Source organism: Parasteatoda tepidariorum, chromosome 7 (assembly GCF_982258835.1).
Source record: "Parasteatoda tepidariorum strain Cologne lab strain chromosome 7, Ptep-v5.0, whole genome shotgun sequence".
Classification (NCBI taxonomy): domain Eukaryota; kingdom Metazoa; phylum Arthropoda; class Arachnida; order Araneae; family Theridiidae; genus Parasteatoda; species Parasteatoda tepidariorum.
The window spans coordinates 54740877-54885055 of record NC_141761.1 but is presented as its reverse complement, the minus strand read 5'-3'; the positions used below and the strand labels follow the sequence as shown (position 1 = coordinate 54885055).

Below are 144179 nucleotides of genomic sequence, written 5' to 3'. Positions count from 1 at the left end.
TGAAGTCTCCAACGAAAGATCGAATTATCTATATCTGTCCACAAATAAAGGAAAGAAAGAAAAAAAAATGCAGCGTAAAAAGATATATAAATGGAGGTTGAACCAGCGGAAAAAAAATGGATGCTTTTGAAAGTATACTAACTCGAACAATCGTCAAATCAACGGAGCTGAAATTTTTTTTTCTTTTTTTTTAATAGGGGTGTTCAAATAGTGAGGAAGTTCTTATTGTAGTATTGAAGAACTGAAGACACCAATGAATAAAAAGAATTTTCAACCGAATAGACTCTAAAAAGGAAAAACCGGTTTTTTTATAGTCGTTTTTTTAAATGTTTTTTAATTGGGAAGTTTTAAAACGAATTCTTCAATACATGATAACATCGGCTTTTTCATTATTTATAAATAACAAGGGATTGCAAAGCAGCAAGGTTCACTTAATATATATGAAGTTTTATGTATGTGTTCGGAAAGGTAATTGATTGTTAGTTGGTTTATGATTTCGTAATTTTTTTTAATTCTAAATGAGACTTTTTTGTTTGAACCTTTTTTAGTTTGAGAAAGTCAAACTTCCGCGTTTATTTTTTTTTATTGAAAAATGTACAGTAGAACAAATGTAGATGAAAAAATTAAGTTTTGTTTAGTCGTAAAACAGTCATTGAACACATTTTTTTAAAGAATCTTCATTTCACGCTAATGGTATTTCCTTATTATTCTCAGTAATAGCTAGAACTAGGCATCATATCTATATATCTTAAAGTAATAAAAACATTTATACATCACCTTTTGAAAAAAAATATTTTCTCCCAATATATCCTGAAATTACGGTAATACATAAACAACTCAACAACGATGTTTTATATACTTTTCTCGAGATATGTTGCGAAATTACGATAATATTTCAATATTACATACATTTTTCAAAAAATCTGTGGAATTTCATTTCACACTAATGGTATTTCTTTATTATTTTTAGTAATAGCTAGAACTAGAAATTATATCGTGAAATAATTAAAAATTATTATTATTAAACTTATTATTAAAACTTATTAAGTAATTAAAACTTAGAATTATTATTATCGTGAAGTAATTAAAACACTTATACATCACCTTTTCAAAAAAGAAAAAAAAATACTCCTAATATATCCTGAAATTACGGTAATATTTAAACATCTCAGCAACGATGTTATAGATTTTTCTCGAGATATGTTGCAAAATTACGATAATATTTCAATATTGCATACATTTTTCAAGAAATCTGTGGAATTTCATTTCACACTAATGGTATTTCTTTATTATTCTTAGTAATAGCTAGAACTGGAAATTATATCTATATATCGTGAAGTAATAAAAGCATTTATACATCGACTTTTTTAAAAAAAAAATATTCTTCTAATATATCCTGAAATTTTGGTATTATTTAAACATCGCAACAACGATGTTTTATATATTTTTCTCGAGACATGTTGAGAAATTACAATAATATTTTAATATTGCGATAAAGATGTTTTAGGTAATTATTCTCAAGATATATTGCGATTTAATGATAGAATTTAAATATTTTAATAACGATGTTTTGAAAAAATCATTTCCAAAATGCAACATAAATTTGTGGCAATATTTGAAAATAACGCTAATAATGTTTTAAAAAATTATTATTACGATAAATTTTGAAGTAATAATAATCTTTAAACACCACAATAATGATGTTTTTAAATATTATTATGATGTATCGCGAAATTACGGTAATATTTAAACATTCTTAAAATTATGTTTTAAAAATTATTTTCACCATAAATTTTAAAACCAAGTCTCAGCGTTTATCTTAGCGATTGCAATAACGATCTTAGCGATTATCAAGTCTTATTATATGTACGATAACTACTGCAACCATGAATAGCGGAAACGATTATGTCATGAGTTTTATAAATAACATTTATTATCAAATATGATAAATTTGTGAGTATTCATACTTTGTTGTACCAAATTTGCTTACTTTGTACCAAGGCTCTACCATCCTTTGATATAAAGCTCTTTAGCTAATATTAATAGACCATTTTTATTATTGTTGTTAATTCATAAAAGTTATTAAGATATTTAGGACTATTAGTTTAAGTTTTGTCCCTCATTGTAGTGATGTATGTTAAATATGAAAGTGGCGCGAACTGTCTCGAAGTCTCGCCAAATGTTTTTAAATGCCTCAAATATCTCGCCTATCTTCATTAAAATAGTTTAGTACCGTTTTAATATTTAAATTTTTTGTCCGTTATAAGTCCATATAATTCTTGACGAAAAAATAGTGTGTTTAGTTTAAATAACAGCTTTGTTTGGCTATTTATACGTCAAATTTAAAAAAAAATAGAATTTAAAGTGATTATGCATCCAGAAGAGGGAAATTAAGTACTTTATTTAAAAGTAAAAATGCTGGAATCGGTTTTGCTGCTTGTGTTTTCAAATGAACTATTTTTTTATTCTTGACCATTATTAACGAGATACAGATGACCCTTGCTGTTTTTGTTAGAATTATTCTTTTTATTATGGAGAAGAGATAAAGATACGGTATTAGTATTCGAAATTTTAATTTAATTAATGCGATGTCCATTAGCGTGTATTAGCAAGATATAGCACCTCCAGAAAAAAAGCCCCCCAAAAGGAAAATTAAACGACGTATAAAAAAGGGTGATATTCCATAAATATGTTTTATTCCATTTACGAAACAAAAGATATATGTTCTCAATTTATGAAATCTCAAATCCGATGTATCTGTCATTACGTGTAATAACGTGACGCATGCGAAGAACAAAATGTCGCACTACCGACTCCAGTGTTAGCACATCAGTGGCCTCGATTTTTCTTAAAATCGCACACTCAAGCTCTGAAACCGTTTTGTCTTTGTCTTTAAGACTTCCCAAAGGATGCAGACGGATTAAAGTCAGGAGAATAAGGCTGCCAGTTAATGCTCATTTCTGTGTGATCCGACAGTCCAGAACAATCACAAGATTCCGAAAGTGCTTTTCCCGCTAACTAAACTCGTTGGAATTACGATATGGAGTAGTGCCAACATTCAAAAAAGCATTTCAAACACTGAGGTAAAAAGTTTAGTCACAGCTACAAGAATGTGGTAAAATTTACCGTATTTTTAACTCATAGGATTTACAAAGAGCCCGGTAATTTTTAAACGAAACGCTATGGTGCAGATTTTGGTAAAATATGGTTTTATAATGTTTGAAAACATTTGGTAATTGTGGTAAGATATAGTAATTTTTTCCTCTAGTCGGGCAAGGTTGACTCAGCCTTTCATCCCTTCAGTGGGTCGATAAATGAGTACCAAGCATGCTTGGGAACTAAACACTGGGGGTTCCGCGTTTGGCTGACCACCTGACCGGAACATCTGCTCCTGCACCCCAGAGCCCAAGGTCAAGAAAACTGAGATGGGCGCAGTAGGCCTTGGCCCTCTATGGGCTGTCGCGCCGCTGAGTTTAGTTTAGTTACAGTTATTTTATCCTGATAACTAAGAGCAAGGCATAAAAACCATTTCTTCGGTTAAATTTGCTTTCCATTATTGTATTTTTTACTAAATGTGTGGTAATAAAAACTATAATTCTGAAAACCAGAATTTCCGGTTAACCGTTACCATGTGAATAAAAATATTACAGAATAAATTCCTTGCAAAAACATTTCGTTTAAAAATAAGTATATTTTTAGTAATATTCGCATTATTTCTTTCAAACAATTATCAATTTTTTATAAATTTACTGCGCGATAACTACAGTTTTACACTTAAATATGCATAGTTTACTCTTAATATATATATATATATATATATATATATATATATATATATATATATATATATATATATATATATATATATATATATATATATATATATATATATATATATATATATATATATACTAGGAGGCTCCGCCCCCTGCTCGCTAACGCTCGCCAACCCCCGAGAATTGCTACGCAATCCTATGTGGTTCACGCCGTGAACCATGACTCGCTGCGCTCGCTCGCCAATGAACACAATGTTCTAGCACAAAGACATAGTATATTGGGAAAAATATACTTGAGGGTGCCCCTTGGCGAAATTGGCGACTTATGTTTGGAACCATACTTGTTTGCCCGAAACGCCGTTGTAACTCACAAACAGGACATTTATATCTATTACTAACTAAACCTTCATTCATACACCATTCAATCACTGTTTTTTTTTCATTGTTATTAAAATCGTACAGAAACTTAAGATTTATCTTATTGACAGTATTCATTTTTAGTACCAGAAGCAAAATTAACCTTACCAGTCGGTATCCAAAGTAGAAGTAACGGATCTCTGAAATTACATTTAAAAATTCATTTAAAAACAACGCTAAATTCTAAATTAATCAGAATCACGATTAAAACCTAAACCAATCAGAATCACGATTGATTTTCAGCATCGCCCAGCTTGGCGATCAATCGCGATCACAACTTGGCGGGGGCACCCTCAAGTATAGTCTACCCAAAGTATATTAGCTATTTAAATTGTACATGGTGAAAAAATCAAAACATCAGCTAAATGAGAAACATATTAGCAAAATAAATTATCAAATATTGCAGTTACTCACCTAAATTCAACTAAATGTGTATAATAAATTAGTTAATGCTATAAATTCTGAAAGTTTTAGAAAAAAAATTTATTATTTAAAAATATAAACTTTAAACCCTAACTTTTCCTTGTGAGATAATAACCCTCAAAAAGTCTTTCATTTTCAAGAACACAAAAATTTGTTTTATCGCCAAATGAATTATTTCTTGGTGATCAGCATTATTGAAGCATTATCTATATTAATTAACTTTTGTGATAAAGTACATAACATTTTATAACAAAATAAGGAAGTTTTACATACAATAAATTAAAATGCATGGCTGTTAGCATTACCCGAGAAATATCACGTGGTGGTCGACATGCTGCATTTCTAATCGAGGAGTTTTGATTTTGGCAGTTCCCCTTGCCTACTGCCAATAGAAGTTTCAATTAAATTTTTTCCAAAAAACATTTTCTTCTGCAAAGCTCTAAGAAATTAACACTAAGCATTTAGAATTTCTTTGAAAACACAATTATAAATTTGGCATCTTGGAGCAATTACTGAAAGACTTGACAGGCTAACTCTTGACAGGCTAACATAAAGTTGTCCATGACTAAAAACTTGTTTAGTCAATACTAAACTGATTTTCTCAAAAGTCTGACCTTGTGACTTATTTATAGTCATAGAGAAGGCCAGCCTAACTAATTCCTAATTGAGTTTAAATTAAATATTATCATGTTTTTAGGGCATGAATCTGAATTGAACAACCTGATAATGCTCACTTTGGTTATTGTTTCCGTTTTTAAAAGTGCTATATGTTGAGCCACCTCATGTGACATTTGCCATGTGACATTTTTAGGAGCAATCATTGGTCGATTTTCTAACGTTGCCATTCGGGAAGTTGTAATGAGGCTTTTTTTTTGGTGCCGTGTAAGAGAAATATATATATAGATCTATATATATATATATATATATATATTACTAGAGGGTTCCGCCTCCTGCTCGCTGCCGCTCGCCAACCCCCCGTAATTGCTACGCAATTACTTTTTTGTCTGCTTCGCGAACAAAATTAAAGTTGTTTTCCTGGAGATTAGTTGGTAATTTTTCTGCACCAACATCACATAGAGAGAATATGATAGGATTGTAAAATGTCAGAGGTGCTTATTATCAGCATTATATACTTATATAAAGCAATTTTAATACAAACAATATTATGAACTTATATAAAGTTGAACAAATTTGTGATTTTGATTATTAGGAGGGGTCAAGCTTGTTGTCGCGGTAACATTGACATCGCCTTTAAAAGCAAGACAACTGATCCCTTTAAAAGAAATTTCATGAGATGGGCAAAAAGCTGCCATCGCAAATGCAGAGTTGTACGATCGAACATTCTATTTAAAGTTAATTGCATCAGAATTGCTGCCAAGTAAAAGATCTTTTAATAGTTCTGGATATTCCAGATTGGCGAGCTCAACTTTGCCATGATGGTAGCAATTAAATTTCGTTCTGCCATGCTCTGCTGATAACGAAAGAGCACCACAGTTTATACATTCATCATTAAATGTTCCAACGAAAAAAGGGGGTATAATGTCTGATAAAGACTTACCAAGGTATTCATTTTCATTTAAACGTCTTGATTCTTCAACGTTTCTTTGCCGCGCATTCCGCCGTTGCATATTGATGGCACTACTATTATTTTCCTGGTAATTTTGTGCTGCTAAATTATGTTCAGCTGTATGTCGCTGTTGATATCGCCTAAGATATTCACAGCGATCCATTTTTTATAAAAAAATCCAAAATCCAGCGATCCAAATTTTAAAGTAAACTCTGTTCAATATATTTTGATAATTTAGAATGTAAATAGTTTTTTGAGAGAGTGTTGATTCGTGCTTCCAATGACTCAATCCGATTTATCAGCGCTATTAAAATATATTGGAATTCTAAAATAAATAACTAAGTTCTATCAAAACAAACATTTTATTATTAAACTTTAGAACAACTATGTTTTTGCATTGCCACTAAAAATTATTAATAAGCACTGGATAATATTGCGTTAATGACACTTTTGTCTAATGACGTCATAAACAATCGTTTGCATAAAGTTTAGTTCATAATAATCATACATAATCGTTTGCATAAATAATCGTTCAGTCTTTTTATAGCTTTAGGTAACAAGTGTGAGATTTTTTTTTTTTTTTTTGGAATGGCGATGTTATAATTTTGTTATTGAGTTAATAAATCTTCCTTTTTATAAACGTAATAGTAGAGTTTTCTTAATTATTTGATTCGAAGTCCTCTGAGTTTTATTTGAGGTCAGTTTGTATTTTGTATTTTTTGACAGCATTATTAAAAATTATTACCTTTTCACACACATGCGTTCTCAATTTTAATTGGCTGTTTTGTGCGTTGCTAACCAGAAGTCTTCTGTGATTGGCTATGTGTTATCATTCCATTCTCTTATATATAAAGATATATATGCATATATCTTATACTATAATACGAGGAATGGTTGCCAAGTCGAAAATCGCCCCAGAATTAATAAACTCCGGTAAACTTGGGGGTCTGGGGTTTTTGGCCACGAGGAATCGATTGGCACCGGTTTTGAAGCGCTACGGTCGAGCAGTTCGGAGTTACAGATAGGATATTTTCAAACTTTATTAGTTCGCCATAATGGCTATAGATACTTTTCTCCACTCTTATAAATGTATGCTAATGCGAACCTTACAATTGAAATATTAATTTTCGACAACTTAAACCAATAATATACGAAGGAATTAATAATTTAATTGTAAGGTTCGCATTAGTTTACATTTATCAAAGTGGAGAAAAGTTTAACTTTTGTGTTAAAATCACCGTCAACAAAGTCCGACATTTCAACATTCATCAGATTTCAAGCTACATTTTCAACATGCAGAACGCACCTCTACATGAAATTCTTGAAGGAGCCGGAATTTTGGAACGACAAGCGATCAACTCAATTTTACCCGCAAATGGACAACTAGAAGATACCGTCATTGTCAGAATGCTTCTCCATTACGCCGAACAAGCTTACCCGACCGTCAAAGTTGCCGTACTTCACCCTGAATTTGTCGCACGCTTCTACGTTACAACAGCGGATGGCGCTTATGAAGGAATGGCTCTTCTCAACGATATCAGCGACCAGAACAAGGCTTCCAACTATCTATACGGCGTTCAACAAGGATTCGATGTGCTACTCATTCCCATTCACAAGAGAGCTCAAATGGATAGAGGCGAGCACTGGATGCTAGGAATTTACGAAGCAAGCTATGGAGAACGTCAACTATTAGTCTGCGATCCAGTCGACAACCGCTGCCCATCGATGCTGTTTTGAGAAAAATACTGCGACACGTTTTGAATACCGTTGTTACGAATGAAAAGCTGAAAGGATGCATCGTGAAACCTCGCAACGCTTTCAACCACCAAGATGACGCGTCTTCCTGCGGAGTTTACATCGTCTTTTATGCTCGACAATACCTCTCTCATCGACGCCTTTTCCTGGACAAGAATTTTCAAGAAGCGGATGAACGGAAGCAAATTTACGAATTCGTTGTGAACAGTGTCTTTAATTGTATAATTTTTTGTTATCAATTACATTTTATTTCCTATGACTTTTCAAACTTTATATTTGTATAGAATAGTCCCCTTTCCAAACTTTGTTTAGATAGTTTACAATGGTGCACTTTAACCGGTTATCTTTTCACCAATGGTTTCACAAATTTTCTTATGGCATGTATTGTTTTGATAAATCGCAATTGAAAATTTAAATCTTCGAGTTAGCTTCGATACCTGTTTTCTCCGAGCGGAGCTCGGTCACCCGCTGGTATATTATAATACGAAGATAAGAAAAAAATTATGAAAAATAATAATAAGTTTTATTCACTGCGCATAAGCTGCAAGTACATAGAACTCATGAAATAAATATAAAAAACGAGGAAGGCATGGTTAAAAAATACATAAATTTTTTCAAGAGAGGAAGAAAAACTAATTATAAATAAAATATTTTTAGAAAATACTCAAAAATTTAAAAAAAAACTAAAAAAATTAACTAAATATTAATTAGAGCAGGAAAACAAAATAAGGAAAAGACATAATCTCGCCATCAGCTCACACGATTATATTCGCAAAAAAGAGTGCTTTCTAATATTGTATTAATATAGCCAAAGCAAAATATATTAATACAATGGTGTGAAGTGCATAAAAAAATGAAATGAAAATAGAACATGTTAAACAAAAACAAAAAAATGCACGCGCAAAAAACATAGCAAGCAATAAAATAGAAAATAAAAATTCAAGAAAATACAGAATAAATCACAAAATGTAATATAGAAAGCGAGTAGCGAATTTAAATGTACACTCACTTACCGCCATCTTTCAAAAATTATTTAAAATATTTCGTAACAACTTTTATAAATTATAAGATATGAAAACAGAAGCGTAAATAGAGGATAGTGGATCCTTTTATGGCATTTGATTTGTTAGTTACCTTAGATTGGCCCGAAATTGGATGTGCGCTAGGTAATAATATTATACTGGATAAAATAGAATGATTTAAGATGGAATTAAATAATATTAGTTGGATACCCATTTTTTGTATCAAATTTTGTGAGAGATCGTCCATTTGTTTTCTGAATAAATAAAGATTACTGCAAACTCTTTTAATTTTATTCATTTGATTAAAAACGGTTTTTAAATAAATGATTTTCGTAACATTAGAAATTCATAACATCAAATCTACGAACTCTTCCAAAATTTGATTTAAAAAAATTAAAAGAATGGATATTCAAATAATGTGATTAATTTCTACATAAAATCATTGAGTTAATTGTATTTATGATATAGTTATTAATATGTTTCTGAGTTAACTAAATTTATTTTCGATTTGCAACTACCAATGTTAAACTTTGCAGACTTGTAAACTTTGTAACCCCATCCAGAAGGCATGGGAACACCTGGATCAAGTACTGGGAGTAGTATGCCTTTGCGGAGGACTTTCTTTTGGAACTACCCCGTATTTGCGTTACATGGAGAGAAAAACCACGAAAACCCCTCACGGTTAGTCTGAAGGCAAAGGGATTCTAACCCATGATCCGTTTACTATTGAGGATATTTTACGTCAGCACTGCTCAAAGATATGTGGTGTTGTTAAATTGCTGATGAGTTACAGCACTTTTATTATTTATGCCTCTTTATATTATTTATATCTTGCATAATTATTAATCAAATATTTAAATAGCCTATTTAATCTTAATGATATGAAAGGAAAATATATTAATGATTGATAAAGCTAGAAATTTCTCAGATTCAAATTAACCTAAATGCTATCTGTATGAGCAATAATTTTAGTATAAATGGTTCTCAATATTGTTCCTTTTCTCTAAGAATATAGATTCTTTGACTCATTTGATAATATTAATCTTTCTACAATTTTTCTGCTTTATCAGATGTATTAATGATCTTTTTATAATTAATTTTAGCTAAGCAAATTCATCCAAGCAAATTAATTATTAAAAAACCAATTGTTTAAATTTTTCATCCAATTTTCGCGAGTTAACTCTTAAAATTAATGAAGGTAGACAATTTTCCTTTAAAATTTATGGCAAAAGAAATGATTTTAACTTTTTACTTAGAAAGAGTATCGGTTTAACTCATACTTAGCCAATAATGTTTTTTCCAATATATTTTCTAATCAGATTATTAGCTTTCACAGAAATAATTATTTAACATAATCCAATAAATCTTAATAATCCAATTATAATCTTTTTTTCTTGTTAATTTTAAAATTGATCTAATTAGCAACAATTTTCCTTTTTCATTCTTTCAATTTCATTTTAATGAAATTATTAACAATTTAAGACAACCAAATCTTTATTTTTATTTCTGATTTTAATATTAGCTCTGATTTTTTAAGGGGAAAAGTAATTACTATAAGCTATTCGTAAAGCCCCTAGACGGAATAGTTTTGATGTACGACCTTTTATATTGGATGAATTAATTAATTTATTATTTAAACTATTAATTTTATACTCTTTATTAAATAATTTTTTAATTATAATTTTTTAGAGCAGCTTTTTCTTCTTTCCTTTTTTTGTTAGTAAGTATAGATATGGACTCTGGTCTACTAACGGACACCTTTGATGAATGCAAGTAATGCGTGTAAACTTTATTGTTATGAAAGTATGTATGAATGAAGGGCTAAATCTATAAACGGTTTTTTATCCGTATATGTAGGCTATGACTTATAAACAGTCACCCTATAAATGCTGGAAAGTCAGTAAAAAGGTTTATTTCTAGTTTTCGTTTGTATGTAAAATCCTACGAATATTACTAATATGAATGGTTTATTACTCATTGGCAAAATGGGTGCTGTTTTGGGATTTGATGGCGTGCGCACCTTATTTGAACGTCATCACACTTTTCAACTGTGTTCAAGAGTAATAGTAAACAGTGCGCATGCGTTGCTATGGCGACTGCTGCTGTTTGATAATTTTTTTAGAATTCTTTTCTTTTCACTTTTAATTTTGTTACGCATTAGGTTAGTGAGTATATTTTTGAGACGTGGGACCACAGAGATCCCATAAATACATATTTCTTAAGCTGTGAATAAAAGAAAATTTCATCATTTGAACGAAATTTTTGTTTTGATTAAGAGTCAGAAATTCCAACCTACAGTTCAAACTAGATTGTTTTCAATACTAATTCAGGTGAATCACAAATAAAGAGGGTCCCAGAGTATTTAACTGTTTGACACGGTCCCAAAGGTTAGAATTGAAGCAAAAAAAAAAAAAAAAAAAAAAAAAACGATGCCAAGGCCTAAACTTACCGAGGCTGAACAAAAAATTAGGCGACAACTATTTTGCCAATGTTTAACCTGAGATTACCTTTCGGCAATCTTAAATACGAAGGTTTAAATAATCAAAGGCTTAAATACGAATTAATGCTCATGAATAGTTAATTTTTGTTGATTTTAAGTTAAGTTAATTTTTATGAGAATGGTTTAAACAAGTTAAAATTCTAAATTACTTTGATTTTTATTAACCAAATTTTTTCTTAATCTGAGTCTTGTTTCTAACGCCTTTCCAAATATTATCATTCTTAAAGTGTTTTACTTTTCATAGATGGCAGCACTGAAGTTTAAATTATTATATTTTTACCAATTATATTATACGATGACAGCTAAAAGCTCATTATATTTTTTTTCTTAGCATATTTGTCAGCAGTTCTATTAGTCTGTCTGCTCATTGAGCATTTTTTTATTTTACTTTATATCGGTAAGTTTGCTTTCCTTTATTTTTAATTTCTTTTTAAAATTTGCATTCACTTTCCGTTTGCTTGTTTTTATAAATATTTTTATATTTTTTATTTGCATATTTAGGCATAGGTGCATTATGAAGAGTAATCTTTATTTAGGACATACATATATATACATATATATATATATATATATATATATATATATATATATATATATATATATATATATATATATATATATATATATATATATATATATATATATATATATATATATATATATATATATATATATATATATATATATATATATATATACAAGGGTCTGTTTAGAAGAAATTTGGGTCCGTTACGTTAACGGACCCTTCACAAAATATCTTTTCATATAAACGGACCCTTCACAAAATATCTTTTCATTAAAACGGACCCTTCACAAAATATTTTAACTTAAAAACGGACCCTTCACAAAATGATTTTTCTTTTAATCGGACCCTTCACAAATTTGTTTATCTTCATTATTTAATCGTCTTCATTATTATCTTCATTAATTATAATTTTGTTAATCGAATAAACCCTTTCCAGGGCAGAAAACAAGAAAGATGGACGTAAACGAATTAAGTTTTGTCTTCGGCAGACGATTCTTAAATTATTCGTCTGAAATTAATATTCTGCGTTCAGCAGTATAGGCTAAATACCAAATATTTGTCTGTTGCATCTCTAATTTAGAAGCAGTAATTGTTGTTTATTTTTTAAAATTTAATTTTTTTAATTATAATTTTACAGTGTTGAGCATAATCTTGTATGTCTTTACAATTTAAACACTCATTGAAAAAGTTTTTTTTTTTGCAATAACGGACCCTATTTGCACAAATTCATAAAAGCGGACCCTGGTTGAAAGAATGTGAGTAATTTTTTCACAATTTCACGAAAAACGGACCTTTCACAAAATGTCTGGACAGACCCCTGATATCTATATCTATATATGTGTATATAATGTAAACAATGTGATGTTACATAACCAATATACTTAATTATCTATTATTTCCCTTTAAGAATTACTGCCATTTGGTTTAAATCTTGTTTTGTGCCTCTCCTATTCACAATACTGATATAAAAGTGAAAAAATGTTCTATTTTGGGAGATAAAATGGTTGCTATTGTTATTTTAACAACCTAATCTTTTCCTCCCCAAAAAAGCTTTCTCTAGATACTAGAAAACTAGAAATGAGTATAGTTCCCATAATTAAGTGTCATTACAGATAATATTAAGATTCATTGATCACGTGACTGGATGCTTCCTTCATATTTTTCGAACCAATGCCTCCAAAAGATGAGGGAAGCGCAAGAGCACATTCCTTTTTCCAGACGGTCATCCTTCAAGCTTACGGTGATCCGGTTGATGGACAATGAAAAAGACTACTCGACCGGACACCTCCTTCCCAAGAAGTTTCTTTCTCCTTTAAGCAGTCTCTTCACGGATGCTGATCGTTCTTTATGCGATTTCTTCAGATGTATTATTAGATGCAATGTGAGAAATGAGGAAACTTATGTTGAGAACTCTGATTGAGATTAATTATTGGATACTAAGTGTCCAAATAAAATGATATCGTGACACTGGGCTTGGAGAGAAGACGTTGAGGAAATGTAGAATGCTGAATTTAAACAAATTGTGCTTCGATATCTTAAATTAAGGTTTTTCAAGACTTGTGTCTAAAATTTTTCTTGTTTTCCATTAAATATTTTTTTCTTCCTAAATTCAAAGCAATTTTTTGAATAGAAAGAAATTTTCAAGCAGTATGCTGTAATTTTTCAAAATTCACTAAGAAATGTAATGGAAAAAATAATGAAACCTATGTTAAGAACGCTGATTGCTGAACCCTTAGCCTATTAATTATTGTATACCAAGTGCCCTAATAAAATGACATCATAACACCGAGTTTGTCCCTTGAAGTTGAATTTAAATATCACTTTTATTTATTCCCTTCCAGTTAAATTCTCTAAAAAATTATTATTATTATTTCTTTTTTAAATATCGATATTTTTCACAGAAATTTAATAAATTTTTGTCAACTAAATATGATTCAGCAAAGAACATTTTGTTAATAAAATATATTTAAGACGAAAAGTATTAAGACGATATATTAATACGACAATATAATATATATAACATAATATATATAACATAAGTCGTCTTAATATATTATATATATAACTATATAATATAATATATTAAGACGACTTATTTACATAAATTTTATATTGTACTTCTAACTCCAACTAATTTCAATGTAGCTCATATTTCATGTATCTCATTTTCTATGTAATTCTGAATAATAAAAACAAGCATTAGGACAAATTTATCTTCTAAAACTTGTCGTTAACAACATTTGAGAAATACAGTTTCTCCCCGTTAAACCGTTACAAGGAACAACAGCCAATAAAAATTTAACATCTTTTTCAATAGCAATAGGTTCCTAACCTTCGATTTAACTACCACTTTCATTTATGGTAGTATAAATTCTTTGCTATATTTTTTTTTAATCAAATATTTTCATAATGTCATAATATTTTCACAAATAAAGTATTAAAACCTTTACTTTACTTTTACTATTTACTTACTTTATTTTTACTATTTACTTACTTTACTTTTACTATTTACTTACTTTACTTTTTACGAGCATAATTTTTTCATTTCACCAAAACCCTTAGCCTATTTTTGTAACAGTCTTAACACATTTGAGCTACTTGAATTACTATCCTAACTACGACTATCTCATCTTTATTTTTTTAGTGGGAGGGAATTAGAGATTTGAAAAGTAGTGGTGAACATTGGCGATTTTTTGATAACCTACGACTTTAGACCATTATCTTTTTATGTAATATCGAGATACTAAATCTAATTATTATCAGTCATTTTCCCTGGTTATCATTTATGGTACATCAGTTTAAGCTACTGTGATGCCCCTTTAAACACAAATCATTTTAAATTAAGGGATGAATGGTTAAATCGATTGTTCACAAAACCGCGAAGATGAATTCTAAATATTATCAACAAACGCATGTTTGCATAAAAACTTGTTATTATTTTGATTGTGGAGTAAGAACTTGTTAATATTTTTTTAGTTTCAAAATGTAATGTTTTCATCGGAATCCGAATACTTTTTTTTTGTTTAAAACGTGTAAACTTTACTTAAAGGTTTTATTTTTATTTTCTTCATGAAAACTAAGGGATCTATCTCAAAATGGAAATGCTGAAACATTTTTGAAAATCTTTGTTTTTAGTTTTTTTTGAAAATAAAGGATTCTATCTCAAGATGTAAAACACGAAACGTTTAAAAAAAATTATTTCAGAATTTTTAATGAAAATTGACGGTTTTATCTCTAAATATGCAACAAAGAAATTTTTTTGAAAAACTTTGTTTTTAAAATTTCAATGAAAATTAATGACTATGTATATTTTTCTCATCAACTAGGCTTTTGGAGAGAATTTGTTCAGATGAGATTATTGCGCAAATTTTAGCTGAAAATTTTAAGATTCTCAAAAATGCAATGATGATTATATTATAATATAAATTATACATCTTAATCTTAAAATTCATAGGTTTTTTAGCCCGTTGCGCACACTTTTCCTTCAATCACCTTCATTGCGTGTGCGATCTGTAGATTGAATGCAATTTTCGGTTTCATGCAATGAATGCAATTTTCATTTGAATGCAAAAGTCGGTTTTCTTGGCGATTCAAATTGAGTAAAATCAAATTTTGAAAACAAAGAAACATGCATTAATTATTTTTTAAATTTCAAGATAGAAAAATCTCAGTATAGTAATTAAATCTTCAAAAATGAATTTTCAATACATTTAGGGTATTAAGTTATAAATTAATGTTTTACCATAACAAATTAAAATTTAGCAACTCTTTTGCAAAATTTTGTTATCGACATAATTATAGAAAAAGTTTAAAGTATTCACACATACGCTTCAAATATTACTTTATTAATGATGTTTACGAAGTATTCGTGCAAAATAATGCATTATTTATTTTAAAAGTAATATCATATCTTCGATGCGATGCCTCAATCTATTTTACATTATTATTTAATAACGGTAATATGTATAATTGAATGGCAATATTATCCGTTCTAATAAGAAAATAAAAATATAAGCACGATCCAAAAGCTGGTATTTGTTCCAAATTGCCTCTCGCAAAGAATTTGGTGAGAACCATTTAGTAATTAGGAGCACTGAGTATTTTTTTAAATGTAAATGAAAAATTCTGTTTTGAAATATTACCTGGCCCTCAAACAAAATTGTAATCAAATTATAAATGTTTTTTATCATATTTGTCTGAAAATTTTAAAAGATATCTTAAAAATAAAATATCGTGACGTTGAAAATATATTCCCTGTCCTATTATGCGTAAAAGTTTGTTTTACCTTCACTAAATTTCAAAGTATTAAAATTGCATTCTAGCGCCATCTATTGATGAATCATCACACTTTTTACTCTTGGCATCGAAAACCAAATATAGCTAAATAATTCAAAAACCGATAGATAAATAATTAAAGAGCATTGAATATAATTATGAATTTAGTGCTCTTGATTTATTTTATTAGAATCCATTTGAAATATTCGTAATCAAATGAAAACTTAGTCCAACGTTAGTTAAAATGTCTTAGAAATACAATTGTACATTTTTTTTCGCATTCATGTAAGTCAGCATTTAAATATTAGTCATTCAAGGAATCAAACAAATAACAATATTTTACCAATATATCTTTCATGGTTTATAAAATAATTAAATTATTATTATTTAATAATTTAATTATCACCATGAAAATTGATTTCAATTAAATATAATAACTGAACATTCTTTTAAATAAATGTCTATTCTAAAATTGGTTTAATAAGTAAAGAAGAGAAAACTAATTACTACAAACCAAAATATAAGTACTATTTCATTTTAACTCTTTTTAAAAGCAATAAAATTTAATTGTAATTTTCTTTTTGTGAATAGCATATATTATTCTTTAAATTCTTATGCATTCCTGTAGAATTTAAACATATTTTTAATAAAGAAATAGAAATAAAAATAATTTTTTCGTATTTTTAATGGCCGTTTTTAAATCTTTCATAATTTTAACTTAATTTTCTAAAAAATGGTGACGTATTAGTAATGTTTAAGTTCCGAAATATTTAAATATAATTACTACAACTTTAATAATGTCGTGAATTAAACCAAATTTCCATTCAAAGTGAACCATAATATCGTGTATTTCAAGTTTTCGAAGAACGATAAAATGGTTCAATTTAGCACCATATTAAGGCTGTTAAAAAATTTTATTGGATATTATTACACAATACACTCCGAAGTTTGAAGGCTACTTAAAATATCTCAAAAGCAACATTATGTAATTTGCCTTAACCTAAATTATTCTCTCTGATTGAACTGATACTAAAATAAAAATTTATAAACTAAGATGGACACTGAAATAAAAATCGTAATTACTTTTAATCGAATTTAAAAGTTCATGAACAAATGCGATGACTTAAATCAGATTTTCTGAGCCTATTGATAAGCTATTTCAAAAATAAATAATAATTCTTTTAAAAATTTTATGGGGAACTTTTTTTATTTGTAAAATGCGAATAGATTCAAATAAAAATGGGACATAACATAAGAATATAAAGTTTTCGATAACAACCTTCTTGTGAAATAATTTTTTAATTAATTAATTTATTTACTTTTAAATTTGAATTCTAAATTACGCAGATAAAAACTAATTTTCTATATGAACCAAAATTTAAATATCTTTCTTTGCTTTTTATTAAACAAAAGAGTGCCATAATTGTCCTTTAGTGAACGCCATGATTTTTCATGTATATTAATTGGTTCCATTCCCTAACTCACGTGATTGTTTTTCACTTATCATTGTTTTCATCTTAAAAGTCGATATTTTATACAAAAACAAGGAACAATGTTGTTACCATTGATCTATAGCCATTTTAATTTGTGGAAAAACGTTTCCTAACTTCGTGAATTAATTGTAACAAAATAAATAAATACCAAGCTTTGAAAATAATCAAATATATTTGAAAAATAAAGTAAACTTAGAGATACAGATTGTGGGACTCAATAAGTATAAAGTAATCAGGACTTTTTTTTATCATTAAAACAGTTCCAATAGAAAACGGGTTTTATCTCTTTTGAATTACGAATTTTAAATTTTTAAAAAACTAAATATAAATGTTAAGATTTAGATATAGCAACATATATTTTTTTGTTACTATCAACACTAAGCTAATAAAATAAAGATTTCGAGAGAGAAAAATACATTTTTCTTTCATTAATGTGTAAGTTGTCATTATTTAAAGCAAAATGACAGAGAAGATTCCCGAAAATAGCAGTAATATTCAAACAATTCGGAATTTTGGAAAAAAACTCGCCTTATGTTCACAAATAAAAAATAGCCCTTTTGGCAAATCAAACTTCTAAGTTGGAGTGGCATCTATGCAACTTTCAAAAAGGAGCATATGCTATTTTTTTTTACTTCAAGTTTAGTAGTTTTCGAACTAATTATCGAATGCAATTTTTTTTTTACTCCTTCTTACTCAATATACATCTTTCTACACACCTCTTTCGCAATTTTAAATTTCTAAATCTTATAGACTTTGCGCACAAAATAATAATAATAGTAACGTGTAATCAGATTTAGTATGAGTATGTTTTATCTTGTTTAAAAGTTTGTATGTTTTAAAGTAACCTCCACCTGCCATACTTCAATGGAAAGTTTCCGAGCCAAATTTTTCTCTAAAATTTAGGGTTTTTGCAATGATTTTGACATTCTCAAATAAGTTTTTTTTGGTTTCAGACATTGTGGTTGTGGAGATGAATCATTTACCCTACTCTTCATTCAAATCCTTCGCAGACTTTTTGTTACCAAAAATTTTAAATTTGCAAAAGGAGCAAATTGAAAGAAAACTTAAAAATGTCTTTCTGAAAAATTAACATCCCAATACAGAATCACATTATGGTAGGTACATATAACATTATGGCACATATGTATTTCAGATAGGAATTTTAACACAGTTACTAGATCAGTCCTGGAAATGAATGGCCGTAGCTTGTGTATTTCTTGACTTTCGAGATACATCTAGTACAGATTAAAGATATTCATATACGCTTTTTCATCAAAAATTTTTGTATTTTGAATCGAAATCATTAGTAATCAACTCTGGTTTTTAATAATTGAGATGACGCGCAATCATAATCACCTGTTATTCTAAATCATATGATTACGTCTTACCAGGATTCGCCTACTTGCTGTTTAGAAAATGGATAAAATTGGAAGAATGTTTCTCCCTAATACACTATTTCCCTATCTAATACTATACAATAATAGGTTTTGCTATGTGGAGAAGACTGCAGGTTAAAACACGACCTCTTACGCACAGAAGCGTTAGTGGGTTAATAGCAAACCATGATTATTTGTATTTACGATTATAATAGTAATCGTAAGTTAAAAAAATCAGAAATTAGTATTATAAGTAATTTTAATTAAGTTTTCATTATCTATAACGTAATAAAGTTGTACATGACTCCCAACTCTGGATTTTTTCCAATTGAATTTAAAGGAAATAATTTCTTTTTAACGTTTTACAAAGTGAAATTTACATTTTCAATGAATAAAACGTACATTTTCTCGCCAAATAATTTTGAATCCGTTCTAAAGTGTTCAAACCATAGTATTACCAGTATCACTAATGCTTAAATAGTGAATTTCTTTATGAGTGAGGTAGGGTTAGATACTTAACATTTTTGATTTTATTAAAATTTTCAAAATATTTTTTATGTAAAACTATTAGACGCGTATTTTTTTTCCTTTTGCGAAGAGAAATTTTTTTCTCAAGGTCTTTTGGTGGTGAAAACTAACTTTCCTCTGGAATTTTGAGATAAGTGTATCGATTTAAACGCGATAATACTTTCTTGTAAAATAAGTGAACCACAGCGCTGATCAAATATTTTGTGTTTTAAAACAATTTCACGCTAACTAGTAAGACATAAATATTTCCTGTGAACTTTTGCATAAGGCCATTCAAAAATCTTCGAAATAAGTTTTTTTTTTAGATTTTGATCTTCAAAATATACATGTACTAACAAATCACAAAGGTATATATTTCTGTAAATACATATTAATGTATAGTACGTAAAAAAATCACCATACATGTGGTTTGCATTTGTTACGGCCTTAAAATTGACTGTAAAGTAGCAAAATTTCGCTCTACTTTCAAGGTCTTTAGATGCCTTTGTCAAAACTAGATAAGTATGAAATTTGTTAGAAAAGCCTTAAGAAGAAACAAAATCAATTCACAGATCTATGGCTACATATTCAACTTTTATATCACATAACCCTGAACTTAGAGGCCCTTACCTGAGTGATTGGACACAAAATTAGTTATGGGAATGCTACGAATTTTTTTCGAAAATATGATTTAGGCCGAATATGAATATCTGAAGTTAACACACTTTCATGAAGGGAGCTTTAGTCTCGATCTAGGACTTACCGAGAGGATAAGGGCAAACGGGGCAAACATAATCGTTGCTAAAAGGCAAGTAATATAATGTTCTCATTGAAATTGTTTTAGGCTGAATCTAGTTAAATCACACCCAAGTAGATATGATATATCTAATAGTTAAAGAAGCTTTTTAAGTTTTAGATCGAAACGGAACAAATTTTGACTTATATATCAACATTGCTATTCAGGCAAATGAGATATTGATTTCAATGCAGTTTTTAAGCAACTAATAAGAATACCTCATTTCATAAGCAGTTTAAAGATTATAAAAGATTTGGGTACAAAAAATACAGTTATGTACTTTTTTGTAATGACTTAATTAAAACTTTTATAACTCTTCAACTCTAGCCTGATTTTAAGAAACTGGATCTTAATTGCTAAATTATTTCTGTCACAATTATTATAGAATTTCATGTAATTATTCTGAATTTAAATTATAAAATAATGGTGGCAGTTGTAATTTCTAAAACTGTTTTCGAAAGTTTTTAATTAGTAAAGAATATTTATGTTATGGGAGTATGTCTTATTCTATACGTCTTAATTTCCTTTCTTACATTGTCGTGACTTCAGTATTTTAACGTTTTGAGCAGCTGATGTTTTGAAACACAGTTTTATGATTTTGACGTGGAATTTTGTAGTACTTTTTGTTTACCCAGCCAATCTCATGAATAATTTTTATAACTGTAACGGTGTTTAAATGTTCATGAGAAAAAAATCCTTGGAATCGAGCATTTTATTACAACAGATTACAAAACCTACAATATCTACTCACGAATTTAATCTTAATTTTATTCTGTGGGAGCTATGAATCACGAAATATATCTTTAAAAAATTGCATATAGCAATAGATTGTAAAGTAGTAGTTTAAGATTTTCATCAAAAGTCCAATTGAATCGAATAAAAGTTTCTTTAAAAGAATGGTAAAAGTTGTCGGTGTGCATCAAAGAAACAAATTGCTCATCAATTGGTTTGTTCCATAAAATATTTCGAATATTTCAAAGATTAATCTAGGAATGAAAATTGAAGGAAAAAAAACTACTTCAATGACGCTCTCTAAATATTATCATTGGAGCTCAACTTTTTGTTGTGCTTAAACACATGAAATGATAACTTATAAAACTAATACAAAAAGTAAATCATTTAACTACTGAAAATAATAATTCACATGACCATTCCATTCTAAATTGAAACTAGGCAATACATCGTGAAATATAGTTATTTTTTTCAATGCCATGATAACGATATTTCAAAAAGCATAGCTGCCATTTCTACCGATTTTCCAGAAAAAATTATTTTTTATACTAAGTTGTAGACAAAATTAATGCTTTGATATTTCATTCAGGATTTAATAAATCTGATTTTAAGTTATACTTGCTGCTTGTGGTGATCAGATGGCACACCTACTCGAACTCACGTCACCCCATAGTCATCTGTTCTTACTCACCACGTCGCGACTCCACATTGTCTTTCACCTGTTCGCACTCATCGCTTTGCAATTCTACGATTATTTGCTACCTTTAACAGCATTGTTCAAAATCTTAGGGATTATTATTCTAAGTGCAAATTAGAGGGTTAAAAATCTTTGATAGCATTGCTTAAAATCTTAGGCATTAATATTCTAAGTGCAAATTAGAGGGTTAAAAATCTTTGACAGCATTGCTTAAAATCTTAGGCATTAATATTCTAAGTGCAAATTAGAGGGTTAAAAATCTTCCGTAGGTGACTGATTGTTCCGCCAAAAAAGAAAAAAAATCTGATTGCTCTGAGTTTTTACATAGTTGTCCATCCTAACAAATTCGCTTCTTCGCAGTTTAATGGCACAAAAGATGAAATCGGGTAAGGTGAACCAAACAGATTATGATAATTCTAATTGATTATGATAATTCATTGTCAATTAGGCCAATTACCCTCAATAAAAACAAAATACCGAGAAAAAAGTCTGATTTTTTTTTATTTGCCTGATAAAAAACATCTGGTTTAAATTAGGGATTTTTTGACCTGGTTGAAATATATTATATTGCATTGTTATATAGTTTGAACTAATAACCCCAAGTTACTTCGATAATAACATCAAAATAAAATTTTTAAATTTTTTTTTTTATCTGATAAAGGTGTAAAAGGTGTGTAGTTCAAAACTTCTCTCTTCGCAGTAATGCTTATTTAGCATCACTGCTAACTAGGCTAATTGCCCCCTAATTGGCTCAATATATCACGATAAATACAAATATCGAAAAAAACTTTTTCGTAATTTTTTAAAATTATCTCATAAGAAACGAGTGGTTCAAATGTGAGACAAACATATTGAACATATCACATCTTGATAAAAACGCGTTATTTAATATTACTGTCAATCTTTAACTGATTACCCTGATAGTTACAAAATATCAAAAGGAAACTTTAATTTTAACGAGAGAGTTAATTTCTTACTAATTTTTATACTGCTTCCTTCAAAATTGGTGGATTTTAAAACAAACTTTACCTCTATTTGTTACTACTACTTTACCTCTATCAATTTATCACTTTAACTACTATTTGTGCTTTGACGGAAAAAATTTTCGGATCAAAATTACCATATTTTTACGAATAAATTTTCTAAAATCAAAACTTCACAAACAAGTTACAGGGAGACAAAATTTATACAAAAATAACTAAATTACATAGCTTTTACGAAGCTAACTGTTTATGTAGCCTTTGTTAAAGATTTTTTCTTCTTAAAGTCATGATGTGGGAATTATCTGTCATTATCGTAAGCATCTTACTCTATTTAAGATATTATTTCCATTTCATGTACCTTTCGAAATCGATATTGATGTAAGAGATTTTGTTTTCTAATTTAAACGATTATGTAATAATGTTTTGTCATTCAGGAACAATAAGTCATTTTAGTTTGTGTAACCAGAATGACTTGATTTAATGTTATTTATTAAAACGATTGCGTAACTCTCATAGTTACAATTATAGTGACAAAATTTCGAATTTGCCATATGGCAACAACCATTTTTTTATTAAAACGTAATCCTCACATTAAAAAAATTAAAATGGGGTTGAAGCTATATTTTTAGCACAAGAACTCACGACTAGTTTCGAGATTACTTTTCTCCATTTTCGAGTCGATTTGTCACCAATTACTTGTCGAAAATTGTCGCCATTTTTCGAAACCACTAACGAGAAGAGAGTGTGATAAAGCTTTTTTAAAAAAGAGAAAAAATTGAAAAGGAAGCATTTAATGTCCGTCCTCACTTGGCCGTATTTGTTTTTAAGGGGTATTTTTTTAAAATCAGACTTCTCGTTAGCGGTCACGAAAGAGACACTTGGCAAAAAAACCTAGCGTCTCAATTTCTTATGTTAAAAACTTGAGATTCCATTTAGAGTTTTGTAATGGTGTTGCCATTTGAAAATTTCGAAGTTTTGTCACTGTAACTGCAACCGAGAGGACCTTAAATTACAAAATGACTGAATCTTATGAATTTTATCCGAGATGGCAACACTATTTAAAAAAGTTGGTTTCTGGATCGATTTAAAAAACTAATCTGACGTAATGAGTGCAATTTACATATCTATTCCCGGTATCATTTTGCCTAACTGAAGGATTAATTTCTTCAACTAGTTTTGCCGTACTCGTATTCATTCGGATTCATTATTTTGTATTTTATCTGAATCAGTTCCATTTGGGGAGTTGGTTTTTTTCGTACTCTGTCTGCTGCAGTTCACTTTGGATCTGTCTTGGACTCGGCTATCTTAAACTGTAACAATATTTCGGTTCATCACAAAGAATCTAAGTTTCTCACATTACTTGGGTGCGTTTTTGCATTAATTTCAAATGATTCATCAAGCATTTTTTAGCTCATTCCGATTAGTCATAGATAAATTTTAAAATATTTTTCACTTCAAAAAATTATTCCCATTTGAAATACGATACATGCGCTAAATTTCAATAATGAAAAAAAGTGTAGTCTATATAATTAGATTAAAATGATTAGCAAAAAAAGTTGAGGTGAGTAATTATTTTTGGCACGCACTACAACAACTCAACACTTTATTATTTAGGGTAATATTCAGGGTATTTAAAATTAAACTGACAAAACCTCGTAGTTCTGATTCTACTGAACGCATTCGGATGAAACTTCAAATACATGTTATATATATCGAGGTTTCTGTCGAAATTTTTTTTTTCAAAAGTTAACGCAGTACTGTTAAAATCATATGCAAAATTGATTAGCTCACGTAATTTATCTTCAGTAGCGTTTACTATAACCCTACGTCAGACCTCAAGGCGAAATATCTGGTCACAAATAGAGTGAAATGGAAAGCTATGATAGAAGCCCTATGCTCCAATTCGAAGTGAAAAGAAACATGTATGTACGTCATACCTCACTTTTCTTGAGTATTATTCCCAGTAAAATCCCGTTTCATGGGAAGGTAACAGGTTTTTGCGAAAAGAACTATATTTTTAGAGGGAATACTTGAAGTTGAGTATTTTTCATACTATACCCTATAACGATGCATGCTTATTGTTTAGAAATAATTTGATTTTCTTTTGAAAGATCTTCTGTGTACTGCGAGTTTAATTTTAACCACTATGTGTAATAAAATATATTAAGTAAAAATAATAGTTTTATTATATTACCTGCGTTCAATAGCCGTCTTAATTCTGAGTTCACGACTATCGAGGTTCAATTCCGAAGCCTTATAATTTTAAACCCAATTCAAAAGATAGGGATCTCCTGGATCAAGCATTTTGAAAAACGAGAGATAGATTGGAGAAATGCTTTTTTTTTTTTTTTTTGCTGGAGAACCCTCAATTAGTAGGGAAGAGTGGGGTCAATTGTAACAGGGTACGATTGTAACAGAGCAAAAATTTCGAGTGTCGGGTTCTATATTTGGTTTCTAGGTGACGCACAATGTGTATTTAATAAATCTACATGTACACCCCTGATGGCAACCATTTTTATGAACTTTTGAAAGAGTTACATCACAAAAGATATTTTCACGCTACGTAAGTACTTTTTTTTGGTATTAGAATATTATATTGTAACAAAGTAATTTTGTTTAAACAAATAAAAATTATTAACCGAATATGTAAGTGGACACCTTAATTAACATTTCAAAAAAAAAAGTATTAGTTTTTTAATTAACTAGCATTGTTTTTAACAAATGAAGCTAAAATGGCGTCTTGGGGACGATTGTAACAATAAGTAAAGGGACAATTGCAACAGCTGAAAATAAATAATCTTATGTTTACAAACCATTACTTAACTCCTTAAGAACCACCAATAGTTCCCTATATCATTTATATTATGCTGCATGTGCATTATTTTATTTGTCACCTTTCACGGCATAAATTAAAATTTTTAACCCCTTAAAGTTGAAAGTTTAACCCTTTAGGTCTCTGCTCATTATTATTTTTACTCCTAAAATATCACTACTATTTTGATCAATAAAAAAATATATCACAACTATGATAATATGTATAATTAACTATGTTTTAGTTGAATTTATGAACTGTTACAATTGACCCCGTAAGTGGGGACAATTGTAACAAGTGCACGACTGTCAAAAATTGCTAATAGCTAATATAATAACGTTTAAAATAAGGTATTTATTTTTTTTCTAGTAGAGGATAGTCTACTTTCCTCGTCTGTCAATTAATACTAATAATATATAGGAATTTTTGTTAGTCAAAAATAGTTAAGTAAAAAATGTTACAATTGACCCCACTCTGCCCTACTCTCTATTGCGTTACATGAAAAGGAAAACCACGAACACCTTCCACAGTCAGCCAGATGATAAGGGGATTCCGTCTAGCACTGAGAATATTTTACGCCAGCATTGAGGTAGGAGTGAGAGAGAGAGAGCTGTATTCGTATCAACCAGTCACCTCACTTGGAGGCGAATGCTTTATCACCAGAGACACTATTGACAATTTAATCAACTTTTGTTTAATTTAATTGCATTCGTATTTCTTTTTTGTTAGTTACTATTTCAATTACAATAATAATTTTTTAAAAAGCTGCAGCTGATTGATTTCAATTTTATATGCAGTTTCTCAAATTTCTACACGCTAAATATGTTTTTTCGATTTTCGTAATTTTGAATTTAAATTTAAACTTTTGATTTATTTAATGATTAAAATAATTTTAAACCTGCAATTTAAGTGAATTAAAATTTAAGTTAGTAAGCGTATACATTCATTTTATAATTTTAGCTCTAATAAAATAATCGAAACTTGACTTAATTATTACTCCCACATTTTTATCTAAGATCTAAATTAAGATAGTATCAGGCACTTGTAACTGATACTTAGTTGTATAAGTATCAGTTTGTAAGTGATACCAAAAAGGTTGGTATTTACCAATCTCTAATTTGATCTGAGGTTCAATGTCTCTTCTACGAAAAGTGGGTGCTAGGTTTACGTATTGATTAATTTTTGTTTTGACCGAACGGCTTATTACTGTTGCGTAGACACTATCGAAACACAGGGAGAAGTAAAATTCTTCAATACGCAATTATTCAATAATGTGCAAAGTATTTTTGTATTAAATGATGCAAAATAAACTAGAAAATTACTGAAATATTCCTGCTTGAACTTATTTGCAGCATTGGAAAATTTGGTAGTAAGGTAAATTGCATAAAAAAAATATTAAAATCTAAAACTATAATAAGCTTGACAAAAAATTCATTCTTAGAATTATATTTACTTCAAAATACAAACAAATTTACTATACCTTACCAAAGCGTATTTAGTTAGTTACTTATTTTAATTTGAAAGTTATAAATACAAAATTTTTAAGAGATTTTGATTGAAAGTTGTCGATTTTTACAGTGTCCCTTTCGACAGTGAGGGAGGATCATAGATGGCAGCAGTATATTGTTTGGAAGAATATATTTCAATCAAAGTTACTATATTTGCTTATAGATGGCAGCACTATAGAAAAAGCATTAATGCTCAAAAGAACAAAGAAGAAGCATTAAAGCTTAAAACAAATCTTAATAAATAAATAAAATAAAATATGTATAAATTATCTGAAAATAGAAGTGAAGTTATAAAAATTAAAATTAGGTTTTATCGTTAAAGGCAATGTGATTTTATTTCGTTTTAAATATTCAACTAAACTACGTTAAGATAAAAAAAAAAGAATTTGTCAAAATGTCTCAAATAAATGTCTCTGAAAGCATTTGCCTCTTTTAATTAAAAGAAAAATATTTATATTTCCGTAAAAGTAGCAATCAAAAAGTAATCACAGAAATTCAGTTGACTTAATGCAATTTATGTGATTAGAGATGAAACGATTTACTCCAAAAGCATTTTTAATGGTGCTGCCATCTAACAAAATAAGCAAATAATATTTGTATAGAAATCTATTTAAATCCTGAAAACTAATACTTATGAGAATTATAGATTTCTGTTAGAGTCACGTGAATGCTGAATCTAAGAAATATTCATTACAAAATATCTTTTGGTTTGAGTTTACTCTTGCAACTAAATTGCTGTAAGTAATAAAGACGAATAGAAAAAACATTATGTATTGTTTCATTTTGATCTTACGAAAATAACAAATGTATTTATTACAATTTGGTCAAGTTTAAGAAAAATCAATTCTATTTTGTAAGAAATGCTACAGTAGAATGTTTTAAGGAAATTTTCCTTAGAAGATAATGTTTTCAGTTCAATGGTGATATGAGAAATAATTATTTCGCTGACAAATGGTTCAAGGTTCAAATTTTGGTTTTAGAACTTGTGTGAGAGGTCATATAAAATGTTCAAAAATAAAAAGAAGTATAATGAGGAAGTAATAACTAGATCACAAAAAAATGCTTGAAATATTGTGTGAAAAAAATGCACTCAAGTTAAAGATGCTAAGATAAGGAATGCTTAGATAGGAAAATATTAATTAAGAATTTCTTTTTCTATAGCCTCTAGGTCGGGATCTAAGATTTGGTATCTACACCAGTGATTCGCGAAAAGTGTTCCACGGAACGATAGGGTACCGTGAAAAAGGGTTCAATGGGTACCAGTTTGGCTGAGAAATAAAAGTTACTTCAAAGTGATGTTAATTATTTTTCTCATCTAGAACGAATAGATATTTTTTTTTTCTGTTATATATATATGCATGACTAGGGGAGTTAAAAAATAAAAAGCTCATTCTGTCTGATAAATTCTAATTCATATAATTAATTCAATAATACTTAGGGCTTACCAAATGAAATCGATTTTTATTTTCAATACCCCCTTCTGTGCAGTTAATTTGTCCCATCAGGCATATTAGCGATTTTCGTCAAAATGTGAGGAGTGCCTGATCTGTATTATTCGCTATTGCTGTTTAAATGCCCACGCATGTAGGGCAATATAATTTTCGAGTTTTGGTATATCACAAAACAAAGTAATTACTCTTTCAAAGCAATATTTTTCGAGCAATTAATTTGAAAAACATTATTTATAACAGCGATAATATTTCATTCGTTCGTAAATAAAATAATAAATGTTGATTCGTTTGAATTACAAGAGCGTTATTACATTAAATTTGAAGAATCAAGTTTAAGCTAAGTATACATTAGCTTTAAATAGTTATTTTGTTTACTTTACTCATTTACTTTATAGGACTAACACAGCCAATATCGAAATTATAATCCACTGACGAAACATCGGAAAGGAAACAACGTACAACAAAACATTATTAATTTGCATTTTTAACCTCGTGTCAAACATTATTTTCAATTGAAAATAATGAAATGTTGTTGAATATATAAGATTAAGAAATATTTTGTTTTATGCATATTTAATCACTATGTTTTATAAATTTATTTTTAAGAAAACATTTTTAATCAACATGTTTAAAAAAAGCGCTGTTTGGTACAAAAACTATAAAAGCGAAATGCTGAAATCAACGAGATAAAACATGATGAAATAAATATTTGATGCGTACAAATAATGCCGATTACGTTAACTACATCAATATTACGTAAATTAGAGGGGGGGGGGATTAAAAAAAAGAAAAATATTTTACCTCTTAAATGAATTTAAAGAATTTTTTCTGAAACAAAATATTTTGCCTTGTCATCTTTAAACTTCAAAATTCATTCTTCTTTGGCTGTTTATTTACATAAACATTAAAGAAACATGATAAGACTGATAGCGATGCATAAATCGTAATACTTATCTGTGGAATTTCCGTGCTTGTCAAGTTCAGGTAATTTTATTTTTATTTTTCTTTCACAAATAAAAAAAATCAGGTATATATGGTGTTATTTTCTAAACACCATACATAAACTTGCTTATAGCCTTAAATAGCTTAATTTTTTCGTGTCCATTAAGCAGTTTAATTCCTCATTAACCTCTTCATAACCTCGGTACAAATGTGTGGACCTTCGCTTCTTAGCTTCTAAAAACACACTAAGAGATAATTTATAGTTTTACCCTCACTGTAAACATTTGTGGACGTTTAAGCTTTCTGGGGATTTCTAGAGATGCAGGAAATGTAAGTTATTTTGGTAGAATTCCATTTAAAACAGAAGTAATTTTTGAAAAATGACGCAAAATCTACGTACTCGAAAATTAGAGTAATTTTAAGTTTTATTTAATTTAGCTATTCTGAAAATATTTTTTTCTTTTGACTTAATAAATCTGTGATTTGTATAAAGTTTTTTAACATTCTACATTTAGAGATTTAAAAATACAGTCAAGAACATGCAGGTACACGTATGTATAACTTGGTATTGTATGGCGAAATTTGTAGCGTGGTAGTCAGAAGAAATCTCATAGTATTATGATATCTATATAAGATATATCTTTAGAGAGATTATGAGAAATTATATCGATTTAGATATATTTTTATGCGTATTTTAACTCATTGTTTTATGTTAAGGTACTTACATAATAATTTGTAACTTTATGTGTTTTTCCCTTAATTTTTAAATTTTACCCTAAGAATTAAATAATTTTTTTTATAATTAATGTTACATTATTTTCAATAATTATTTATTTTGCGTGATATGTAATTTAAATAGTTTTAAAACTGATATTTAAATCAAATTTGCAATGTGCTTAAACAAAACTTCGTATTTTTTGAAATTTCTACTTATTTTATTCAAAATTATTATCAAATCTAATCATCATTGTATTTAAATACCATAATATAACAATATGCATGTTTGTTTCTACTTTAGGTGCAATTTAACATTTGAAATATTTATATTCACTTACTTACTTAAGACCTGAGGTTCATGTATGTGAACCTTAAATTATTAGTCCCCTGGCAGTATAACCCATATTTTCTTTATCTTATTATTACTTATGACAGTAAAAGAGAAATTCGGAACAGAAAAATATTTTTTTGCTTAAGCAACCTTGAATTGTGAGAAAATCAATAAAATGGACAGAACAATATTTCGTCTGACCATTGGGGCGAGGGTGAACTTTAGAACTATTTTAGGTTTTAGTCAATTTTCTTGTTATCTATAATTAGGTGAAAAATTTAAATACTTCCACAATGTTCGGTTCTTCGTTACTGAAGCAGAGGGAGGCCCCAAAAAAAGTCTTTGCCTCGGGCCCCAATTAGTCTAAGTCGGGCCCTGATGACAATAACATGTTCAACGTGTATGAGATTCGGTGCTATTACTTTTTTCATTTATAAACTTTTATTCATGGTATGTTAATGTAATTGCCCTTTTCAGATTATGATTTTCTATATTTTTGCCTGCAATAAATCTCGTGGGCAATCATAAAAACGTCATTATTAGTAATCATTCATCGTCATTCGTCGTTGGCAATAGTATGGTGACAAGCGTCAACGCGTCGTTTCGGTGTTTGTGAAGTTATTAAAAACGCGCCAAGCGAGTAACGTATACTAGGATTTTAACATTTTCTTAATAATGCTAGAGAGGTTTGATTTATGTGCGAGCATATTTCTTTTAAAATAATACTAGACTCTTATTTACAGCATCTGGAGTTTGCATACATTTCAAAGTTGTTTACATACATTTAAAAAGGCAGTCATAAATCCAATGTACTTACGCAAGACTCAAGTGTCGTTTAGATAGATAAAAAAAATACCCACAATTTTGGTAACACTTAAAACAAATATATATGTAGACAAGAATCATATCATCATAATATGCATAAAAGTAGTTTTTTTTTTTTTTTTTTTTTACTAATTATGCGTTTTGGTTTTTTGTTTTCTGCAGCCGATCTTGTCATATGATATATGCATCTTTTATGAAATAAACATCAGTTCTAGTGTTTTGTTTAAGGTTGAAATCAGCCTAAACAAACTCGAACATATCAAATTAACTCGTTTTACAATTAACAGGCGATGTATGCCTGTAATGATGATATTCGCAGTTTCAGACATATTTGAATTCACTGGGGAGGACGCATTAATTTATCATTAATTATTTTTAAATGACACTATTGTAAGAATATTTAAAGATTGAATAATTTCTAATTTTAATGACAGAATTTTCGAGATGGGAAAACAATTTATTTTTTCTTAATAAATATATATTGCATCTGAAATAATTCAAATTTTAATAATTATTGATCGAATAAATAAAATGTCTCTAATGTCCCTTAAAAATTAACAATCGCTAGGTTGAAAATTAATTAAACTTAATGATATTACAGTTTTCTTGGAAGTATTTTATGGGATTTCCATAAGTTACCTAAGTTTGTAATAATAAATAAGCTCTCTATTGTTTTATTGTCTGCAATAATCTCTATATTTTAGCTGTTTTGTTTAATAACTGAGATGTTAATATTTCAAATATTCACTTTTTTTTAATTATTAGCTTTCTACCTGTTCTTCGTATGGTGTTAAAAACATTTATAATAATTAAATAGGTATGAATCTACGCTACTATGATGCACAAGACTGAAAGATATATACCGACACTATAAAAGTAAAAGGATTCCATTTTTTTTATTTACAAGAAGTCTCTAAAATCTTCTCGCTTCTCTCATTAACCCTCGTAATTGTTTCTAATTCACCTTTGTTTTTTTCTCCTTTAAAGTCACTATTTTTTACAAAAGCAAAGAATATTTTGTTAACTTAATGTGAATGAAAAATATTATATAACTTTACATAAGACCAGATTTTTCAACAAAAAATAAGCTCTCTGTTAAGTACTTTTTAAGCACTCAAAAAATATTTTTAATCACTTTCCGAAAATCATAATTAGGATCTGTGCAGTAATGAAAATAATTTTTCTCTATCATTCAAAGTTCTTAATTTATAAACATAAAATCAATAAAATTCAAAAACATTTTCAAAAACTTCACATAATCATGATTTTTATCATTTCCAAAAAGAAACTTAACTTTTTATGCGTTATTATAATTTTTAAATGATAACAAAATACATAAGAAAACCTAATTTAAAATTAGATAGCAATTTTTATATCATTTTCATGGACACTGGAAAGTGAATAAATTAAAGTAAGCGATATTAAGTCATACAAATTCAAATTAAGAAATATTCTAAATCAAAAACAAAAAGGAATTTCAAAATGAAAGTATTCATTTAAAAGTAGTCTGATTTTTACACCAGTATGATAAATATGATACTTATGAGCGTAAGAATCAAATTATTCAAAATTTTGTCAAATGCTTTAACACAAGACACTAAATGTGTGCGCTAAAATTGTGTAACCATAAACGTTTTTTAAAATAAAAATAAGCATTACTTGAGAAATAAAATATTATAAGACTTTTTTTTTTGTTTAATAAATTCTTATTTAAGTAATTAAATTCAATAATATCGACGTTTAGGTCGTATGAAATGTAATTTATATTTTTCATCTTTCCCTTTGACGTCTAATTTTAAATTTACGCTTTCGTATTTTAAGAGTGCATTAAATGAATATAAATTTCAAAATACGAAAAATAAACTGTTAAGGGGAAAATGTCGAGTAATCAAAGCCCTATCACTAAAAAAAGAAAAAGTGTTGAAATTGAAATTACGTGGAACACTAAAACATTTTTCACTCTATTCTTTATTATAATTCAAACATTTGGCGAGATTAGTGACAGTTTAGATTGAATTATGAATATTGATAGTTTATTATACCCTGTTATTTTTCCCTTAAGCATTAATGATAGTATGGTAAGCAGTTTCTATCATAAGAGCTTTAACTTATAAAGAGTTCAATATAAAAAAATTTTTATGGTGATATTTATTATATTGAAATGGAGGATTTTATCTCTTCCCTAACATCTGCAGGGTTATTCCTTCTGTAATTATAATTATTATTGACTTGTTTTGTTATAATTTAACTTTTGAGTTCAAAGCATCTATTTACTAATGATAAAATTAGTAAGTATACCGGCAAAAATAACTTGTTAAGAAAAAGTTAACTATAAATTTGTTAAATAAAATTATATTTTATTACAAGACATTAATGCAGTTAATACAATTTAAATAAATAATTTTCCTGTAATCTTATATTAAAAATATTTCACTCACCTTAAGAGAAATGCTTTTTTTAAAAAAAATGGAAGAAAAGCAAATTTTTTTAAAGGACTGTTTTTTTCTTACGATTGTTAAAATTCAAATTTTAAATTAAACAAACGATCTTGTTTTGAAAGACTAAACTTTTGGACGAGTACATTCTAGAACATGGGTGTATTACCGAAATCTTAATTAGTAATCTCTTCTACCCTTTTTAAATAATAGACCAATATTCACTGCACCTGCTTTTTCAAACAGCTGCTTTTATGAGCATCCACGAATTAGCACATGGAACAAAAAACCCAAATAGCTTCTTGAAGCAAACGATTATTATGTCAATAATTTAAAATCCCTTTCCTTTTTTAAAAGCGGCCTTTCATCTTTGAAAAACGTATTGGAATAAGCCAAACCAAGAAAAAATAATAATAATGAGAGGGAAAAGATTTGAATAAAAAAATGGGACAGTGGACATAATAATCTTAATTTTAGTTCAATTATGAAAATTTTCTTTTAGTAACTTAACAAAAAACTTTTTTTTTAATTATGCAATTAACTGCAGAAAAATTTCGATTTCGGCAAAATATTGGGCTGTATCACGTGGATGATTTATTTCCAATTTTCCATTAATCTACTTCACGATTATATGCAAGCAATTACACAAAAAAACAATTAACTGCTTGAATTAAGCATTAAATTGGAAAATAATAAAATCTTTTATATTTATCAAAATATTTTTAAACATCTTTTAATCATCTTTTTTCATCTTAAATCTTCGTCCTTAATGCAACCAAAATATCTTTTTTATTTACGGAAAATATGCAGCTCCATCAAAATGAAAATTATTCTTCAATTTTAATATACTTAAGAATTACTAAATAAACACTTTAAAAACTGCTCTGAGGGTGAAGCTGTAATATCAACCACTGCAGAACAATCAGCGTCTATTAAGTAATCAAATATGCAAGTCACTAATATATGTTAGAATAGTTTTTGCCAAGGGAAGTTAAGGATTCCATGCATTGGGTATTAATTGCTTTAATTTATTGCCAAGGCTCCTTTTCATAGCCTTACGCATTCAAATGTGTTGGCGGAAACAATGTGTGAAAAAATAATTACGGAATTTTAATAAAATCAAAACATTTAGCAACCATATAACTGTTTTGAAATTCTATGCTAATGTGTTAAGCAGATGTAGAAGGAATCTCTATATATAGATTTTATGAACTCAAGTCAAGGCTATTGAATAAAAAGATAAACGATTGAATTTATGATTTTTATTTATTGAGAAAGGGATTGAATGAATGTTAGTTTTTAATAATTTAAGTTTTATGAAATTTTAGTTTTTAATTGATAGGAAATATGTTATGCATATTTTTGCACGACAAGCTTGTATTTTTTATCTTCAACTGGTAGCGAAAAACATATGACTGACTACACATTATTTATTTCCATTGCTTACCTGCATAACCTTTTTACGAATTAAACAAAAGGTGAGATTTTAAATCCTTTGTAAAAGAATGGAATTTATATTAACCGTCACCGAAGTCAAGCATCACTGACTGCCGTCACCGTGTGGGTAGGTGATCACTTTGATCAGCCGGCGTAGGGACGGAGGATGGGCGGTATTAGTCCTTTCTACATTGTTCTACCGTAAAGTGCTTGGAAGAATATTTGAAAAAATATTTTAAGATGAAATAAAATATGCTATTGCTTCCTAAGAAAAACCGAAAGTATGAGCACGGCAGAATCAAACCAAAATCATTAACAACAAACTAAAGAACAAAGCAATACTAGAAATAGCAATCTAACTATCAAAGAAGGTATATATTTAAAAGAAATTTTTATATCTCTAATTATGTGGTGATGATGTTATTATATTTCAAATTAATCGCATTAAGTTTATTTGTAACAACGATATACTTATCTGAAAAAGCTGTAAAAGTTTACGTAAGCTTCTCCTGAATAATATCCCGATTTGATTTATAGATAGGTACCTAATATATATATATATATATATATATATATATATATATATATATATATATATATATATATATATATATATATATATATATATATATATATATATATATATATATATATATATATATATATATATATATATATATATATATATGTATGTATGTATGTAATAACAGGACTACATCCCTGTCATCATTGTTTACAATTAGCTTAAATAATTCAGTCGTGAACCAATTATTCATTCATTAGTTTTATTTACGGGTAGGCTGGTTTCACATCCACTCTCCACAAGGGAGGGGGTGGACGACAAAACTCCGAATGGTTCCGGCAGATCTTACATGGAATACATCATACAGCAAGAGTCAAGCAAAAACAATCGCTCTTGCAGTAAGTACTAACATAAAATGAGTGAAAAGGCTCAATCGTCGCATACCTTGTAACCCTACGCATTAAGGAAAATCATTTAATGCTTCCTAATATGGAATTGAAAGAGGAAAAGATTCTAAAAATATTTCCTTTGAAATATAAATCTAATTATTATTCATTGGTATGTTTTCAGCCTTGAAGTATATATATCGCTCGAAGTCGCTAAATCACGATAAAAAGTTCCCTATATGAAAAATTCGTTAAGTAGAAAATAGCCACTTGAAATACTTAAACAACACAAAGCAAATTTTAAATTCATAAACATTAGACATAATTAAAATAGCACTTGATACACTTATATCTTGTAAATTATTATCTACTATCGAATTATTTCAAATGATTCCAACATTTCATTTTGGGATCTCTTCATTATTTCTGTCTTCATCTTATTACTGTTTGTTTTTATTTTTCGCACTGTCCAAAATATCCGATTCAGTTAATGTTTCTACTGCTCTCTAAAAGTTAAATGGCTGCGAAAATAAATCCCCCATAAAATGCGTAACCAAGTTTGAAATATTTTGGGAAATCGGGAAAGTGGATCTCAAAAAAAAAAAAAAAAAAAAGAAAGTTCAAGTTCTTTAAATAGGAAATTCACTTTTCTATTTGGAAGTTATTTTACCAAGAAATTTCCTAAATGTTCTTGGTTCCTCGAAAAAAATAGCAAAGTGGAAAAATTCGCAAAATTGAAGTTAATAGAAGTCCGACTCCTGATGCTTTACCGTACATATATATGTAAATGCCTTGGTTACCATTAATAAAGTCAATCAACACAATTAATGATTTTGCTTATTTTTTAATGATAACATGAGTTACACAGACTTTTAACCAATTAAGTTCGAACCACACAGGTTCTCAGTTTCACACAGAAACTTACTACAATTAACAAATAACATATTCACTCAGAATCTTAACCACTAAGGTTACTTATTATATATATATATATATATATATATATATATATATATATATATATATATATATATATATATATATATATATATATATATATATTAGAATATTTTGAAATGTTCTGCAAGCATTTCACTGCGAAAAAAGTCAACTTCACGTTAAAATACTATATTTTCATTTATTGAAATACCGGATCATACACAGATATATACATTATTTTTTAAACCAAAGCAAAAACATTCTTGATTTGTTACTCTTTCAATCACTTCTGAAGTACAAAATTTTGTTGATGATGATGAATTATTAATAAAATACCTATGATATAAAGGTCCGAATATTAAAATAAGTGGTCAAAGCTAAAGGGTATTTTATTCAAGGTATAAACTGTTCTGTAGGACTTCGTTTGTTGTGCGACGTACGTCGCACAACTGCTTCTTCTGCTTCTGGGCATATATATATATATATATATATATATATATTCTGCTTCTGGGCATATATATATATATATATGCGGTAAAGCATCAAAAGATTCTAGAATTCAATATACAGAAGTGACTTCAATACAATGGAATTGTTCTCAGGAAAAAAAATACATTAAATGTCTATTACTTTTCATTGAAATAAATAAAAAAAGAAGTCAATAAAAACTGTTGCTCATTAATAAAAATTACGTGAATTCTGGGTTAAAAAAGAATTAGGCTAAAGAATTGCGCTACAAAACGCTTTTTCGGCAAAGTTTGGCAGCTTGACAAAGCGAGTACTGGCACGAAAGCTTTCAGCTTAAAAGCGCTTTCTTTTATTCTCTTGTGTGTAATAGGGTGTGCCCTAAAAATTATTTAAAAGGTCTAAGACTTGACTTCAATTTAGTGAAATAGCTTATTATTTCTTTTTTTTTCGTTTTGAAAATGAGATGCACATCTGATAAAAGGCACGAAAAGTTTATGTAAGCTAAATTTGTTTTTTTTTCTGCACACATTCTGATTCCTAGGAAACTCTTAAAAACAGAGAAAATTGTTAAAATAGATAAATTCGGAATTCAGTTGTGTTGGAAGCATGTTATGTATTAAAATGTATAACAATTTTTTTTAAAAAAATTAATAAAAAGTTCTGGTATTACCATTAGAACTTTTCAAATGTGTAGATATATATTATCGTTCAAATTTTCTACAACCTAATTATGGTGCTAAATTGAAACATATTATCAAACCTCTTAAACTTGATTACTAGACATTATTATTCAATTAAACATTTAATTAAAGTTCCCGAAAGTCAGCACCATATTGTGCTAAATATGATGCTAAATTGAAATATATTATCGAACTTTTTAAGCTTGATTACTAGATATTATTACTCAATTAAACATTTAATTAAAGTTCCCGAAAGTTAGCACCATATTGTACTAAATATGATGCTAAATTGAAACATATTATCGAATTTTTTAAACTTGATTACTAGATATTATTACTCAATTAAACATTTAATTGAAGTTCCTGAAAGTTAGCACCATATTGTGCTAAATATGGTGCTAAATTGAAATATATCATCGAACTTTTTAAACTTGATTACTAGATATTATTACTCAATTAAACATTTAATTAAAGTTCCCGAAAGTTAGCACCATATTGTGCTAAATTGAAATATATTATCGAACTTTTTAAACTTGATTACTAGACATTATTATTCAATTAAACATTTAATTAAAGTTCTCGAAAGTTAGCACCATATTGTGCTAAATATGATGCTAAATTGAAATATATTATCGAACTTTTTAAACTTGATTACTAGATATTCTTACTCAATTAAACGTTTAATTAAAGTTCCCGAAAGTTAGCACCATATTGCGCTAAATATGATGTTAAATTGAAACATATTATCGAATTTTTTAAACTTGATTACTAGATATTATTACTCAATTAAACATTTAATTGAAGTTCCTGAAAGTTAGCACCATATTGTGCTAAATATGGTGCTAAATTGAAATATATCATCGAACTTTTTAGACTTGATTACTAGATATTATTACTCAATTAAACATTTAATTAAAGTTCCCGAAAGTCAGCACCATATTGTGCTAAATATGATGCTAAATTGAAATATATTATCGAACTTTTTAAACTTGATTACTAGACATTATTATTCAATTAAAAATTTAATTAAAGTTCTCGAAAGTTAGCACCATATTGTGCTAAATTTGATGCTAAATTGAAATATATTATCGAACTTTTTAAACTTGATTACTAGACATTATTATTCAATTAAATATTTAATTAAAGTTCCCGAAAGTTAGCACCATATTGTGCTAAATATGATGCTAAATTGAAATATATTATCGAACTTTTTCAGCTTGATTACTAGATATTATTACTCAATTAAACATTTAATTAAAGTTCCCGAAAGTTAGCACCATATTGTACTAAATATGATGCTAAATTGAAACATATTATCGAATTTTTTAAACTTGATTACTAGATATTATTACTCAATTAAACATTTAATTGAAGTTCCTGAAAGTTAGCACCATATTGTGCTAAATATGGTGCTAAATTGAAATATATCATCCAACTTTTTAAACTTGATTACTAGATATTATTACTCAATTAAACATTTAATTAAAGTTCCCGAAAGTTAGCACCATATTGTGCTAAATATGATGCTAAATTGAAATATATTATCGAACTTTTTAAACTTGATTACTAGACATTATTATTCAATTAAAAATTTAATTAAAGTTCTCGAAAGTTAGCACCATATTGTGCTAAATTTGATGCTAAATTAAAATATATTATCGAACTTTTTAAACTTGATTACTAGATATTCTTACTCAATTAAACGTTTAATTAAAGTTCCCGAAAGTTAGCACCATATTGCGCTAAATATGATGTTAAATTGAAATATATAATCGAACTTTTTAAACTTGCTTACTAGACATTATTATTCAATTAAACATTTAATTAAAGTTCTCGAAAGTTAGCACCATATTGTGCTAAATTTGATGCTAAATTGAAATATATTATCGAACTTTTTAAACTTGATTACTAGATATTATTATTCAATTAAACATTTAATTAAAGTTCCCGAAAGTTAGCACCATATTAAGGTTTAACAAGGATTATTTTTCTGAAGGTTTATAATGCGGAAAAATAATAGCAAACACCCTGTATACTTTGCATCTAATGATCGGATTTTCAAGCACTAAAACACTATTTTATTGGTTTAAGAATCTATCTTTAAATATTCTAATTAATTAGTATATGAGATATTTTAGGTTAATTAATTGCATAATTTAAAATAATGTATAAATTTGTATGTTTTTACATTTCAATTTATTTTACTATTAGTAAACAAAATTATAAAAAATAAGAAATAATTTAAATTTTTTTTTTTTACATGAAATCTTATTTGGAAAAACGAGGTTTGTGTGTGCAAATTTTTATTTAAATTCTTCTCTTAAAAAGCTTTTGAGATATGGAGAAATCTCCAAAAAAGTGAAATAAACGTTAAATAACACAAACTTTTCATCTATCTCTTGATTAAACTATTGGGACCAAATTTTTTAGAATGCTTCATATTTTCAGGCTCTAGAAATTAAATCCATTGAAAAAAAAAACATATTTATTTTGAAAAAGTACGATTTTGTGCCTGATTTATTTAATATATTAAAAAATTGCTGAACGGACTAATTAGCATATTTAAGGTTAGTTCTTGGAACCATGAAAATTAAGACCTAGCATATTAAATCCGATAATTATAATTAGATCAAAAGTTATTTAATGCGTTCTCATTTTTTGTGTGCATTGTACATTAAATTAAGTTACGAACTTCTTTGCTAAAGACACATAGTACCCACAAAACCCGCATTCTTAAAAAAAATATATATATTCTATAACATGAATGTACTAATAAAGCAAGACATAAAAATAATTTTGTGCTTTGCTTAATTAAGAGAATTTAGAATGTGATTAACTTCAAAATATTTAGAATGAGGGGAAGTAGAAATAACACTACTTATTTAGTCGCGCATCGCTAATACACAATTGAAAAAAAATGTTTGTTTTTGATCAAAAGAAATTTTTGTTCAAAATCAAATCAAAATCAAAAGGAATCAAACTGGTAGACATATACTCTTCCAGAACATCAGTTCAAATTAAGTCTTACTTATTAAAGCTTAATGTGGGGTGAATTAGCTGCAAACTTTAATAAGGTGTTAAATTGAACCTTGTCTCCATTCAATTGAACCTTAATTCATTTGTTGTTGTTGCTGTAGTCAGCTATTAAGGCAGGGGAGGTACGATTGTTCTTGTTTTCCAGTGGTCAAGAATTCGACTTCTGCCCCATCCATACGTCACACCCGTTTATAGGGTGAACTCATTCATGCATCTATTCATTCATTCGCAGATCATAATTTTGACCTGAACCAGAGAACGATCAATCTCCAATTCAGTACCCCCAGAGGTATTGATTTGTTATGGGAACATGGAGGGAGTCTTCGGCCGGCTGGATTCACACTCTTGTTTGCACAAACGTGAGTCCAACGCCCTGCCAAACAAGCTATCCCGGCTATAGTATCATTTATTCAAGCTTAATAAATAACCTTGTAGTTAAAATAGAAAAACATATTTGTTTCAAAACTCAATGTTTAATGTTGGTATACCAACAATATCTTGTCTGTAGACAAGATACATAGGGCCACTTTTTTTCCATCAATGTTAGATTAAAATATTTTTGAAATTGAGATTTATTTATAAAAATTAATTAATTTGGCTTATTATATAAAATAAATTTTATATTTAAGGCCATTTTTCGGTTAGAAAGTGAGCGGGAGATTTTTCAAAACTTTACGTAATGTAAAAAATTGGTCATAAACGTGAATATCTTTGCTTATACATGACCGAATTTATAAATTATGTGTTTGTAAATACAAATAAATTCGACATGAAATGATTGAACGCATAACGCTCAAACTAAAATACATCCCCAATGTCAGCTTCTGTTCTTGGCCCTACGCAAATCTTTATTGTTTCCCGAATTTATCTAACGAAAGCTCTCTTCTTCAGTATTTTTGTTCTATTTTCTGAAGTTATCAATAGAAGTCATGAGGTCAGGATAGCCTGGCTGGTAGGGCACTGGACCCATGTTCAAGAATTCGTGGGTTCGAAGACTTCCCCGTGTTGTAAATGGTGACTGATACATGTTAAATCTGTTGACTCTCAAAGTCATCCATGTTCCCATAGCAAATCAATACCTCTGGGGGTATTGTTCCAGGAGTTTCCTTGTCTTCTGGATTGGTTCAAAACTACAAGGTTACGGAGTTGAACAATATTAACCGTAAACCCAAAATTGGGTCGGCTGTTCAAAGACGGATATAATGTAAAATAAAAAATAGAAGTCACGCGTTGCACAAGTCATGGGTGGGTAATATTTTCTCACCGAAATTTAAATGTTAATAAATTTGGTGAAGAACACTTCTCTCTGCCTCATATAGGTTTAAATCTAGGTAGTCATTTCAATCTAGTAGAAGTGTGTAAGATTATAATAATATAGGTGTTTAGTACATTAAATGTCCTGTCCAGGCCAGGTTCCCAATTAATTGAATACTGAAATTAATAAAGGAAAGCCGGAAATTTATTCCAAAGTTGCGGTTTGGGATCAATATACCTGAAGTATTCCCTCTTCCCCAAGAAGAATTTTAGCCGCTATCTTGATTTCACTGAGAGAGAGAAGGGTCAAAATGGGGACTTATTTGCTATTTAACCAAGTAATATTGTATGCTATATGATTCCTATCATATTGTATGCCTATGTTGTTGTATATTGTATATTGAGTGCCTATGTATATTGTATTTTTTACTCTGATTCGAATGACGCCAAAATCAAGCCTCTAGACACATACAGTTTTGAGATTATAAGGAATTTAGTAAGCATGAAATATAAAAAAAAGTACAACTTTCTATTATACCTATGCACGCGTCTGAAAATTCTGTCTAGAAAGGCAAAACATTTTTCCTATGTATTTTTTACTGGGAATCAAATAGGACCAAAATAGAGTCTACGGGATTGCTAGCTCAAAAGTTACATATAAAATACAGTTTTACATATAGAATACAGTTTTGTACTTAAACCTATCTACACTTCTTATATTGCCATTTATGCAAGTAAACTATTGCACATATGTATATTTTTACATTTGAAATAAAATCACTTGGATAGGATTGATAACTAAAACGTTACAACAGTTACAATGGTTTCAAGCATAGAAAGTACCATCTGGTTGTTAGGAAAGTAACTTCGGTTTTCCCAGCAGAGGAATTAATTATATTTTTTCACAGCCAACTTCACACCTAAACCGCATAATCATTATGTATATTGACAGTTGATTTAGTAAGGCTTGTTTGTGAAAAGTTCGACTGTTTCTAAGCAGTAGCTTTTGGTTGGTGCCCTGTGAAGTTGTGAAAAATGTGCTGGTGGAAAAAGAAAAGCAGAATTTGCAGCATGCCTTTCTTTTTCGGTATGGAAAAGGTAAACATGCTGTTCAAGCAAGGAAAAAAAATATCCGATTTACATGGAGAAGATGTATTGGTAGGATGCCAGTGCCAAAACTGATTTGCAAAATTTAGGGTGATTATATTATATAAATAATTGTCAACTTTTATATGCAAATTGCAATACAATTAAATTTTTGTTAAGATCTACGCACAACTTAAAACCAAGCAATTTTTTAAAAGACTACAAAAACAATCGATCGTAATTGGTTTTATCCCGAAAAAAATTCAGGATCAAATTACGGTAAAAAGTACCGTCACTCAGGGTGTGGGCACTTTTCATCGTAAAATCCACTTTTATTGGAACATACAGAATAAAAAAATTATAAATAGTAATTTTTAGAGTAATAATTGCCGTAAAATCACTCCAATTAAAAAAATATCAGTGTAAAAATTATGACATTAATATTTTACGAAAAAATGGATTTCACGGTGAAATGAATTTTATGATTAAGGCACCCAAAATGCCGGTACTTTATACCGTAATTTGATCCGGAATTTTTCACATTGTATTAACTGTTGTTACATATTTTAATAACTTAGCTGATTGAAAAGGCATTGCACACATTAACCAAGCCTTAGAGTGACCACGTAACCCTGCAATGTAAAACTTAAAGATAAAAGTTCAGGTTTTTCTATCACGTACTGTAACATAAGATGCAGTCATGCTTGTTTAATTTTTCATTTTCATTCATAAAATTATCTATCCTATTTCAAGGACGAAATGACTTTCCTTGACCATGATTATGCTACTGTTACGCCGAGCAATGGAACTTGTTTTCAAGGTGTTATGATTCTAAAGGAGTTTTTTTTTCTTCTTTTTTTGACGTTTAAATCTTTTTCTAGCCTCTTGTTTACATGGACATAGAGATATATTATCCGTGCGAGTATTTTAAAACGAAGAATACGATGATAAGACGACGTAAATAAAGAATTATAAACCGGTTTATTGACGTAAGCAACGCTTTTTGATAAAAGTTAAATTAAGAATAAAACTGTAATAAAAACAGATACGATTTAAAGTGTTTTGTTTCAAAAATAAATGTATTTTGTTGAATAGCATATTCTCGTTAGATTGTATGCATTTTTAATTTTAATTTGAAATCAAATAAAAGTTATTTGCAAAAGTATCACGCGTTTTATCTTTGTAGAACTTTCTAGAAAAAGGTATTTTTCTTTTAGATTAGCATATAAAAGTAATTTGTCTGCTTTAAAAAATGGTTCAAACTACAGCTTGAACTAATTGTAAAAATATTTGTTATGAAATTTTTTTTTTCTCAGTTTTATACCTTTGCATAAAATTAAAGATACAAAATCTTTTCTCGTTGTTTTCGACGAATTTTTATGGGCCAGAAAATCACATGGCATGGTTCCTTATATAACAAAGAAAGATCGGAAATATTTAACTGCCACGAGCTAAATATTTACTAAAATTAACGTGGTATTTAGCTGAAATTATCTATTTATCTCTTATTTAATGTTTTTTTGATTTTGCTCTATTTTGATTAGATAGATATCTAATAAATTAAAGACCTAAAATTAAAAGTGCTCATTTATTACATGTCTCTATTAAAAAATCGTAGGTGAAGCTGCTGTTGCCGCCGCCGTTTATTTAACATTACGATTGATTTCGTTTTGCTGCTCAAAAACTGCAACATCTAGAACTTAGAAACTTAAAATTACAAAGGCGTGGAGAAAAGTAAATAGGAAACGCGATAGAATAAAATAAAAAAATAGTGCGTGGAGTCCCTCCGCGCGGAAGAAGTTAAACTTCGTAACCTGCGACGTTAATTGTAGAAGAATCAGCAGTCGTAGAAGGATCACTAGTTCTATTCAACGACTCTTTTTCCTGCTCCTCTCGCTTCCGTGCTCTGTAATAACGGTAATATTGTGCATTTTCCCCTCGTGGACCTCTTGAACCAGTGGAAGTGCTTGTGGTTGCCTTATCGTCTCGCCATGGAAAATGTATTTGTATTAATAATGTATGTGAATGCGTCATAATGTAATTTCAAAAGAGAAAACCTAACAATCAATTGATATTCATAAGAGACGTACCCTGACATAACCTTAAATCCGTCGCATTGTCCGTGGGATTGTTTTCACTCATTTTTTACTATTGTTATCCACTAAATTTGAAAATAAAGAATACTATCCTATTAAATTACATATATGTGTATCAAATCAAACTAAAAAAATATTCATAGAAAAACAATACTTTTATGACTTTTATTATTTTTATGCTAGTGAGAACCAAAACAATATGGAAATGAATGAGGGAAAACTGGATCCTACCACGTGATTTCCCGGCCAATAAAAATGTAGCGTTAAACGTTTAACGCAACCTTGTTGGAAGTCGTAAATAAGAAGTATAACTTCAATAAAAAAATAGCATTCGATAACTAGTCCGCGAATTATTTACTATTTAATATGTAATAAAATATAAGATGCGAGCAACCATGGAGTACAGAGTAGAAATTTGACATGCTTAATTGACCATTTTTTTTTTAAAAATTTAATCAGATATTTTTCGGAATTCTATTCTATCAAAAAGCTATTGCAATTATAAGTCCCTTTTTGACGAATTTCACCTCACTTTTTTTTTCTTATCGAATGACTATTTATCGATTCTTGCATAGATTTTTCTTTCTACCTCTATAACAATTTTTTTTTTTGTTTTTTTTTTTTGTTTTTTAATTCTTAAAGCTTCATTCGTTTCGTTTAAAATAATAACAAAACATTATTATATGAAATACGAATAATTATACATTTCGCTAAGAAAATAAACATTTTTGTTTTGAAAGATGTAGACTTGTACGAAGAAAATTGAAAAATGAGAAGCAATCATGTAAGCACGAAACAGAGCATCCGAATGTTAAAAAAAATCGTTAAATATTTCCTTATTATGCTACATTTTCTGATAAACATATTTAGTCATTGTTTTAAGATTAACAGTTAATAGTTAAAGTTATGCTTTTGTTTAATAAAATAGCCACCAAGGGGGTTAGCAGCACCGTGGAGGTCAAATTATTTAATTTTTTTTTTCCATTTAGATAAAAATAATAATAATAACAATAAAGAAATTTACCTTAAAGAGTTTCACAGCATTTTTATAAAAAAACAAATCACTTAAAACACATGATTCTCTACAATTAAAGATAATGCAATTTTGTTCAGCTGTCATCAGTGCAAAAGGAATAATAGTTTACTTTGTTCCACAATATTTATCGCTTAATTATGTGTTATATGTACCTGAGGTCCTCTAAAGCATTTTTATTATTTTTATTTATTGTTTTGTTTGTTTAATGTTTTGTTTATTCATTATTGTTTATAGGATTCTTAAGTTTGTTTATTGCACATCAAAAATTTAAGGTATTTTTTGAAGTTACAAAAAAAAATTAGTAACTACAATACATTAAGAAAAATAGTTTTTTTTTTTAACGTTTACCGCATTTCTGATTTTATGGGACCACCAAAAAGCTCAATAGTTTTTACTGAAGCTCTTGAGTAATGATTTCAGTAAAATTTACAATAAAATACAGTTATATAAAATGGAAAAAATTTGACAAATGTGGTAATTTTATCATGATGCCTTAGACCCTAACATAAAAACCATTTTTTTGGTCAAATTTACTTTTCAATTTTGCATTTTATTATTAAATGTGCGGTAAAAAGAAATATAATTTTGAAAGTCAGAATTTTCGATAAACCGTTTCTATATCAACTAAAAAATTACCAAATGAATGGCTTAAATACCGCATATTTTGGTTTAATCAACCAGGATATGTTTTCCCCCCACCTTAAATGCCATTACTATACAGTACGGTAATTTTACCAGAATTTTTACTCCGTTTAAAAATAAAGCTTCAAATTAAAATTATGCTTACAGTCTTGATAAAAGAAATTTGCTGGGCTTTAAACTAAACAAATATTTTAAATACTTAAAAAAAAATATACATTAATTTGTAAAAAAATTCGGTGAATTGGCGAGAATGTTCCGGTTGGAAAAAAATATTTAAAATCAATGAATATTATGATCCCAAACAATGTAATTGAGTTGATTTTAAATCATTAAAAAAGTTAGATCGCAAATGCATTTCATTAAAAAAATATAGTTTCTCATCATCTTGACCTTTATTATCATTTCAATAATTATTACACAGGGTGTACGGTAGAGTTAGACAGAAATTAAGCAACACTGTTAAAAATTGGGGATCAAATTACGGTAAATTATACCGGCACTTCGGGGACATCATCCGTAAAATACATTTTATTGTAAAAATCATTTTTAACGTAAAATATTTTACCATAAATTTTGCGGGATAATATTTATTTAATTAGAGTGATTTAGTGATTTTACGGTAATTATTACTATAAAAATCGCGGTATATTAGATTTTTTTGTACCGTAATATGTTCTGTTAAGAAGGAATTTTACGGTAAAAACTACCGGCAGTCATGAATGCCGATACTTTTTACCGGAATTTTATTCGGATTTTAATTTTTTATTTTTATTTTATTTATTTATTTATTTATTTTTTTGTATTCTGGGTAGTAGACAATTAAGATAGCTTGATCTACAGATTCAATGATTTAAACCCAACCAAAAAGTGACACTTCGAATATGTGACGGTAAAAGGAAAAGAGGTAAAATAAACCCCGGATGGTTTGATATAATTTATTTTAGATTTTATTTTAGAACCGGCGTTGACAGGGGCGGATTATGCACACGCGAGGCCCTAGGCCATTCAAATTTTTGGGGCCCTTAGAATAAATTTTTTTTCTCGCATATGTTTTATTCATTCAAATATAAAAGTATTTGCATATCTTTTCATTTAAGAAAGCATATTTAAGATGAAAATAAATAATAATAAATTAAATTTTACTTTATTTTATTAAATTAGAACTAAAAAATAATCAAAACATTTTGAAATGACTTGAAAAATCATTGTTTTTCTTAATTTTTTAAAATTTAATTTCAAAAAACCATTTTAAGGGGGCCCCTAATCAAACCCAGGCCATGGCCTAGTCCGGTCTAATGGGTAATTCGGCCCTGGGCGCGTTGATCAGCTGAGCCTATTTTGAGTTTACCACTATCATTGCTCGACTCCATAGCCTTGTAATTTTGAACCCTGTCTGATAGACAAGGAAACTCCCGAATCAAGCAATAGGATTAACTACATTCATGGAGGACTTATTGAGGTAACGAACCCGCATTTGCGTTATTTGGTGAGAAAAACCATGAAAACCTCTCACGGTTATCTTGAAGGCAAGCGGATTCTAACCCATGATCCATCTACCATTTGAGGATATTTTATGTCAACACTATGTTCGGTGAAACTGGGAGCTGAATTCGTATCTGCTGAGATTCGAATGCCTAATTGGTCACCTAATTGGAAGTCGAGCCCTCTATCACCTGAGCCCCTGCAGCTCGCTGGATACAGTTGAGAAAACGTTACATGAAATTGAGATCAACGGTTGGAAAACTGTAGAATCGGATAATTCTTTTTGGAGACACGTATATCCAGAAGTTTTTGTTGCCTTGACTTGCAACAGGCTGTAGAGCAACATTTATGCTAGAAATTTACAGAAAAAATGCAAGAGGAGAAATTTACAGTTAAATTTAAAAATTCTATTAAAATTTGCTTGTCAATGAAATTTTTTTTATTTTACTTACATTACTTTAAAAACTTGAAAACATTGAAACTTCACTTTCACAAATAAAATGATGTAATGCGAAAATCGTTCAACATCATGCGGCCTTTTGATTGGAACATTTAATCAAAAATGCGTGTTGGAATAAAAATAATATGAAAGCATATTAACGAAAATAAGCAAAGACATTAATAACTATTCAAAAGAGCAGTTAATATTAAGATATAATACCAATTAAAAAAATATCAAGAAATGCATCGAATGCTACGTGATCTTTTATTTTTTATCAATTCTAATACAAATTTGTTCAGCAGTTCTCCGCTATCACTGCAGATTAATCTACAGTTTATAGTTAATCCTAATAGCCTAGAAATTGCGTTCAAACGTTATTGATTTTTTTCCTTCTATTTTTTTAATAAAAAAACTGTGGCTTATACATTATGAACTACTCTCCGTTTCATACAGAGAAAAAAAAATCCGATTGGTAAATGAATAATAAATAACTAATTTTTTTACATCCAATAATTTTAATTTATTATTGCATGAAAAGAATTAAAAGATTTGAAATTTGAACCATATTTCCTTTTGATAAAGTGTAACAGTATGAAATAAAAGTAAAAGATAGTTCATGAAAATTTAAAAAAAATTTTTTGTTAATAACTTTTCCAAGTATACATTTAAACGAGTGATGGCAAGTTTTTCAACATTCCAGGAACACGTTTTAATAGACATGACTCTAGGATTTTACATGACTCTAGGATAAGTAATTCAGCTATATAGAGGACAACCGAAATTTTGTTAAAAATTGTATGAATAATTCCTGAAATAATTTCAGTTCAAAATGTTAATTTAATAGCTTAATTTATGAAAAAATTATAATTTATATTTATTAATGGGGTGTGTAGTTACATCAAATGTTAGGCAACTTAATGAAGTATATTTACAAATCAAAAAAATTTTTTAATATAATCATGAAAATTTGAATAGAACATTTTTTCGCTGGCTTTTGCACCAAGAGCTCCTAATAAGTTATCATTATAGGATAGCAACGTGATTATATAACTTATAAAAACTACTTTACTACGTTAGAATTTAGAAGCAAGCTCCTCAACAAAAAACAGTGTTAAGCAGAAACGACATTCAATTTCTTCAGAAGCTTGAGAGGGAAATCCCTCAAGATATGTTGTAAATTTTTAACGCAACATTGACTGAAGAGTCTAATATCGAAAATGTCCAAGAGCCTGTACTTTTTTCATTATGGAGGAAGTACGTATTAAAAGACCACTTGGTTAAGTCAAACTTAGGAACTGAAGCTAGTATTAATAATGAATGCATCTTAGATATCGAAATTGAAATGAGTCCTCATGCTGATCCTCTCTTAGTTGAAAAAAGAAATGATTCTATAAGTAAAACCAGTACTTCTAAAGATCCTCTAGATATAAGTCAACAAGAGATGGATTTTCCTCAAACTTTCCGACACATTTCCCGCGTCTATTTTCAAGAAAGGCATTCTAGAAATGTTGCTGAAAAATCAGAAGAAGTTTGGAAGAACCATTTACAGTGGCCAAATATTGATGATAAAAAGAAAGATCAAATAAGAAGAAAAACGAATAAATTACTTTTTGCACTAACTTCAGAGAAATGGCAAAAATTTCAAGAGGCTGAAAGATCTAAAAAAAAGTTAAAACAAGAGAATATGGAGAAGAAAAAGAAAGAAAAGATACTTAAAAAAGAAAAAAAGCTTCAAGAAATAAGAGGAAAAAGAGTAAACAAAAAGGTGATAAAATAATAATGATAATAAACAGCATCGGATGACACAATGATTTAGATTTGACTGTCAAATTACAAGAATGATTTTTTTAATATTTATTTTGTATTTAACATCACTTTAATTTCTAGTTCATGATTACAGAAAAAAATTAGCATTTTACAAGTGCTTGTACGTTATAATTTCATAAATAGTCTTGTTTTTATAAATTTGTATGGCTAATAAATTCATTAAAGAGCATTAAAAAATAACCAAAATTAAGTGTTCCTTTACTGGGCAATTTTGTGTTCCTTCACTGGTAAGAGCTGTTCCTTCACTTGGTCTTCTTACTACTTGTTATTTGAACCTCCAAAACTTTAAAACAATAGTATGTAAGTTCTCTAAATTTTTTTTTTACATAATTTGCAATTAGTAACAAATATGTCGCCACTGTCATTTAACTAAAATTGCGAATTTTGTAATTAATATGATTTTTTAAAAGGCAAGTGAAGCTTAAGTGTTCCTTCACTGGTTAGTTTACCCTATATTCTTCTTTCAAGCGTGCTTTATTCAATTTGTAATGAACATCGACGATTTATATCTCTATTTTTCACTTTAAAGGAGGCATTTGATTTTTTATACCAGTCTTGTGCCAATCCAAATGAATTTCTTATGTTACCTTTGTTATTTTTTTATGTAGTTTCATGCATTTTGTAACTCTATTATTAAAGTGTTCAACAATATATGATGTCTTATGATGAGCAAAATAATTTATGATTGTAATATCCCCCTTTTTTTTCTTTTCTATTTTAAACTTATTGCATTACCTTTCTCTGTCACCTGGACAGGATTTCCCTCTTGGCAACGAATATATATATTCTTTGTATTTATGTGTTTGTTTTTGTTCCCAATAAAGAAACTTGCTTCATTCAAAAACAAAAAAAAAAATTGTCAAATATAAAAGCAGAATAATTACAGAATAATTCGTAATAAAAACAATGTCTCTTGTCATCTTCAACAATGTAAACTGACACTCATAATGATGGATTTTTAATTTCAGGAGCAATTAACAGATAATCATTTTATTCTTAGAAAAGAATGAAAATTTTTTAATTACGAAAAAACTGTCTCAAGTTTTTAAAAACATGTTTATGAATCACTTGAATTCACGTGGGTATTAAATTTTGCCACCAATATGAAACCATGCGTAAAATAAGTTAGAAATCTACTTCAAAAGAGAAAAGTGGTAATTAAGCGTTAATTTTATTCACTGATTTTAATCCATATTAATTGCTGCAAAGTGCAAAACTTTGTAAACAAAATAATAAAGTTTAAGTAGTAAAACTAAGTTTCAATTTCTCACGGATTGTTGGATTTGTAAAATCAAATTATAAATTTAAAGTTAAGCAGTTAAAATATTACTTAAAATGAGTTATATTATTTCTAAACTGAAATATTTATTGACAAATTCTATTATTTGAAACCTGAAAGGTTAATCTAAATATATTAATTGTAATTTGATTTTAAATTTTTATTTAACAAATTTCATTTTCAGATAAATGTTTTGAATTTCGTAATGAATTTCGTAATTCTAATGAATATATTTTCAAAACTTTCGAGAGAAAAAAATTTTGAAGTTTTATTAACTTAATTTTTATTTTAAAACAAATATGTGCAGCGTTTTATAATTGTATACTCTTGTCAAATGTTTAGATTATTCCTAGTTTGGAAACAAAAATCATTATAATTCAATAATTAAAAAAGATTTAAAAAAATTGATAAAAAGTGGAATAATCCAAATTTCCAAACTGATTATTAAATTTTTAACTGTAACAAAGAAAACAATAGATCATTTTTAGCTTCGAAAAAAAAAGTATAAGTTGCATGCTTCAATGTTTAATTTCTAAATCCTTTGTGAAAAATTTACTTTGTGTTAAAATACAGTAATGTTACAGATTCAAAATATTCATTTCATATTAACGGAAAAGTAACAAGAATTGATGAGAAACAGTGGAAAAATAGTTGTCTGAGTCAGCTGTTCCCAAATGATGTTCCACGGAACAGCATTCATCACGGGTTCTGTGCAAAGGTGTTCTAAAATCTTTAATTGCATTTAAATCCAATCAACGGGCAGTAATCCATTATTTATATAAGACTTTGATTGACTTGGATGAAATTATTTAAAGTAAAATCCCAATGAAACAGAGTGTCATTTTTTAAATAATCATAATTTTCCAAATAATAATATATTAAATAAATTATGAAAAGACATGCATTTTTAAAAATCGCATTAGAATTTCTCATCACTTTTCAAACCAAAATAAATTATAGCATTTTTTTTAAAATTTTCATTTAAAAACCGTAATACGACTTACTTATTCATTTTCAGCTTATGAATGTATATTATATATATATATATATATACGAATAATAATAATAAAAATAATAATTAACTATTAAAATAACTATTTTTGACAGTCTTAAGAGCAGTAGTGACTGGTGAGTTTTGTTCTAAAAAATAGCGTATAATTCTTTTACTAAGTGCGCTGAGCTTTGACAACCACATATGGGGTATATATTTGCTGTATCATTATCGATTTAATATTCAGAATTTCGTATAAACAATGCATCTTAATAAGAAATTATTTTTGTGTACTTCATATATAATAAAGTAAAAAATTTTGTTGTTGCTTTAAAAGTTGTTTTTGAAAAAAAGTTGTTTTCGAGACAGAAAAGCGGTTAGGTAAAATAAAATATTTATTTTAAGACAACCATTTGATCCACTTATCACTTAGCTGCATTCTGTAATAAAACCTGGTTTTAGAAAAAAAAGGTTCAAGAAACTACAACCGTATTATATCTCAGTGCATAAGTCAACTCGTTATAAAATTCGATCCTCTATTTTCAACAACGAGAGGGCAAATTTCTGAAATGTCAGGTGCGTACGTTGATCATTGAAAGAAAAAGCCTAATACGAAAATTTCCATTTTTTTACAGAATCTTTTAAAAAAGCGGTGGTAATTTCAAAATCTATGGAAAACGATTTTTTGTGGGATTCAGCAGATGAGGATGAAGTAGAGTCATTGCCATGTATTATTGCAATGACTCTAACTTTTTAAGCACTCAAAAAATATTTTAAGCATACTTAACAAAATAATATACATAAACAACAACAAACAACGTCCCAATAACAAGCATAATTAACAAAATATAAAATAATTTTCAAGGACTTTACATGATCATGATAAAATAACCAGTTTCTGACAAAAAGAACTCTTTTCTTTATTATATTAACAGCCATGAAAAGAATGAGAGATTTTTCGGGGCGATTAAAGAGGGTGAAAAATAAAGCCTGAAATTGAGAATATCTTGCAAAATGCAGCAGAGTTGCACATGAGTGTGCAAGAATCTTACCGAACTTAGCTGAGTATATGCACATGCGGACCTCTAAGTAGTTTACATAGCATGTAAAATGATTCGCGCTTTTATACGCTACGAACTGACAGTATGCCGAAATGCATTGTGTTTGTATGATTTGTGAAAACGTTAAACAAAACAATTTAAAATGTGCTTTTGCATAATACGTAACGAAAATCGACTTGTATCGTTGTATACTTTAGTCTCGATTGAATATTTTTTGTTTGATTTGGTTGCAAACATCTCACTTAAGCTATTGAGTTATTGGCGGCGTCCAGCGATTGATCCTTTAAAGATGTTAGATACTGTTTATGATAAAGATGATACAGTACTAGCGAATAAACTATTTAGATGAGGAACCAGGTCGTAGTAAACGTCAAGTCATAATCGCAATCAATAATAATAATAATTCATTTTTATAAATAAACATAGCAAAAGAATAAATTATTAATACATTTTCTTATATTATCTATATAATAGCAACGTTGTAATAATTTAAGTAACTTAAAAATTCATAACTAATGCATTATGCAATGGGCACATAAGTAACATACATTAATATTGATGAGTAAAATACAACTCATTAAATATAATCGAAATCTTCGTGTTCTGTTTGAATTTCAAACGATAAAATAAGCGAAGTCGAATGAAAAAAAAACATTAAAAAAATGAAAGTAGTAGTATTTGCTTGAACAAGCAACATTTGCTAATCGATCGAAGGGGAAAAAAAAAAGAAACAATTCACGACAGATGGCGCAGCGTCACTTCACTCATCTGTGAATTAAAAAGAGAAGTAGAATAAATCGTTACCCGGGAAAGTAGATTGTCAACATAATATCTTCTCCTGAAAACATGCTTTTAGCGTATCGGTTCTGCATTCAAGATTTACTCATGTATCTTACAATCTACACCAAATGATTTTGTTCTTTTTATCCTGGTAAGTACCTTGAAAACTTAAGTAAATTTTTATGGCGTCGGGAACAGTGGCAACCTGTTGACTTAAATGTCACATAAAAACAATTTGTGTAAACTGAATTAAAAAAAACTGTTTTTTATCATCATATTTTTTTGAACTAGAATTATTTTTCATCTCGATACTTTCTGAATTTATAAATTTTAATAATGTCGAATCATTACTAATTTCAAACAAGCAATCAATTGAAGTTTATTTCCAAATTCTTTATATATTCTTTTATTTCTTCCTAACATATGGAAGATGTATAAGATTTTCAATAGAATTATACGCTTAAACTTATAAAAAATATATTTTCCTCTTATGTCAAATTGCAGGAAGCTTGATTTGGAAGCCGAATTCTATTTTCATATTTTATTTAATTTAAAAACTGTTGGAGTAAAATAATTTGTTTCTCATAAATGGTCTTGATTATTAAAATAATGTTTAGAAAGACGAAAATAGCTCTTGACTAAACGTTTAACTAATTGAGGATTTCAAAATAAATTTTAACTATTCTTTTTCCAAAAAAAAAAAAAAAAAAAAAAAAAATTAGACAAAGCAACAAGTTTTTAAGAAATCAATTTTTACAGTAAAAGCGTATAAATTTGAAAAAAATATCGGAAGCTATTTGCCATATTTATTATCGAAACCATACAGTGTAATGACTTCTGAACATTTGCTTATAAAATTAGTAATTCATTTAAAATAAGTTATAAACCTAATAAGAGATTTTCTCCTTTTTTACGTACGCGCATTTTTACGAACTATTATCATTATTAATTTAACTAAAAGCTTTGACATTTAAAACAACTTGTGTCATTATAATATAACAAAAACATTAAACATTTACGTAACATTCTTATTGGCTGAACATTTTACATAACTAGACTGCATTTAAAAATAGGCATATTTACGTTATAAATATAACTTAATAAATTGAACATATAAACTTTAAAAATCAACTCGTTTTATAAGTTAATTTATGTTTTGATTTTGATAAACTATTTCTTTAGATATTGACATTTTTTTTAAATAGAACGTTGTAATTAAAAATATGTTACATAATTTTATTCATTCACTGTAAAAAAGGGTTCCTCACTATTGAGCAAAAATGTGTCAAAATATTCTAAGATAATAGTCAAATTTGAAAACTCCATGTATTTAAAATTAAAACAACAATTATACATTTTTGAGTAAAATGTAAGTAGAGGAAGATATGTGAAAGTAGAGAGACTTACGTTGGCTAACAGCAGGACTCGAACCCAGAATCTACGGGTTCGTAATTGAATGAGGGGAAAGAAGTTCGATATAGTGGCTGCTACAATGACACATCATGTCATGCGTTCCATTCGCTTCAAAGTTTTTAAGATATAGCGAAATAAGCAAAAAGTGAAATTAAAATTACGGATCTTCTGACTAAGCTATTGGGACGATATTTTCCAAATTGCAATCCTTTGTACCATTGACATTGGAATTTAATATGTCATGATGTGTTATTGCTGCGGCCACTATATAAAGCTTCCTAACTCTCCTTTAACCGTTGTCTACAGCTATGGTTCTTAGAGCATCTTACATCGACTTGTCCTGCTGACAGCCTCACTCACTACACAGACATTTCTCTCAAAAATGAGTATATGCTGCTTAATTTTGAATATATGAGATTTTCAAATTCGACTATTTTTTGTTTCGGAACTAATTTGACACATTTATTCGCAATATTGCGAGATCCTTTTTTACAGTGAGTAAGTTTTCTTAGTGATTTTTTCAATCGAAATGCTTTTTTAAGTATATATTGGATTAATACTCAATAATAATCAAATTTAAAATATTTGCTTTTCGATAAATATATATTTTTTATACAAAATCCACCTGTCTCATTATAGTATTGTAATATAGTATATTAGATACTTTCAACTTACAGAAAATTCAGAATTCATATTTAACTAAAATATCATATTTATTTAGAATTTTATATTATTATTTCAAATTTAATTGAAATATTATATTTATTTATAATGTACTTTTATTTCATAAAATTTATCGTTAAATGCATATTAACTTCAAATATATTGTTAAAATTATAATAACAAAAATAAAAAAAATTATTTTCTGCACGAATACATTTTGCATTTCTAAATACTTTATAAATAATTTTTTTTTATATCATTTCACTTTGAGTACCAGAGATAATTATTTTACAAGGAATTAAAATTAATTATTGTACTAATTAATATTGCGTGATATATTTGAATTCCTTGCATTGTATTAGTTTTGCTTTTTAAAAATGCATCTTTTTTCAGAATTACTATGTGCCTTATCTTTTTACTATTAATATTTTTAAAATACATTTGAATTAATTAATTTAACAATCGTTCATTCCTTTAATTATTCTAACAAGTAGAATCTTTATTACAGTTTATTCTATGATACATCATAATAGCAAGATATTTTAGTTTATAGTTATACGAAATCAGTTTCAAAGATAAATATAATAGCATAAATACAATGTGAAAAAATTTGGTATATAGTTGCCACCATTTTTAATGCTGAGGTAAACTAAATATATTAGTACAAAACAGTTGCTGCGCAAAAAATCATACAAAATTGACAAAATAATTTTTTCAAGGAAGCCATAAATTATTCTAATGAGCATGAAAATATGTTTTGTCCGAACAATCACACAAAAAATAAATAAATAAAACTATAACTGAAAAAAAGCAATTAAAAATTTTGACAATATGCACTGTAAAAATTTGTAGTTTACATTTACACCAAAAAATGGCCGCAACTATGCACCAAAATTTTTTGCAGTGTAGCTTAGATTTCTGCCACAGTATAATAATGATTTTACTTTAAGAGTTTTCAATTTATTTCTTTTCAATTGAGTCTTAGAGTTTTGAATATGTAACCGAATTAATCTAAGCAACTTTTTTTAATATTTAGGTAAAAAAAAAATTCTTAATGGTTGGAAGAGTTTTGAATAGATATTTTCTCGGTCACAAAGTTATCATCTTGGATAAAGTTTTAGTTAATTTTAGTTAAATTGGGTGGTACTAAGTCGTCATCTTGGGTGAGGTGACTTATCAGCACGGAGCCATTGAAAACAGTATTACTCGTAATAGTAAAAATTAATATAAATTTATTTCATATTAAAATATAAATGAATGAAATTAAAAAAAAAATTAATGAAATTAAAAGATTAAAGATTTTAAAAAAATATAGACTTCGTGGTTTCTATTTGTAAATGTGCTGTATTCATTGTACTAGAGATCTGAATACTAATTTATTTTATCGATAACAGTACTGTAAATATGTACCTCAGTTGAGATTCGATAGAATTCAGAGCAGTTATTTAAAGAAACCCAACCAGATAACAATTTTTGTTGATTAACACCTAATAGTAATCACAAAAATTGATAGCTGTTTTGCAACTCAATATTACATTTAAGATTGAGCTATTATCTTTATTCTGGCTATTACTTGTACAGTACAGAACCCGTTATCCGGAAATCAGAAAACCGGAAAACCAAAAAACCGGAACGAAATTCGAGAAATTTTCCCGCCATTTTTTTAAAAAATATTTTTTTTCCTCATAAGATTTTAAGATTTTTCTTTCTTTTTTGAAGGATGTTTACCTTACCATCACTTTGGAAATAATCATTAGTGTATTACTTCATCGTTTTTTCCTCTTTTTAAGATTATTATCATAGTTTTTTTTTTTTTTAGTTGGGTTTAACAATAAAAAAAACGGCTTTTCGTAGTGATTCAGAAAACCGGAAAAATCAGTTATCCGGAATAGCGATGGTCCCGATCGTTCCGGATAATCGGTTCCCTACTGTATGTACTTTCAATTATAACTTAATGCTGAAATAAATGCATTTTTTTATTATTTTATCTTATCAATTTATTAAAAATTAATTATCATTATTTATCAAAATATCATAACAAAGAAACGTTCATGATCGATGGTGTTTTGGCAGATCTGCTTATAATAAGTTAGTTTGTTAAATTAATGGTTTTAAAATTTTTAAATAAAAGCAAAAAAATATTTATTCCAAGTTTTATAATTAAACACTTATCAGTTTTTAAGATATCTTTTGTGACCTAAATACTTTAATTTTGAGGTATTTACTTTTAAAATTTTACATTTTATTTAATTTCCAACATCTCAACAGAGGATTTAAGTTTCCTAACTTGAAACATAGTTTGAAAACTTATTAACATATAGTTTGAATGCTTATTATTAAAATTTTTTAAATAAGTAAAAATATTTTACAAATGTTATTATTTTCATTTGATTTTAAACATTAAAGCTAAAATTAACAGAGGATATTTATGCAGTTATTAACTTAGAATTAAAAGTATTTTAAAATTTAGTTTCAAATATCTATCCTTTGTTTCTTTTATTTGTAATATTTGCTATTAAATTAATTATAAAAAAATTATCACCATAAACATTTCACAATTTCACACATTTTCTTTTAAATTTTCAAACCTGAACCCAATTATTTTTTGCCAGCACAATCAAAAACAAATTTATCTTCCTTTTAATATAAAATAAGGCATGATTTATGACCGGAAAAAAATTAAATATTTAAGAATAAGGCAGAATTTAAATAGAAGGTCATTATCAAAAGTATAGGATAAATAATTGCTTTCGAATTTCCGTGCGACAAACCATTTCAGTAGTTTTACTTATTGACTTTTTGTTGAGAAGAAGCACAATAAAAACAGATTTTGGTGTTTATATTTTCATTTTATCTACTTGTGCTCTGTAAGAAATCAATATTTCAAGCTGGTTTAAAGTAGTAAAACAGCTTATATTGCCTGAAACTGAAATTTATTAAATAATTTAAATTAATTAACTGAAATTTATTAAATAATTTAAATTAATTAACTGAAACGATGTCTTATATGGTAAATCTCTAAACTGCATTCAAGAATATGTAAAATATTTCAATATATCTCACCCGTTTTAATATTGAAAATAGATCATAAATTTTTAAAATTTGATGAAAACTTATTTTCGGACATATAAAGATTCCTCCATAATATGCTCACATCGAAATTTGCAAAAAATTCTATTTTCCCTATTTTCTGTCCTTTATATAAAATTCTTTGTGACCCCTTTTCCAAGTATGATCGCTTTAAAAAAAACAAATAAATTTAAAAAAAAAATTGCTTTAGATTTTGGAGTTAAAGCTAATTTTTATTTAAATGAAATGAATAATCTCAAGAAACTGAAGCGGAGAGATACACTTGTCAGTAAAATTCATTAGTTTCAAAAATTAAGGTTGAAAAAGACTAAATGTTTCGAGTGCTCAAAACAAGGCACTCATTATCAAGATTTGCTAACACGTGAATAATGATAACAGATTTGAGAAACGAAACACAAAGTTGTCAACGAAAAGTTGGAAAATAAAATTAAGTTGAAAAACGAAACAAGAAAAATTGGTCGCTTGAAAAAATATCTGCAAAAAGTTAAATTAAATTCACCTTTTTCGTCCATTGCAGTTTTACTTTGTTTTGTTTTTAACCTGTATTTTCTTTTTCATTTTTTGCTAGAAAATTTGCCTGTCTTTTTACACATTTGTTTTAGTTTTATCAAACACGTATTCGTCAGTTTTGAAAATGGGCGTTTTATTTGGAGCGTTCGAAACATGTGGACCTTTTACACCTTATTCTTTGAAGCTAATCAAATCTTTCACCAACAAATACAGGGTTATTCATAATTCCCTCCGCCTGTAAACGCCATTTTTCTTTACTACAACTGGCTTTGGTGGTACATGTTACTGCCATCTCCCGCAACTGCTTAAATTAAAAATTAAATACTTTCGGAATAACTTCATATGTTTTTTTGTTGCCATATTCGTCTTCGTTTTTTTACTGTAACGCTTCGAAACCCCGGAGGGAATTATGAATAACCCTGTATTCTATCATTTCTCACGATATTCAAACAATTGCTCTAAGATATTAACAAAATAGTTATTAATATTGCAGATTGTAAAGAGTGCGATTAAGTCTACATATTTTTCGTTATAAGTTTTTCATATCAACAATGCGGTTGAAGAAATGTAGCTATTGAGTTCCTGCTGAGGTATCACTCCCTTTACTTTATTATAACAGTTATGTTTAATTTTATTATACCCCCTCCCCATCATTAAAACACTCTATTATTTAGCCGCTTTCAATTTATTTCTTAATTTAGTTTTCACTCAAAATCATCTTTTATTATTTCTTATGTATTCATAAAATAATTTTTAACTAAAAAAATTTTCCACAATTTTATCAGTTTTTTAAAAAAAATATTTATATGCATGTTTTGTTGCGGAAAGAGCAGCTGAAACGACCTACCAAATTAAAAAGGTTCTCTAAGTGTACGTGTTTATGAGAAGACAAAAGGAATTCTATACTTCATTTACTTTTAAACGATGGAAATCTTATAATTTAAAAATATTAACTTTTGGGAAAAAGATATTAGATAGATTAATCTCAACTAAATTCTCAATAAAATTCTTTCTTGACTTAAGAAAAAAGTTTCAAACGGAATGTCATGCTGATTTTAATTTTTTTTAAAAGGTGTTTGAAAATTGTAAAATGTTAAATTAATATTATACCTTTTAAGCATGCTTAGTTATTTTATTGTTGTAAATAAACTGCTGACCTGCGTAGTGGATTTATGGCATTTAACAATCAGTTCCATAGGCTCATGGATATAAAAAGGTATTAGAAGAAAAAAACTCATCTTATATATACTTTGAAGGAATACTAGTTTTTTATTCAAATTTTGCGCGTCACATTATTATCTAATATTTCTATTTTTTATTCGTGAAAAATGATACATTGCGCAATAAATTCTCCGAAATTCCAGTGGACCTGTGTGAAATTCCAGTGTCTGATTCCAGTGGATCTGTTTAGCCAAAATGAGATGCCCAGTAGCATTGTACAATACAAAGGGAGAGTATATAAGGATAAGACTTTTCTGAATCAGAAATTTAAATACTTGCATTTAAAAATTAAAAGATTAAATAAAAAAATTATAATAAAAATTCGATTGTTTTTGAATTATACATTTCTAAATTTCGTCGTAACTCTGCATTTTACAATCACTTTTTAAAATAACAATTCATTTCCAAAATAAGAACTCTAACGAGAAATTGTTTGAAATTTATCATTGAACATGAAACTTCTAAGCTTGTTCGTTATCACTTAGAAAAAACCGGGAAAATTCGCACATTTGGCAAATTTTCTACAATTCCTTTAGAGTAAATTTACATTTTTAAAAATTTATATCTCCCCAACAAAAAAAAAACGAAAGCTTTTATATATATTATTTCATGGCAAAAACATTAACTGTATAAAAATATTCAGTTTGATATGACTTGTAAGACAAAGAAGTTTATATTTCTCAAATCATTCCAATATCAAAATCAGAACAAAATGTTTCAGCAATTCAAATCTGGGTAACTTTTAAGGATGATAATTTGAAGAAAAAAAAGAGAAAGAAAAGAAATAAATTTCAAATTGTGTTTATTTGCATAATTTGAACACGTGATGATAATTTTTTTTTCTGAAATCATCATCTGTTATGTATGCCATTAGGTAAAAACAAATGACATTTCTTTTTGTTTAGAAGCCGGAGTCCAGAAATCGCTCTATTTGTCAAAGCCCAATTTTGTCCCATTGATCTCCTGGAAATAAAAAAAAAGACTTAAGTGCATTATACTTGGCTGATTTCTAAGAATAACCGGTAGGAAGGATTACTTATTGTCTTTCTTAAGCCTCTTACAAAAATGACGAGTTCTGCTTTTGATTTTGAATGAAACATTGACTTCATAATTGCTGGGCTCCCTGCCTATTTCTTTTTTTTCACCATAAAAATTGTCAGATCGTGCTTCCTTGGTCTTAATCCTTTAGTCCACTTTAAGGTTTAAAATTATGAAGAAAAAAAATTATTAAAATTTTGTTTGGCTAGCTCGTACAAGATGTAGTGCGCAAAAAAAAGAAGAAAAAAAACAACATTTTAATAACTTTTCATTTTAATGATTTTTCACGTTTTAGGACTCAATCTTCGAGAGGGTGACTTCAAATATGCTAATTAATTAGTGCAACTTATTATTGATACAAAATAATATTAATTTATTAATTACTAATTAATCAGTATGGATTAATTACTAATTGATCAGTCCAGTAGTAATCAGTACGGATAGCCTATATTTAATGTAACTATAGAGAAATATGGTCCAAATAGTTTGATCAGGAAAGCGGTCAAAAGTTTGAAGCCTTAATGTTTTTTTACGTATTTCGCTATTCGAGAACTTTTTAAGCGAATTGAAAAATTTTTGCACACAATTATAAGGCATCTTTATCCAAGGATAACTTTTATTAAATATTTATTATTTTATTTAATAATATACAAAAAAAGTGAATCATAAGGCATTCAAATGAATATAATTTTGAAAAAAACAAGAAAAATTACAAAATTATAAAAATTTGAGCAAAAAATAGAGAATTTGAGAGAAATCAGTCAAATAGTTCCTGAATTTTAAATCGAATAATAAAAGTGTCGTATTTTTAAAATTTGAATTTTTAAGTACTATTTGAAGTAATTCGTTTAAATTTTGAATTTTGCCATGCGAAATTGCATTCTTCAAAATGTTGTGAAACTTTTTATGCCTTACAATTCAAATTTTTTCGACTATTATTAAATAAAATAATAAATATTTACTAAAAGCTAATTTTCGCATTTAATTATCGTTAAAAAAATTTCAATCCACTTAAAAAGTTCTCGAGATAAAGCAAAATAATGAAAATGTAAAATTAACTTTAAGGGGCCCAATCTTTGGACCGCTCCCATGACCAAACTATTTACACCATATTTCCTAGATTGCGGCTCCCCTATATAATGAAGGTCAAAAATCCGTATCCATCGAAGAAAAGGTGTGTATATTCAGAATAAGTACGTTGTTGTGTCTGAATTCGTAACTTAAAATATCGGCCTGCACTAATTAATTAGCATATTTAAGGTCACCCTCTTGAACCATTAAAATGAAGTCTTAGAACTTTATGATCCGATCAGTAAGTCAACAGTTATTCAGTGTTGTCTGTTTCTTTTTCCTTTTACCCCCTATACCAATAATGAGTCTCATACTATATTAAATAAAATGTTTATAAATGAATGGTTTTTACACCTATAAAAAGGGTTAAGATTTGGATATCGTACTCAACTGTAGCTTTGACAGTAACAACGATGACACTGATTCAAAAGTTTCGTTACATAAAATAGTAACCCTCTCATGCATTTTAAATATATTATTGACTTTATATAACTCTAAATACTAGAGAATTACATGAACGTATCAAATTAGTGATAAATTTATCCTAATAATTCATATCGAATTTTTTTTTAAAAATATTCAATGTAAACTTAATGTTAAAGTGAATCCATACGATTCATTAAAATGTCATTTAAAAGATTTTTATAAAGTGATTTCTCATTATCTTTATAATAAAGGCATTTTTTAAGCAATGCATTGTCTTGCACTAAAATATTATATATTTTAGAATATATTCTACATTTTTTTTCTAACTAAAAATACTCTTTTGCGGTGTGATGATTTATCAGTATTTAAAGAACTTTGAAATTTTTCAAGAATTATTTCATTACTTTTAAATAAAACTTTTCTCATTAAATCGCTCTTTTTGTTTTAAGCAACATCTACTGAAACGAAAATGTCAAAAATAATGATAAAAAATATTTTATTCTTTTATACTAAAAAGGATTTTAAAATGTATTCTCTTTCTATCACGCTCAGATGCATTATAAGTCACATATAACAAATATTAATGAAATTTCGAATGAGTAGCTCATTAATCTGTAAAGTAATTAAGTAATTTTTAAAATTTATTGGCCTTATACCACTATCATACAGTCGTTCAATGAAGTCTAGATTGATATTTTCATTTTCTCTTTTATAAAAAATACACAAGAATAATGTAATCTAATATTTTAAAAAAGTTTAAAATATATTTTAAAAAGAGTGTTATACGAGGAAAGTACTAATTTCTAAATAATGGCTGTCTATCTCTCATTAATTAAAAAATGTCAATTCATCACATATATTCTTTTCACACTCATAATTTAAAGAATAGGGGAGAGTGGGATCAATTGTAACAGAGCAAAAATTTCGAGTGTCGGGTTCTAGATTTTGTTCCTAAGTGGCACACAAGGTGTATTTAAATCTACATATACACCCCTGATTCCAACCATTTTTATGTACTTTTGAAAGAGTTACATCACAAAAGATATTTTCACGCTACGTAAGTACTTTTTTTGGTGTTAGAATATTATATTGTAACAAAGTAATTTTGTTTAAACAAATAAAAATTATTAACCGAATATGTAAGTGGACACCTTAATTAACATTTTAAAAAAAAGATTAGTTTTGTCAATTAACTAGCATTGTTTTTAACAAATGAAGCTGAAATGGCGTCTTCGGGACGATTGTAACAATAAGTAAAGGGACGATTGTAACAGCTGAAAATAAATAATCTTATGTTAACAAACCATTACTTAACTCTTTAAGAACCACCAATAGTTTCCTATGACATTTATATTATGTTGCATGTGCATTATTTCATTTGTCATCTTTCACAGCATAAATTAAAATTTTTAACCCCTTAAAGTTAAAGTTTAACTCTTTAGGTCTCTGCTCATTTTTACTCCTAAAATATCATTACTATTTTGATCAATAAAAAAATATATCACAAGTATGATAATATGTATAATTAACTATGTTTTAGTTGAATTTATGAACTGTTACAATTGACCCCGTAAGTGGGGACAATTATAACAAGTGCACGACTGTCAAAAATTGTTAATAATTAATATAATAACATTAAAAATAAGGTATCTATTTTTTTTCTAGTAGAGGATAGTCTACTTTACTCGTCTGTCAATTAATACTAATAATATATTGGATTTTTTGTTAGTTAAAAATAGTTAAGTAAAAAATGTTACAATTGACCCCACTCTCACCTACCTGTAGGAAAATGTCAAAAATTATAAGGGACTTAAGAAGAGTGTTATACGAGGAAAGTACTATTTTCTAAATATAACTGTCTATCTCTCATTAATTAAAAAATATCAATTCATCACATATATTCTTTTCACACTCATAATTTAAAGAATAACTGTAAGAAAATGTCAATAATAAGGGACTTTCATGGAAAAAATGATCTATCACAAAGCGAAGTTAATGAAGCAAAATTTTACAAAAAATATTTTGATAATAAAAATTACCTTCATTTTTATTACGTGATTGTTATATGAAATGCAAACGAAAATCGATATTTTTTAACCAAACCTGAAACTTAAATGCGATGAAAATAAATCAATGATGTTAAAATATTTTTTCCTGTTTAGTAAACATATTTTGCTTTGCTTAGAATTCTTATGCCTTACTTTTAATATAACTGAAATAATAAATCAACTGTAAGACATGTGACATCGATGATAATAATACTTCATATCATATCCTGTCAATTTTCCGGTCGTCTCTCAAATCAATTTTATGTTCGGACGATTTCCGGTGACAAATTCAAAAGGGCGTTCCAGTCAAAAATATCTTGGAAGAACAACAGTAAATGGAAAACAATAAACGCGCAGGGCATGGCAAATGACCGAACTGGACCTCATGTTCAGGTTTAGGAAAGAAAACACTCTTGAATCTTTCGTGTTGTTCTATCTGTAGAGGTCATCCATGTGTGAAGTAATTATTATTCCAATGTGATATCAACGGAGTCCCTTGTTTCGTTTTTCCTTATCACAGACATTAAGAATTATCTGTTATAAATTTACGTCTTTATCAGTAAGTTCGGCACGAAACGTTTATACGAATGGTGGTTTTCATAGCGTTTTTTTCTTTTTTCCTGGTCCCTGAATTACGTGAAAGACGTTCACAATATTTGCTTTGAGTTTAGGAATCAGCCTACCAGGAAATATAACTTTAAGAGCAATTTTCTTTCCCATTTCAATTTCATGAAATTATGGTTAAATTATCTTATCATTTATTTTGAGATTTCCTTGAAGAAACGATAGATGTTGCGTTTTAGTTATCGCTTGCTTTTTTTGCTTTTGTTAGGAATAAAAATTAGTTTTAAAATAGTTTTAGTCATTATGTTGTCATAATACTCAATTCCTGAAACTTAAACTACTTTTAAAGTCAATAAAGTGATTTAGAATAACTAAAGAACCCGTTTTATCTATGTTTTTTTTAATTTATTATTTAATTGTTACACTACTTCAAGAGTGATCAACTTTTTTAAGAAAAGTGCTAACGTCCAAAACTAAAAACAAAACAAAAATTTTACCAGTCCCTTCTAATATTGCCAACATACAAAAAACTTTAAAAGGTTCTCATTTACATAATTACCTTTCATTTTACTGATGTCTGGAAAATAGGTATTTAAAAAATAATTTAATTAATAAATGTAACAAAAGTAAAAACTTAGGTTAATTTGTAATGCTATTTTTAATATTGAAACATTTTTAAAAATTCAACCGGTTAGATAATGTTTTAATACGTTTGGATCTCTGAAAAAATTTGCGGCATATCACAATTAAGAAAAGAATAAGAAATGGAAGTAAAAAAACATTTAGAAAATTATTAAAAGAGCATAGTTAAGTCGACAAAAGAAGCAATAAGGAATTCTAACATAGGCGAACGTTGAGTGAATTGAAAATATCATAGAAGGTAGACAGGAACCAAAATGCAATCAAATTAATTAGATTAGATAAAAACATTTTCGTTCAAAAAGCTTAAGAATTTAATCTGTATTAAGTTGTTGAATTTAAGTTGTATTCAACCATTACTTAAAGCAGGTTAAAATATATGATTGCTTCAAAATCACTTGGGGAGATCAAAGTTTAGACAAAAAATCTAATTTTGTATTACCACGGATGAAGCTATCCCTACTGATAGAAAATTACAGCGTTCTAACAAAAAATAATTTTGATTGAGAAAGCAGCAGAATTTCATTAAAATCATAATAATAACCAGGGGCTTCCAAACTCTATTCGCTGCACTCTTCAACCTTCAGAGCTACTTTATCAATTCTTTCCAGATAGCTTTGTAATTTCATCTTGCTTTTCTCACTTTTCGGATACTTGGGTATTTCATTCTAGCTTTGTATTCATACTGAAATTCTTTTTTAAATGAAATTTTAAAATTATGCAATACATAAATAATTTGAAACCTTAAATTTATACACATTTCGTTCATCTTAAATACATTATGATTTGATTACCGTACATTTCAATGGTGCTTGATATATTTGTGACCAACTCATAGGATTTTTCGAATAGGATTTTAGGAAATGGAAGCTCAAATACCATAAAACTTCGTAATGCTATTTTTTCCAAAAGTAAAGAAAAAGACATTGTAATGCCTAATGCGTCTAACTTTTCTAAAAATCTTTTTATCTTGGGCACCATATAGGTGCGATTATCAATATAAGCCTAACAACACAAGAATGATATATAGCTCATGGGTTAAATTACATCAACGCCTGAAGTGGGATTCGCACCCGAGATCTTCCTGGCATGAGCTCAACTCCTTAACCACCATACAACAGGTCTACTTATTTCTTTGCTTTATTTTCGATCGCCTAGTTTTCATACTAGTTTCGTCATTCTAGTTAACAATCTCTTATAATGCACTATGATGAGAATTTCAGTTGAGAACACGTTTTAGTCACATATTTGAGACATCGAATTTCGTCACAAATTACGAGATTTCGTGAAAAATTGATTTTCAAAATCAACGAAATACAACCCAAGGATTGCTGAATTGTCAAAAGTGAGAGTTTTTCTTTCTGAGAGTGTAAACATTATAATAAATTTCAGAGTTGGGATACAAAACGTTTGCAAGTCCTTTAACTCCAACAAAAACTCGTAAAATATACGAAATCAAAAATGGAAGAAGAAAAAAAAGAATTTGCAAGCAAATTTGCCAAAAATGGAAGTTGTATGCTAGAACTAAAAAGAAAAATTAAGAACGTACGATGCTACACAATAACAATATTTTACCTACAATATTAAATTAAACATACAGTCGGACTTCTATTTAACGAACTTGCTAAATTCCGATTAGTTCATTATATGGAAAATTTGCTAAATAGAAAAGCACCCTTTGAAATAATTAAACGACACAAAACAGGTTTTAAATTCATAAGCACTTGACATAATTAAAATAGCAATTAATACACTTTTATCTCGTAAACGGGGATGCCCGGACAAGATGGACCGCTTAAGGAAACTTGGTTTAAAAAATAGTAAACTGGAGCAAGTTTATATCTTTTATATTGTACACATTTGATGGGAACATTGCTCTTACATATCTCATACAGAAAATAAATAAAAAATAAAGTTCAATAATAATAACTTAACATAAACAAAAATAACATTGTCCCACCTTGCCCGGGCTACCCGGGAAAGATGGGACACATAATTATATTATATACACAGAAATTAATATCTGAATAAGAGGATAATCGACAAAAAAACGTTCCTAAACATCACAGTTACTGCATAAGAAGCGGCCAAAACCAGAATAAGCACAGCACGCTTCATGAGCCCATTCTAAGCAATCTGAACATTGAATCCAGTCTTCAGTAACATTAGGTTATATTTGCTAGTTTATATATATTTTTTTGTTAATATTACCTTATTTTTTATGCTTTTTGCCAAATCCGGTGAGTTTAATTTTTATTTTACACTTTTATTCTATTTTGGCTGTCCCATCTTGCCCGGATGGTATATTTTTTAAAAAAATTATCTGCAAATTTGTTTAAGCAAATAAATTTTAATTTTCACTACTTATTATGTTTGTACAATAATAACACTACAATGCCACAAATTATTATGTATTAAACAAATAATAATAGCATACAAACCTGGAAAAATATTTTAACGCGTTGTAAGAAAAACAAAACAATTGCTTGCATTTCCTTAACACCTTGTGAACTGACGAAAAAATTTTTGCCTTTTTCAACTAATTAAAGCTACATTTATGTGAATTATAGTTGTATTTAAATTAATTTTAAACATATTGCATGCGTTCCACATGCATTACTATATGTGTTCTTAAGTTTAATTGCTACTGATAAAAACCGTTAATTTTGTCTGAGTTTTTCGTTTGAAATGCAAACAAAAAATGGAAAAGGATTTTACTGCTTTCTCTAAAAGTGGCTTCCTTAAAATCATTTCAAGGTCATTTCCCCCTTGAAATACGTTAACTAGTTTGAAATGTTCAGAAATATTTTGGGAAATACAGAAAGAGTAGATCTCAGAAAAAAGTTCATTAAATAGAAAATTTACTTCGCTATTTGGAAGTTATTTTACGAAGAAATTTTCTAAATGTTTTTGGTTCATCAAATAGAAATTCGTTAAATAGAAGTCCGACTGTACTTATTAAAATCTTAAATAGGTAAATTTAAAAACGAGTTTTGGCAGCTAATCTTTTCCAGAGAATAGATTATTGTAACAAGTAAAAATATTTAAAAACACTTGAAACACCAAATTTTGATGTCTAATTACTATTTATTAATTAAAACGGAAAAAATAGAAATATTAAATTATTTTCCGTCATACCTCCTATTTATCCGAAATGAGAAGATAGTATTATGTTATAATTTAATGTCAGAATAAAAAAAGAGCTATATCCTCATTGAAAATGATTGATTCTAAACTCCTCCATTCCAACCGTTTGCCAATGATATATTTTTTCGTTCTTTAATGGTACGTAAACATTCGTTCTATCTAATGAAGATTGAAAATAATATTCCCATGACACTCTTTAGAAACAAAAAAAAAGAAAGACTACTAAATGTTTTCCTTTATAATTCTATTTTTCTTTTTGAGAATATATTATCTTGTTTTTCCGAAAAATCAATGACTCATGAGTTATAATTTGGATTCTTTTTAATGTAATCACAGATAAATAATACTCATTTTATCTGACTAAAACCCGTGTAATAAATACTTCCACTTTAATTTTGGAAGAATTATTTTTAAGAAAAGTAGAAGTAGCACAAAATATAGTTACTTTTAGAAAAACTGAGTTAAATTTTCTTAAAATGTGATGAGCTACTTTATTATGTAAGTAAATGTTTTGTTTAATATTTATTCATTTCAAAAATAAGAGTTTAATTTGAAAGGCATCATGTTTCAGGCATCATATAACATTAAATTATAAATAAATGTACTATATTACCATCTTAAATTGTTATTTTTAATTCTGTATAGTAAATCAAAGCATTAATGCATTTATTCTAATTCGTTCATAGATTATATAATACTTAAAATGTATTTTTGTACCCTTATTTAAATATTATATACTTACAGTTAAGTTTAATAGTACTAAATTGTTTTATCTGTTTGATTAACGATGTATTTATTCTAATCTATTCACAAGTACGAGATATTTATTATGTTTTTTTTACTCCCATTTAAATATTTTTCAGATATAAGGTACCAAAACTGCTCAGAATGTAAATAAATCTCACAAACGCTGTTTTGAACAAAGGCCAAATATGGGTAAAATAATTATCTTCAGTATCAGAATATTTTAAAATTCGTTTACAACTTTTTCACATACAATGTTATTGGTGTTCATGTAATGTATTTTTTTAAAATAATAAGTGGAGGAAATTACATATCTGATTGACTTATGCATAACTAATAAAGTTCTGTTAATTATATTTTACATTTTGATAATTGTTTATACATAATTATCGTTCTCAGTCAACTCTACGTAAGGAAAAATTGTTATTCACATCAAATTAACACAGAAAAATTCTTATATTTTTTGCGATCGTGTAAAAAACTTTTTAATACAGCAAAGAAGTAAATTTTACTTATGCTGAAATATGAGGGAAAAAAATACAAACCTATTGTATTATATACAATCTTGACAATTTAACTTAAAACATTTTAGCAGTTAACTCAGATTCAAATATCATGAACTGAAAAATATTTAGAAACAAAATAAAATCAATAAAAAAATCTGAATTTTAATATTTTAAGGGTTACCGCTTTAAATTTGCCAGATAAATTAATAGTATTCTCTTATTACCAGTTTCCTTATCAAAAGACGATGAAATGTGCTCATTAGTGGTTGCAAAGTATTATTTAAATAGGAGGAAAAAACCGCTAATGGAATTTTAAGTTAGGAAACTGAGATTAAAAATATTGAAACCTGTTTGTTGCAGAATAAATAGATAGGAGTTGTAAGTGTATCTTTAGAAATACTTCCTAATTTGTTCGGAAAACAAACTGTTTTTTAATGCTTTGCATCTCGCCTTCTTCACTGGCGATTCAGATTAACTTGGTAGCGTGTTGTTCTTTTTCAGTTAGATAATTGTTTGCAACCCCTGTCATGTATGTCCCCTTCGCTTATTTTTTCTGCATTTAGAGTAGGTGATTAAAAAACACTCTACATAAAAAAGGACTATTCTTTATAGTTCAAGGAGCTTATTTTCTCAAAAAGAAATGTTCATATTTCTTTTAAAGATGATAAGGTCCTTTTTAAAATATAAATTATCCCTTTTCTGAAATATTTCACCCACTTTTCTCGTTTTAGTTACATGTTAGATAACTCTAGAAACATTTGAGATGAGAGTGTTGCTTTTTTAATGCCTGAAATCTCTGGATTTTCTATATTTTAAAAAGTTTATATCAAATAATTTCACAATGTTTAATCAAAGTTGACACATTTATCATATTTTTTTCTTTATGCTTTTCATTATAAAATACTATGATTATTCTAGCACATTGTTTCCTTATTTTTGCAAAGCTTGAATTTTTATTTAATTCTAAATTTTACTTCGAATTTTCTTACTACTTTAAAATACTTTATAAGGAAGAGCGTGGCAATAATACTGCTTTTAAATTTTGCTTAATTTTTGTTAATTTAATATTATTATTATACAAGAAAGAATAAAATTTCAAAGCAAGTTTTTTTTTCTTTAATTAATAACCAAATTATCAATTTTGAAAAAACGTTGAATTTTTTTTTTCTTTCTTAATTGAGAAAATAAGAACACAAAAAATAGAGCTTTTACTTTTAAGGAAAAAATTATCATAATGCTCTCTTGAAATGTCTCAAACTTATCTCTGTTAAAAAACTTTTTTATTTAACATAAGAACATACTATGATTTGACATCCAATGTAAAGGAATGAGGAAAACTAAACGTTGCATAAGAAGTTTCTTTTGACAAATGATGCAATTAATTTAATAAGTCTCTTATTTATAATTTATTTGTTTGTTACTCGTCTTTATCCGTTACTTGTTTCCTTTTCTATGAAATGAAAAAATGCACTGAATGACTTTCTATTCAACGCTTATGAAGAAAAAATGACAAGTTTTAGTTTGTTAAAATAGCCGTACTATTTTTTCAGAGTTTAATATTAAATTAGATGACTTATGAAGAATATTCCAATATTTACGTAAGTTTTGCGTGTTTTATTTACTTGTTGTTTATTACTCATTAGAAAGTACGGCTTTGAAGCCATTTTCAAGTTGAAGAACGCACAAACATACATCTAAGATTACGGCGGGATTCCAACACGCTTCTTCCAAGCTATAGAGCAGGGGTGGCGAACCTTTATACACCAACGTGCCATTTTTTCTAAAAAATTGTTTAATGAAATTACAGACGTGCCGTCAAATAATTTTGACTTCATTATTATTGGGAAAATAATAATACTAAATACTATCAACTCAAAACTCTTTATTTGCATTGAAAAGCAAATACATTTTGCAATGTCTTAGTTATACGCGTAATTCAACTTAAAGTAGCATCAGTGGGACTTCTGTTATTGCAGATTAAATGACAAAAAACTTATAGGTTGTAAGACATTGGTTTAAGCAGGACTGTTGATTTTTTTGCTAGTTATTTATTGCTTGCTTGTTTTTTATGGTTATTAATTATTTTTTAGCATTAATTGTTAGTTTTTTTTATTAATAATTGTTTATTATTTTGTTTTTTTTGTGAATTTTAATTTAATTGTTACATATGCTTCATAGTGTGTGACATTTGTGTAATAACAATTCGTAGTGCAATAACGATTGTGATCGGTGACGTGCCCAAAATATTGTGTCGCGTGCCATAAATGGCACGGTTGCCATTGGTTTGGCATGCCTGCTATAGAGTGCTATGCGCCGTTAGTGATAAAAAAAATGACCAATGTGAAAATAACGGGTGTGGCAACTAACAAGTTTAAGATATTGAAAATGGAGCGCCACATGAAAAAACGTATTTTCATGTATGAGCAATATTCAGTCTTTTCCTGATAATGTTATTTCCCGTATAAGTGATCATAATAAGCTAGCTGCCCAGATCATTTTATTTAACATAGTTAGACACCATCCTTGTTTTGAAGTATAAGCTTCATACCTACTAAACCGCAACCACCTTAAAGAATTGAAATTGAATAGGGTGTCAACGAAAGTCAGTTATATTTACGCAGATTATTCATTAAAAATTCCGTCAAATGAGGGCTAGATTCTACCAAAAACCATAACGAAAACGTTTTCATTATTTGATATTAAATGTGATTTAAATAAGCAGTGAAAACTTCTCCCTATCTATAACAATCTATTGTGGAAAATTAACATTAGTTCTCATTAATTAATGACATCTATTTAACGTCGTTACCTTTTATTTAATGTGTTAACATAAATCAAGATGAGTATTTTACCTTAATTAAAATAAATCGCTTTGTTAGGGATGACATATTTTAATCAGTACTACCTGCATCAGACAATCATTTCCTATTGTTGTCTGAAACCATTCCTTTTGGCAATGAAATACATTAGTTTTCACCCCAAGGCCACTTCAGCCTTCAAAATTCTGTTCAAAATATTAACGACCAAGATACCGTGTAGTTACAACCTATTTTACCAAATCAAGCATGCAACTAAAATCTTATAAAATAATCATTTCATTTTACTACCAACGAAAACTAGCACGTCCTATAAAAAATGACCTCTTTTTTACCCACCACAACTAGGACAAATGTGTTCTAATAGCTGCGCATCTTTTGGGACTTAAAAGGGCCGATAAAAATCGATGGTGGACCCTCTCGGCTATAACAATTAAACGAACGTGACTTAGAACAAATCGCAGTGAAGTGAAAAAGAAGGGATTATTATTTTTCTTCTTTGGAGGAAACGGATCGCTAGTTATATTATCCTTTTCCTTGGAACTGTCACATGAGTCCATTCCATTGTGTGGCCTTTTGTAAGATGACAAATCAAGGTATTAGTTAATTATTTTTTGATGTATGCTTCGATACATATAGATTTGGCAATGAAAGAAATAGATTGTGTGATTCTTCTCATTGAATCGTAAATATCGAAAACTAGACTAATAGCTTTTATAGTGTTGTTTCCCCTTTTAATTACAACATTCACGCTGAATTTGTTCATTATTTTGCCACTGAAAAAAAAGTATAATCACAACTACCAGAATATGGTAAAATTTACTGTGTTTCTGACTCTATGGAAACATTAAAAAAAATCGTTAATTTTTACCGTAGTGCTTTGGTGAAGAGTTTGAGAAAATTAATAATAAAATATCGTTTTATAATATGTGTTAAATTACATAAATGTGGTAAAAGTTGCTAATTTTATCATGATACTTTAGAGTATGGCATTAAAACCATTCCTGCTGTTAAATTTTCTTTTCAATTATGTATTTTTTATTGAATGCATGGTAATAAGAACTATAATTTTAAAAACCACAATTTCCGGTAAACCGATACCATTTGAACGGAAAAATTGCTAAATGAATAGGTTAAATACGGTATATTTTGGTTTTAATAACCAGAATTATGATTTTTTTTAACCATAAATGTCATTATCATACAGTAGCGTAGTTTTACCAGACTTTTTCTCCATGATCGCTAATTTTAAAAATAACAAAATATACCGCTTAAGGAAAATTCTCTTCTTCTAAATTTTAAATCGTTTTAAAGTCTTGTATTAAATGATAATCTTAGATTTTTAGATTGGCTATTTCTTCACGTGAATATTAATAATAAGGCGAGTTTAACCCAAGGCCGAGATTCGATCTCCAGATGAAGTTTTTACGTCAAAATTATTGTCAAACTTAATATTGCGAGCCTTAGTGACTCAGGGGATAGAACGCATGCCTCCCAATGAGGTGACCTCAGTTCGAATCCCAGCAATGGCTCATCAAAATGAATTCCGACCACAATACTAACATAAAATATGGTCGTACTGTGGTCGTATTGTGGTCGTAAATATGGTAGTACAATGATCCGTGGTAGACGGATCATTGGTTGAGTTCCCTTGCCATCAGACTAGCCATGGGAGTTTTTGTGGTTATCTTCTCCAATGCGCAAATTCGGGTTAGTTTCATTAAACAAAATCCACCACGAAGGCAAAATGTCTCTCCATATTTGATCCAGGAGCTCCCTTGTCTACTGGATTGGGTTCAAAATTACAAGAATACGGATTTGAACATTGGTAGTCGTAAACTCAAAATAAGGTCTGCTGTTCAATGACGGTTATAAAAATAAAACTTAATGAATTTGAGTCAAGCCTTTAAAATGTAGTGGGAGGATAGCACTCACTAATCATTCCGATAGCATCTATCACCAATAAGTTCGTAGGTAATATAAAATAAGATACATTATTTAAATTATTTATTACTAAATTATTTATAAAATAACACTCTTAAAATGACATTCATAAAGATTCTATTCTATGTAATGAGTATTTTTGTTCTAAAACAATTAAATAAATATTTTTAATTTTATTTCTTTCATAATTCTGATGCATAGTATAAAATTACGTAGTTCTTGCTATAATTATGAAAATTAGTTCCACGTTAGTTTAAATTAGGTCCTCTTTCTATTTTTATGAATACGACATAAGGATTTACAACTTGTTAATATTATAAGGAAAAGGGCCAAAAATTATCGTTTCTTAGGAAAAAAAAAGATTATTGTTTAGAACAATAGAAAACATACCATTACAATCACATCATTCATAAATTATATTCATGTTGTTTAATATTGCGTCTCATAAATTTTATTCTGCCTCTTTAAAGGACATTTTCAGGGTGGCAAAAAATAATTTGGACACACATTATGTAAAAGTTACGATTGAACAATGGTTAAGATGCTGAATATTATTGTAGGCATCACAGTTCGATTCGCCATGCCGGCTGGAAGCTCCTTCTGTTTTACATCGATAAGTACCAACATGTGTGGAAAGTAAAAGGCCGCTGGTGCGCAATGCTATCCACATTACTTCCTTCATTCCGTTACTTAAAATTGAGGAACTATGACCCCTTTGTAAGGGTGGTACTTTGCAATTACACATAGTATAAACATTTTATACTCATCAAATTATTGCGACCAAACTAAGTAAACATAAAAGCACAACAACCTGTAACATATTTAAAAACTTTTAAAGTTTTCACATTTATCCTTAAAGCAGAATTGTAAATGTGTCACAATATTTTCTGCTATCTGCAACTCTCCATCGGATGTCATTCCTTACACACACGGAGAAAAAAAATTACCGGAAGTTCTCGTTTTCAAAATATAGTTCTTAATACCACACATTCGGTAAAAAACACAAAACACCATGTTCTATAAGGTATCGTGATAACTAAATTTTACCACTTTTACTGAATTTTATCACATATTGCAAAACCGTAGTTTATTATTAATTTTACCAAAATAATCAAAGTGCTTTTGATAAAAAGTAAAGAGGTTTTTGTTGTTCCCATAGAGCCAGAAACAAGGTAAAATTTACTATTTACCATTTTCTGATAGTTTTGACTAAATTCTTATTCTCAGTTCCCGTACTTTTTAAGAAATACCAAGGCCTTGTGAGGTTAAACGCAAACATTTGTCACTAAAATGGACAAAACAGAAAACAAATCTTGGGAAGAGATCTGGTGAATAAGAGGACTATTCTCGGGCTTAAAAAAAATCAGGAAAATACGCATTACTTAATTCGTAAGTGCGCTTGGTTTTGTGTCCTGTAGCGGAATACAGTTGAAAAAAAAATTTATCGACCAAGAAAGCGTAGCAGATTCCAGAATGACATTAAAATGAGTTAAATGCTTTAAAAATATTTGCTTTCAAAGTTAACGCAAGTTTTTTTCCTACCTGTAAATACGCAATCTAGATCTACATTTCATAGTATGATAATACATTACAAAAGAGCAGCGATGGCTCAGTGGATAGAGCATTTGTCTTCCAATGAGGTGAACCGGGTTCGAATCCCAGCGATGGCTCAGTGGATAGAGCATTTATCTTCCAATGAGGTGAACCGGGTTCGAATCCCAGCGATGGCTCAGTGGATAGAGCATTTATCTTCCAATGAGGTGAACCGGGTTCGAATCCCAGCGATGGCTCAGTGGATAGAGCATTTATCTTCCAATGAGGTGAACCGGGTTCGAATCCCAGCGATGGCTCAGTGGATAGAGCATTTATCTTCCAATGAGGTGAACCGGGTTCGAATCCCAGCGATGGCTCAGTGGATAGAGCATTTATCTTCCAATGAGGTGAACCGGGTTCGAATCCCAGCGATGGCTCAGTGGATAGAGCATTTATCTTCCAATGAGGTGAACCGGGTTCGAATCCCAGCGATGGCTCAGTGGATAGAGCATTTATCTTCCAATGAGGTGAACCGGGTTCGAATCCCAGCGATGGCTCAGTGGATAGAGCATTTATCTTCCAATGAGGTGAACCGGGTTCGAATCCCAGCGATGGCTCAGTGGATAGAGCATTTATCTTCCGATGAGGTGAACCGGGTTCGAATCCCAGCGATGGCTCAGTGGATAGAGCATTTATCTTCCAATGAGGTGAACCGGGTTCGAATCCCAGCGATGGCTCAGTGGATAGAGCATTTATCTTCGAATGAGGTGAACCGGGTTCGAATCCCAGCGATGGCTCAGTGGATAGAGCATTTGTCTTCCAATGAGGTGAACCGGGTACGAATCCCAGCGATGGCTGGTCGATACGAATCTGCACCCGGTTTGCATCGACCACAATGCTGACGTGAAATATCCTCAGTAGTAGACGAATCATGAGTTAGAGTCCGTTTGCCGTCAGGCTAACCTTGAGAGGTCCTCGTGGTCTTCCTTACCATGTAGCGCAAATGCCGGTTAGTTCCATCAAAAGTCCTCCTCGAAGGTAAATTACTCCCAATACTTGATCCAGGAGTTCACTTTTTTTTCGATTGGGTTCAAAACTACAAGGCTACTTAGTTGAGCACTAGTAGTTTGTAAATCCAAAAATTGGGTCGGCTGTTCAACGACTTTTATAAAATAAAATAAAGAAATATATTCCAAAACAAAACCGTTTAAAAAACGTCTTCTCAGGGGTGTGGGAAAAAGGCAATTTCATAAAAATAAAAAGAAGCACGTGCAATTAACCCTTACTTCTTCTTAACAAGACGGATTTAAAAGACATGACAAATAGTTTTTCTTGATAATAACCTCGTGACATTGAAAGGGAAGGTATGAATAAGTAAGAAGTTTTCCGCTCCAAATATTATTCAGACCGAGATGGAAAAGGTAAAAAGGAAAAATTATTTTTCATTGATGTTTCCCTAGACGACGTGTTGGGGAAAAATTGCTTAATACTATCGATTTTTCTGTGCAAGCGGACATCATAACAATGCGGCATTATTACATTAAACCGCTTAGGTTTAGTGTGTGCCCCATTTCAAAATGTTAATTGCTTATATTTTTAGTAATATAGAACGAATAAATCAGCAACTGACAGTAAAAAAATATACTCAGCATATCCTTTATTTTTAAGATTGTTAACAGTATGTTAATAAAAAAAAACAATATATTTCGAAATATTTCATTCAGAATGGGAATTTTTTTTCGTTAAAAAATGAAAAAAAAATTTATTCAAAAAATTTAAGGGGATGGAGTATATTTACTCAAAAGTATTTAGTGCACAATTTCATTTTAATTTTGAAAGAAATCGGTCGAATAGTTCCTGAGAAACTGAATTTTAAAAAAGTCGCATAATTAAAATTCGTTTTCTCACACATTTGACCGACTTTTCTCGAATTTTGTATTTTGCCATGTAAAAGTGCTTTCTTTAAAATAATTGAAAAAAATTTATATTTTACAATTTGAAGTGTCTTCGAATTTTATTATTAGGGGAGTGGAAAGTTATGTCGTTTTGATATTTGTTATCAAGATTTTATTTTTAATCAATAATGTAATCACCCTCGTTAGCAGCAACCATTCAATGTTTGCTCGAAATGGATTGAAAAAATGAAAAGTGGCGAAATACGTAAAAAGTTAAATTAGCATTTAGAGTACAAACTTAGAATCACTCTCCTAACCAAACTATGGGGACCCTATTTCCCGAACTATAACCGTAAAATATTCTCAGTGCTAGGCGGATCACGGGTTAAAGTTACCTTGTCGTCAGGCTAACCATGAGAGGTTTTCATTACTTTTCTCTCCATGTAACGCGATATTACTACAACCGACTAATTCAGAATCACGCATTTGAGTATTTAAACTTTCTTACTTTCATAAATATTTAATATTTACCGTTCAATGATCTTTTGTGTGTGCACTGTTCAGTCGGAAAAAAAGGGTTATCCTTAAAGGGTCAATAAGTTACCCAGCAATGCTTATGTTGAATTTTCTGCAACACAAAATGCATTCAGCCATCACTTTAAAAAATGCTTTTATAAATCATGATTTTGCAAGTACTATTTTTTGAAACTAACAAATTTTGCAACATGAAATCATGCCCTGGTTATATGTACTATTATCCTAAGTAAATCGAATCAACTATTGATATCCATCACGCTAAGCTTCTTTCTTAATTTAGCTTTGTTTGTTGCCATAGGAAATAGAAGTTGACATTCGTGACTTAATGTCGTTTTGATGACAGTCACAATAAACTGTATATTTTATTGCTAAGAACAAAAAGCAAGAATATTTGAAGTATAGAACTTGAACTTAAATTTTTATACAGTAATAACTGTTTCCTAGGACAATTGACTGTTGCTTTTCTATTGCGTAATTAGCCATGTTTAGAAGCTGCTCTTTCTATTATGAAAGCCCAATTATCGGATTTTCGATTATGAGGATTCCATTTGTGTTAACAGGAAAAGGCTGCTTTTATTTCATACGGCCCTGGTGAACGCACAGACCACGTATGACCCACTGAAATGTCAATTGCGACCATCTGCGAGGATATTGTGAATTTTTTTAACATTTGTACACACTCATTTTTCTATATTTTTACGAACAATACTAAAAAAATTTACATAAATTAAATTTATATATATTATATTTATGTAACAATCTAATTAAAGTGAATTTTATTTTAGTTTCTAATCATACTTTTTTTCTTTATTTATGTTATTCCCATTATTAATATTATAATTTAGACAATTTGCTTCACCTTTGTTAAGATTTTATAACATTGATTTAAAAACAGAGGATTTTCAAGCAATAATTTTTTTTTTGTGTGTGTACTTATCGAAAATAAGAAAACATTAAATGAAATAGATAGGAACTTTTGTAGAAATTTGCCTACAATATAAATTGCGTGTGTTTTTAACCTTGAATTTCATTTTTACTGATTGGAGATATGAAACAATCTAAGGGAATTCCTCCAATTAATATGTTGAAATAATTCGTGGAAAAATGCTCTGTTAAGGAAATTATAATCGCTATTCATTTACTTGGTTACAAACGATTTTCCGTGGTTCCTTACTGCTACTGCCGTAGGTTTTCTTTATATGTAGGTGATAAAATATGGACGAGATCACATATAACCTACAAAATACTTTTATTCAAATCTTCATTGCGTCTATTTAGATTACAGATGTCATTTCTTTTGCTTCTATATTCGAAACAACAGACGGTTAACTTTTTCTACACCATTTAAGAGGTAGGACAAATTTAAATTTTTTTTCCATGGATTTTTAAACAGGGCTTTTCTCTTGAAAATCGCCCCCCCCCCCGAAAAAAAAATTCTATCTGTAGTATCTCTGACCGTGCATGATTCATAACTGTGTCGTAGATAACGATTATTGATTACAACAAGTGATGAATAAATAGTAAGAGAAGATTAAAATGAAAACATTTTTCATGAGAAGGAAGAGAATTAGTATAGAATATTATTCCAACATAACATTTAGTGACAGTAGAAGCCTAAGGGAAATTCACTTATGAAATTTAAGTTATTCAAATGATTTCAATTTTTTATGTAGTTTTGTAATTCACGGCGGTTTAAACTTTTTTTCTTAACCTTATTGAATTTTCAAAAATTAATGGTTCATTATTTCTTTTTTCCCATTGAAATTTTCAATTTTATTCTGCCTTTATTTTTCACAATTTTGAGCATGCTTGATAGTTATCTAATGTAATTGTATTTGTTTTTATTGTTGACTGGAAGTATGCACGTAACAGCCTACTGACGTATGTATTACGCATTTATTTAGAAAAAGTTATTTAAGCCTGTTTCATAATCTCAATTGATTTGTTGTATTTATTTTTAATTTAAAACACGGTCAAAATATAACACTGATTTTTCTCTATCTTATTGTAAAATTTTTGAATTTAACCGCATATTAATGTAATAAAAAAAATCATAACTTTTATGATTTTAAAAAAATGATTGTTTTAATAGTTAAAACCTTTTTCTTTCAGATGGCACGTGAGAAAGTAGACGTTTTGCAGTGGCGTTATCCGAGCCAATATCAAAATGCCTGCTGCTCGAGTGTCACCTGTTAACAGCAACAACCATTCTAACCCTGCCCTGCAGGCCCTGAGAAATTCCACATGCAGCTCTAGTTCCGAATGCCCTTCCTTACAAGTTAGTTAAATCCATTTGATGAAAAAATTGATTGAAATCCAAGGCTCACTGATAATATTTTTAAACATTTTGTTGTAACTAAATTTCAAAACCTACATATTTATACATGATGCATATTTATTTTTAATATCTAATTCTTAGTATTGGAGTAGATTAAATGATACATCGGGTTTCGGAGGACTGTTTATTTACAAGTATACGACGTGAAAAGGTGAGTCCTAGATAGAGAAATGCGTACGCTCATCGAGTTTCTAGTACAACAAATGTTTAATGTTTACATCCTTAGCCACCCGGCTTACATCCGAACAATAACCCTGTTTGTCCCTTTGTCAAAAAAAAAAAAAAAAAAAAAGAACTGCAGCATTGCTAGATATTGCGTTTTGGTCTGGGTAATGTTCCTCTGTTGCCATTGGCCTCCAAGTCATCATATCTCGCACGATCTGGTTTCTTTTTATAGAGTTACGCGAAGAACAAATTTAATGTACCCCCAATGCAACTCTGTAAGCACAGTAGAAACGCATTAATGATGCTGTGATTAAACTGAATAACCGTTGGGACTTGCTGACCCAAAGATGGGCAAATTGACATTTATAGAATGCGCCAAGAACTTGAGGAAGGTATGAAGACTGATGGCTTTTGATAATGAATTAAAAAATAATAGAACGGAGTATTGTTTGCGGCATTATGCTTGGGAAATTAAGAAATTTAACCCTACCAAATTGCACATTTATTAAACTTCCCGTCAATAGATATCCCCGCAGGCAAGCAAAAGCTACAGAGAAATTGGATTCGTGACACCCTCATCTCCAGTCGGCATTTCGCAATTAGTCAATGAGCGCTTGTAATGGATTTTGATGATGCAATTGTTTGATGATGTTTAACTAAATGTACACGTGTGCACGGTTGAACAGCGGATATTTATGGTTTTGGAGTATTACTGCCTTGAACGCACCTGTATACAGATGACGATGCACAGTTTCCAAAGAAAGTTAAACTATATGTGCAATTTGATGGAATAAAATCCCCTAATTTCCCAAGCATAATACCACACACCATGCTTTTTTTTACCTCATTTATTTAAATCGCATTTCGTTTTTCCTTTAATGGTTTGGAAGTATTTCAAGTTTACTTCCCAAATTTTTTAATTTCGTGGGATAAAATTCTCTAATTTTCCAAATATATTCCCCCACACCATACTTTTTTTCGCATTTCGCCTTTTCCTTATTGGTAAGGAAATATTTCAAATTTATATCCCACAAAGTAAAATTTTCAAATTTAATGGGATAAAATTCCTTAATTTCCCATGCATAATGCCGCAAACCATACTTCTTTATACCGCATTTCGTTCTTCCCTTAACTGTAACTCAGAAGTATTTCAAGTTTACTTCCCGTGTGGTATAACAACAAAAATTGACTATAATTCAATTAATTTTGAGAATGATAAATATAAGAGTGATACGAAAAATAATTGAATTTTGACACTATATGTGTGGCCTTAAGCCCAATAAGTAAAAGTGCAATGCCGTTGATATGGCGGAGTGGTTTATTAAGGGTTAATATGCATATGACTATATCATATGTTTTTAAAGTTAATAACAGAGGAAGACTAACAAAAATCGTTTTCGAATTTAAGTTGATGACTATATATGAAGGAGCAAGGGTAGAAAAAGGAAAAGAAATAAAGCTGAACAAACCCTGATTAAAGACCTGTAAGTTTAAATTTATTTTAAATCAAAGCATGATTCGCCAATTTAGATTGTCCCTTTTTGTAGGAAAAATAAGCTACCAAATGAAGTTATTGCTTTTTGATAATTTAATTGAATATCTGGCATTAGGATTCTCCATATTTTTCGTTATAACCTAAACTTTAAAACCACTGCAGTTGTTAATAAGTTCTTTTTTAATTTTATCCACTATCAGAAAATTTCGGATAGCTTTAAATTGCCAGCGTTATTTGGTATCGTCGTATGCTACATAAAGTATTGACATTGATTTCTTGTATGGAAAATACTATTATTTGAATCAAGGGATCATTCAATTTTTTAAACAGGCAGAGCTCTCTCTTATTTGATTATACGACATTTTTTAATTTAAATACATCTTAATATTGCTCAAAATTGAAGCTTTTTATATTTACGATGCTTCACGGAGCTTTCGTGAGGAAGTTGCAACTATGGACTCAGCAATGCACGGCATCATCTTTGTTTTCATATGTTCTTTTTAATTTAAATTATTATGATTATCATTGTAATAGTTGAGTTACTCAGCATTTTTATCGTGACGCCAAAACTAAATCAATTCATTAAATAAAAAAGCTTATCTAATTTTCTTTTTATACTATTTACCTGAAAACAGCGCTCCGTTGGATAGTTACAAACTTCGATATCCCTACAGGGTATATTTGTTGACAAATAATCTTTGACCACTGATAACATTATCTTGAACAAGTGTCCTTCATCATTTATCCCAATTTCGATGTTGATAGAAGGGATATTAGTAACCAGAAAAATGTTCTTTGTGCCGAAGTATATTCCTTCCTTTGTTACATTGGTATTTCATGTATTTTCACTCTTATCCTTTCATTTAATTTAGTTTCTTATCAGATAATTATTATCTCTTTTTGTCCCTTGTTTTTTTAATTCGATGTTAAAGTTTATTGTGTTCAGTGATAAAACTTGTTATATATTTGTCACTCAATTTTATTAAACATCAGTAAAAGCTTTGCTTTAAAAAATTTTATATTCCACAAAAAATATTTTTCATAGTCATAAAATAAAATTAAAAAAATGTCTTATCTATTCGAAACTTAACTTTACTAAACAATGCTTATTAATGTTAAGGATAAAAGAAATAGTAATAAATAGTAGCTAATGTTAATAGTCATATAGTTTTAGCTTAACTTAATTCTTAATACTTAATTAGTAGCTAATATTAATAGTCCTATTAATTTCCACCTTATTTATATGCCATACTTAAACGATAATATGTTAATATCCTTTTGCATAAAATTCCATATATCTCAATGTTTATATTTTTATATGAACATTTTACGTTGTTTGTTATACTTCTTTTGGGGAGAATCATGTATTGAGAATAACTTTTTGTACCCGATTATTTTGTTCTGCCTAAAAAAATTCTTTTTCTATTTTTCTGTCTAAAACAAACATTATTTCTGTATACTATTGATTTGAAGTATACATAATTCAAAAAAAAATATTTGTTTTTTCTTAAAATTTTAATTAAAATGCGAATTATAAAATAGTAAACATTTTATTCCATTTAATGATCTTATCGTTTACGGGAAAAAATATTCTCAATAAAATAGTCAGTTTATAGGGTCTCACATATTAATAGTTTTTTCGAACTCATCATAAAAAGAAGTTTAAATATGTAAAGAATCTATAATCATAAAGAAGATTTAATCTTCAGAGAAAGTAAAATAATTTTCGTACCTTTAGCATAGTTTTCTTACATAATTGTTTTTAATTTATTAAAAAGATTTTTCCATTTAATTAAAAAAATTTCCTTTTGTAGTTCTGTTTCCATTCTGTAGATCAGCAAGTGATATATACTGCCCTACAAAAGTTAGAAAATAACTTGCTTTATGTATATAGTTCAAAAATAAATGACAAAAAAAAATAAATAAATAAATAAGTCAATAAAATAAAAAAATAAAGCAGAAATTTGGAAAAATTGTGCTCTATACAGTTTTTTTTGTGAAAAACGACTTAGAAATTTACATAAATTGAAATACAAGCATGATTTGTTATAAGGACATACATTTGGCCTTCTCAGAAGTTTCTTTTCTGAGAAAACAGTTTATCATAGTTCATGTAGAAAATAGTCATGAGAACATACAAAATTGAGTTATTGTGAGGAATATATCCAGCCCTAATTACAATGCATTTGTAGCATCAACTTTTCATTTTCACAAGTAAGTTATCCGGAAACAAATAATCACATCACAAGTAAGTTATCATTGACAACTGAATCCCAAAACAAAATTTAAAAAATAACATAGTGCTCTCAGACAGCATATCTGTATTCGTAGATGTTACAGTACCTGTTTCAAAAGCGTAGGGTATTCATGAAACGTGATGTCTAACTAAACTGTCAAAATCTTGCTTTCATAATGGCCAATTCCTCAGACTTTCAAAGACAGATAGGGTATCTCTGATTGATACTTTGGAGTGAATTATTATAAAAACAAAAGTTTAATTGCCTGGAAACGAATCAGTTTGGCTAGTTATACGACCCCCTTTCCTGAAGATGTGATCTTGGATCACTATGCCAACATTTTTAGAGATTCAATTGGTCCTGATTAGACTTCATCTTATATAAGATTTTAAAGAATTCGTAGGATGGATCAGCCATCCAGATCTCTAGACCTGAACCCACTGGGAATATTTTTAGACAACCATGGCAGTCTGCGTTGTAGTTCCCTTCACCATCGTTAGATTAGAGAGAATAAGACTACCCGTGTCTGGTCTCCTCCCTCGATTTTGATGCCCAATAACTTAACTAGTAGCATGGAAAACCGATGTTTTGTAATTAGAAGTAGACACATTTTTGTAACATGCATACCTCGATTTTCTACATAAAACTACGATGCATAATTTCTTCTGAGAAAGATCTTTATTGTTAGATGTCTACTTGTGTCTATGTTTAAATCATGTTTGTATTTAATTTATGTATATGATTAAGTACATAATTTAATCTATATTGCATTCAATAAAAAAAAAACTATTTAGTGTGCTGTTCTTCTCCTACACTACTATTTTTGTTATTAGTTTTCAAATTAAGCACAGAATACAAATTGTATTTTAATTTTTGGCTGCTAATGTAGTTGTTTATACTGTTTGGCACCATGTTGTGAGTTTTAACAACACTTAGATCAAAACTTAAGTTTCTCAGTAATGTATATGTGTATTGTTGAATTAATTACCTGATGGGGAGCAGCTTTGGGTTAACCCTCTTCTATAAGAGGTAAATATAATTCACTACAAAATTATGCACCTTACGTCAAAAAGTTGCTAAATCCTGTCATCAACGCATCAAGTACAAATTTCAAATTTAATTTATTTTGGCGTAATTGTTTTTTTTCTTCACTTATTTGAAAAAAATTGACGCTGTTTTGAAACTTTAAATTAAGGCATCCTGTGGCAGTTACTTTTCGAAACAATAACGCATCATTTAAGTCATTCGCAAAAAATATAGTCAATCAAACGTGTGATGATCACTCTGTGATGGTGTTTGGGAATACAAACCTGAAAATGTGATTCGCGGTCAGTGAGGGGATTCAATTGACTTTCTGTCTTTGAGAAATCTGTTCAGTTAGTGAGAAGTGTCACTTCAGTTAAATGCTGTTGAAGCTGAGCCTCGAAAAGCATATTATAAGATTATGACCTAGATAAGCAATAATTGTAAGCCACCTGGATAAACAGACTTTAACCGACTTTAATTAACAAGCATAAAATTTTCTTCTTGCAGTATAACGCCTGTCTACGTTTAACACAACTTAGAAATGCAAGCATTCAAACCTCGTTATACAAATAGGCTGCAAAGCCTACTTAAAAGGTGAACTGATTTGCTGTTAACCCCTTTCTTCTCGCTCCCGTGAAAATGATGGGGTGAGGTTTCGCCCTCTATTTCTCGCTCTCGGGATATTTCCGGGTTGGAGTGTTCAGTAGTAAAACTAATTCATTTTTTTGCCCGAAAAACATTTAATTCTCATTTTACACACCAGGTGGATATTTTTAAGGTAATTGTAGATAGTTAGTTAATTTTAAACTAGATGTCAGCAATAATCAAGGATACAGGGATTTAAGAAATAGGTACTTTTATGACCGTTTTCTTGGAAATTAGCCGATCGTTAAGGGGTTAAATGACAGTTTCTACAAAATGTTGTTGAGGCTAAGCCTCAAAAAACAAACATATCATGAGATAGTGACCGAGATACGAAAAAATTGTTTTCCGCTTGGGTACGCTGACTTCAACCGACTTTGTCTCACAGTATGACGCCTGTCAACAATCAACACCCCTTCGAAAATAAAAGCAACCATATCTCTTTATACCAGTAGGCTGCTCAGACTAATTAAAAAGTGAACTGATTTGCATATTAGCTAGCTTTTAAGGACAAAAAAACTTTAATGACAGAAAATATACATCTTAAAACTCATTTCGTGGAAAGAAATAATGTTTCGTAGGCCTTTGTCAACCTATAAATAATAATAAGATATAAAAAACGATGTTAGATTATGTGCAAATCGGTTTAATTTTCAGTTATTTAAGCAGCGTAGTTGTATTACGTGTTGCAGGGCTTTCACTTCCAGGAGGTGACGCCATATTATGCATAACTATCACTGCTGACACAATGCATGGCCATGGTGTGTATCTTCCTCAATCTTATTCATCTGACTTATAACATGCAGATTTAATTTGTTTTGTCACCTAGAACACTTCCTATTTAGAAAATGGTTCGTTTAAAAGACGAGGTTCTTTTGTTGTTGATTTCTTCGAGACGCTGTTGATTTCTTCGCATTCCAACTACAAGAATTACATTATTTTGGCATAATAACCTTTCCAAAAAATACAGTAAGAGATTACTTTTAATTATAGCCATCTGAGTGTAGTGGCCGTTTTCGGGGACATTTCAGTTGCATCTACGGAATTGGTCTTAAAAGTTTGTCAACTTTGATTATTTGTTGAATAACATATTGCCCAGGCATTTAAGCTAAAATAATTTTAACTAAATATCTATGCCAATTGTTTCAGGAATCGAATGAGGATGAGAAGGAAGAAACGTGCGATTCTCTGTCACCTTATCAGAAAGTTGTGAATAAGCTTCAGACAGATGAAAGATGGCACAAAGAGATATCCCTTGGACGACGCATTGGATTCTACAGAATCAAAGAAGAACTGGGAACTGGAAACTTTTCACAAGTGAGAGCTGCCATTCATGCTCTTACAAGAGGTATGTATGTTCATAATTTTATTTTAAACCAACCAAGTTTTCTCCATTTATTTAAAACCAACCATTTTAACATTGTAAGACTTCGACGATACTTTCTCCTCATCGCTTCGTATTTTAGCAAATATATTTTAGTTCTTTGTATTCTTAGAACAATACTTTATCATAGTCAAACCGTTTTTGAGGTATTTTACACCTTGTTAGAACTGAAAAATATTTCAGCTCAAGCACTTTTCGCTCTTAAAACAATACTGTATTGCACAAATATTTTGACATTTTTTCTGTAACCATGCTAGTGATAATTTTGACCCATGAAAATATTTAAATGCTTTTACAATATATCTTTGCCTTATATTGAAGTATTGACACTCTATGACCCATTTTTCTGAGATTGTTTGCACGAATGCCATGTAACTTCATTTCCGATGAAGTAACCATCAATTGTGCCGATATCCTCTTACCAACTGCTAAGAGCCGTAGTGGTTTAGAGGATAGAGCGTTTGCTTTTCAATGATGGGACCCGAGTTCAAATCCCAGCAATGGCTGGTCAATACTAATTCCGTACCTTACTCTCACCTATCGCAGCACTGACGTAAAATATCCTCAGTGGTAGACGGATCATGGATTAGACTCCCTTTGCCGTCTGGCTAACCATTGGAGGTTTTCGGGACTTTCTTCTCCATGTAACCGCAAGGGTTAAATTCATCAAAAAGTCTTTCAAATTCATCAAAAAATTCTCCCAATTCTTAAACCAGGAGTACCCTTGTCTTCTGAATTGGGTTCTAAATTACGAGGCTACGAAATTGAACATTGGTAATCGTAAACTCAAAATGGGGTCTGCTGTTCAACGACGGTTATAAAATGAAAATCAATTGCTACAAGATTTTTCAGCCACGATTACTGTGCATGTAGAGCATGTACAATTATTAATCATTAATCATTGTACTGAAAGAGTACAATGATCAATGAAAAACAATGTTAATGTTGTGTTGAACTAGAATTTAATCCACTTGACTTTTATCCATCATCCTTAACCTCAGAATATGAGTTGTACTTATTCCAGACAACACCACCGTCTTTATATCTTTGACCCCTTCCTTACGGAAACATTATTATGAGAAAAATACATGTCCGTGGTTTTTGCTCTTCTTTAACACCTTTAATGATGCGTTATTTTAAATTATTCTATCTATTTTATTCTACGTATCAGGATAGAATGATGTATAAAAATTTGCTAAATCAATTTAACGTGTAAATTCTTGATCAACTCCGTATCAGAAATCAATACAAAGAAAGCAATCAGTAGCAAAATTAAGTTTTGTTAAAATTTTGAGTCAACATTGAGATATCCACTGCAGCAAGAAATGAATTAACTCACTTTCCTAAACACCGTTTATTGTTGTCATGTTAAAAACTATAATTTAAATTATCCTCCTGGCTTTGAACTTAAAAAGTTCAATGATCTTATGCTGCCCTTTCGTGACAATAGTTATCACATTTTTAGTCTCTTCATGAGTCAAGAATGTTAGAAGTTACTGAAAGGGCGTGGTGAAATCAGGAAAGAAAATGTGAATAAGTTTCTTCAACCATGCAAAAGTAACACATAAGAAAATTTTTAATAAAAAAAAGAAGGTTAAAATACATATTTATCACTAAAAGTCCATAATTGCACAGTAAAACGGTAAAAAAAGTATATAATTCTTGAACTAAAAGATATTTTATTGAATTTAATCGGTGAATTTATATTGAATTTGATTGATATTTCATTGAATTTAATAGGTAGAATTAACTAATGCGAGTGAATTTGCAAGCAATAATACATCATATTTCGTATATTATATTAGGAACTTGTCAGATTAATGCATTCCACACGAGGCATTTTAACACTACAGTGTTAAGGCCTTAGAACAGGGGTGTCAAACTCAAAAGCTAACTTGGGTCAAATAAACAATGCTTTACTTTAGGTGGGCCGCGGAAAAAAGAAAAAAAACATCAATGTTTATAGAAACAAATATTTTTATTTTGAACAGTACATTGTAATAAACATATATAAAGTAAAATTATTGTTTGATACTTGACATCTCTTCTCTGCTACTATCTTTCCTATTTTGGGAGAAATTTTATTGGCCGAGACTACTTTCAAAATTGACCCAACGTGAGCGTTATTAATACAGTTTCGGATAGGAGATTTATTTCCATTCATAACAGAAAATAATTGCTCGCACTGATAAGTACTTCCAAACATGGAAATAATTTCATGTGCGAATTTTTGAGTATTTTCAAACTTTGCCGGTAAATTCAGTCACACCCACTTCAATGAATTTTGCCTTCAAATTTGAGTCGTACTGAATCTTAGTCACTTCCATTTGCATATTACTGGGTACTAAGTCTATATTTATTGAGAAAATCGAAGAAAACAAACAAAATGTGTCTTCCAAAGAATTAAAATCTTTAAACCTTGTTTCAAATTCTGTTCTAAGATTTGAAATTTTTTCTGCGTATTTTTGATACAATTTTATATGCAAGTTTTCTTTCTAATTCACATATTTTTACTTAGTGTCGGATATATTGACTGAGCCGCAAAAATGTTCATCTCGTGCAGCATGCGGCCTGCGTGCCGCGAGTTTGACACCCCTGCCTTAGAGGCACTTAGCTTTGAAAGGGGGACACTTGAACTTTTAGTCGACTTTTTTAATTATTCTATTAATCTTATTTTAGTCTTATTTGTATTTAATGTGATTTTTCATATTTTTACCATTTGATGTTTTACCTGACCTTACTTTTATGTGTTTTTACCTGTATTTTTGACACTTTTATTGTCGGTTAATTTTATTCACTTAGATGTTTCAAGCACTTTTAATTTTATTCTGTTTTATTTTTATCATCTTTTCGATTTTGGGATTTTTCCTATGTGTATCAATCTTTTTAGTTTTGATTTTACTTTTCTGTAGTTTTGTAGTATTTAGTTCACGTGACAACGGGCGAAACCCTTATCCGCAAACTCCTTCGGGGGTAGGTCGGTTACTATTAGTCTTAACACTACAGTGTTAACACTTAGCTTTTAAAATACTTACTATTCTAATTGTTAAAATTTTTACATCTTAATTTTTCGAATCATTTTATTTAGAGGTTACCGGGTATTATATGGTAATTGCTATGGTATATGGTAAACATTGAGTCAAATTCTATAAACGTTATGTGGTGACATCATCTTTTTTCAATCCTTAAAAGAACTTCCGAGTACATTGCAAAGAATTAATATCAAAATCGAATCTTTCCACTTTTTTCTGGAAATTATTTTGCTTTTCCAAGTGTTGTTTAATCCTTGAGACATCTTAATGAGTCATCATGCTTCCTTCATAACAGCAAATCCATCTTCATTTTAGACCGGATGTATTTCCTTCATTTATCAAGTTAGCTTATAACTTTGCATCAAATCAAGAAAAACATTTTGCATTATGCTGGAAATAAATAAATATTTGGTTGTTGATGGAAAATAATCGGTTATTTGAAAACTTTAGCTTTAATTATTTATTTATTTGCTTGAAATAATTCCATTAAAGGCATTAAATATGCTAATGTACCTTCTACCTATTTTTATACATTTGATACCTATTAAAACTATGCTAATTACCATAATACTAATAATGCCTCTTACCAAAATTAATTAAGCATCAATGGCGTCAATAATAATTTTTATGATTTTTTATATAAAAGTTATTTATCTATCGTTATTTATTTATTTATCGTCTTGTTTTTTTTCCTTTCTTTTTTAATTATAAAATGGTTTACTATCGTTTGAGTTATTAAAGGAAAATTTCATACTATAATGGTGAAAAGGGTTGGTTTGTCATGTTTTAGGCTGTGAATCTTGAGATAACGTTAATTGGCTAATGAGGATGCATATCCTTACTTTTAAGAAATGTTTATTACATAGATGATCAACTTTATTCAATAGATCAAATTTTTTATAATGTATAAACTTACTTTTTAATATTTGGTTCGAGTTATAACAATAAAAAAATAAAATAAAATAAACAAATTAATAAAAAAATAAAAAATCTTATCCCAACAAGAATAAAAAGTACTTCAACACAAGTTATTAAATTATATTATTTTTCAAGTATAAATAATATTTTGAAATTTATTTTGAAACTAAACTGTTTTGTGTCACCAAAAATGAAACTGCAGCCTTAAATGGAAATAATAAGCAAGTTCGCTGTGCCCAACAGCCTGAAATAAAACAATTTTTGTCCAACACCTCAACTAGGAACGTCTGAATCAGATACTCTCACAGGAAGTAATAGACATGCTCTTTAACGTTACCGTAAGCCCCTTAACCCTAGTTTTAACTCCTCTTAGAAGTGGAAAAATCTTTTCACGAAAATCGTGCTTTGTTCGAGAATGTTATGAATAAAACTCTCCAACATTATCGTTACCAAAGGCAGAAACTTTGAGCCACTGTGACTGTTATTAGATTAGACATCAGGACCACTGTCGACACCCATGTCTGAGAGTTCGTGGGTTTGAACCCCGCCGGCGGAAGTAAAGTTACTGAAGCACGTTAAATCTGTCGAGTCGCAAAAGTCCTCCATGTTCCCATAACAAATCAATACCTCTGGGGGTACTGGATTGGAAATCGATCGTTCTCTGATTCAGGTCAAAATTACGATCTGGAGATGAATGAATGGATGTATGAATGTTTCCGCCCTATAAATGGGTACGGTATATGGTGTGACAGAGGTCGAATTCTCGGCCATAGATGGCGCCACTGAAAAACAAGAAACGCACACTCTGCCTTAAATTTGCTCGTTTTCACCAAGCAGGCTTGCCCGTGTGGCAGGTGACATTAGAAACAACTACAACAGATTAGACATCAATAAGGCACTATCCCATAAACATTAAGTACACTTTTCGAACTTATATTTCGATCTTCGTATAGAAAAATTGCATCTAGGTATACTAAGATGACTGCATTCGATACAATCACGTATAAATTGATTTCTTATTTTTTAAAACTTTGAAGAACATTGCTTTAAAATCATTACTTTTGTTGGTAATTTATGCAAACGTAAATATATTTTAATATTGTTTAACGTTATTTTTTTTCTCCTTTGAATAGAAAGGGTAGCAGTAAAAATTTTAGACAAGTCAAGGTTAGACAACAAGACTCAAATGATGCTGGCAAGAGAAATCTCATCCATGGAGAGCTTACATCATCCCCATATTATCCGCCTCTATGAAGTTTTGGAGACACTCTCCAAAATATACCTGGTCATGGAGTACGCAAATGGTGGAGAGCTCTTCCATAAAATATCCCAAAACGGCCGTTTTACAGAAAAAGCTGCACGACCCCTTTTTGCACAAATTACAGCTGCTGTTGATCACATGGTAAAATTAATGTCTTCTTTCCTTATTTAGTTTCTATATCTAACTATCTATCAATAAAATATTGTTAACATTTGAAGCAAGCTACTAGAAAAGCTTCATCAGCTTCCAAATTAGTTAATAATAAAAAATTTGACATGCTTCGAATACTTAAAACAAGGCATCATTATGATCTGAGTGATAAAAACAAAACAGATTTTAAAACAAAAAAGCAACATTTCGAACGAACAATAATGAAAAATATAAATAAAGGTGAAAAGCAAAATGAGAAAAACCTCAGTATCCGTGATGGTGGCTTAAAGAGGCAAATGAGTGCAGAATACATTTCCAATCATCGAATTTCTTATTATAAGTTCCTTTGAGGCAAATGAAGTTTTTTTTTACTAACAAGCATATCTTACGATTTCAGCTTGTTGGGATTATAAATTTTATGCAAATGAAAAAATCCCAAAAAATATGAAGGAGCAGCATAACGAAACCAATCTTTTATTTAATTAATAAATCATTTCACTTCAAATTACAAACCAAATTTTAATCATCATTAAAACAAGTCGTTCAAAGAAACAAAATTAGATCTAGTTACATTCTATATCACCAAACAGCAACTCATTTCACAACTAACAAGACTTCACTTCCCTGATCTGAAGACTACAAACTATGCAGATTACTAAGATAACGTCATTCAACTTACTTACCAATTGAAAAATTTTTAATGATCAATCAATTACTAACAGCTATAGAAACCAATTCGAATATCGATAAAAGCGGAAAAAGATTTATAACTTTAAATTTTTAACAAAGCAAGGTTGTCTCGATATTAGTTAAATAAAACTCCTTCAATTTATTACCATCAACAACTTCGTACCACTTATATAATGGAGCAGAAAATTTATTTTTAACGAATTCATTAACAAACAATACGTACTAATATAGGGCCGGAATAGCCTGATTGGTAGGATGTTGGGGCGATGTCCGAAAGGTAGTGAGTTTGATCCCCGCAGGCCGAAAACAAAATGGTGCACTCTAAGTCTATCGGGGTTACAAAGTCCTCTAAGTTCCCATAACAAATCAATACCACTGGGGGTACTGGATCGGAGATTGATCGTGCTCTGGTTTAGGTCAAAATTACGATCTGTGGGTGGATGGAGTGGGAATGAGTCTTCCATATAAAACGGGATATGACGTATGTGTGTGGCAGAAGTCGAATTCCTGACAATAGATGGCGCCACTGGAAAACAAGAAGAAGCGTGCCCCTCTGCCTTAAAATAGGTTTGTCAGTATTAACAAGTGGCATAAGACAACAACAGCATCAAATTACTAATATTGTTACTTTCAAAGATTATTACCATTTAATTCCAGTTATTGGGCATATGGTTAAAGCATCCTTGAAAACTTGTTTCAAAAACGTTGTAACGAATAATGTCTAAATAATGCTAGGCATTGAAGCTGCTTGTTGGACCTTAATCTCTTCATCTGACTAGTAAAGGAACCATTCCTTCCTTTATCCTGAAAATTAGTTAACCCATCTGCCAGTGACATGGGTCTAAATGTTGTTTTTAATTCCTCCATCGATCTAGAAGCTTTTTCTCGGAGGAGCGAAAAATAACTTTCATATGCATCTGAAACCTTTGTATGATGCGAAAACAAATATTATGATGAAGGCTGGTCATTAATTTATTAATCTAGTGGTAGATTGTCCAATAATTAATTTAGCCAATAATTCTAGTAGTAGATTAGTGGTAATTGGCCATTAAAGAATTTCTACGATTCTCAATACCATATCACCTATTTGCCTTGCTACGTTCGTCAAAAAGAGTAAATTATTCTTATAATGTACAGTTGGTGAGAATTTAAGCTAATAAAAAACTGTCAAAAAAATATTCTTAATCTGAATAAACGGACTTTTTTGTTGAGGAATTCTGCTTTCTAAAATATTCAAAGTGCTGCTCTTTGTAAATATTGATCTTATACTTATGTCAATACAAAAAAGGGGGGGGGGATCTTGCACACAAAATTATGTTTATATTTCTTAGCAAATTATGTAACAATGATCAAAAATTCAAAAAACATTTCACTCCCATGAATTACTTATATAATTTTTATTTGAAAAACCTAAAATTTTAATGAAATTGATTAAATAGTTGCTAATAATAAATAAAGTTTCAAATGTAATTTACGCTTATTTAAATTTTTATACATTGCTGAAGCTATTCGACCATCCTGCTTACAGCTCATAAAATTCCGATTCAAAATTTATTGATTTGATAAAATTTCTTTATGCGCTTGGTACATATTTTAGTACTAAAATCATTGTGTTCTAAACGCGTGTATTTTTCTATAATCCAGTAGATATTGAAAAAAATGACCCAGGTATATAGTACATAGCATACATTCCGTTGTATGTATTCTATTCCCTACCAATACAATACTCAACAGATAGCAATAGATACGCAAACTTGACTTCTTTAATTTGAAAATTTCAAACGCACTTTTCTTGAAATAAAAATTTATTTTATGACACCCGCTTAATATAAATAAAATTTAATTTTAAATGAAACTCTGAAGTATTCTCACAGGGCTCCCACGGGTCAGGGAAAACCTGGAATTGTCAGGGAATTTTATTGTAACTTTAAAAAACAGGGAACAGTCAGGTTGCAATTTTTTACCAAAACCCTAAAACATTCCTATATCACACCGGGAAAATAAGGTCTTAGAATATCAGTAACAGTAATCAGTTATTGAGATTCGATTTAAATCATTCTAACATCCATTACAATTATTTTACAAATTTCCACCATTTAGTGAAATTTTTCCATGTTTTCATTCTCATTCTATTATAAGTTATTGCTCACAAAATCTAATATTTGATATAAAAATATAAAAATTAAAGTTTACAGATAAAAAATCACATGGTATGGATGCCTTATGGTATGGAGTTTCATTAAAATTTACCTGATATACTTGGAAGAGTCAGGGAATTTTTTTCTGAAATTGAGTGGGAAACCTGTAAAAACTCAGCTCAGCATATGGTTTTATCATTATTTAATATTTTTAGGTTATTTATTATTTTTCGAGTTTGTAAAAAGTATAATTTTTAAGGTTTGTAAAAAGTATAACATTTGATAGTTTTTTTAGTCATATTCCTGTTTTTCTCTTTTAAGAGGACGCTATACAGCAGGAAAAACCAGTCAAATCAAATTCTCTCTTGCACCTGCATAATTAATCTGAATTTAATGTATACATAAAGTGAGTTCAGGCACACCTAGAGAAAATCATAAATTTTTAAATGCTGAAAAGTTTTCGAAATATCAAAATGCAAGCGAATTATGTCAAAGGACCCCATAGTAGAGAATTAATCCTCTACTAATTTGTTTTCATTTTGATATTTTGAAAACATTTTTACAGCATTTAAAAATTTATGGTTTTCCTATTTTACCTGGAGTCACTTTTTTATTAAGTTTTCCAATGGATGTGAATTTGCCATGAAAAATTTCTCTCACGATATAGCGTGCTCTTAATTTTATATTAGAATAATTAGAATTTCTTAATTTTATTTCATTTTCTTTCAGCACCTTCATAACATCGTACATCGAGACCTGAAAGCAGAAAATGTCTTTTTCTCAGGACCAAACACTGTGAAAGTTGGCGATTTCGGTTTCAGCACGCAGGTTCAGAACAAGTTTGAACCACTACGAACCTTTTGTGGTTCTCCTCCATACGCTGCACCAGAACTCTTCAGAGACGATAGCTACGTTGGTCCTATGGTTGACGTTTGGGCCCTTGGTGTATTGCTCTACTTCATGTTGACAGCCTCGATGCCATTCAAAGCACAGACAGTGTCTGGTTTAAAAAAGCAAATCTTAGATGGAGACTACACCATACCCGACTACCTAAGCAGTGAACTACATTTTTTGATAGTTGGTATTTTGAAGCAAGACCCAAAGCAAAGAACTTCTCTCGACCAGATTAAGAAGTCTAACTGGCTTACAGGACAAACATTACCATCACCATTGCCAAAAGACAATTTGTTGTCCGCGGTTGAAGACTGCAACGGGAATGGAACCATTTTGTCCTCCGTAGAACTTTCCGTAAAACAAACTTTAAAAGATTTAGGAGTTACTGACGAAATGATTGAATATGAAAAAAATAAAGGCTCCAGAAGTAGTGTTATTGGTACCTATAGAATTATTCTTCATCGCAATGTGTCTAGAACTGAAAACGTTCCAGTAATTTTGCCAGCTACAGAAACACCAAAGTTCCTAAAACTTAGTGCGAGTCCTAAAAAACCAAAAACAAAGAAGAATAAAAAGTCGAAAATGTGTACTATTTTGTAAATATATATGTGTGTAAATGTTACTTAATAAAAAGTATTTTATCTAAAATCTTAGTGCGTGAAAAAGACAACACACTATTTTGAATCCCAAAAGGGGTCAAACAATGAGAAACTTTTCAAAGTGATGATGTCCTGCTTTCCAAGTTAAGGCGGTGGACGAAAATTATTTCATTTCAGTCTGTTGGGAGACTCGCTAAGTAATCACATTAGATAGTAGGTTCAAGCTTTGCGATACAGGCTTCAAAATATAATTTAGACGCCAAGTTGTTGTTGTAGTTAATTTACGTCGCACTAGAACTGCACTATGGGCTATTGGCGACGGTCTGGGAAACATCCCTGAGGATGATCCGAAGACATGCCATCACAATTTTGATCCTCTGCAGAGGGGATGGCATCCCCGCTTCGGTAGCCCGACGACCTGCATGCGAAGTTGAGCTTATTTACGGTAGAACAGTTTAACGAGGACCAATACCGCACACCCTCGGTCCCTACGCAGGCTGATCCAAGTGGTCACCCACCCGCACACTGACCGTAGCCAGTGATGCTTGACTTCGGTGATCTGCTGGGAACCGTGTCTTAACGATCAGTCCACTGCGGGACCAAATTTGTACGCCAAATACAATAAAACATTATATTTTACATTCAAAAAATTCCTTACATTTTTTATCTATTCGATTATTTTTTTTTAAATTTTTTCTTGCAGTTGAATAAGAGAACCATCAGTATTTGAAATACGGATTATTAGTGACGTTGATATTTTTATTAATCACCGTTAATTATTGGCATACCCTCCAACTGCTACGGAATTCCCGTAGTTTCAGAAATCTTCTTTTCAGACTGTAGCAAAATTAATGTCTTAATATTCAAAAAAAATTAATTTTAGCGTAACTTGTTCTCTATTACTTATAAAAGTGCAGGCCATATGGCTACATTCTTAAGTTCTGATAAAAGTTTTATGAGAGATCCATTTGCTTTAAAAATTTCTGCTTTGGTTCGCTACCACTAGAAAGAATTATTTTCAAAATCCTCATAAGTTGGAGGGTATGATTATTGGTAATAATTACAAACATAACTACAGGATGCCATTGTCTCATTTACAATTACCCAGTATTTTCTACATTAATGCTTTTTAAGATCAATTGCCATTGACCGGCTTACATTTGCCCGATATTCCTACACCAGTTATCGATGTTTTTTATGATTAAGCGTTGACCAACATTACCTACACTGATGTTATTCACAGTATACCCCAATCGGGTATAATTATTTAAAAAAAAATCTTTGAATATTGATAATAAGCAAATAAGTGAAATTTGTGTTTCAGTAAAAAAACTGGTTTATTGACTAAAGAAAATGTTATTTTGCTTTGATCGTTAATTTCAATGATAAATGTAATTTTAATTTTCAAAGTATATATAAAAATTTCGATATAAATATTAAGATTTATATCTGCCAGCATCTCTCTTTCCTATTATTTTATTTAATTTTTTTACTTTTGGCGTAATATGAAGCATTGAAGATCTCGAGTAAATAAATTTTATACAATGCAATACAGAAATGCAGAGACAATCACTTTTAAAGCAAACAAAAGTGAAAAAAATGTCGCAACAATAGCTCTTAAAATTGCAATAATTTTCGAATAAATTGGATTTCCGAAGCGATTTCAAGCAAGTTTATTGATAAAAATTTCAATTACAGTACGTAAAATTTCAACTTAGTAGTTATAGTAGTTAAATTTCAACTAAAATTTCAATTTTCATTTTACCTAGATGTAGATCGAGCCATATGGTAATTTTTTTACTCACTTAACAGTAGATATTTTTGAACAAATTTTTTTTATTTAATCTTATAACTTTTTTTTCGCGAGAGAACACATTTTTGTACACAACTTCTAATGTCTTTAGTTTTCTCGCTGATAACAAAAAACGAAAAAAAAGTGAAAAAAAATCTTAGAAAAGCACTTAAAATTGCTTTAATTTTCGAGTGAATTTTAATTTCAAAAAAAGAACTATTCATAAACAAAACTAGCCCTTACAGCTCATCAAATTACTCTGTAGTTGCATTTCTGCGGCCTGCTAAGATAATATTTCTTTCTGCAAGTTTAACAGTTAATTATTCTCAAAATAATTATTGAATGTTACGTTATTTCATTTCATCTTATTTTCTGATTATTGTTCCATATACCATAGTAATTTTAAGTTTCTAACTTAGTAGCTTTTGGGCCAAGAGCTAAAATGCAATGTAAGGTTAAACACCTAAAACAGCCGGTACTACAGCTCTTACAACTTTTCAATAGAGAAGGAGAGTATGATTTTTGTTATTTTAGTTGGTAGATCTTTCTACTTTTTTAAGGACGATATTAAATGGTCAGATAAACTACCAAACTGTAATGAAAGTCAAGTATTACATATATATATATATATAGCATAATAAATAAATACAAAAAACTCGAAGAAAATTAAGACTATTGTATCCTCTAACTATTGTATTGATATATTTTGCTTTGGCTATATTGATGCAATATTAGAAAGCATTCTTTTTTGTGGATATAATCGTGTGAGCTGATGAAAAGATTATATCTTTTATTTTCCGGATTTTTTAAAATTTTTGACCTTTTTCTCGGATTGTTTTTTTTTTCCTTTCCGGTTTCTTGTTATTTTTATTATTATTATTTTCCCTTCTTTCATTGTTCTATAATTTTTTTTCTCAACATTTTGAACTTATACATATATATATATATCTATAAATATCTTCTTTAAGTCATCTCCACTATTATTTCTCTAAACAAACTGATCTTAAACTGATTGAAGTTTATAACATTTCGTGCCTAAACATGGAACGTTACGCACTTACGGAAGATATAAAAAAATGTTATTGCTTACTACTTTCTGTTTCGTCTTCTGGACTTATTCATTGCCATCGATTTCTCTTTAATGATTCTTCAATATTGATGATGTGCATCGCTCACGAAAGAAATAAATCGATTTTTGCTTAATGGCACCATGCTTGGTTGCTACTTTAAAACTTGTTAAAAGGATAAAAGGGAATTTTTAAGTAAAAAATAATGGACATTTAATGAGACTACTAGAGCCTTGCTTTATATTATCTTTGGATAATTAATATAAAGTATTGTACACACATATTAGCATAATTACATTTAATTGAAAATATCAATCAATCAACTATTCCGTTCTCACTATTTTAACGTGACAAAAGTATTTAACATAGTCGGAGCAATTTTTGAACTGCAACTAAAAATGTTTTACTTTAAATTATTGATAAATATTATTTATTTATAATATAAATTAAAAAAGAATCATTTATTGAACTCGAAAAAAATTAAGCGTAAATTATGTGAAATGATGCAAGCAAAATATTTTTTTTAAAGTCAAAGAGCAATAGGTTACACGTGAATAAATTCTCATTAACCGTTTCAAAACTGATTTCTAATAGTTATAGGTCAAGATAGTTTTATAGATCAAGTTTTTCGTTTGGTAGCACATGTTTTTTTAACTAATGATAATATTGCAAGTAATTTTTTCTCAAAATCTAGACTCACTTCCTACAATTTAGCCCTGAAACATTAATGTCCTATTAGTCTTTTTCAGGAACTAATGGCCCATGAAAAAAAATATTACTGGAACATATACATCCCAAATCATAAAGAAAAGAATTTTTTTATTGTTTTCATACGTTAAAATTTCAAAATGATAATTCAAAGCAACGTAAAGGGATATAAATAATCTTTATATTATAGCTCTTCTCTCTTTTTTTTTGCTCTATTTCAATTATTTTCTTCAAGAAATTATCCATAAATCTTCACAAACATGTGATTTCTTTAAAGTTATGCCGCCATGATAATTTTGCATGTTCTAGCAACCATCCTAACAGAAGAAGCGTTGCTCAAAAAGCAGTAGTGTGCAAATCTAGTGTTAAAATGGGGTTCTATTTAGCCTAACAGTCTAATTGGAACGTCTGATGGGACTTATATATGTAATGTACGGATCAAGAGGGTTAAGTTTATTAATTTTTTTTCTTTCAAATAATGAAATACAACAAAAAGAAATTAAATTTAACCTCTTCCTTAATATTACTTAGTCTACTTTCAAAACTTCATCAATAATTACGTGAGACAACCATCCAAAGACAGGGAATACTGCCAGCGCCTCCCCATAGTTTCTTCATAGTTTATTTACCACTTTGCTTTTTTGTAGTAGCCCAGCACAAAGCATGGAGAGCTCAATTTTCAATGTTCAATATCGCTTCATTTTCAGAAATTTTGCAAGCGTGACTATTGCCTTCCAGTCGACGTATAATATGGAAAACTGGCTAGCAGCTAACAAGGTCGAATTAAATAACCTTATTCAAATAGAAGTGAAGCGATAAGGAGCCGAATTTAGTGGCAAAATGGATAGCGTTTGACGTCTGGCTAACACTCCTGACAGCTTATCGACTGATCTGTTTTCACTTTTACAACGGATGTTTTTCTTTCCAAGTAATCGCTGGTTTATCGGTTCAGACGTTGACAAACAATACGCATTTAACTATAAAGGAGCTGTTGTTTTGACTATTATTTTATATTTCTTTTTTTGTTCATTAAAAAAATTTAAATAGTAACTGAGCATGAAACTAAAAAAATAATTATTTATTCATATGCTAAAAAATTTTGGGATTTTTTTCAAGCTTTTTTTTAATATCTTTGAAACGTTGCTCTGATTCGAAAAGAGGAAAACGTGGAATGAGATGATTTTAAAATCAATCTTCCCTTCCTATTAATTTCTCAAATTTTAATTCTATTTAAATTTCTATTAAATAAAAGTGAAAGTAAAGTTCTTTTGTCTCCACATGGTACAGGGAAACATTAGAGCTGATTATTTTCCCTTTTCAACTAATACAATCGGCTTCAAAACGATTCTCACAGCTGTACTTTTCCATTTACTTTTGCTATTAACAGATTGTCTCACGAGGATCCAAAGCTTCTACGTAAATCGATTCAGACGGTCAATGGCTCTTCTTGAATTCAACGCTTTTTTACATACTGATAAAAATAAAAAAAAGTTTTAACTTTCTATTTTCGTTTCAATTCTTTATATTTCATTTTTCCCTGCTGATTTACGAGTAAAGTGTTCTTTTTTCTTTCCTCAAATCATCACTTAAAAAACGGATATTTTTTTGATGAATAGCCTAATTGTAAGTGATGGTACCAGAGTATAGTCAAATATTTCTGAATCATCGCCAATAATAGTTTTTGTAACTAGATGAATACGCATGTCTTGCATACTAGTGAATTGATGCTTAATAATCGTAGTGGTAGTTACGCCATAAGATGTCGAAATATCTAAAGACCTATACATATGCTGAAAAATATTTATAAATCGTTTTAAAAGAAAATTATTTCGTCCTTGTCCTTTATATAATTACACAGGATATAAGAAACTCATATTGCTCAAGAGAGAGTGGAATGATAAAATTGTTGTTGAAACGATAAGTTCAACATATGCTAGCATGAAAAAAATGATAAGCTAATTATCTCACTGGCGCGTTTGATGGATAATAAATTAAATTAACAGCGTTGTCAAAATCAAACTGTGCACTTATTTGCTATGATTAATTATGTGACCCAGTGAATTTCCTTTGAAAGGATATTTGCGCCAAAGTGGAACGATTTTCTACTGATATAAATTTCTTTAGGTTCGGAGAATGCGTACATCTAAAACTTTGAAGAAGAAAAAAAATTAGCTTTTTAGAGCTGTTCAAATATTAAAAGACAGCATAACCGTAATGTTAAAAAGTTAAAATTAGCCTTTATATTTCAGACGTAGTTAAAATTAGCCCTAATCTTTACATTCGATACGTTTAATTGGTGCGGTATCGTTCCACGTTAAACTATTCTACCGTAAAGTGCTCGACTTCACGAGCAGGACGTCAGGCTACGAAAACGAGGGAGCAATATCCTCTGCAGAAGATCAAAATTGTCATGGCATTTATTCGGATCATCCTCGTGGATGTTTGCAAGACCATCGCCAATAGCCCATATTAAAGGTCCAGTCTAGTGCAATGAAAGTAAAGTACATAATTATCGATTTTGTTCATCTTAAAGATTTTGACATCTTTGTTTTAGTTTAATTTTCAGAAAAAAAAATTAAAATATTGGTAAAACAATAACAATTGCTATTAAGTAAGAAATTTGCGATTGCAACGCTCGAACTTGAAATTTGGGGAAAAGATCGGTTCTATGTATTGATCCAGTGACGCACACAGGATAGGTTTTTCAGGGTTCAGTTTTTTTTTCAGGATCTCCCAATAAATCAATAGTAAAGTTTTTTTTTTTTTTTAGTTTTTTTAAATATTTTTTTTTATTATTTTTTTAAAGGCTCTTGTAAATTATTAATTTGTTTAACTGAAATTTATTTACACCAAAAAAATTATCTTAAAATTAATTTTTATTTTAGTAAGGAAGTTAAGTATTCTTTCTTAGTGAGTAAGGAATCTCTAAACAGAATATCTTATCAAAGCATTTCGCAGGCTTCCCCCCCCCCTTTTTTTTTAACCCAAAGAGTTAACATGTTGGGTCAACTCTATGTTTGAACCCATTTTATCTTTCAGAAAACGAATACACTATGTGGGAGGGAGACAAACTATTTTGAAAACAAAACAAATGTAAAGGAAGGTGTGTTGAGTAGGATTGATACCCATTGTCCACACCGTTATTCACCAGTTTCTTTCATTATAAAGCAAAATACGACTCCGTACATGATTCAAGTGTTAAAACATGAATAATGTACCTAATGCTTTACTATAGATAATTAGAATATATTTCTCTGCAATACAATAAGAAAAAAACTGAGACACTTTAATTCGTTGATCTGCTTTTATAACAATGTCTAATTATAAAGTTAAAAAAAGAAAAAGTGGGAGAATATTTGTGATATTGTTTTCTATAAGAAAAAATAGAGCTCAAAATGAGTTTAAAAATACTGATAGTCAGATATCACAGTTCACAATAATACAACATAGTAAGATTGCACAGTCTTCAAAGGTTTGGATTCCATTTTCTGGACTTTTTTTAATGGCATTTGAATTTTAAATAAGGTATTAGAAAATGCTTTGACAAATTATGAGAAGAATGATTAAAAATGAATTTAAATGATTATTCGAGAAAAATCAAAATTTGCGCACAGGTGAAAATAAATTTTTTCTAGGCCCATTTATAAAAAGCCATTAAAATTTTTTAAAAATCTTATGTGTGCTTTAGTTTTTACAATTTTGTTAGGTATTCAAATAATGAGTAACAATTTAATTTGGCCTTCACATAACTAAGCCACTCACTGACAGACAATGAGAAATAATATTCCTACAGATTTCAAAAGAAACACTTTTTTATGCATGAATTTTCAAATGATACCAAATTCATAGAAGTTACTACAGCAAATCATTATAATCATTATCAGAAAATTGGGATGAAAATAATATCCTTGAAAAGATTTTACAATTCAGATGAAAATATTACGGATGAATTCACATTTCATTTTGTGGCTTAAATTTTTGGTATCTTGTGATAAAAAAAAAGGAATAAAGGTCGAACGTTTAGAATGTTAATTTTACTTTTTGTGAATATATCAAGAACTTTTTAAGCGAATTGAAAATTTTTTGCACACAATTATAAAATTAGCTTATTCAACGATAATTCAATGCAAACAAATAATTTCTACCAATTATTTATTATTTTCATTATTTAAATTAAGAATGGTAGAAAAAATTTGAATTTTAAGGTGTACATATTTTTATATCATTTTTAAGTATGTAATTTTATATGGTAAAAATTGCACGAAATCTGTCGAATTTTCCTAAGAAATTTAATTCTAAAAAAGTCGTATAGTTTAAATTCGATTTATCAGGGACCTTTCGGTTTATTTGGTTGAAATTTTAGATAAAATTAAATTCTTTAAAATGATTTAAAAATTTGTATATCTTACAATTCAATTTTTTTCGACCATTATAAATAATTATTAAATTTTTTTTTCATAGAATTATCTTTGCATAAACTAATTTTATAATTGTATACAAAAAATTTTCGATTTGTTTAAAAAGTTCTCCCGATATGGTGAAATATATTAGAAGTAAAATTAACATTAAAAGGTCCAAAATTTCAGCAGCTCTCCCATCTAGACCATATTTACCCAGATTACGGCAACTTAAAATACTGCCTGCAATAATTAATTAGCATATTTGAGGTCACCCCATGAACTATTAAGTTAGAGTCCTATAGGACCTATAGTCTATATCGTGAAAATCCGATCATTAGATCAAAAATTATTACAGGCATTCTATAATAAAAATTTGCATTTTCTGAAGAGAATGCTCTGAATTCACTTCCTCGAAAGACTAAGGAAAGTTAACTAAATTAAAAAAAGAAAGTAAGGTATTTTTTCTTTATTTTTACTCAAATCTTATTTTTTTTTGCATTTTATCCATGTTAAGTAATGAAATTTTTTTTCGCTGCACAATAAATTTAATTTTTTGATGAAAAATAACTATCAGCTTAAAGAATTTATTTTTATATTATAATAATATTACCTAAAGTATTTTAGTAAAACATTTTAAGTATAATGTTATTGATTATGATAATTATTAATCATGATGAAGTAACAATTTTAAAACCCCCCTTTGAAAACTTTTCTGGGTGCGCCACTATCTTGATCCTCTCTATGTGGCTTCCGTACATTAAAACTTTTTATCTTTTTGAAAAACATGGCAGAAACGAATGCATTTTCTTCTCTTAATACTATGCACAATTTAATGGTGAAAGCATTAGAAGTGTTGTTTTTGGTAGTCATTTCAATCCGCAATAATGACGTCACGAGAAAACTAACCAGTGGCAGTGCCGTCCAATCTTCGGCGACTTTTCCGTTCAGTAAATATAACCCGTAAAATATTATTTCTAATAGTACAATTCATGCAACTAAACTTTTATCACTGTTTTGTTTCGGTTTAGTTTTCAAAAGCATTGCTCCTTATCTTTTTATTTTATACTTATTAACATAAATTATGATTTATTAACAAAGTGCCTAATATTATTTTTTAGTATCTTTTAAATAGTAAATATTTACATCTGTTGTATGAATTGTTGCTGGTTTATTCCATAAAGAATTATGATGGAAATATCTATAACAAGTAATTCTTTTTATTTTAAACTGCTTGGAACAATACGTAGTTAAAATGAATAGATAGTAGAACAATACGTAACAATTTTATAGTTAATTTTATCCGTTTTTATTTAATTAAATATTGCATTTTTTTACTCACAATTTTGCCAATAATATTAAATTTATGAGAAGAAGTTGGATTTGATTTGTTAGTTTATTTTGTGGTATGATAGCGAGCTACCCTTAACCCTAAACATTTCCATATGTCTTTTAAAAATTATATCCTTTATTTTTTAAGAATAGTTTATAGCTTTCCTCCAAGAGTACATTTTATGGCAGGCATATTTTGGAATGATCTTATGATTGTTATATTGCAATTGATTTTTTTAGAACAATTTGTTGAAGGAGAGGTTGCTTTTTCCGATATTGATAAATGTTTCCTATGTATGTTGATTTTAGGATTTCACTATTTCATACACTTGTTTTCTGATAAGAGGTAATGAAGAACTTATGGTACAATTCGAATCTAAAATAGAATGTTTTCCATGTAATATTTGATTACTGCTTTTATCCAGTCACATTGACTTTTTGCAAGTGCAAATGTAAATTTTTACTGTATTATTGTTTCTCTAATAAGTTCACGATTGCAAAGATATCTATAACAACATTTAAAAAACATATCTAAAACTGCTTTTAAGAGCTGCTATTTGGTGACGCTTGCTTTGAGAGCAAATAAAGTTTTTTCAGATTGAGAAAAATCAGAATGCAAAAGGAAGCATAATTTTGCATTTTCTAAAAATAAATCCTGGAAGAATTTTTTATTATGGTAATACTATATGTTAGAGAAATTTGTTAATGCTTTATTGCTTAAATCATGAAAAGATAGTGTAGACACAACTTTACACTAAACTCTTTTGCTTACATAAAATATTTCAAAGTAAACAAAATTCTTTTCCTTTCTCAAAAAAAGGGGAAAAATTAAACTTGTGATCTTTTAAATAAAAGTATTAGTAAAATAAAAATCATTATTTCTTGCTTTTTCTCTGATAACTGATAATTTATTCTGCCTCTTTAACTACAGTAAAAGAGTTGAAAAAACAGGAGTAGTTAGAAATGAGAGAAAATTAAAATTAGGGGAGAATAATCTATGAATATTAATGAAACTGAATTTTAATAGTATTTGAAGGAAACATTTGTGGACAGACTTTACCTTTACAATTATAGATGTTTTAGTTAAAAATATCTACTGTTTCTTATTTTCAATTATTATTTAATTTTTTTAATGAATTGACATTAATTACTTTTGGAATTTGATTTTGTTATTTTTATCTTTGTTAGTTAGTTTTTGTTGGTTATTTTTTTCTGATTATCTGTGCTTCTAATTCCATATCACGAGAAAAAAAAGAAAAATATATCTTTATTCAAGACAGAGAAAGTTCAATTTATCATCTCCTCACTTTTACTTGAATATTTATTTTATGTTTCTAGATTTTATTATGTTAAACATTCTTTAGTTTTTCAAATGTCATTCCACCGTATAAAGAAAATATTGTTGAATAAATTTGATGTTGATTTTTCTTTAATTTCTTATTTATTTATTGAACAATGATTTGACATTTGTTTACCTAAAAAACCTATTGGGTTTGGCCGAAGTCCTGATTATTCCAATCTGGGACTTTATAATGTTTTTTAAAATTTATTCTGTTAAGCCGTTTAGTTTTTTAAAATGAATAGCCAAAATTCAAGCTATTATTTTAAACATTATTCTATTTAATTTTCTTCTAATAGACCTTTATTTTTTATGAAACTTTTTTTTCTCTGAAGCTTTTGTGTGTGACCCAGTCGAAAATGTTCTCATAATGAAGATTACTTTTGATGCTAGTACTGTTAAATATATGTTTTTATTAAATTCAAGTTGAAATTTGACTATGGACATGATTTTTATGGATTTTTATATTTGGATACAATAATAAGACCAAAATTTTCAATGCAAAATTGTTTTTGAACATATGGGACAATATATATAGAAATTTACCAGTCATAAATGATTTTTATTAGTAGAGATTATTTTTGGAAATATTTTCTTATTTTACCTTATTTTTATGTTGATTTTTTAATTTAATTTTCACAAATTATGTCTAAATTTTCATAAAATTGGTACCTCTTAAAAAAAACCTAGACAGATCCCTGATTGCAATTCATATGTTCATAATGTTCCATTTTTTTGGGTGATTGAATTTATATCTCCCTTAAAAAATTTAAAAGTGAAATAAATTCAATACAAACTTTTTTGATCTGCTGGTTATTTATAATAGCTTATCTTAAGAAGTAATTTAGCATTTTTTTCCTTCCAAATTTTTAGTTTTCAGAGAGTTAAATAGAGGAGAAAGGAACACAAAATGAACATGACTTACTAAGACAGTTTGAATTTATAAATTCTCAATAATTGTGGTCTATTAAAACTCTCAGAGTGCAATAAGCTACATGGAAAAATTTAATTTAATCCCAAAACCTAGAATCGTCGTAGCTGCTCAAAATAGTGTTAAAAAGTAATAAATTATCACTTTAAGACACTCTTGGTCGGATTCATGTATACCGCACTTGTTAATTCAAGGCATTTGCTATATGTGTTTGATTTTAGATTAATTTTTTAAAAAGAGGAGAAAAAAATATTTCATACATTACAATTTCATAAGTAGAAATGTGTTAAACAAATATTTTTTAAGACAAAACATTAAATAGAAGGATTTTGTTGTTTTATTTATCACATTTCTGTATGTAATTTTTGAAGCTTGTAAGTATGCTTGTGCAGTGTACTTCAGGTAGGCGTGTGCAAATGTAACTGAAATGACCACAATTAATCTTAAAAAAGTAATAAAATGGTGAAGGACACGTAGCGTTGAATGGTGAAGGTGCGTAGCGTTTGTAAAAAGTACTTAAAGGTGCTTTTTGGGAGATTTCGTTTTTAAAAGCTTTTAAAGGTGCTTTTTTCAGCTGGCGTTTTTAAAAAGTGCTTTTTTTCACAGTTTTTTTTTTTCCTTCAGTGATATCTGGCGGATCCCCTGCATTTCACGAAAAATGGGGTGTTTGCTACGTAATCATTCACACGGACTTCATGTCGTAACCACGTTATGACTTGCGCATGCGCGCACACTCGAAACTGAAACCCGAGTGATTCAATTCGGATAGAGTCAGATCCTTATTAAATGTTTTTCTTTTTAATTTATAATTTTATTCTTGTTTATTTTATTTTACTTCTAAAACTTTTTTGATGTAGGGGGTAAGGGTACTTTTGTTCTGAGTTCAGAGTCAAGTTGAATTCACTCGGTGATGTGGGAAAGTACTGATTGTTTCGATTTACGTCCGTTTCTTTTTGAGTTTTTTTTTAATGCTAAAACTGTTCATAAAAAGTTTTTGTTTTTCATAATATCATTGATTCAATATGAATTTTTTGAGTGCTTGAAAAGTTTTTAAAAAGTGCTTATTTTTGATTCAAAGATTTGGCTACGCACCCTGAAGGAGCATACAGGATAATACGCAATCATGCAGGATGCTTAAACATAGGAATTTCTCTAATAATGATGTTTTTTTGTTTTTATTTACTTAAAATTATTTTATATTTCAGCTCTTCCTTTTATTGAATGACTATCTTGTGAATTGTGTTGGCTATTATTATAAATTTCTTTGCAATCCAGGTGGAAAAATAAGTGAGTTATTTTTACATATGATAAATATATCAATATTTGTATTTTATTATTTTGACAAATTATGTATCAATATTAACTTAATAATTATCTCTTATAAATGTAGACATTTTCCTGTAATTAAAATGAAGTAGTGTTGAATTTGTTTTCATTGGATATGTACTTTACTAATAACATGTTTTTTTTGCTTCATTACATTGAAATTTTTCTCATACATGTTAATTTTTCCCAATTTTCTTGATTTTTTGTGGTATATCCTAACCTTCTGAAAATTTTCATTTGTCATAACTTTTTACCTGTGAGAAAATTTTCTTTTTTCTAATTTCATTGAATTTTTACTTTTAAACTTCTTGTTATATTGTTTTAAAAAGCTGCAATCAAGGCTTGAAGAAAATGTTTTACTTCCTTAAAGCTTCAATTAATTTTTTAACAATATTTATATTTACTACTTGGTGCCATTGAATAAAGCAGTTTTTAAAATACAGGACAGCTATATTATCCGGAAATCAGAAAACTGGAAAACCAAAAAACCGGAACGAAATTCGATACATTTTCCTGCCATTTAAAGAAAAAAAAAAAATTTTTTTTTCCTCATAAGATTTTAGGATTTTTTTTTCTTTTTTGAAAGATGTTTACCTTACCATCATTTTAAAAATAATCATTAGTGTATTACTTCATCGTTTTTTCTTCTTTTTAAGATTATTTCCAAAAAATTTTTTTTTTTTAGTTCGGTTTAACAATAAAAAAACAGTTTTTTTGTAGCAATTCAGGAAACCGGAAAAATCATTTATCCGGATTAGCGATGATCCCGATCGTTCCGGATAATCGCTTCCCTACTGTATTTGTTTTTATGAAGAATGCACTACTTTAATTCAGATTAGGTATCCCCACCCCTGCTATTAATGTTTATTTTGAGATAAAATATGCCTAAGTTTGAGTGAGTCAAGTTTATTTTAGAATGAATCAAATGAGTAAATGTTGGAACCAACTTTGCAGTCTTAACTGACCAGATTGCAGTCTTAATAGACACTTTGAAACAGACTGTATAGTTAGATGCCATTAATATATGTGTAATATTTTTAATAATTTCTCTTCCATGAATTAGATTAATAACACATTATTTTGAAAGCTATAATAAACTAAGCATTTACACAACCTTTTTTATGAATTCACATAATTTTCTTTTAGAATACCAACTATTTATTTATTTTCATCCTAGAGATGTTAAATTTCCATAATTATCTTTTGGAAAGTATTTTTGGGAACATTCTTATCAAGGAGAGTATTCATAATTAATAGTATTTTAAATGTGAATTAGTATCTTTAAAATTAAAAAAATATATTAATAACAAGTGTAGTTAAATGTGATTAACTACCCTTATTTAACTACTTAACTATATTAAGTTGTTAAATAAGTGTAGTTAATATAAATGAACTATATTAAGAAGAATAGTTATAAACAAAATTTTTTTGTTCTCATTATTTAAAAATTGTTAATATATTTTATTTAAGATTTTTTTCAGATAAAATAGTTTTAATAAATGAGATACATTTTTCGAAAATTGTTCTCAAAACTTTCTCATAGTTATTAGATATGCAAAAATATATCAGAAAGAACCATAACCAATTTTTGCCATATATCAATAAAAGACATTGTTTTCAATTTAAAATTCTAAAATAGAAAGTTATGGTAAAGAAAAACTGACAAAATCCATCATTCAGGGCTGATTGTATTCCGAGGGTATCCCAGAATTCCATGTTTTTTTTTATCATTCTGGGTCTAAAAATTAGGAGCAGTATATATGATTTTTCTAGGAATATCGCGGAATTCCATGTTTCTCAGGTATCTAATCAAAACTTATAACCTCAACGATATTTTCATGTAATTCCTCAATCTAAGATTCAAATTTCAAAAGATTCTCTAATTCCTGCTAACGAGATGCTTGCGTGCATGTAATTCTTCTGCCAATCAGCAGAAATCCGCCGATTAATTCGTATGGTTTGGCAGATTTCCGCCATTTTGAATGTTTGAAACTGCCCTGAAATCCACTATTTTCCTAATTTAAGTTACATGTTGCAATTTGTATTCACATGGTTTAAAAATAGTTAATCTTGATTCGTTTTCACGCTATTTTAAAAATCCAACATCGCGATTCTTGTAATAACGAAGATTTTTCCAAAACTAGTTACTATAAAGGTGTGATATTTTCATCGTCAGTAGTTAATATTACTATAAATCTTATTAAAAAAATCATGTTACACGCAACAACAAATACGCAACAAGTATGCAAATAGATATCTTGATATCGATTTTTTCACATAAAATTTTCAGGGTTTTTCACTTTGTATCACAATCACCCCTGATCATTATGATAAAAAGAAATGGCGGATGACCCCTCTCAGTTACATCTACATGCTTTTTCTGCTTCTCATTCTTGTGAGTGAAAACAAAGACAGGGTTGATTGTATTCTAGGTGTACCCCGTAACTCCGGGTTTTTTGTATCATCTGTCTGGGACCAGGGCATGAGATTTTTTACGGAATTCCGCTTATCTCAAGACTTGATTCGCGAACTTTCGCAAATCAGAACTTATAATCCAACAAAATTTTCACCGCAATCTAAAATTTAAGGTAAGAATTAAGTTCTACAATCTAAATTTTGAAACCTTCGCTGAATTGCGTTAACAAAGAAAGTGAGTCTTCCGCAATTTCTTTTTTTGTTTTGTTTTTGTTTCTCAGATTTTTATTGTTTTAAATCTTTGAAACTACATCGAAATCTCCTAATATTGCAATTTTAATATTGAACATCGATTTTCATATTTACCTGATTTAAATCATTCACTGTGAGTCATATTCAGGCGATTTAAAAATCCAACATCGCAATTTGTATTTACAAGTTTTTGAAATCAATATCGCGATTCTTATTCATTCAAAAATTTAAAATCTAATGTCGATAGCCGACGTGGCCGTATTCGTATTTACGCTTTTCAAAAATCTGATGTTGCGATTTGTATTATTGCTTTCCTAAATCCAATATCACAATTCATCTGCACAATTTAAAAACCCTATATCGTGATTTTTGATTCCCTGTTCTTGAAATCCGATATCATGATTCTTGTAAGAACTAAATTGTTTCTTAAATTTGTTACTATAAAAGTGTGTTTTATGGAAAGGTAATTTAATTATAAATCTTAGCGCTAAAATTATATTAAATATGAATAGTATTTAAATTGATATCCTGTTATCGAGTATTTGGTCATAAAATTTTCAGGGTTTTCTATTTCCTGCCACAATCACCCCTGCAAAGAAGAGGTAACTCCAAAACATGCGTTTTGAATGCATCAACCGCTTCTTCGGGGGTCGAAAATCATTGTTCACGTAATTTATTTTTGATGTGTGGGAATAAGAAGAAGTCATTGGGTGCCAAATCAGGGCTGTACGGTGGATGACCCATCAGTTCGATCTTTCGCTCCGTCAGTAATGCCTTTGTTTGAGTCGATGTGTGAGATCTCGCATTGTCATGATGACGAATGATTCGCCTGTTCTGCTTTTTTCGAATTTCTCCGATGACTTCTGGCAAACAAATGGTCGTGTACCATTCAGAATTGACCGTCCTGCGTTGCTCTAACGCCACTATTGCCACATGACTGTTAATGCCGAAGAAACTGGCAATCATTTGTTTCGATGTGCTTCTTCCTCGAACAACTTTTGTTGGTTTTGCCTCGTCTTGGGAGACCCATGCAGTTAATTGCTGTTTTGTTTCCGGCTCATATGCATAGATCCATGATTCGTCACCTGTGTAGATGTTATACACAGCTTTTGATGTACCTTGAACGTATTTTTCCAGCATTTCCTTGCACCAATCAACACGAGCCTTTTTTTGAGCGTTTGTCGGATTATGCGGGATCCAACGCGAACAATTTTTTTTTTACGCTCAAATGTTCATGCAATATTTTATTGATGCTAGTCATACTAATGTCCAAAGACGCCTCTATCTCACGGTATGTCACATGACGATCTTGCTTTATAAGTTCACGCACAGCATCGATCTTTTCTGGCACAACAACGTATTTTGGACGACCTGCACGGGATTCGTCCTGGATCGAACATCGACCACGATTAAATTCGTTATACCAATTTTTTGCAGTGCTGTAGGATGGCGCTTTATCGCTGAATAAAGAATGAAGTTCATCGAAGCACTCTTGTCTTGACAATCCACGTCGAAAGTTATGAAAAATAATGGCACGAAAATGTTCACGGTTCATTCCATTTTTTGAAAGAGAAGAACTTTTCAATTTACTGTCAACAACACTAATGAAGCTATAATGGTAAATCGTCGGATGAATTTATGTTTAAAAATATCAAACTTTCGATTAAAATTGTCTGCGGTCGCCTAGCAACACTTACTGTTGCGAAGGCCAGAAATATAAATAGCAACCCTCGTACTAAAGAAAATTTCATTGTCAGAACATGAAGATATTTTTATTTAATTTTCAACCATTTAAAATTTTGTTTGAAAATTAAAAAGAAATAAGAAAAGTTTTATCATCTTTTTATTAACAACGTTTTTTTTCAAATATAAAGATTATCTTTTAAACTTTTGAAATTTCAAAAGTTTTTGTTTTAGGAAAAAAAAAATTGCAAAAAAATCAAAATCTTCTGTACAGCTTGTTAAAATCACAGTTGAAAGAAATTTCTTGAAATAAAAAACATCAATAATGGGCAGTGGATAGATGGATGAATGGAAATCTCAGTAATCACTTTTCCATGTGCTCGATATCATCTTAAATCTATGTTAAAAAAAATTCTTTTGCTGTTGATCTATTTTTCCCCATGGTTTTTAAAGTTCCAGTGTTATTACGACGACACATGCATTAAATTTGAATCACGCCTTTGAGTAATCACATTTTGATGTGCTCGACTTGCATGGATAACATCGTAAATTTATCCTATGTTTCTAAAAAACCCGCCTGTCACACATCCTAATTCATTCTAGCAGCAGTTCAATGTAAATGTTTCTTCAGAGATCTTTTATGACCATTTGAGTGGCTCATTCCTCTTTTTTCTTTCCTCTGACCACATTATGCATTAAAAGTACCGTAATAATAGTTTTGCCTTTTAAATTGTTATAAAAAAATTTATTTTTGTTATAATTTTTTATTATTATTATAGATATCTAATGCCATATTGTATAATATAACCATAAAACATATATGAGCACATGATATCAATTCATTTTTAAGAAGAATATTTTTGTTTTGACAGTTAAAATTGTTATACTCATTGTTATATCTCTAATGCACTACACTAAAAATAATAATGAAATTCCATACAAATTATTCAACAAATACTACCATACATAATATCAATGCATATTCATTACAAATTAAGAAATTTTTTGTTTTGTTTCAAGGACATGATGCACCAATGAATTCTTTTACACAGCAGAAATATTCCTTTAAGCAAAAACTCACACTCAACAAGGCTTCAAGGGACGTCACTCAACCTCTTTTTAGCTATCCTAGCAGCATATATAAGCAGCTACACCATGGCAAAATACTCCTAAGAGAAAGAAAAAAAAATACTTGCCTAAACAACATATTAGGCTCTGAAATTTTTCTGAAATTTTGCTTCACTGTAATTAATTTTTATGTTCCCACAGATGTGAAACAATTAATCAAAAGCTTATATATTTTTAAATAGAATACGAGGAACAAAACACGAAATATTTATAGTGAAACATTGATAATTCAAAGTATTCGCAGAAGCCGAAACTACCTCAAGTTACTACACCATGGCAAAATACTCCTAAGAGAAAGGAAAAAAAATACTTGCCTAAACAACATATTAGGCTCTGAAATTTTTCTGAAATTTTACTTCACTGTAATTAATTTTTATGTTCCCACAGATGTGAAACAATTAATCAAAAGCTTACATTATTTTTAAATAGAATACGAGGAACAAAACACGAAATATTTATAGTGAAACATTGATAATTCAAAGTATTCGCGGAAGCCGAAACTACCTCAAGTTATTAAAAATTGGCCTTATAGAAAATTTAAAAAATATATATTTCCTTTAAGTATTTCATAACACCTTGATCTATTGGCTCAAGGTGTTATGAAATACCTAAAGAAAACATAATTTTTTTGCTGAATGTCATGATGGGTATAAATATGAACTTTTTTCATGTTGAAATTTCTAATCAAGTTTTGATAGCCATTCTTCAAAAAATGAACTTCTCATCTGAGTAGTTAAGCTTTAGTGAAGTTTTAAATCAATGAGGATCAAAATTGTGATGGCATGCCTTCGGATCATCCTCAGGGATGTTTCCCAGACCAACGCCAATAGCCCATTGTGCAGCTCTAGTGCGACGTAAATGAACAACAGCAACAACAATTAAAATGGCTAGTATAGTAAGTAGTTTATAAAGGATTAATTTGTGATGATAGGGTAAATGTATTTATACTTTATTAAAATGTATTATAATTCATAGCCATATTTCAATTTCATAGCCATTGTTCAATGAAAATTAGATTTTCATTATTTATCCTAGAAATGTCATGATCCTAAATCATCCCTGGTGATCTTATATTTCAAAGCTTGAGAAAATTTTAATTAATCAATATTCATCATCACATTTGAAGTTAATTAGTTTAAGTCTATTTTAGCTTTATATCTATTTTTTGAGAAAAGTTTTTGATTTACTATAGATGCTTATTTAATCTTTGTTCTTTTAATTTAGAATGTCATCTAGAGAACAAAATAGAAAACCTCCTGGTCAAGGGAGAGGAAACCAAAACTTTAAACCATCTGGACGAAAAGATGATCAAAGTGGAAAGTCAAATAAAAATCCTAATCAAAGCAAAGATCAAAGTGGAAAGTCAAATAAAAATCCTAATCAAAGCAAAGATCAAAGTGGAAAGTCAAATAAAAATCCTAATCAAAGCAAAGCTAGTTCAGATTCTAAATCTTCTGGTCAGAATCGTGAACCACAGCGTGGAAATCCTAATAAAGGCCAGTCGAATAATCAAAATCCCAAAACATCAGGTAAAAAAGATGACTCTACTAAAGTTAAAGTATATAGGAATCCTGCACAACAAAACCAGCAGGCTAGAAATACTGTCTCAAAAGAAGAGCAACATCAATCCTTTTCTCAAAAGAAAACTTCTATAAAAATTGGTTTCAACAATCCTCAACATTTGGTAGATTCATCATGTAATATCCTTGCTAATAAATCTAGTGCCGCTTCAAGTATTTTCCAGTTGGCAGCAAATGCTCTTACTCATCTTTCTTTTGATTTAGAAACCACCACGATTCAAGGAAACAAATCTTTATCCTACCAATCTAATACAACACAACGGGGTAGACCTGGATATCAGAATAGAGGAAACAGAAGAGGTAGAGGTAGAGTGTCTATAAATACTAGCAATCCACCTCGAGCAAAGTCTAATGATTCTCCTGCTGAAATACGTGTTTTTTCTGGTCGTCAAGAACCAAATAGGGGGACTGCTAAAATTTTTAGAGGCAGTCGACCTAATTATATGCCACATCGCTTTAATAAACTTAGGCCTCATATGCCCCAGAATATACCTCCAGTTAATCCCACATTCAACTCACATGCTCGTTTCATGTCACCTAATCAGACTACTCCAAATAGGCCATTTCCTCCTATGTCTACTTTCATGTATCCTAATCAGACAACTCCAAATAGGCCATTTCCTCCAATGTCCACTTTCACGTCTCCAGGATACCAAGAGCAATTAGGATCTCTTAATACTGGTGTTCTAAACAGTAATTCACAAGTTAAAGCCCCAATCTTTAAAAAAAAGAAGAGCAAGTCTGCTGCTAAAATTTCAGATCAGACATCAAATACTACCTATTCTAACAATCAACCTAAACCTGTTAGTAGAGCAAGGAAAAGACAGCAAAGAAGACAAAATATGTGGAAAAAGAGTAAAACTCCAAATCCTAATCAGGCTGCACCACTGCTTTCATTTCAGCGTGTTTTGCCTTCTTCTGAAGGAAGAAAACATTCCATATCCTCTGAAGAAGATGATGCTACTACATTGTCAAGATGTTCTTCCGTTGAAAGCGTTTGGACAACAACTGTTTCTGACGATGCAGCAGAGGCTAGCTCTTCTGATGAAAGTGAGGTTACAAGTGAAATCTCTATGACTTCTAGTTATATAGACAGTGGAATCACTTCCTATGCATCTGATGTAAGCACATCTATTGCTTCTAACACATATAAAGTAATAGCATATTATTGGGATATAGAAAACTGTCCTGTTCCTCACAAAAAGTCCCCCACTGACTTTGTGAAACGTATCAGAGAAACTTTTAATGCTGGACGAACTGAATTTGAATTTTTTGCTGTGTGTGATGTCACAAGATTAAGTAATATTATTGCTGAGGAACTAGATCGAGCATCTGTTAATATGATGCATGTAAGCTTCACAAATAAGAATGCAGCAGATAATAAGATAAAGACATTACTTCAAGAATTTCCTGACAAATGTCGTACAACTAAAGATTCTGCAATTGTTTTGATATCGGGAGACTCAGATTTTGCTGATACTTTAAATAGTTTGAGATATAAGCACCACATTTATATTTATTTAATATGTAAAAAAGATGCCAAACATTCATTAATTGAGGCAGCTAATGAATATCAGTTTTATGATAATTTTGTGTGTGATTTGCCTACAAGAGATGTTGAAAAAAAGAAAAGTTATCTAATAACGTTGTACAACTTTCCTGATTCAATGAAAAGTAAACAAATAAAATCTTACGTTAATGGAAAAATTAAAAATTTGAATTGCAGGATTAGAACTATCAATGGGAACAAAGCAGAAATATCATTTCCTAATGAGGCCCTTCGTGAAAAAGCATTGGAAATGGTAAAAAATTTATTTAAGGATGGCAAGGAAATTCATTTTGATTGTTCTGAGACTGAAACTGGTTTAGAAAATTCTATTGATAAAAATAAAGCAACAATGCAGAAAAAACCTGAAAAGAAACCTGCTATTAAAAAGGAGACTGTCTTATCTAAGGAATCTGAGAGTAATACATCTATGTGTAGAGGAGCAACTTTATGCGTGTTTGTAAGCGTGGAACAAGGAAATATGCTTCATTGGAAAAATAAATTTAAAGACATTTTTGATACAACTGATTTTGAACTGAAGTGGGATGAATCAGGTTATGATGGATATTTCTTGATATTTTTTGAAAGTATCAGTAAAGCTCAAAAAGCTAAAAAACTACTTCAGAAAAACCAAGAAAAAGATGTTACTTCTCCTAAATTTTTAAAGTTGATAAAGGGGGATGATGTTTTAGGGAGTTTAAATTCTACTAATAAAATTCAAGAAATAAATAAACAGAAACTTGATGAGCAGATTCGATCCATTGAAAGTAAGAGAGAATCCTGTTTAAAAAAACACAAAGAAAAAATGTCGATTATGAAAGCAATGTCTGAATCTTCTGTACTTGAGGCAGCTGAAACAATTACTGAAAAATATAACGAACTTAATGAACAAAAAGTATGTTTTTTGAATTTTACTACAGTTATGGTGGACAATTTAAAAAAATTCGATGTGTCAAATGAAACTGTTGATAAAGATCTAGGTCTCCTTTTGAAGGATTATAACCGAGAATGCAATTCCTTCTTGTCATTTTTACCAATTTATGCAAAGAAAAATCTTATTTTGAAAAAGATAAGAAAGCACCAAGTGGTAATTATACGTGCTGAAACAGGCTCAGGAAAAAGCACCCAGTTGGCTCAATATTTATGGCGAGAACAAGCTTTCTGTAAAAATGGTTTAATCATCTGCACTCAGCCTCGTAAAATAGCTGCCATTGCATTAGCTAAGCATGTGAGTACCCAGATTGGTTGTTCTCTAGGTGATATTGTGGGCTATCAAGTTGGTTCTACTTCTAAAAAATCTCCTAACACTGGAATTCTTTTTGTTACTGATATTACTATGTTGAAAATGATGGTGAATGATGAATTAAAAAATGTATCCTGTATTATAGTTGATGAAGCACATGAAAGAACTGTGTATACTGATTTACTTCTGGGAATGATTAAGAGCTGTTTAGATTTTAGACCACAATTGAAACTTATAATTACATCAGCAACTATTGATACATCTATTTTTGTTGATTACTTTAAACTCCAAGAGGATAATGTTTTGAATGTCTCCGGTAGAACATTTCCTGTAGAAGATGTATGGTTAGACAAAGAAGTAGCTCTTGGCTGGGATTATTTTCCGAAAGCTATCAGCACAGTTTGTGACATTTTAGATAAAGAAAGTGAAGGAGATATTTTGGTTTTCTTAACCACTCCTTTTGAAACTGAGAAAGCTATGAATGCACTAGAAAAAAAGTTAACTGATAAAATGAAGCAGTTAATTCAAATATATCAATTACATGGTAGACTTGATGTTACTGAGCAGCAAAAGGTATTTGAACGACTCCCGAAAGAAAAAAGAAAAATAGTATTTGCTACTAATTGTGCAGAAACATCTATTACCATTCCTGGCATTAAATACGTTGTTGATTGTGGGTTTGTTAAAGAATCGCAGTACGATGCGATAAGGAATATGAATGTTATGGCGATTAATTTTGTTAGTCAAAGTTCTTCAGAACAACGAAGAGGTCGGGCAGGTAGAACTCAGGCTGGTAAATGTTATCATTTATACAGTAAATCCAATTTTGATAAAATGATCAAAAATAGTGCACCCGAAATTTTAAGATGTAACTTAGGTAACGCTATGTTAAAGCTGATGAAAATTGGTGTTAAAAACCCTACTCAATTTGATTATGTTCAGTCACCTCCAAGAGATGCATTAGAATTAGCAATGAAGCAACTTAAAAATTTAAAGGCAGTTACTGATGATTTTTCACTGACTCTGTTAGGGGAAAAAATATCTTGTTTGCCCCTTGAACCAAGATTGGGTCATTTAGTGTTTGATGGCATTGATAATGATATTGGATTTGAAGCAGTTGTTATGGCAGCTTTAGTTACAGTTTCAAGGAATATCTTTTTCAGAACATCAGAAAATAGGGAAGAAGCTGATCTGAAGAAGATGCAGTTTTGCCAAAGTGAAAGTGACTTTATAACATTTTTTGATATATATAAAGAATGGGCAGGTGTTCCTAAACAAGCAAAAAACAGATGGTGTGTTGTAAATTGCATTAATGCACGATCTATGCGAACTGCTCAAGATCTTGTAAATGAGATCATTCAAATTCTTCAGACAGAAGTACAGGTGAAAGTTCTAAGTAGGTTTAAGGAAGTATCAGTACATAATAGTCTTTTGAAAATTATCTTCCGCAGCTTTTACCAGAACTTGTGCATCTTTTCTGGGCATACTAAGTTTGGATATAAATCACTTGATATTCCAGATAACTTAATGATCCATCCTTCTTCATCTTTATTTACATTTGGTAATAAGTGGAGACCTCAGTATTTAGTCTATGATTCTGTTTTAAAAACAGATAAAACTTATCTGTTAAATGTGAGTCCTGCATCAGACGATTTATTAGTTGAGTTTCAATCTGTCGATTGTGTACAGCTACCTTTAGAAGAATTGGAATTATTAACTTTTCAAACATATAGTGTATACCCTGTTGGAAAAATAATTCTTTCACATGATGTTATTGGAAAGAAAGGCATTCTGAAAAGAAATTTAGAAGATACCTTGAAAAAATCTCTTGAAAGTGACTCAGTTGTTATTGATGTTGATTTTCCAAATGGAGAGATAAAAGTCTGTGCTCCTCAGTCCCAAGAAGATTGTATTCAATCTGTATTTTCACCTCTAATCAGTCGTGCACAAGAAAGATTATTTAATGAAGAAAAAGAAGTGTCTCTTCAGTCTAGTTTAAATGCCATCATATCAGCAGGAGCATTAATTAAATACATTATTTTCCCTGGGGAATTTAGAGAACTGAAAGTTTTTTTAAAAGACCTGACTGAAATGTCAGCTGCAGTTGAAAAATTGCAAACATGTGGAAAGATTGATTTAGTGCTTGAATCAAAAAATTACTTTAAAGTAACCTTCTCTAGTCCAGATGAGGCGAAAGCAGCTTTGGAGCATTTCAAAGATGACAATTCTTTTAGATTACAAAAAGTTGTTAGAGCAAACTCTTTTTATGAAAAAGCTAATCAGTATAAACTTCGTGTAACATTTCTGAGAAGAAAATGTACTGGTGTAGCTTTTGTTACTGTTGATACTCCTACATTTCTTCCTATTGTTTTAGACAATTTTAAATATAAATTGCCTCAATTCAAAAATTCACGTTTAAGCGTTTCTCAAAGTTCTAAGACTCAAGATATTAGAATTCAAGGACTACCTTATGATGCAGAACAATATGAGTTAAGAGCCTTTCTCAGTCCCCACATGCCTGAAGGATGCAAAATCAGTAAATGTATTGTTGCAAGAGAAAATCCTCATGAGAGTGTTGATTCAGAACTTATGTCTACCAAACAGAAGATTTTAAATTTATTTACTGAATTCACACCAAAGGAGAAAATAAGCATTGATCTGAAAAAGGCTTCTTCGAAGGACTCTTGGTGGCATGCATTTGTTTGCTTTGAAAATTGTCGTGAAGGTGAAGCTGCATACACAACACTGATGAATCGCAAGTACATTCCAGATATTGTGGGATTGAAAATGAAGCCTATGTTGCAATCGTTTTTGTATACTAAACTTGATGTATTTAATGCTGTGAAACCACAAATTGAAGAAGCCTTAGAATTTTTTAAAAATAACTCTGTTGTTGATAAAACCTTAGAAATAACTGTTGTTCCAAAAGGTGAGCACAATGTTCAGATACTTATTACAAGCAATAACATTTCTGATATTACAGATGCTAGAAAGGCTATTTTAAATTTCTTATTAGGCGATGCTATACACTGTGAAGGCAACGAAAATTTGGAGAAATTGTTTTCTAGAGAAGGTTTGGCATTCCTCAAACAAATTTCTAACAACAGAACTAACTTTTACGTTGAAATCAACATTCAGAAAAAGGTTGTGACTCTGTTTGGAAATGAATCCGTTTGTAGTGAGATTAAAATAGAAATTCAAAATTTTCTTGAAAAGCTGGAAGATGAAAATATTGCAGAGATAAGCTTGATGCCCGAAAGTTGCAAGCCAGGTGTTCTTCAACATTTGCTGAAGAATTATGGCCATAATTTGGATAATTTAAAAGAAATTTGTTGTTTAACATGTATTGAAATAGATATTCGTGGCCATGTTTTGCATGTCAGAGGAAGAAATACAGCTATATCAAAGGTATTAAATTTATGATTTTATATAATTTTAAATTAATGCCTTAATTAATTGCCTAACCTAACGGAATAAAAATCTTGATAAAAAAATTAACAGATATGTTGTAACTTTGCCCCATTATCTTGTTCAACATAACATTTACAAACAAGCCCCAAAGATGATTTATCTTCTTGAGATATAGTTCACAGGAATTCTTATAATGCTTAAAACATTCTCCATATTTAAAACTGTTTTTAGAGCACTAGAAATTTGCTTTTATTTTTAAACTCTAAATTTTTTCCTGCATACGTAAAGGTTCTGAAAATCTAACCACTATTTTAATTTTTCTCACAGCTTCTCAAATTCTTAAATATTTCTTATTTTTGGCATCCTGTAATTGAAAAATCCTGCAATAGAATACTAATTAGTTGTTTCATGTTTATCTTGTGTAATAAAATTGTAAGTTGTTTGGTAGATTTGTTACAGTATGCTGATAAACTCTACCTTCAATCTTGTATAAGAAATGGAATTATTGTATGTCCATACTAATGAAAAATAAAAGCATTTAATATGTTTATTGTTTTGGCATGTGACATTATTTTAATTGTGGAAGGATGATCATAATGTCTACTAGCATTGTATTGGGCAGAGTATTATGATGATTAATCAATTTAACATTGAAATTTGATTGCCCTCAATTTAAAAGCATTTTTATTTTTAAGTCTTAAACTTTATATTATGTTAGTTTGGAATTGTAATTTTAATAAATTTATCCTTTCCATTTTGTATTCTTATTTATTTATTTTTTTTAAAAATAATTTACAGTGTCAGGATATAGTAAATGGATTGTTGGAAAATTGTGAAGAAACCTTAGAAGAGAATGATGAAGAGGACTGTCCTGTATGCTTTATGGAAATTGATCGTGATCAGTGTCATAGATTAGAGTATTGTGGGCATGCTTATTGTAGTAACTGTCTTGTACATTTATTTCTTAACTCTGATGATTATCCACTTTGTTGCATTGTAAGTATGAAGAAGAGTTATTGCATTTTTAGAACTGAAATATCCCTTAATATTGTTAAAAGTTAATTTGAAAGTTTACAACCTAAAATTGTTTTTCATTAAACAAGTACTTTTTGTAAATTTTAACACTTTAAATGTAGTTTGTATTAGAAATGCAACAAACAATGATTTGGCCAGAAGCTGAATACATGAGCTATCACTCTGACTTACAAGTTTTTGACTTACAAGTCACTTTGACTTTGCTATTTAGTTTCCATATACTTCTGTAATTCCAAAATAAAAATGAGGTAAAGGTTGCTAAAAATGGGGATATGGTGCCTGTTGCGCATTAAAATTATGTTACTCTCGATAATATTTTCTTAAGCGTCTGATTTTATAAACCGGAATCTCTACGTTTGGGGAGAAAATGTTTCAAATTTAAACTTTCCAGACATACTAGAAGTTAAATTCATTACTTTATTTATATTTTACTTTTGCTGAATAATCTTTATTCTAAATCTAGCCATAATTTTTAATTTACAGAATGATTTTAAAATATTAGCGTATTTGTTTAATTAGCAAAATTTGTAGTTAAAGATTCAACATAGCTTAAAAATTCATGAAAGTTTTTGTAACTTTCAATATTTCTTTTTCTTTGCTATAAAGTTCATTTAAAAATATCAAATGCCTCTCAGGCATTTATTGAAGTTATATTTATCTTATTAAATAAATGATTGAGTGATGATCATTGACATTCAAATATGATAGGTCTTTCATAACTTTTCTCTATTTATTAATAGTTTTCATTTGGACTTTTTTTTACTGCCCCTCCATACTTTTTTTTAACTTCAATTTTCCTAGGAAGTGTGATCCACATTTATAACTTTGTTCTTTTTGTTCATAGAGGGCAGAATCAAATTCGTCATTTATATACTACACATCTTTCAAAACTTAAATACAAAATTCTAATTATTCTAATCAAACAAAAAAAAAACAGTTTTTAATTTTTTTTAATAGTGTGCTAAACAAAATTTTGATTTTACAAAATGACAATAATGGTTACATTTAAGGATAGTTTTATAATGTGTTGATATTATAATAATTCTGTTCCATTAGATTTGATTTTAAAAAGCAGCTGATTTGATCGGCGGTGGTCACTGTATCTCAAAAAATATATGTAAGATGAAATAAATAAAAATAATAAGGTTTTATGTTCTAAAAAACCTAGCTAATAACACCATTCCTTTACTGAAATTCCCTCATTAAAGGGGGTTTAGTTAGGTGTTTTAAAATATCAAACACCTATTTTATTTTTTAATTATTCTTGCTTCATTTTTATTTTGTGATTTCTGCACAATATATTAACTGAAGTGTAATAATCTGTAAGTTGAATTAGAGTGTATTTTTTTGGAAGAATCTTAAGTTTTTAGGAAAATTGTGAGTTCTCATTTAAGATTTTAAAGCTGCCTAATCCGCAAAAGACAAGTTTGTTATTATTGAATGCATTTGCAAACATGTATTTTTAGAGCTTTCATGTGATGCATGTTTCTTCCATTTCTATATTTTATGGTTCAGATGAGGATATATGGTTGTAAGTCAACTATTTATGATAATGTAAAGAAGAATATTTTTGAAATATATTGCAAGAAAGTTACACTTCTCTTGTTGCTTTTATTGTAAAACTACAAAATAGTTATCTATTTTTTAATAATATAAATAAAATATAAAATAATTTAGAAATCTTTTTTGATCGATGTTTTAATATTTCAGTCATGTGGAGCTTATATTGTATTGGCTGACTTAGATTGGGCCATCAAGGAAGTTAAAGTGTCTGAAGCAGATCTATTGAAAAAGTCTCTTCAAGCATTTATTCAAAGCAGAGAAGACATAGGTTATTGTCCAAGTCCAGATTGCCCTATGATTTATAGAGTTACTGAAGAAGGGACTATTTTTGAATGCCCTGCATGCAACAATGCTATCTGCACCACGTAATGAAGATTTTTTAATTTTGATTTCTTATTAAAATATCTTACACTAGTATTTTTTATTATTTGCTTATGAAATTTTACAACTTATTTTTATTGTCTGATTTGTCTTTAAATTTATAATGTATTCTGTATATTAAATGATTCTATATATAATGATTTCTATATTCAAAGCAATGTATAATCAGCAGCAGTATATGGAAATAGTGATTTTCAAGAAGGTAACCAGTTGGTCGTTGCAGGCGGCTAGTGTAAACATGTGTGATACAATGCAAAAATCTCTTCAATGTAAACGTTCCAAAATTTTTAATCTTTAAATAATATTTTTTTATTAAGTAAAAATTGATAAATTACGGCATTTTTGTAGTTGGCTAAGTTGATCTGAAGTATTATTCTTTATGATGTTTCAATTTTTTTTTATCTTAGCTGCATTTGTTTTAATTTTTATCAACATACTACAATCAACTTAATTTAACCACAAACTGTAATCCTAAAACAATAGAATGATAGATGATCACTAAAATTATTTAAGCAATTTTATTAGCTGAGGTAATTGAGTAAAATAAAAAATTTTTGTCATCAAAAAATTATAGTTCTAAAAGGGATGCCAGAAAAATTAAGCAAAATTCTTATTTACTTTAATTTTTTCAGTGATTTAACATATCATTCCATGATTAAAATGTATTTTAATTGTTAAAATTTTAATGTGGCTATATCTAGTTGTTAGGGAATATTATTTTTGCCATCAACATAATTCAGACAACGATTTTAAAATTTTTAATGCTTTACTCGTTGCTGCTCCTGTCAGCAATTGAAGTCTTAGTGAGATTTTTAATCTGATACCTTATAACAAAATAGATAATTCCCTCAAATATATTATTATATTCATTGACTGATTTGTAAAAGCAGTAATTAAAGATAAAATTGTTAATTTCTTGGCTAATATGCCGTTTTTACCATATTTTTTTTAATTTAATAATTTTGTGAATTTTTATTCTTGATATCTATGTTTTGAGTGCAAATACTTTTATCATTTTTATTTGGTAATATAGTCTGTAGAATAATTACACTCTAAGACAATTTTATTTTTTACTAAGTGAGTTGAAAAATATCAATCATTATAAACTATTATTTATGAAAACAGTGATATTGTGACAATGCCTTTCTCTTTTTTTTTATATCTTTTTATTTTCCACTTCAACAAAAGGAGAGTGAGTTTAGTTAATGAAATAAAAATTTCAAGACATAAATAAATTCTTATACTTCAACATGTTTCAAGAAAAATTTAAAAAAAAAAAAAAAATGGAAGGACCCAAAAATAAATCAGCTTTCAAACAAATTAGAATTAGGAGAGAAAAAAACACCGAGTTTTAAGTTTAAAAATAAGAATAGTTCTATCAACAGATCAAATTTCAATATAGTAGCTTCATTTGTCTGAGCTTTTATGCCGCTTAGACGATATATCATTTTGTTGAAGTTCAACAAATTCATAATTCTCAAACTAAATTAATTAATTCTCATACGAATGAATTAATTATTCATATGAGTATTAATTAATTGTCATACGAATTCATAAATTAATTCTCAAACAAATTAATTTATTCCTTCCTACTACACTTATTCAAAACACTATCATGATTTTGGGTCGAAACACCATCATGATTCAAATTTTTAAGTCTCTGTGCTTACACACATAAAACAGTTTTAATAGAAACACACTTTTTTAATAGAGAGAGATAGTTGTTATCATTGTATTGACATTATAGTATTGGTTTCATTTGTGAATTTGTCATTATTATGTAACAAATAGTTGGAGTGTAATCACTTATACCATTTATAAAAATTAAAAATTTGGTGATTTTAACCAAACATGAGCAATACAACAGGATGCATTGTTTTATATTGATAACTGTAATATCTTTTCATGTTGTATGTGCTTGAATTTATAAAAATAATAATTGACAAATAAAAAATATTAATTTATTTTCAGTTGTGGAGTTATATACCATTATGGCATGAGTTGCAGCTTATATCAATGTAGCAAAGGAGATGTTGATTATCCATTAAAAGTAAGAAGTGTCATATTTTTTATTTATTGTTTATAATGTGGTTTATTATTTTTTTATTTAAATTTGATTCTAGCTTGCCACTAAACAAAATATTAATATCTAATAATTTGGGTAGTCAATTTTTTTTAGCCTATGTCAATCACACCCAGACATTCAAATGCATTTCGTGGAAGCATGTCATTTTATTGTTGTATGTCATTGTTGTATTTGTTTTGTCTTACGTTATTTTTTTCCAACTTTTGTTTTAAATTTCTATAAAGGTGGATAGAATATAATTAAATGAGCAAAAAAATATGTGTAGTTTGGGGAAGATAACATTAAAATTTTGCTTTTGCATTCAAATCACCTAAATTGACACTATAGGACTTTTTTTTTATAGAAATATAATAAACACGTCCCATTATGTAGGTTATTTATAGTATTTTTCTGGTACTAGAGCCAATATTTGACTGAAACATTGAACAGTTTGTTGATTTATTTGTAAAGGATTATTTTTAAACTTTAATTTTGCAATTTCACCTGAATGACTTTATTTTTTGTATATATATATATATATATTGGAATATTTTAAATACAAGATATTCTGCATTGGTCATCCACACTAATTACAAATCCACGCTCATTGCAAAGCTAATATTAGTAAACTCTTGACAAGATTTTGACTGTAAAATTGAGCATGTCATGAAATTTTTTAAAAAGATTAGAAGCTACTTTAATCTTTGATGTTCACAATTAAAAAATTTAATGTTTATTTTTGCCGATTAAATATATCAATAATATATATTTTACATAAAAAATATAGTAATTGCACAATTGATTATTGAACTATTTGGCATATTATACATTATGGTTCATAACAAATTCTACTGATTTAACAAATGAATATTTGCAATTAAGAGAAGACTAAAAATACTTGAATTGCATAATTTTAAAATAATATTAATAGTATTACAAGTTTGCATGAAATAAGTTAATATTTATTGCAGTTTTTCTAGAAAAATTTGAGTGCAAAGTTAAGAATTTGAAATTAAAATAGTCTTAAATAAATAAAAAAAATCATAATGTTAATTGCTGTATTTATGTTAATTACTGTTATAATGTTAATTACTGTGTAACCCGTTTCTATTTCAAATGCAAAGTATAACTTTCCCCCCTTTTTTTTTTTCTTTTTAAAATTTCATCAGAATGAAAGTTATTTACAAGGAATATGCCCTTAATATCATTCACCAATTGAAGTAAATTTATTTAAACTAAGAGACTTCGAAGTTTTGAAGAAAGTGACTATGAGTATAAAATGTGATTATGACTATAAAGTATTTTGAAAGAAAAAATCATCAAATTTTGCCTAACCGTCCATTAGAACACATTTTGTAAATTTATGTTTTGGGAACTTGAAACAACTCTAAATAATCAATCTTAATGATTTTCTATTAATAAAAATAAATTTTTTTGTCAAAATACAGAAAGATCAGTAATTTTTAGTTGTAGAAAATTAAGAATAACACTCTGAATTATGTATGATAATTTCTTAGTAGTAGAATGAAACTTTATTTTTATATAGAAATTTCCGTTTCTATATTAAACCATTTGAATTGATAGCAATGTTGTGTGCTTATTACAGGTTTGGATGGAAAATGATTCTGATAACAGAAAAGAGTGCCCTTTTTGCTCTTCACCAATTGAAAAGAATGGTGGTTGCTCTCATATGATTTGTTGGAGTTGCAAGTCTCACTTATGCTGGGATTGTCTACAAATTTTTCTTACTAGCGATCTTGTTTATAATCACCAACCAAGTTGCCCAAAACGTTCCCTAACTGCAAGTTTGATTTGATAAAACTAAGAAACAACTTTGGTTGATTTACTTCATAAGTTGTTGACTTAATTCATAATTTTAAGTATAGTATCAATTTTAATTATTTTTAAGAAAATTTGAAACAAAATTTTTTTTAGCTTTTCAATTTAAATACTGCACCATTGATTTATCATTTTTAAAAGCAAAGTTATTTTCTTTGAAATTTTATTAATGGACAAAAATGCATCTTTTTATTCTATCTGAGAAATTAATTATAGATAAAAGATATTTCAGATATCCATTTTGTTGGTGCTTGGCTTGAGGCAAATTTGTATCTAAACTTATGAAAAAATAGTTTCTTAGTGATGAGAAGAAATTTTCTGAAGGAATTTAAGTTAGTCACAAAATGTTATTTGACTAACAGTCCTGCTTAAACTGCAGGAGAAAAACGATTATCAATGCATTACTATTGTTGACATAAAACTTATTTAAAATCTTTATCATACAACATATTTTTTTTAATGTAGATATTAATGTATAATTTTTTTCTATTTTGAATTGATATTGGTTATATTTTCACTTTATAAAAAACATTTTATAAGGTTTACTTATTTATTAGTTTAAAATTCGTTACTAAGACAAATTTGAAAAAAAAAGTGATTATTTTATTTTTATTATCCTATCTAAAAATCATCCTTATCCTATAATTTTAGGTTCTTCACGTACCTTATTTGTAAGTTTTTGATATTTTTAGATTTTCATTTTGCTGAAGGTACAAAATGATGTAACAAAAGTTATAACAAAAAAGTTTAAAAGTTATAACTTTTAATTATAACAAAAAAAAATTTAGAAATTTTCCCAAAATAAAAAAATCCACTTTTATCTTAACTTAAAAACTAGTTGTAGATTAAAAATTACTGCAGGTGCCTTTTTTTAGAGCTTTTGATTTTTAATAAATTCAGTATTGCTGAATGAACAAGAAGTTGGTATTTTGTATTGGAAAAGAAACTTAAGTTTGTCATTGTAGTATGTTGTTTGACATACATTGCTTCATGTTTTTGATTAATATTGTTAAAAACAAGAAGTTTTGTATTGATTTTTTGAAGTTACATAGGAAATCCTTATTTTGGGTGAATATAATTGATATATTTACCTTTGGTTTCTATGTATCATATTTTCGTACTTTCTCAAAGTTAAGATGTAAGAAGCTGAAGATTTCGGAAATCCTCTGTTTCGCGGTATTTTTAAATCTGTCAGCTTCTCTCTTAGAGCCTTGAAAGCTCAGTGGGTTTAGGCACTAAACTGTCATTGTGAAGCTACCCAGCTTCAGATTGATGGGTACACCAGAGCTTGTCCTGAAGTAAAGATGGCCTGTGCCTAGTGCTGATTACATTGCCTCAACCATGGTCACAAAATTTTGAAGCCTTAACCTCACAAATGTCATTGTATCATTTTTCTAGCCTTCAACAGGCTGTTGAAAGAATGCTTTGCTTAGCTGCTCTCATAAACTTTCAGTTCAAAGAACAAAATGTATGGTCAATAAAAATGTTAAGATCAGTTTTCAATTTCCATAGATCTAGCACTTTATAGGATTTTTCAATCTGCTACTTTGTTTCAAGAAGTTGCTTTTTTTCCTTTCTTCAAAGTGTTTTTCAGATCAGAATTAATTTCTACCTAAACTGAAATATTTATGCATATATAATTTGTAATGCACGCCAATTTATTCAAAGGTTAAATGTATCAAAGTCTTTGAAAAAAAGTTGTAAGATCAAGAAGTATGCTAAACATAGTATTGAATTAAGAAGGAAAATTATAAAAACAAAATTTTATGCTAGTGAAGTAAATTTAATTCCATTTAGTTTAACAGTCAAACAAATTAACAAATCAATAGCCAAAAAATAAAAATTAATCACTAAGAAAGAGCATTTTGCATTGAACAATTACAACATAGTAGAACTGATAAGGTGATTTATTGTTATTGTTCAGCTAAAGTGATATGGCCTTATCAATTCCTGAGGTCTACAGCATAACTCAAAACGACCCTACATACCCTGATACACACTGTTTCATTGGCTAAAAGAGTCAACTTAAATGCCACCTAAGTTGATATATTGTGTTATATATTTCATTTCATATTTTTATATAATTTCTTATGAGGTACACTGGTGTGAGCTGTTGTAATAACCAAAGTTACAATACTATTGGAACAAATTGTTTTCATTGTTATAAGTGTTCCTTGTTGAGTTATATCATTCCAACATATGTTAAACTGAACTGGCATCTGAATGAAAGATGTTACAGTATCCTGACTTTTTTGTTTTTAAATTTTATGTTTTGTGGTTCATTCATTCATGCAAAATAGCTTTCAAAATGAAACCCACCAAATGCTTGTAATAGTACTTTAGAGCAGGCAAAATAAAGTTAACCTTAGTGATTTAACTAATATCACAGTTTTGATATTGAAAAATATTTCAATGCCTTTTATCAGCCAAAACAGAATTTTAAATACATGTACGGATGTTATTACCCTTATAATCACTTTTTAACTTTGATATATTAAGATTTTATGTCATATAAGAAAGTTGAGTTAATTATAAATTATTACTTTAAATTTTCTTTCATATGATTTTAGGACATACGTTTTGTGTGTATATATATATATATATATTTTTTTTTTGTAATGTTATGACAAATTGTGCATTCAATTACTCACTTGGTTTATTAATATTTTAATTAAGTATAATAATAATAATAAAAGTAATAAATTGTAATAATAAAATGCATTAATAAATTATAATAGCGATTTTTAATAATGTCGTTAGATGTTTCATAATTCTATGATTGAGTTAGCCGTAAATTCTGGAAAAGTTTCTTTTGGATTAACCATATAAATAACATTTGGAATATGTCTTTAATAATGACTTTTGCAAAAAATTTTCTGAGAAGGCTATAGAATTTTAACTTCTACTAAATATTTTATGTTTTAAAGTATTCATTAAAAACCTTTATTAATATTTTTTTTTTGTAGAGTTGATTGTCAATATTGATTTTATAAATATTTATTGTTACAAATATTTTCGCAAACAATATTTTCTTTTTTATGATTACAATATTTATTTCTTAGTAGGGGTTTTGTTGTTCTTGGTTTTGAGATTATGTATTCATTTTTAATGTCAATATTTGTTTAATTATTTTTATTTTATATGTTTTTTTGACTAAGTAATATTTTATTTCTTTATGATTTATTGACACTCTCCTGTGATTTAGGTGTTAAAATTTCATTACATAAAGTATAAAATGTAAAAAAATATTCGTAAATATTGTTTTAGTTAGTTTTGTAAGGAATTAGTAACTCTTTAAACATTAGTTGACATTTAATTTAGCTATTATTATTCATATTACTGATTTTTTAATTTTTTATTTACTTTACAATAATTAGTGTGTGAATTTGAATTAAATATTTGAAAATACAATAATTATTTATTCTTAACTTAAATTTTTATACTTAATATTTAATTTTATTGTTTAATGATATTTTTTATGTTATATTTTTATTTTGTGTTCAGTGGTTGTACTGTAAATTCCTGAAGTAAACTGTGCTTTACTATATTGTGTTGATTTAAGTAAACATTACTTCATTAATTGTGTTTAAAAAAAATCAGTATTATTTCCCCTTGGACTTGTGTTACTTTTTTGTTGTAATAATTTTGAATTTTCGGACTTCTTTCAAGTATGCAGATTTATACATCTGTTTCACTAATTTGTCTTTCAAATTTCTTTTTACATTGTTAGATTTTAATGATAAACTGCTCTAACTTCTAAACGGTAATTTTCTTTTCTTTTGTTTAAGATATTTTTTAATAATTTTTATAATAAATCTTATTAATTATTTTTTTATTGTTATAAATCTATTCCGATTGACAGTTTGGTGTATTAACTAAAAAGAAAATACATTATTAGTTGCAATAAAGCCGGTTATTCATAAAATATGTTCCCGTTTCAATGATATATTTTAAGTTTAAAGAGCATATCAACAAATTATACATCAAATTTAAGATAAATTAACCCAGTTATTTTAAAAATGTTCAATGTGTACATTCTAAGTTATATTGCACACATCCATTTTTAAATTCATTCTTCATGACATTTTATTTATTCCAAAATATTTTAAAAATACCACTATGAAAATAATATTTTCTTTTTACTTGGCAATTCATTTTTGATATTTGTATTAATATATTTGCTTTAAATAATAATAATTGCTAAATTTTTACTTTTGGTTAAATGAATAACATTTGTTGTAGAGTTTGTAGTTATATGTATTAATCAGCTTGTAATTATACATATGACAATTAATGTGTAATTATACATATTATATCAGCTATATTGAAGCTATACAGTTTTCTACCTGAATTATTTTTTCAATACACAGTCTTTTTTTAATGACTGCTTTTTTAAAATTATTTTGTCAATGTTTAAAACTTTCAAATCAAATGTTTTTTTTTGTGCTATTGATAGTTTTTTTTTATAGCTGCCAACTAAAATTTTTGATAAAATCCCTTATCACTATACAGATTTAATTTTATAAATATGCCGGTTTTTAGATTTTTTTAAAAGAAAATCTTTATGAATTTAAAATCTACTAATTAATTTTTTTTTTACCTTGGAACGTCCAGAGAAAAATGTTTTATAATGCTTTTAATTAAAAAAAAAAAAAGGTTTATTGCCCTCTGACGGTAAATTGGCTCTTTTTCTGAATTATAAAATGTAGATTAAACTTAAATTGAAATACCTTAACTTTTATTACAACTATGTATATTTTATACAGATGTATGATTTTATACAGATATAATATGAATGTTACGAATTTTATTAAAAAAATTATTAAAGTCAAATTAATTATCTATAAAAATGGTTTATATTTTTAATTTATAATAAAAGATAAAAGCTATAGATAAAAGTCATAAATTTATTTAGATTAATGTAAGCAAGATTAATGTTGAAGAAGATTTACTTACACCAGCCTTAAAATTCAACTATATATTTACTAAGAAAATAAAAAAAAAACTATTATAAATATTTTCATTTTCTGATATTTTTGTATAAAATATTGAATTTGTTCATTCAGTTTTAAATATTATGTCCAAAAGCTAAATTAAATAATAATAGAAAGTTAAAAAAAAATCAGATGGAATGATTATACTATTAATGCTATTTAGAATTTGATATCCTTTTTTCTAAGATTTCGAAAAATGTTGAAAATTATGATACTGTAGTTTTCTCTTACTCTTTCTTTCTTTATCTTTGTTTTGCTATTATTTTGATTTGTCTGGAATATTTAAGAGTTAAACAGCAGATTGTTTTCTTTCTTGCAATATTTCAGATTTTTAGCGATATAGGAGATCTTCTAACATTTCTTTGCTCCTAAGTCATAAATAGTCAAGTTTTTTCTGTTCAAAAAGTTCTGGATTTTTCATTTATTAGATTTTTAAACTGTTCGTTTTAAAGGAATTCCGTTTCTCAAATTGCTCACTAAAAATCAGAAAAGATAATTTTGGGACTATTTTTTTTAAAACCCTTATTAGCTGATTATAATGGGTTTTTCATTTCAAAGTAATTCTGATAAGAATTATTTAGTTCACCCAGTCTGAAAAATTAATAACAAAAACTACATTTGAAATAAAAAAAAAAATTTATTAATAAAAAGTAAATATAAAAAAAGTAAGTAAAATGTGATATTTTTTTTCAAGACAAGCAAAAACATGATATTTTGAATTTAATTAAATAACTTTTCATGCTCTTTGATATTTACACATCAAAATGTTTAAGTGACAAACTTAACACTCTCCTTATACAGTTTCCACCGGTGCCTTTGATGATAGATATTTCATTCATAAATGAATCTTCTGTTACATTTACTGAATTTATTTCTTTTGGTAGCTATGTTTCGTTATAATTTTTTTGTCACCATAAATACCTTTACATGATTTGTCCAAAAAGTAATGTCAATTGAGTTGATTAAAAAACATGCATTGATCTGATTGATACAATACAGCCATAAACCTTCCATGTTTAAAATGTATGTATGACGCCTTTAAATCTCGCTTTTAGCAAAATTTCCAGAAGGCTTCATCTAGGGAACTTGACTCTGTCACTTGTTGCTAAATAATGTTCTTTTATTGGAGTTAGTAAGTGTCAGAACAAGAAATCTTGGGGGAGCCACGTCAAAATCCTTATAGCTGAGTGACCAATGGCATCTTTGAATCAATCAGTCCTAAAGCAAAATGGCAGAATGCATTATGGCAAAGTTTAAAATCATTTGCTGTCCAATCGAAACTTTTTGTAATGCTTATTGTCTCTGCTATTTTACGAATACTCCAATGATAGCTTGAGTTGAAGAAAATTTATGTCCCAGAGGCAATCGAGGTCATTGATGACCTTTCAGAGCATGCCTCATTGCTGACTTTTTCAGAAAATGCCTGTAGACTTGTCATTGTAATGGACTTTGGGTTTCACATAAATTTTATGGCGATTCATCTTGTACTGCATGGCTGCTTGCACATAAAACAAAACTGAGTTTTATGGAGATGCTTCTCTTTAGTCCCTTTATGGACAGAAAGGGCTAAATGACCACACATTTATAAGCTGTCACTTTTACCGATTACAACTGGCCTGATGCTAAGCGAGCTTTTAAACTTATCCAACTAAATTAGGGACAATACTTTTTGGACTCATTACTTTATTATGAAAATATTTTGAAGTTTTTCGTGGTAAGTGGTAAATTTTTTTCATTGATGATAATTTGGTGAATTAATTTTAGTATATTATATAGTTCAAGCAATTGTGTGATTCTCGTGCCTTTGTTTGCCAATGTGCTTTAAATATTTTGCTGGGCTTAACTTTATCTATGACATATTAATATATTTTAAACATTCGCTGAATTTTACTGTGATTTGCTAATGTTCCTACATTTGTGATTAAATTTTTAAATGTATTTCTATGAATAAACTATGGTGAAATTTTACTGAATTTTGCTGTTTTTGTTTTAATTCATTCTTTAATATCTCACTGATACTTCGAAAAATGGAACAGTTTTTAAACAAAATATATAAGTTTAAGTATCATTAAAAAGATTTAATATTTTATTAGTTAAGAAATATTAAATGCCTATTTATTTTTCTGTTATTCATTAGTACATTGTAAAATATTGGTAATGAATGGTTAAGAAAAAGATTTCAAATTAATTGTCAAAATTCTGTTAGTTATCGTTGTACTTATTTATTTTTGCTGAAAGATGACTAATACATAAAAATATGAATTTTATAATTTTGAATTAAACATCCTCTTCGCCAGAAAGTTAGATTGCTTGTAAGTAATTTGGGTTAATGACTAAGGGAATTGGGTAAATCAAAGACTTCAATCTTCATTATCATTCACTTATTTTCAGAACAGACCATTAGGGTTGCAATGCTATTTACTGTACGTTTTTTCTGATAAAAAACTAATATAGGTAATTAGCCACTCATCGTTTTTGGGTAATGATGATTTATTATTTATATAACATTATTTCAAGCCAATATTAGACAGTAGTAACTATTTGTTCAAATAAAATAAAATTATGTAAAAAAAATTGTTTGAGGATTTTTACATTAAGAGAAACAATAAGTTTCCGATATGTTAAAAATTATGAAATGAAAAATATCGTTTCTGAATATCTTTAGAATCGATCACAAGTCATCTTTAGAATTGTACAACGCTGAAAAAAAAATAAGCATTAAAATATTCAAATAAAATTAGAAAACAAACTTATTAAGTTGCAAACATCTTTTAAACTATAGAAATAAGGCATTCAACTCACAGAAAGACTGTACAACTATTTTAAAGACTAAGTTTACTGAAACGAAGATGAAACTATAAATACTAAACTTAAACTATAGTTCAATCCTGCCAAGAGCAGAGCAGAATTAACTATAAAACAATGAAACACCCACCTCCAAGCTGTGACACATTTTTCTTCAGCAAGTGACACAGTACAGGGGAAAATACTGTCCATCTATTTGTTTACACTTGGGACTAAAAAATATTTTCCAACAATTATTTCGCAATTACAATTTTTCAACAATAAATTAATATGCAAATTAAAAACTAATGTGTCTGAAAGGAGACCAACTGAAATATATGAGATTCCCCACTTTATAAAAGAAATTTCACGAAAACAGTTTTTTTATAATAAATTACCACACCAGTTGCAAAACATCCAAATATATTCTTCTTTTAAGCGTGCTTTATTTCAATTTATGATGAACATTGACGATTTAGATCTCTATTTTTCACTTTAAAGGAAGCATTTGATTTTTTATACCAGTCTTGTGCCAATCCAAATGAATTTCTTATGTTACCTTTGTTATTTTTTTTTATATATTTTCATGTATTTTGTAACTCTATTATTAAAGTATTCAACAATATATGATGTGTTAAGATGAGCAAAATAATTCATGATTGTAATATCCCCCTCCCCTTTTTTTTTTAAAATTTCTAAATTAAATTTATTGTATTACTTTTCTTTGTCGTCTGGACCGGATTTTCCTCTTGACGACGAATATATATTCTTTGCATTAATGTGTTTGTTTTTGTTTCCAATAAAGTTATATTAGTTTGTAGAAATTAAAAAAACATTTAAAAATTACGGATACTATTGGGGCCAAAGCATTCAAACTCCTAATGACAGAACAACAAATTGTTGCCTGCCCATATCATTCGGGTCAAATTTTCCAGACTGGCTTGATGTTAGACCGTGAAAAGCTTAGCGCATATGGCGCTAAGGGTTAAAATTCGTCGTCTTTTCAATATAACACTTTCTTTCAATCTAACTTTTAACGAAACAAACAACTAATGAACTTGGTAGACTCCGCAAGCTTGCTACGATGCTACCCAAAAAATAACAAACGGTGCTATTTCACACAAATATAGCTAAAAGAGATAACATATGTTATCTCTTCGAAACATGGCTAACCATACTCTTTATTTATAAATTGCAGAAAACTCTTATGAATGGTAAAATTAAGCGTAAATTTAAACACAATAATAAAACTTTCTAGAATATGAAGCTTGTTCACTCCTCCCCTCGTAAGCATAACATAAGTGGAGGAATTAACTGGAAATTTTTAGGAAGCTTGTTATTGTTTACATTCAGTCAACCATCCGTACTTTGAAGGTCAAAAATCCAAATTTGTCGACGAAAAAAAACAATTTCTCGGATAAGTTCATTTTTATGCCTTATCTCAAAATTTAAAATATTGTCTTCGTTAATGAATTAGTATATTCAAGCTTAAATCTTCAAACCATTAAGATTAAGTCGCAATCTGTGAAACTGATAGATCAAAAGTTATCCAACTTGTTCGCTGTTTTTTTTTCTGTTTTACACTTCATTATTTCTGAGAATATGATAATGTTATGTTCACAATATTTTCTTAAATGTATGTTTCTTTTCTGGTGGTGGTAAATACCGTGCCAATCCTGATCGCGGCTAAGAAAGATGAGTTAATTTACAGAGAAGAATGTTCAACTATGTTAAGTTATGATTCGAAGCTACAGCTGTGTTTGGTTCTTTATGAGTGTGTCTTCTGAGCCAAAAAGTGTTAGCGCTATTAAGGATTGTGGCCCCGAAGGATGCAATGCTGAGATAAAAGAAAGTCTGGTGTCCTCCAACGAGATCAAAACAAATGCCCGCTAAGGTACATCCAAGACCCGCTCCTGAAAAGAAAATTTTTTATACAGAGAAGTGGTTTTGCTAAAAGCCAACTACAACTAATAATATATATTTTTTATTATTAATCTATTTTTATGAATTATAAATAGTATCCATTTAGGTTTGTGATGAAAATTTAAAACAAAATATTTCTGAATTCTCTAACTGTAGGGGATTGGATGTAATTTACTTGAGAAACCATTTTCTCATCAACTTTCAAAATTAGTTTTAAAGTTCGACAACAGATGGCACTTCTAATTATTAAAAACTATAATACAATATTTTCAAAATATTTACGCAGTGCAGCCTGGGGATAAAATTCATAAACGCTGAACTTTTTTCAGTTCACATAGCCTGACCAGCAAGAGAAATCATAGTTGTATGATTTTTAAAGTTAGCAGTACCGTCTTTTGTTGAACTTAGTGACAAATTTTGAAACTTAGCGAAATTAGAATGTTGGTTTATTATACAGAATGCAGTAAGTCGTGCAATGTTGTCTCCCGTTTTTCTTTCACTTTTTAAATTGATTTTCCTCTTTTTGAAACACTTCCCGGAACATACTAAGTTTTTAATCTGGTGGTATAACGAAAATAATGTGATGAAATAAAATACATACATGAAATAAGTAATAAATTTAAGGTTAACATGGAAGGTTGTCCGTGTAAAGCTAAGCACTGATGACCCTATGAATGAGTTAATATTCGAAATATCCCCTGGTTACTACCGATTTATTTTTACGCCTAAGTTTGAAAAAGCGCGCCATCCAATATTATTAATATTCTCGTGTTTACAATAAAACGCGTTCTTTCATTTTGACTTCAGCTTCATCCGTTTGATGTTAGCAGAAAACGAATTTGGGCAACTCGACAAGCATGCTATGATGCTACTTAAAAAAGATCAAGCAGTAATATGTAGCCAAAATAGTACAAATATAGCCAAATAGGGAATAACTATCAGAACATGGCAAAAGTTACGCTTTATTTATCTTGTGATGCCAGTTTTTCGAAATTTATTTAAGACTCAGCACCTTTTAGAATTTTTAAACTACAGAAAACTTATGAAAGGTAAAATTACGTGTAAATTTTAACACAAATCAGAATGATGAAACTTCCTAGAATATTAAGCCTGTTCACACATTGCCTTGTAAATGCAGTAAATCCTTGTAAAAATAAGCGAAGGAATACTCCAGAAGTTTTCTATATTTTTTCCGGTTTTAGAAAACTTGTTATTGTTTACATTCAGTTTCCCATCCTTACGCTTCAATCTAATTCCTCTCCACCTAAACAACTTGTTTTAAATGTAAAAAAAATGAAAAGTAAATCTATCTAGAGTTGTTGAATTTTCTCTTTTAGGGAATGCTAAGGAATTGATATAA

The 144179-nt window shown here is 28.9% G+C and overlaps 3 protein-coding genes across 11 annotated transcripts in view; 2 read left to right on the top strand and 1 right to left on the bottom strand.

The window, feature by feature from the left end:
* The first annotated feature begins 29627 nt into the window (after positions 1-29627).
* Positions 29628-100134, top strand: LOC107451639 (serine/threonine-protein kinase NIM1). Of its 8 annotated transcripts, none has more exons than XM_087167869.1 (6): positions 55316-55462; positions 72005-72077; positions 83229-83394; positions 90169-90367; positions 95487-95755; positions 99322-100134. In XM_087167869.1, exons 3-6 carry the CDS (start codon positions 83284-83286, stop codon positions 100084-100086), a joined length of 1344 nt encoding a protein of 447 aa, XP_087023995.1. In that variant the 5' UTR covers positions 55316-55462; positions 72005-72077; positions 83229-83283; the 3' UTR covers positions 100087-100134. The 8 variants fall into 8 exon arrangements, with proteins under 8 accessions (XP_015923289.1, XP_087023994.1, XP_087023995.1 ...); XM_043045749.3 differs by lacking the exon at positions 72005-72077 and adding an exon at positions 63114-63230 and having other exon boundaries at positions 55324-55462; XM_016067803.5 differs by lacking the exons at positions 55316-55462; positions 72005-72077 and adding an exon at positions 29628-29888.
* An 8807-nt stretch (positions 100135-108941) lies between these two features.
* On the top strand, positions 108942-134961 carry LOC107451635 (uncharacterized). Of its 2 annotated transcripts, none has more exons than XM_016067792.4 (7): positions 108942-109259; positions 112857-112938; positions 119680-126232; positions 127034-127231; positions 128981-129198; positions 131186-131264; positions 132886-134961. In XM_016067792.4, the coding sequence occupies exons 3-7, from the start codon at positions 119681-119683 to the stop codon at positions 133093-133095; spliced, it is 7257 nt and encodes a 2418-aa protein (XP_015923278.3). In that variant the 5' UTR covers positions 108942-109259; positions 112857-112938; position 119680; the 3' UTR covers positions 133096-134961. The 2 variants fall into 2 exon arrangements, with proteins under 2 accessions (XP_015923278.3, XP_015923279.3); XM_016067793.5 differs by lacking the exon at positions 108942-109259 and adding an exon at positions 109454-109727.
* Positions 134962-142048: 7087 nt separating this feature from the next.
* The window catches only part of LOC107451634 (uncharacterized), a 6801-nt gene continuing 4670 nt past the window's right edge, over positions 142049-144179 (bottom strand). The window contains exon 3 of the mRNA XM_087167867.1: positions 142049-142809. Within this exon, the coding sequence (XP_087023993.1) occupies positions 142622-142809 (188 nt within the window). The 3' untranslated portion in view covers positions 142049-142621. The remainder of the gene's footprint in view (positions 142810-144179) is intronic.

Excerpts from the sequence above, each read along its gene's own strand:
- LOC107451639 (XM_016067803.5), top strand. The coding sequence starts at position 83,284 with ATGCCTGCTGCTCGAGTGTCACCTGTTAACAGCAACAACCATTCTAAC. Across the intron at positions 83,395-90,168 it reads CCGAATGCCCTTCCTTACAA|GAATCGAATGAGGATGAGAA; the intron begins GTTAGTTAAATC and ends CAATTGTTTCAG. Across the intron at positions 95,756-99,321 it reads CAGCTGCTGTTGATCACATG|CACCTTCATAACATCGTACA; the intron begins GTAAAATTAATG and ends ATTTTCTTTCAG.
- LOC107451635 (XM_016067792.4), top strand. The coding sequence starts at position 119,681 with ATGTCATCTAGAGAACAAAATAGAAAACCTCCTGGTCAAGGGAGAGGA. Across the intron at positions 127,232-128,980 it reads ATTATCCACTTTGTTGCATT|TCATGTGGAGCTTATATTGT; the intron begins GTAAGTATGAAG and ends TTAATATTTCAG. Across the intron at positions 129,199-131,185 it reads AACAATGCTATCTGCACCAC|TTGTGGAGTTATATACCATT; the intron begins GTAATGAAGATT and ends ATTTATTTTCAG.